Source organism: Neolamprologus brichardi, chromosome 1 (assembly GCF_056152115.1).
Source record: "Neolamprologus brichardi isolate AB-2024 chromosome 1, ASM5615211v1, whole genome shotgun sequence".
NCBI classification, from domain to species: Eukaryota; Metazoa; Chordata; class Actinopteri; order Cichliformes; family Cichlidae; genus Neolamprologus; species Neolamprologus brichardi.
Window position 1 is genome coordinate 39,083,947 of NC_142104.1, and position 121,896 is coordinate 39,205,842.

General features: G+C 40.6%; 5 protein-coding genes across 8 annotated transcripts in view; 1 reads left to right on the top strand and 4 right to left on the bottom strand.

The window, feature by feature from the left end:
- The window catches only part of ero1a (endoplasmic reticulum oxidoreductase 1 alpha), a 9,388-nt gene extending 6,437 nt beyond the window's left edge, over positions 1–2,951 (bottom strand). The window contains exons 1-4 of the mRNA XM_006804425.2: positions 2,565–2,951; positions 1,670–1,789; positions 1,493–1,576; positions 1,150–1,191 (exon numbers count right to left, since the gene is read on the bottom strand). Of these exons, the coding sequence (XP_006804488.2) occupies positions 1,150–1,191; positions 1,493–1,576; positions 1,670–1,789; positions 2,565–2,642 (324 nt within the window). The 5' untranslated portion in view covers positions 2,643–2,951. The remainder of the gene's footprint in view (positions 1–1,149; positions 1,192–1,492; positions 1,577–1,669; positions 1,790–2,564) is intronic.
- A 3,672-nt stretch (positions 2,952–6,623) lies between these two features.
- Positions 6,624–68,342, top strand: samd4a (sterile alpha motif domain containing 4A). 3 transcript variants are annotated; one of them, XM_006804426.3, is made up of 13 exons: positions 6,624–6,778; positions 7,810–8,410; positions 42,777–43,352; positions 47,605–47,892; positions 49,206–49,315; positions 50,023–50,109; positions 51,261–51,507; positions 51,606–51,691; positions 52,203–52,321; positions 52,858–53,059; positions 55,274–55,400; positions 60,128–60,211; positions 66,057–68,342. In XM_006804426.3, the coding sequence occupies exons 2-13, from the start codon at positions 8,215–8,217 to the stop codon at positions 66,083–66,085; spliced, it is 2,151 nt and encodes a 716-aa protein (XP_006804489.2). In that variant the 5' UTR covers positions 6,624–6,778; positions 7,810–8,214; the 3' UTR covers positions 66,086–68,342. The 3 variants fall into 3 exon arrangements, with proteins under 3 accessions (XP_006804489.2, XP_035769629.2, XP_035769628.2); XM_035913736.2 differs by lacking the exon at positions 47,605–47,892; XM_035913735.2 differs by lacking the exons at positions 6,624–6,778; positions 7,810–8,410 and adding an exon at positions 21,887–22,672.
- Positions 68,343–77,365: 9,023 nt separating this feature from the next.
- gch1 (GTP cyclohydrolase 1) lies at positions 77,366–95,974 on the bottom strand. The gene is made up of 6 exons (XM_006804428.3): positions 95,519–95,974; positions 88,919–89,028; positions 84,686–84,741; positions 82,701–82,732; positions 81,918–82,002; positions 77,366–80,966 (listed from the first exon to the last, which is right to left on the bottom strand). The coding sequence occupies exons 1-6, from the start codon at positions 95,877–95,879 to the stop codon at positions 80,840–80,842; spliced, it is 771 nt and encodes a 256-aa protein (XP_006804491.1). The 5' UTR covers positions 95,880–95,974; the 3' UTR covers positions 77,366–80,839.
- A 1,416-nt stretch (positions 95,975–97,390) lies between these two features.
- wdhd1 (WD repeat and HMG-box DNA binding protein 1) lies at positions 97,391–114,855 on the bottom strand. 2 transcript variants are annotated; one of them, XM_006804429.3, is made up of 26 exons: positions 114,768–114,855; positions 114,420–114,513; positions 113,876–113,987; positions 113,625–113,776; positions 111,317–111,428; positions 110,970–111,020; positions 110,792–110,887; positions 110,616–110,708; positions 109,043–109,149; positions 108,539–108,680; positions 107,213–107,414; positions 106,296–106,465; positions 106,038–106,222; positions 105,712–105,953; positions 105,238–105,375; positions 104,968–105,124; positions 104,695–104,809; positions 104,436–104,567; positions 104,131–104,354; positions 103,279–103,433; positions 103,144–103,200; positions 102,769–102,800; positions 101,241–101,405; positions 100,970–101,112; positions 100,713–100,848; positions 97,391–97,916 (listed from the first exon to the last, which is right to left on the bottom strand). In XM_006804429.3, exons 2-26 carry the CDS (start codon positions 114,494–114,496, stop codon positions 97,728–97,730), a joined length of 3,384 nt encoding a protein of 1,127 aa, XP_006804492.2. In that variant the 5' UTR covers positions 114,497–114,513; positions 114,768–114,855; the 3' UTR covers positions 97,391–97,727. The 2 variants fall into 2 exon arrangements, with proteins under 2 accessions (XP_006804492.2, XP_035769598.2); XM_035913705.2 differs by having other exon boundaries at positions 107,213–107,417.
- A 3,480-nt stretch (positions 114,856–118,335) lies between these two features.
- socs4 (suppressor of cytokine signaling 4) lies at positions 118,336–120,943 on the bottom strand. Its single transcript, XM_006804430.3, has 2 exons — positions 120,848–120,943; positions 118,336–120,246 (listed from the first exon to the last, which is right to left on the bottom strand). Exon 2 carries the CDS (start codon positions 120,224–120,226, stop codon positions 119,042–119,044), a length of 1,185 nt encoding a protein of 394 aa, XP_006804493.1. The 5' UTR covers positions 120,227–120,246; positions 120,848–120,943; the 3' UTR covers positions 118,336–119,041.
- Positions 120,944–121,896: the final 953 nt, after the last annotated feature.

Sequence of the window (121,896 nt, forward strand, 5' to 3'; positions counted from 1 at the left end):
CACAAATTCAGAAATATGGCCACACTGTGAGGATTTGTAGATTTAATGGATGGTATAAAATGTTTTTGACAGCTGAGCAGCAGTGTGGGTCTGTCTCTAAGCTAAAGGTAATAATAATAATAATAATAATATGGTTCAACTACATTCTGCATCAGTGAATTTTTTTTAAATCTCAAAACTCTGAAGAAAAAAAATTAAACCTTGACAATAGTTTCAATGAAGACCAGTTTTTTGTTGACTGTGTAAAGGTTTGATTAAATTGTGCTGTAGAAGCAGTAGTGACTCTTGTAAAAATTGTTAATGGGTGAACGGAAAGATGGACAGATGCTCGACGCAGCTAAAGGTCATCAGGTCTTCAACAGGATGAGTAAAAAAATAAAAAGAAGAGATAATTATGGGAAAGTGTGTCTTTATGCTGAGTTTGGGGGAGAGCTGTGAGGGGATTGCCATTTTGGATTTTCTTTTGTTTTTGTTTGTTTTCTTTTTGCACAAGTGACTCAAGCGACCCCTTTCACAATCTGAGAGAAATCTCTCAGGCCCTCTCTAAAGAATGAAGAAGCAATGCTTTTTTCCATAGACTTCATGGGATATAAAAGATAGATGTTCTGAAATGTAAAGGAAAACATGGCAATGAAATGAAGTTATTTGCTCAGATTGTGCTTTTTCTCACACGTGATTTTTGACATATAAATAATTCCATACAGATTCCTGCGTTCGTCCTCATGTCTTTTTACAAAACACAAAACAAGATGCTGACAGCAAAAAGGTTCAAGGCTTTACAGCAGCTCCTCTCTAACCCATTACAGTAGATGCACTCATCAATTAGAAGCTGTCTACACTATTTTTCCCCTGTAAATGGAAGAGACTGCACTGACTCGACACACAGTGTTAATACTGAAGAATCTGCATCACCTCTTAATAACTGTATTTGAGTCGTCTGGCATTTAAGTGATAAATTGCACGAGGGTGTGTTTACTTACTGTATGACTCCGGTTTTGATTCATTTCCAAAGTGACATTAATCCTCAATAAACTTTACATATGGAGAAGGTAAACTGTTGTCAGATTTGATGTAATAAATGGGACACAAATAAAGAGACCATCTGAGTCGCAGCCAGTTTGTGCCACTTACTGATCCTGAGATACTCACCTTGTTGTGGGGAGTGGATCGGAGCCCCTCGGGCACCTCGTTCTGTGAACAGACAGTTTCAGTCAGTCTGATGTGACCATTTCTCCTCTTTCACCTGGAATTAATAGGTAATCTTTGTAGTTTTTTTTTTTTTTAATGATATTTAAATCTAGTCCACAGGTCTTTGCATTTACACTTGGTATTTAAATACACAACGGCTGCACCCCCAATTTAATCTTGATATGCAAAAGCGCGGCTCTATCGTTATGAGATATACAGACAGTGATCAGACATTAACAGCAGGTTGAATGGGGGGGGGGGCGTAAAAGTCTGTTTACAGCTGCTATATGAGGGTTAAACTCACAGGAGAGCAGGGCTGCACAGCACAGTCCCTCAGACCACACTCATTGCTGGCAGTCCAGAAAGGACACGGTTTATTCAGGTTCACCTGCAGAGGATGGAAGCCAAACACACATTCAGAGTAACAGACCTCACCCACAGATGTGCGTATACGTATGTGTGGTGCACGAGTCCCCCGTACCTTGTAGAACCTAAAGTAATCAGACTCAAGAAGACTCTGGAGTTTTGGGAACAGCTGGTCGTTGTTGAAGCGGTCGATGGTCTCCACATCACACGTGCAGTCATCCAGGTCGCCTGTCACCTGATGTCGAGGGAACAGGCAAACAGCTGGTTATCCAGTGTACAGTGTAGTATGCTCCTGAGAGCAAGCCGAAGTAAGATTGGAAAACACTGTAAAGAGTGCTTCAATAGTAGACTGTACTATTTTTATTTATTTTTATTCAACAGTCATTTTCCTTGTGGGGTCAATAAAGTATAGATCTGAATATCAATGTAATGTGTACACAAGAAAAATTCTTAAGTAATCAAAATATGAGGGGAATTAAACCATAGCACCTTCACTGTTACAAAACATGGGCAGTTTCCTCGCCTCCAGGGTGCTCAACTACAAAACTTGGTATCCATAAGCAACAACATCAGTGTGACATTACACAGAAATAAAGAAATTACTTACTGCCGATTCACATTTAATGCAGGGGCCTAGGCCAAACCACAATTGTTTTAACAGAACTGTATTGTTACTGATATATGACTCACTGACAACAACAACAACAAAAAAACACACTAAGCAAATGTAAACAACTCATTAAAATGAAATCAATACACAAGAAGTGAACTCCAGTTACTTGGTACTATCAAACCAACTTTACTTGGTTGTTGTTGTTGTTGTTGTTGTTGTTTCCTCCTACCATTCAAAATGACTTTGAGGCCATTGACTCACAGTCAAATCCTCTGGAATTTAAGGGTAGCCATAAAAACCGACACTCATGTAAAATGAATCAGTACAAGTTACCTGTAACCCGGTCAAATAATCCCACCAATGTAGGAAGTAAGTCAGAAACGCGTCCAGCACTCACCTGACAGAAACACCTGCACTCTGCGTATCCGGACACCTCGAGGAGAAGGAGGAGGGGGGCGATGACCACCAGTTTCATGACGACCCTTCTTGTTTCCACGGACCTCTGCTTGACAAACTGCAGCTTCTCTCTGTAGCTACGTGTGAATGAAAGCAGCAGCAGCAGCTGTGAGGAGGAGGTGATCTGCTGTCAGCTTCCTGGTTATTTCCTCATTTCCAATCCGCTACGTGCAATACGTGACGACCCGACCATCAGCAGCAGCAGCAGCTTTAATCACGTATCATCACACCGACATCACTCCAGTGCTGCCAGTGTCTCCTCGTTTTAAACACTTGGGTATTTGTAGGTATTTAAACGCTGGGCACTTTTTGCTTCCTGTTCGCTCACAAAACCATCCGACTGGAACTCACAGCGAGGCTCACACGGAGGCGATTCGCTGTTTTTTTTAGATAGCCTCAGGAGAAAAAAAAATGATATTAAAAAAGCTGAATTCAATGTGACATACATGACGTATTATACTACACAGGAATAAAAAAAACAACAACAACGTAATAAGCTGGATAAATGTATAGTTTTTTTAAAAAATAGAGAGATAATGTGATATGTGTTTTAATAAAGATGTGAAGAAACAACAGTGCATATGTATTAATAACTACACTCAGTACGGCCCACATTGTACAGACAAAACGATAATTATGATTTTATAGTTTAAAAAAATGTCAGCTGTAATACTACAGGTCAACCACGCGGTGGCGCTAAATGACGATAATTTATTGGCCTTTCCACCTAGAGTGATCGCTCAAAGTTTACCGTAGAAAAGACAAATGACATCACTCCTGTGATACAGCAGCCAGTACAGTAGTGAAATAGCTTTGAAATATAACATCCATTTAACCTCTTCCCTTTAGACTGTGTGAGGAAACTGGTATTGCCCCTGAGAGAACTTATGTTTAAATTTAACTTATGTCATAACCGAAAACTCTTTTTAGCATAGTCTTCCACATAACCTGACTAAAGCTTGATTTAGACTTCTGTGGGAAATCTACAAATGTCACCCTTTTTCACTCACCATGTGTTTATACATTGCCCTATATTTAATTATTAATCTCTGGCTCTCTTCCACAGTGTCTTTTGTCCTGTCTCCCCCCGCCCCCCTGCCCCCACAACTGGTCTAACAGATGGGTGCCCCTCCCTGAGCATACTTCTGCGGAAGTTTCTTCCTGTTAAAAAGGAGTTTTTTCTTCCCACTGTCGCCAAGTGCTCGGGGGTCATCTGATTGTTGGGGGGTTTTCTGTATTATTGTATCATCATTATCTTACTCACACACTGTTCCCCCCTCCCTTTCCAAACGACTTCGATGCTTGTGCCCTACCGGGGAAGATGGCAGTCGACTCGACCAGCGCAGACATGCTGCAGGACCAGATGCGCTGTCTACACCGGCTCTCTCTTACCCTTTACCCGCCCCTGTTGCTTGTCTTGTGTTTCTATGGTGTATTGATAGTCATGTGCTTTTTGTGCTGAGGTGTTTTTTCTGTTATCAAACTGTTCTCCCACTAGGAGCTCAGTCTGAGTGGAGTTTTTTTTCTCCTCCTCTTACCTCATGTTATGTATTTTCGTTGTTTTTTTCCTATCAGCCTACCTTTCTGACATGTCTCCCCAATGTGATGTTTGTGTAAAGTTGGTTGTAGTGCGCATGGGCCATTAGCGTGCTGCCTGCTGTAACCCTAATTTCCTTCGGGATTAATAAAGTATTCGGATTCTGATTCTGATTACAACATAAAGCAGCTGGCTGTATAAATAAAATTAAATTGAATTGAAACAACTGACATTGTTACTGGAAACTCCCTTTATCCCTACACTACCTAACCTTGCACACCATTCAAGTCATTGTGGGATGAATTGACCCAACGTGTAGGTACATTTTATGGGAGGTGCACATCGGGTTATGTAGGAGGTTACAGCGTAGTGTTAAAATGAGTTTCCGATTACATCATAAGTTATGATGTAGCTTTCCCACAGAAGCATACTTCACGCATCATGAGGGGTTTCTGGTTTCTGTCACAAATCATTGCATGCACTCAGGAACACTTCCAGTTCAAAGGCAGGTTAAAACTCTGTCATGCAAAGAAGACACCATATGTGAACATGATCCAGTCTTCTCTGGGTCAAAGCTTATTTAAAATGTATTGAGGCAAAGTGGAATTCAAAATTTTTTAATTCTTTTAGTAAAACATGGATGCCACGTTGTGCAGACTAAGGAGGAGAGGGACCAAATATATGTGTATATATATATATATATATATATATATATATATATATATATATATATATATATATATATATATATATATATATATATATATACACATATATTTGGATAACATCTGTTCTTTCCTTAAAATGTAAACAATGTTTTTAATGCCTCTGGAGGAGACAGAGCTGATGCATAACACAGGTATCTACTATCTACTTTTGTTTACAGTAAGCAGTAAGTTGAATTTACTTCCAGGAATAGTTTATTGTACTTACGTTGGCTCCATGGTGTAGTGGTTAACACCTTACATGTGACAGATGCTTAGTTAAGGACCAGCAGGAGACACAAACCAAGCCTCAGGGGCTCACAAGCTTGTGTACTCCTAATGCTGGATATTGTGGTCTAAGTCTTGTACGTTTAACTTTAATTTTCTGAAGTCAAGTTTATGTTCACACAAGAAACAGACAGAACAGTGTTTCCCAGTCAAGTGAGGCTGTGGGCCTCTTTAGAAATAAATAAATATTTGTGTAATGTCAATTTTTAATGTGTTATCAATCACAGGGTTGAATTTCTACAGAAATTCACACCAACATTTACTTTTAATACATCAGACAAAATGATACATAATTACTTTTCAGTTTTATTTGTAATTAAGTATTTTCACTGTGTTCAAAAAAGATTTTCACCTTGTGTGCTGTATTTTATAAATTGGTCGTTTTTCTTCTTTTGAATTATAATAAAAACTAAACAAACAGCTCTCCAATACTGAAGCGAATTTCCCTTTGAAGTACAGTTGAATACACGTACAGTGCAGTATGAAATTAAATAGCCAGTCATAGATAGTTGAGTAAATGAACCGTGTTACATTCCGACACTTAATAGAGTCGAGTCTGTCACCTAAAAATAGTTTCCACGTCTCCCTGACCTACGAGCTAAAACATTCAGCATCGTTCCTGTGTGGATGTGGACCTCATTAACTGTGGCTTTGGAAACATTTCCTTTTCTTACATTTTCTTGTAGTTTCGTCGCTGGTCGCCCCCCTAGACTATATCTCTCTCTCTATTTTGGTGCTTCCTCGCGCTGCCAAACCCCTGACGTAATGCTCTGCTGTTAATGATTAGCATGTGGAAACGGGCAGAGCGAGCCCCCCTTAAGTCAAGGCGGCCGAAACAAGGCCGGATATCGACTGCACCGATCTTCAAAATAAAAGCAGAATGCCTATCACAAGCGTCCACGAATGTGCTAAGTAACTAAGTACAAAAACTGATCAAATACTATTCAGGAGCATCTTTCAGAGAGTACTTTAGCTGAGTATTGCGTCTTCATACTTGTCCTTAATTACATTTCAGAAGCACTAGTTTTTAACTTTTAATCCCAGTACATTCATACAAAACAGGTTGACTGTCATGGAAAAAACATCTGATAATTATGAAAATTAAAGTCAGGATTTTGGCAAACAAATCGGTTTTTGAGAGGATAAACGTCAGATTTCTAAAATAAGCAATAATAAAAGATATAAGCTAAGAGATAATAAAAGAATCAGAATTCTGGGGAAAAATCTTGAGAAAAAACAGAATCCAAAAATTCTTACTTTTTCTCTTTGAATTCTGACTTTCCTCGTGAAACCTATATTCATAGTTAATCATAGTATGCACTAAAAAATGCACGATCTTAAGTTGAAACTACTGTAGTAGTTCAGTGACGTTTTCTAAAAAATGCTCACCGCCACTGCTTAGCTTTACTTTGAAAAGTATTGAGGGAAGTCGGTGTCACAACCTTACTGCTCACTTAACCGTGGAGTTTTAGGGCAGTGGAGCCCGTCTGCTGGGGGAGAGACAGAGGAAAAGTTAGTCAAGATGGCAAATCCCACAGACCGGGAATAAAGGGGCACCGCTCCCCGAAAAAGCCGAGCCTGCCGCCCGTTCTGAGACAAACCCAACGATGCGAACAGCGCCAGCAGGTAGGAACCTTAAAGTTCGGTGTGTGTAATAACCGCTTTCCCCACAATGATTAACACTCAAATTGAAGTTTTTAGCTAAGCTGTTTCCCTCCGTTGTTTTATCAACTCTACCCCAGTCTTTAAATGAAAATTACACAGTTTTAGCGGTTGACTAAAGACTTTTCAAGTAATGTCGCGGGGAATGTGGAATCCCAGCCATTAAATTTTATTCGCGGGGCTAACACTGTTGGGAAATTTGCTAACGGTAACTTGAGTTAAATTTACAGCTGCTACGCGGTTATTCTATGGAAACGTTCTAGATAGGAACGTGGATAAATGTACGGATCTGTTCCCTAGTTTTCCGTTTCACAACATTTTACAAACTCCTCGTACACTCTAACACACGCCGACAGTCATTCCCTGTGTGCTGATGAGGCAAAGTGACAGTTTTAGACAGCGGTAAAAGCTCGGGAACCTGGAGTCGGCTCGTAGCCTGCTCTGCAGGGTTTTTACAGCTGAAAGCTAGCCTTCACTGCCGGATCTCGGTCTCCGATACGAAGTAACCTGTCATTAGAATAACGGAGGGAAGTCGGTGCTATCGTCTGTGCTGCACACAGGCGTGCCAGTGGCCGCCGTCGGTAACCCGGCGTCCTTTTTGGAAAATTCCGGGATGTAGCGCCACTAGTACCGACAGCTGTATTTTTAAGGAATGGGTGGATACCAAAAAAAACGCAAATTATTTATTTTTGTCCCGGTGGTGAATGCCACAAGCCTGTTCGCATAGCGACGGCGAGGAGGAGACCTATAAAGTATGAGGGTTTTTTTTCTTTTTTCCTCCCTCTCTTTCAAACTACCCCACTGCAGCAGCAAGTCTGCAAGGCTGAAGCAACAGGGACACCGTCGCGTTTCTAACGATGCTCAGTGTGCTGTAAAAGTCACCGTAGAGGTCTGATAAGAAGGGAGAGACCTACTTAAGTAGAAGCTGAGAGCAGCGTGGGTTAAATGTTCCCTTTATTCCCCTCCCTCACTTAACATCTAACACCCTCTTGCAGGGCTGAGAGGGATTCCCTGAAGAAAAATGCCTGTGAGGCTGAAGCTGATGTGACACAGCCTGTGCTGGAAGAAAGCTGACTCATCAAATATCAATCGCTCTGAGAGTGACTAAGCAGCAGCAGGAGTTCGTTTCACCTAATGCCCAGCAAGAAGAGCAACTAACAACCCCCTCCCATCTTCTCTCACCCTTACAACCCAGAGATTATCATACCGGAGAAGGCTCCACCAGGAATACTGGCAGAGACCGCTGACCTGACTAATAATAATAATAAAAAAAACCTTAGAATGGTAACACAGCGCCACAGCTGAACAGAGACGCCAATAACCGCTGTAAAGCTACCGTTCAGTCTTAAGAGCAGATACACTTCAATCCGCCAGCCTTCAACCCCCACGTCTCGCAGACCATGATGTTTCGTGATCAAGTGGGTGTGTTGGCCAGCTGGTTCAAGGGGTGGAACGAGTGCGAGCAGACGGTGGCCCTGCTGTCCCTTCTGAAGAGGGTGAGCCCAACCCAGGCCCGCTTCTTGCAGCTCTGCCTGGAGCACTCGCTTGCCGAGTGCACCGAGCTGCAGGTCCTGGAGGGGGAGGCCAATAATCCAGGTAGGACTACCACATGCTTGGTTAGATGCATTTACAGGCACTCACAAACACTATGATTACTTGTTTGTTCACACTGCACTCTTCTCCTTCAGCAACTTCACTCTTCTTATCATAAAGGAGTGAACTGCGAAATTGGAAAAAAAACAACAACCCAAAGTAGATTTTGTGCTTTTAGATTTATTCAGGCATATTTCTGAAATCTGGGAGTTGCCAGCAGTTATTACAGACGAGGAAAGAGTGATGCATCTTCTCCACTTACAAAGCTGGAATCCATTGATGCAGCAGTTATCACAGTCACTGTGACAGTTTAGCTATTTCTGGTCAGGTTTTTCACTTATTTAAAAAGAAATGTGTTTTTTCCATTGTTCCATTGTAGTTTTCAATCTCGTAACAGACACTAGACAATCATGGTGCAGGCATCCCAAGGGCATTAGAATAAACTTCCTGTGTGAGGTGTTCCTGTAGATACATCAGGAGTGGTAAATTGCTGAATCATTGATGGTGACATCAGGAGTGGTAAATTGCTGAATCATTGATGGTGTTGTGCTGCACCCTGGCTGGTCAGTAGATGAGAGTGAGAGGAGGTTGAGAACTCGCACACGTTACCTCAGCTGGCACCACAGGTGGTTGGAGATGGCAGTCGGTTAGTGTGCCAACCTTTATTGCCATGGTGGTCCCTGGGCGGGTACTGGGCCAAGACAACTGAGGTGTTGGGGAGCGGGCGTGCGTTCTGGTTTGGTTTTTGTTCCATCAGACTGCAGTGTGGCCATGGAAACTAAAACCCTGGCAACCACTGAGCTCATGAAAAATAGAATGAAGCGGTGCTGCTGCTGCAGCAGCAGAGTGAAAGCGTCTCCGTGCACCTATGGCAACAGCTGTATGTGGTAACACTGGGCCATCACAGCAAACCTGCCTGAAGTGATACTCACAGATATTACAGAGTTTCTATCAGGGTGTACCACAGTGAGGGGCTTTGGTTAATACAAGCTGGTCTTTGTTATTGTTGAGTAAAACTGGAGACATCAAAGTGCAGTTTATGAAATTCTCTTGGTCGACCCCTCCCAAAGTCAGGCTTGTTTATAGTGTCAGAGATCAGAGCAAAATGAGGGCAGAGGCGATGGAGGAGGGCTGATGTCTTCTAATTCATCAGCTGTTCCTCTTTTATTTATTTTTTTTATTTTTTTTACTTTTCCGAATGTGCTCCATCATGTGAGATAGACTTATGGTCTTTGTGGTGATATTTAAGTCAGTTATGTTCAGTGTGGCTCCTAATTTTACAGCTAGCAAGACGTTGATTTTATTTATTTATTCTCACAGGACAGTTGAATTCCTAACAAAGGAGGCTGGAGAATTTTTCATTTGATTAATTTTCTTAAAATTAGTCTAGTTTAGCATTATGATCTGTTATATTTACCAGCCAGTGTAGTTTTCAAGTAATCTTCATCCATGTCTGTGAGTGTTGGACAGGAAACCCCTACAGGAGCTACCCCAAATACGGGTATTTGTTAGAGGTGTGACAAAAGTGCACAGCATTGTGTTGTGACTCTGTCTTTATGTATTGTGAGACTCTGACTTATCCTAATTGATCATGTGGAGCTGTTAATTCCTGGTTAAAACATCTAGATCTAATAGAAGCTGACCCAGCTAAGAACAAGTGATGATACTTGTTTTATTTCTCATTTGTTTGTTTTTCTCAACAAAACAAAACATAAAAGCCATACAAAAACAGAGGTAAATGGATGTATAAGTAAAAAAAACATTGATCTGGAGAATTGTCATGTCCCAAATTTTTAATAAGTCTGTGTATAAACAGTTGCAGGTTCAAATCCCCGAACCGCTGATTGGAAAAAACTAAAACACATATTGGTGACAGAGTGTGGATCTATGAACCAGTCTTTTTTATGAATCAGTTTTTTGTTTACTTCAGCACTTGACAGTGATAGGAGCAGGTTGCAGGAGAACCAGTGTAACATTGAGGAAGCTAGCAGCAAAGTGTCATTAGTTTGGGAATCAAGCGTTAACATCTCCAATCTCTTCCTCACAGTATGCACTGATATCAGATTAGTGAACAGTATCGACAGATACTCGGTGTGAGAGAGGGATGCTGAGAGGAAGCATGTTGTGTAATAAATACTCACAAAGAAAATGGTGGCCGTTACAACCTATGTCCAAAAATGCAGTTTCATGCATCGGTCAAAACATTCTACTCCAGGTTCATGACGCCCAGCTCAAAACACTAAATCCAAGTCGAGTTGCCCGAGATTCACAGAATTTACAGAAAATGTAAAATTTTTGTGATATATATCGTTGTCGGGATGATAAATTGTCTTATATCGGGATATGAGATTTTGGTCCTGTCGCACAGCCCTAATTTGTGTAACTAGACAGGGCAGTGAGGATTCAAGGAGCTTTATTGTCATTCGCATCACATGTTAACATGAGGTGGAACGAAATTGTGTACACACGGTCCTGGAGCGAAAAGAAACAAAATAATGAAGAAACAGAGTTTTTTTTCTTAAAAAGTAATACATAAATATTTGGGGGGTTTTGGGTTGTTTTTTTTTTTTCTTAACAAACAGAATAACAAGTAATAAAACAATACGATAAATAATATGATAACTAGAGTGCAACAACCTGAGTACCAGTATGGATGTAGAATGTAGGTATAAATAAATACTTTAGCAGCAAAGTGCTTGATGACCAGCATTGATAAAGTGACAGTGTCAATAGTGATTAAGGTGCTACAATAGCAGTTCTTATCCATTTATGCATTGAGAAGTCTCACAGCTTCTGGAATGAAGCTGTTTCTCAGTCTGGTGGTTTTGCATTTAATGCTCCTCAGCCTCCTGCCTGAGGGGAGCGGGACAAAGAGTGTATGTGCTGGGTGAGTGGGGTCCTTCATGATACAGGTTGCCCTCTTCCTGCATCTGGAGCTGTATATGTCTGTGACGGTTGGGCGGCTTCACCACCCTCTGTAGAGCTTTCCTCTCTGCCACAGTGCAGTTTCCGTGCCACACGTTGATGCCGGAGCACAGAACACCAGTTACAAAGAGAGGAGCTCAGTCCAGAGTCAGTAATTTATCAACAAGTGTCTGTGGGATCATTGTGTTGAAAGCAGATGAGAAGTCCACGAAGAGCAAACGGACGTAGGAATTCTTCTGCTCCAGGTGGGTCAGGGTGGTGTGAAACACAGAAGAGATGGCATCTTCTGTGGAGTAATTGTCTACCAGTCACACAAACCTCTCGCTCAGCTTCTGCCTAATTATAATCTATAGTAGTTTAAGAGAGTTGGTACCTACCTCCGTACCCAAATATTTGATTTACTACTACTACTACTAATAATAATACTACTACTACTACTACTACTACTACTACTATTAATAATAATAATAATAATAATTTTTTTAAAGAAATATATAGAATACTCGTTTGATTGTTACTAAAGTCTCCTTTAGAGTGAGGCACACACCTCACCCTCCGTTCTGTTCACAGGTGTTCTAGCTTATGTGCTCTGTTGATTTTACTTCATTTAGTCAATAATGCTATAAATGTAAGAAGGATTTCCTCAATTTTACTGACATCTTAGACAGATGAGGGACAATTGCACTGTTCAGGTTTGGTGACTCAAAACTGAGTCTGTTTATCTCAGGGTCATCAGGTCAGGAATTTACAAAGTGAAGTAACTCTGTGGTTATGCTACATTTACAGAAGCACACACATTTGAATAGTAACTCAAGAAAAGTTGCCTAGAATTTTCTTAATGCTTTTAAACTAATCAGTTGGAATAAGTTTGTAGTTATTAGTATAGAACATGTCAGAACAGCTGCATTTTATTTAGATTTCTATTAAAACAGATCATTTTTCACCCCTTTTCCGGTCAACATTAAAGGTAATGATGCTTTTATTAAGAAAACATATCATACTATTGTGGAATGACTTGGGAAAATTGGGTAATTTGGAGTTTCTTTCTTGACAAAGTCCTTGGTCTGAATCAGAGTATTCTGAATAGTTAGAAGTTATCAATTTGATATATGTCAGCTCTGCGTGTTCAGTTTGCACCTCTAGTTCACTGGAATAATTTTAAAGTTATTAAATGAGTTCCTAACTTCTGTAAATCCTAGAATTTGACGTCGTGCCCCTCAGTTTTGTCACACCTCAATCATCTTGTGGCCATTTCTAATCTGCTGATTCAGCTTGGTAACATGAAATCCGTGGCCCATTTCAGCTCTGTGGACCTAGCGTCAGAGCACATGCAGCTGAAAAGAGGGAGACTGGGAAGATTGTCTGGTTACATGATCCCTCTGGTATGTTGTGGTAGCTTGTTTGAGTGCTTATGTACTAGGGTAAGGCTGATAGATTAGTTAGCTGTTTTCTTTTTGTTTTTTTCTGAGTTGGTATGGGCAGTTTATTGGTTTTTGAGTTTCTCAGTTGTAAAGTTGTTGTCAGTGACTTAAAAGCTGCTTCCCCAAAAGAGTTTTAGCACATAGTTCTGTGAGATCTTTTTTTCACCTTCATGGATTTGACTAAAACACAGAGTACACTTTTGAAATTAAAACAAGCTATTATATACATACAGTGTGGGCAGGATAAAAAGCAAATTCACTAATCCTAAACTGAGTCAAAACTTCTGAGTCAAAACACTAATTACCGACTGCTTGTGAATCAGGACAGTGGGATTTTATGCTGATACAGAAATGAGACCTGCAGGCACTTAAATGGTTAACATACAGCTGGAGGTCTTGGGCTGAGTGGAAAAGCGCAACTATTTGGAAAGCGCTGTACAAATGAATGGAATCCTCAATGACCTACTTCTCCAAGCGGCTCAGAGGCAGGCTTTTTTCGGGACCCTGGAAGTGACTTGAGATGTGGCCCCAGTCAGTGGGATCGCTGAGACCTGCAGAATTGCATCACATGTGATTTATGATTTATTCAGCCAGTGTGTGAATGTGTGTGTGAATGGGTGAATGACTGAATGTAGTGTAAAGCGCTTTGGGGTCCTTAAGGACTAGAAAAGCGCTATACAAATGCAGGCCATTTACCATTTACCATTTATTCCTCTTTGTTATGATTTTATCACGCTCTGGTTTTGGTTACTTTATAGGGTTTTTGTGTTTCTCAGCCTCTTTACTTTAACAGTCCAGCACAGATGTGTAAAAGGAGTCCTGCATCCACTGAGTTTTCAAGTCAAGCTTAACAAAAGTCAACAAGTGAAGTGCCAATTCAAATCATTCTTATCACTTCACCTTGCAACTTTGGTGGCTTTTGGTGCAGAAATCATAGGGGAATTTGGAATACTGGTTTTACTGTTTTTATTAGCTGTCTGCTAATAAGCAGCCAGCTGCATTTTTGTTGTGATTAGGAAAGAATGTAGCTTCCTGTTTTTTCTCCCCTCCTAAAGAGAACAAAACTTCTTTTGAGGCAACCTCAAGAGGGACAATATTGGATTAAGTTGAGAGGACTTGAATAGTGTGCAGAGCGCTATCTGAAGGATGACATATGCACACATGTGTAGGGGTCGTGTAAGAGGTGGGGTTAGGGCAGGACAGTGGGCCTGGTGTTCTGAATGACTAGCTTCATTTTTGTGTGGTGTGGTGTATTGCTGACCTGGCCTGCACGGCTGTTTGAGCTGGAAGGAGGCCGCCGGGGATTGAGAACATACAAGCAGCAGCTGTGTTGGAGAGGTGGACAGAAGTAGAACTCTGTACTTGAGATGAGTTGCAGCAGCCAGCACTTAGTGACACTGTATTTATATGCAGTTGCTTTGTTTTGGAGTCTGTCTTTGTTTTGGTTTTTTTAATGCTTTTGCACTGGTTGTTTTCTTAGTGCTCAAAATGAATGTGATTTGAAGGTTGAGCAGAACACTACAGCACAGACTATAGTAACCACAGTGATGGCACATGTAAAGTAGCTGTTAAGTGTAATGGAAAGTTAACCACTTTATTTACAGTTTGCAAGATAAAATACCTTGTAGGGTTTTGTTTGTTTGTTTTTTAAAAACACATGTGAGCTTCTCACTCTTTGTGATCTGTGATTATTAAGCTGAATTGTTTTTAAGGAACTGGAGAAAAACTGTTGCACATGTTAAAATTAATGTAAAGGGAGTTAGCAATGGACACCGCTCTATTTAAAAAAACAAACAAAAAAAACCCAGTTTTCATATATTATCTTTGAAGGAGAGACGAAAATTCATTCATATGTGTGGAAGGCAATGTCAATCAAAAAATCTCAGCCAAACACAGTCACTGCAAAAAGTCCTATCAAAATAAATTATTTCACCGTGAGCTTCTATGCACTATTTGGAGATCCAAATGTACAGTTTGTCCTGTTTTTGTAACCAGCTGCGAGAAGAATGAAAGGTGTTTAATAATTTCTGTGTTCTGTTATTTTCTGAATTTTAATGTAGCATTATCTAAGATGGGTATAGAGAGCTGATCAGTCCAGTCAAGCTTGAAATCAGGTATGTGAAAGCTCAGAGATTTTCAAACCTGTTCCTGCTACAGCCAGCCAACCACAGCGGCATATACAGTACTCTAAGAAGTCACATGGCTGATCATGTCCCAGCACTACTCTCTCTGACTGAGTAGAGCATTGGTTAGATGGTCATGCCATTGTGTCACAGCCTAAAGTTTACCTGTGTTTGATTTGGAGGGATGTAAATGCTCAGAGTTGTAGTATGGATATGAATTTAAATTTCCATTAAAGAAAAGATGTAAAAGTATCACAGGAACTTTCCCAGCCAAATGGAAAAAATACCTACATTGGATTTAACGTCAGTGAAGAATTTGAATTCAAAAAGCTGTTTGAATCTAGGTCAAAATATGGCTTCTGGCATTAGCCTTGTATCTGTTATTGTAGAGAGAGGAAAAGCAGAGTCTCTGTCAGTCTGTCTGCAAGGTGAGGGGGGGGGGGTCTGCGTTTTTTATTTTTTATTTTTTATTTTTTAATGGCTAGTATTACTCAGTGAATTCCTGTTGCACTCTCTGCCTAAACTAGGTCTGATGAAAACCTGTACTGGAAATCAGCATTCCTGACTGAGGCGGTAAACGGTTCTGGTGTTGGGGATACTGTCTAGGAATGTGGGCACGTAGGAGCACACTTGAGTCAGTAGCTCAGTGTGAGTTGAACATGGGCTTTTCCAGTGTGAGTGTGTGTGTGTGTGTGTGTGTGTGGCGGGTAGACAGTGGAAGGAGAAAAGTGATTCCACTCTCAGTAGAGCTAAGGTCTCCTAAGTACACCATGGTGTGGAAGAGAGGAGGAGGGGAGGGGATGGGATGGGTGGGGCAGAGAAGGGAGAAGATGAAGACTCAGGAATACTGCTGCCATTTACAGCTGCCATTCACTGCTTTCTCTGTCTGATATGGCTTCCCAAAGGCTTTTAAAGTTATGTTATTAACTTTGAATATTAACTTTATATTAACAGACCTTATGGCTTCCAGCTTCAGTTGAAGTTTTGTGGTTTTTTTGAAGGAGACTTTCAGGGTTTGTTGACGAGATCTAAAAAAACATGCCTGAGTAAGATGAAGATGATGAGTAATGTTTGTAAGAGCTATAGTATACATTTTAAAAACAAAAAAACATGGATGTCAATCTAATTTGAGCCTAATGTAGCTGGCCTGTTCTGCCACATGAGTATCTATAAATACAGTCTCCCACAGAGATAAAACTTAAAAGTGGAATTTTCTTTTTTAATACACACGCATAGAAGCTCTGTTTGTCATCAGCCTTTTGTGCCTTTTTGAACGTCTGTAGAGGGAGAGGGGAGAGAGAAAAATCTTGTCTCTGGTTTGAGAGCCAAACTATTTCATCGCACCCACGCATGAGCAAACAGTTTATTTCTGGAGGTTGACGGCGTGTTCTGTGAACTTGTACTGAAACTCAGGAATGGGGACAGACAACCTGCCAAAATGACCAGAGGGGGAAATAAAACTAGTCTTTTCCGCCAGACCTCTACAGCAAATGCTTTTCCTTGTTGCTTGAGTACAGTTGGGTGTGTGTGCGCGAGTGTGTGTTTATTTGTATAATTAGTATTTTTATAGTTTACGTTTTACTGTATGTATGTGTGTGAAAATAAGGGGATTTGCAACTGCCAAACAGACTCCAGTGGCTAGTTTGCTACTAGCCTCAGACATGTCAGCCTGTTGATGTTATCTATGAGAGAGGCAGATGTGGTGTCAGTGATAGCAGGGATTATGCAATTAAGGACTTCATAAAGGCTCAAGGTTTAGTTTCTCAGTCACCCTTCTATGCTTGCTTCTAACTTTGATATCTTAGCTTCACCTTCTGTAACATGTTGGATTATTGTGCCATATGTGTATCTACGTTTATCTAGCCCAAACCTAAAGCACATGCTCTGATTGATTGTGGTTGAATGTGATTGAATAGCCAGTCTGTTAGTGCTGAGTGTTTTGTGCTGAATTCATTTCTTAGATGATTAGAAAATAAATACTTTTACATAGACTTTGGTCTAAAGACAGGTATTCAAACTTCTGTAAATGATAAAGTTTAAATAACCTGCAAGATCTACTATATTTCCTAGTACAATTACACTATGAAATAAAGTTAACAACAACTGTTTGTGTTTTTGAATTCTTACTCACCAAACCTGTTGAAGATGTCTCACTCTCCAAGCAGAGAATATGCTCTGAACCAAGGTCTCTGATCCTTTTTTGGATTGGGAAAAAAAAACTGCAACAAAAAATAACAAGTAAACAAACAAAACACTTGAAGAGGAATCAAGCAGCAGCGATATGATGTGGTGACCAGAGACCACAGAAAGTCAATAACAGTCAGCGACTTCAAACAATGAAGGCGAAATAAGCAGCGTTGACACAAAGTAGGAGGGATTCTCGGCTTCCAGTCAAGTTAAGGAAATGACTATCAATGAGGGTGATCAATATTTGACAGGATGGTAAACACGACAGGCAGCTAGAGCCAGGTATGTCCATGAGAGACCAGGCATCAGTAACAAAGTGATTGCAACAAGCAGATCGCTTCATAAAGGCTCTAAGTTGCAACAATGAGGTTGACTGAAACATAATTGGTGTGTGTGAGAGGGATGTCATGCAGTCATTTAAAAATATGAATAACCTGAATTGTTATGTAGCATAAAAGTACAAGTTATGCATTGTCAGCTGAACCTTTTGGAATGGTAGGTGGCCTGTGTGTGGTATATACAGTCTGAAGGTTTTCTATATCAGGACAAATGTTATCCAGTTCTTGCCAGGTTTTAAATTGGGTCAGGAAAACCTGAGAAGTACACCCCATGTAGACATGGCATGTAGAGCTACCTTTTAATAGCAATAATTTCAAATAAACATTGTTTTAGTTCATTGAGGTTTGCAGGCATTCATTTATACACAGCTCTGTAAAGAACCCATCACAGCATTTCACTCAGATTGAGGTCTGGACTTTAATCAAGGTGTTGCCATGACCCAGTTTTGTTTTGTTTTGTTTTTTTAGAGAAAATGGGCTTTTGCCCGGCAACCTTTTCCAACACGCTGTACTTATTGAGTATGTTTCTAGTTGTTCTGGTGTGCTGCTTTTCCTCTTAGTTTGTATGGAATCATTAAGGGTGTACTCAGTTTTTCACAGGACTGCACAGAGTCTATGAAATCTTTCTTTTTCACATAACTGTATATACAGTGTAACTGTGGTGTAATTAAATCGTGATCCATTTAGCTTATTTAAAATGCCCTGCTGGAGATCACATGCAGATCTACCACAAACAGTCTGTCCTCCTAAATTCTAGGTTTAAATTCAAACTGATCATGATATCAGTGCTTACATTTTCCCCTTTGCCTGCACATGTTCACATAAGAAATTAGAGCAGTTAAGTTCCACCTTAGCTAAGAATGATGGTTAAATAAGAATAACTTTATTTATCCCGAGGGAAATTCTTTTGTCATGTACATGCTCAAAGCAGCAGGAGAGACAGAGGAACAGATGAATAAGATATACAATAAGAATAGTAGTATACAGTAGGATAGTGCAAGACATAGTATCAAATAACTAACAAAGTAATATATATATATAACTATATCCTGGAGAATAAATAACTTGACTATCACTGCAGGCGATTCTAGAAAGTGACATAGTATTGTGCAATAGAATAAAGGGAGTAGCAGCATATGATGGGGGGATGAAACAAATATTCAATAAGGTACTGTTGGGTAATATTGCACAGTCTGAAAGGGAACACAATAACATTGGTAATAGTCTCAGGAAAATCACCTACAGAGTGAGGAAGAGTTATACAGTCTTATTGCCACCGGCACAAAGGATTTACTGAGGCGGTCAGTTCTGCATTTCGGGGCAATGAGTCTTTTGCTGCGTTTGTTCCGATGGTCCACCATGGGGGCATGCATGGGGTGACAGGGGGTTGTCCATGATAGAAAGAAGCTTTTTTAGCATTCTCCTTTCAGACACCTCTTCCAGGTTCTCATGTCCGAACTCGGACAGAACTTCAGTCAGGAGAACAACTGAGATAATCCATCCACAATAGGTTAGTCATTAATATACTGCAACAACATGGGAATAGAGCAGCTGTGATAGAATACAGCATTAATGAATCAATGGTACAGAAGTGGAGGAAGCAAGAGTTGAATAAAGTTTGATTTATCTGACTCCCGTGCACCTTATGGTCCGAAAAATACGTATTTGACACACTGCAGTTTAATGTTGCAAAGCACCTCTTTTTAACTTCAGTGGATATTATACATGGTTATGCTCAGGGTATGTCAGCCCATTTCTACTGGAAATGTTTTTTGGTTAAACTTTCAGCAAGGAATTTGCATTTGCACTGTTAAATTTTTATATAGCTTTAATGCATATAAAAAAAAAAAAAGCTGCTTGTTTAAGTGAAAATAAATGTTTTTTTGTTTTATTTTTGTTTGTTTTTTTTCACTAGTAAAGTTATGGAGTTGTATTTTGTCTCGTCAGTTATATCGTTATCACAAATTTTCAAATCTATGTCGTGATAATTATTTTTGGCCATATCACCCTGCTCTATTATATAGTAAACTTCTTGGGTATGGAGGCTAGGGCTGGGCCATATCATACCGTGATAATACCGGTATAATGTTGGGCAACGATAAGAAAATGAAATATCGCCATACAATATGGGTAAAACGCGGATGCGCAGTGCCTTTGTTTTCATACGCACATGGCGGAAAAAGCATGGCGGCGACGGAGAATGAGAAGGGCGAAAGCCAATGTTGAATGAAACAGATGAATCAGAATTGGTTTGTAAAAATGCTGCAACTTCAGTGGTGTGGCACTGGTTTGGCTTGCGTCCGTCAGATACACAACAAAGCACTATTTTTGGTAGAGCATGCTAGCGGGCCGTCGTTATTACCGTGTTGTTTGGAAAATACGGCACACTTAAAATCAATCCTTCGATTTTTCTGAAAGTCGACAGTGCCCCTTATAATCCTGTGCCTTATGTATGAATTCTGGTTGTGTTTACTGACCTCAAAACGATTTTATGTCATACACGGTGCTTGAAAATCTTTCAAATGTTTTAATACGACTTTGCTAAGCTGCGAAGCTGCACCGCCTGATGGATTGTCGGAGCATTACGGCTATCGTAGGCAGGCGCCTTGCGGAGTGATACGTACTGTGCTTCAACATAATATTACCGTATTGTGTGTATAACCTCTTTTTAAGCTTTGTGGATATTATATCAGAATCAGAATACTTTATTGATCCCTGGGGGAAATTATTTTTTTGTTACAGTGCTCCATTATAAACCAACATAAACCAACATTAACAAGACAGACAATACGCTAACTAAGAATAGTACAATATATACATATATCTATATATACATAAGTCACTCATTAATAAATAGCTGGAAAAGAAACATGTGTAGTTGTAGCAGTAACCAGTGTGTTAGGTGGATGCGTTGTACAGGGAGATGACCACAGGCAGGAAAGATTTCCTGTGTCGTTCAGTGGTGCTTTTTGGTACTCTCAGTCTCTCACTGAACGTGCTCCTGTGACTGACCAGCATGTCATGGAGTGGGTGGGAGGTGTTATCCAACATTGTCTTTATCTTGGACAGCATCCGCCTCTCCGACACCACCTTGAGGGAGTCCAGCTCCATCCCCACAACATTACTGGCCTTACGGATTAGGTTATTGAGTCTGTTGGCATCTGCTACCCTCAGCCTGCTCCCCCAGCATGCAACAGCATAGAGGATCGCACTGGCCACAACAGACTCATAGAAAATCCTGAGCATTTTCTGGCAGATGTTGAAGGACCTCAGTTGCCTCAAAAAATAGAGACGACTCTGGCCCTTCCTGTAAAGTGCTGTGGTGTTTTTAGCCCAGTCCAGTTTATTGTCAATGTGTACTCCAAGGTATTCCAAGGTGGTTATGCTGAGGATATGTCGGCCAATTTCTGGAAATGCCTTTTGGTTAAACTGTCAGCAAGGAATTTGCATTTGCACTGTTAAATTTTTATATAACTTTAATGCAAATAAACAGCTGCTTGTTTAAGTGAAAATACATTGATGTTTTGGGGTTTTTTTTTTTTTTTTTTTTTTTTTTTTTTTTTTTTTTGCAGTAATAAAGTTATGGAGTTGTAAAATATTTTGTCTAGTGTCAGTTATATCGTCAGTTATATTGTTATCCCAAATTTTCAAATGTATATCGTGATAAATATTTTTGGTCATATCGCCCTGCTCTAATGGAGGCTGTTTAAGGTTGGGAGCCACCCAGTCTCAAGTGTACTGACAAGCCAGCGCAGCCATTACTATAGAAACCAATAAAGATGCTTTTAGACTGTACACTGTCCCACTGTATTAACTAGTTTATCTAATAATTACAAGGTGTTTGTATAAGGTATATGTGCAGTTAATTCACTGTACATTTTAACAGCAGTTGTAGCTCTAGTTGTTCAGTTTCTTACTCTCCTTAGAAACATCTGAACTTTCTTTCCTGTTAAAAACAAAAGGTATAGATTCAGATAAATTCATTCATGCCCTAAAATGTAGCAACTCTTGTTGATGCTTAAAACACCTAAAGAAAAATACTGCATCAGTACTTCTTTAGACATGTAATATTCTCTGAGATTAAAGGGTTATATTTCAGAGGAAAAAATATTCTTAGATATGTCAAGGAATCATATCTCTTGACTTTGGAAGGTTTAATTAACCTTATCAAAGCAGTACATACTAGACAGATAATATTTATTTATTTGAAATAAAGCAGGTGTTTCTTTTTCTAAATAAAAGGACAGCTCATCACCCCTCTACTCCAAAACTTAGATTTACCAGTTCTTGCACTAATAAATTGTGCGGAAATAATCATTGTATGCAGGTTTAAGTATACACATTTATAAGATAGTTTTACGTGTAGTCAGATTGCTTTGTACTTGTGTGTATATTGACTCACGTCCTTGTGACTCCTCAAACTGAATTCATTAAAGTACAATGGCAAAATTTGATTACTATGTCTGTTCATTGCAGACATAGTAGACACAGTCTCATGTATGACAAAGGTAATCCAACCTTGCAAACTTAAGAGATGTACTACTATGAGGAAAAAGGTTATTGTTTAGAGTTCATCTCTGTTAGATTGGCAAACCTTAAGTGGTTTCAGTCTATTTACAGTTCGAACACCTTCAGTAGCTTAATATGTCTTTCTCTGTCAGGTCTTATTATAAATCAGATCCCCCTTGTAGCTAAATTTTCTATTTGTACCAGATAAGTAATTTAAACCTATACACAGTGTGTGAATCAATGTGGTGTCAAGTGGTGTTTGACAAATTATTACCACAGGGGGAAAAAAAAGATGTGATGAGGCAATATAAGCATTAGATTGAGAGTTTTTTAACATAATAATTCCTCTTACTCATAAAACAGCATTAATGAAAGGCATAGACAACTTAATATGTGATTGCTGCCAGAGACATTTTTAGTTTTCTAGCCAGGGGCAGTTGAGTGTGTGACTCCACTCCGGTCTCAGCTGTGTCTCTGATTGTCCTTTCTGTCCTCACATGAATGGACGATGACAGTGGAGACACAGCAAGGCGCCGCCGGCTGAACCATTTATTTTGAATTAGTTGACACACCGTTGGCTGCGAAAGACCGAGTGACATCAGCAGAACCCATCGCCATGAGAGCCCACCATGGCAACAGTTGCTGTGACGGCCATACAACAGGACTTTTTAAGTCTCTGGTGGGTGGAAATAACCTCACCCAAACCAGATTCCTCCAGGAAGCTGTATCTCCCAGATTTGCAACCTCAGTCCAGGTGTCACGGTAAACTCACTTTGACTCATCCTAATAAGAAAAACCTTTTGAAACGGCTTCATTAATAATAGTCCTGTCCCACTGCGTAGCCCAGGAAGGCACTCCAGCAATCCAGTGCATCAAGTACAAAACCTTGGATCTGGCTCATTTAAATGGAATTGAGCCTTCAATAACGTTAATTATACCTTTGATATTTCAACCAAGTGAATACAACACAACTTTTCCATATAAAATGCAAAGATGATTGTACTATATGTTGTCAGCAATAAACCTGAGGGCAGAATGCTAAATAGTATCCAAAGAAAGTGCAAACTTTAAGTTTTCACACGGGTTTTCCAATAAATGTTTAGCATTTTCATGCACAGTGCCCCATTTTCAAAGGTTTAGAAGTAATTGAACAAACTGCCAATTTTAAACATCAGGATTGTTTAAAATACTTAAAATCAAAATCAAAATCAATCACCAACTGAAGTCTACAACCTATGGTCCTCACTAAATGTTGGGCTTCTTCCCTTGAGATACTTTGCTTTACTGCAGCCACTATCACCTGCTGCTTGTTTGAGGTTCTCTGTGCATTCAGTTTTGCCTTCAGTGACTGCAGCTTAAAACCTTTAAGCTTTAATACCTTTCTTTAACTGGTGGCTTTTCCCCCCCTCTGCAAGTAGACTGTTGTTTAACAGACCACAGCATTAAAGCACTTTACAAAGCTGCATCCCTATTAAGGTCACAAATGTACCGGAAACAATTACCCAAACCACACCACCAGTGAGTGGTTGGTACATACACTTGTCTGCGTGTGTGTAAATGTGTGCTACTTCTTCCAAGCAGGTATGCATATAAACCTTTCTTGCACAAAGGAAAATAATTGTATATGGAAAGAAATGTGGCATTGACCAGCGGAAAAGACAGAAATGAAGAGGCAAAGAGAGCGGCTGATGGGCCCCTCACTGCCATTTCCTTAAATAGAGTTGTGGGCTTCTCCAGTCCAGTCCTGGCAGAGCAGAGGCTCACATTCCCAGCATAGCTGCGGCTGCCACATTCAGAGCCTCCCCAACACTGTAGTGCTACGTACACATCTACAGGTAGACTAAAAAATCACTTGCCCTGCTTTCAGCCGCCAGCCTGCTTCCTCCAGACCTATATCCACTTAATACATGTTGGGAAAGACTTGAGAGGAAGTGTGAATGGAGGGGGGGTTGGAGTAAAGGATGGCAAGGAATTGTCTCCCATTCATACAGCAGCCGTTCTATTTCCAAATTTCCCCCACTGCTGGGGACAGAAATCGTCACAAACTAGTCTTTACCAAAATAATTGTCCGAATAAAGAATAAATTGAACTTGTAATGAGGTCGAGGAGCACCTTACAGTCCTGCCACCACTTGGTTTTCTTTACTTGGCACTCTTTTTAATTGAGGGTCAGCGTGACTGTGAAATAATGTCAGACAATGTGAGCTTTGCTCTTCTCTGATTAAGCCGATGAAGCAGGATGTCTGCATCTGAAGTAATCACAATGATGTTTTTCCTTTTTCCGAAGAAAGGAGTCACAGCGCACACATGCCCACACAGACACATGCACAAACGCAAACACACACCAACAGTCAGGCAGGTGCTTCCCGCTTTAAGCACATACATGCATACTCACATCAGCTACTGTTTAAAACATTAAGCAGTATAAATAAATAAGCACCAGAGAGGAAAAGACATACTTTACACTTACTGCACTCCAGTGCTAGTGAATACACACACAGAGACTCGCACACAATGTGCTATGTGATAACCAGATGAGAGCAGTGCTTTGTATTATGTTCTATAATTTGACCAGGTGTCCTGGCTGTGTCAATTTAAGACTGCTACAAAGATGATGCTCTTCCTGCTCTATTGTGAGTTACAGGAACCTGTCACAGCTTCTTTCTCTGATTGTTGAAGCACATTGGAGGGAGAGAATAATCTTTCATTCAGGAATAGTGACTTGTGTGATCTGAAGACAGGAGCTCTAAGTATTTCTTGTGGTCTGTTTTCTAGAGTTAGCCTGTGTAATTATTGTTATTGTTTTTATTAGTCTTATGTTTTTTTAGGGAAAATTTAATTTAGAATTTTTTATTTTTGTTAGTTTTTTTTTAATCCTTTAGTATGCATTTGTCATCATTTCATCACCAGTCTTTATTTGTAAATGGAAAAAAATCTGCTTTTTTTTTCTTACATCAATTTAAATATAGTGTGTAATCACTGCTTTTTACAGTGTTAGACCATCTATTCACTTGTGGATTGCAGACGTAATGCAGAATGCCCAAGCTGACAGTAACCAACACTCCTGTGGTGTCTGATTGATGGAAACCAGGCTGCATGTTAACATGGAGCGGATGCATGTCAGTCATGTGTTTTTGTTTTTGTTTTTTTGGGGGGTTTTTTGTTTGTTTGTTTGTTTGTTTGTTTGTTTTTTTTGTAAAGCAGTTTATTGTTCAAATACCCAGATCAGGAGTAGTGAGAGCGGTGTGAATCACCTGCCGACTGGTTTCCTGACAGTTTGACTGCCTGTTTCCTCTCATTGAGCCTTACGTGTCAGGTGCAGCAATTATTTAGTCCCCAAATCACAGCTGAAACTGAGAGGAGACTGAGTGTTCTCTATCATGGCTCCTAAGCTTTGGAATAATCTTCCTCTTCACATTAGGCAATCAACATCAGTGCTGGTTTTTAAATCCAGATTGAAAACGCATTTTTATTCACTGGCTTTTGACTCAGTGGTTAACTGACTTGTATTTACTTTTATTTTATTGTTTTTGCTATGTTTAATATTTTATCGTATTTATTAATCTTATGGTATCTATTATGTTTCTATTGTTCAGCACTTTTGTCAGCCTTGTGTGTTTTTAAAGTGCTATATAAATAAATGATGATGATGATATTTAGACGGACAGGGATAGATCTTCTCTCTCTGCTCTCTTCTTCCTCAGTTTCAGCAGTGGACTTGTTAGGTTTCAGTTCTGAAGTTGAACCATAAGTGATTATCCTGAACCATGGCATCAGTCTGTGTGCTGTCATGTGCAGCTTTATCCATATACACCAGCCTTTCAGTGGTAGTTTGGCCGCAAAAAGTTCACCATATCATTAGTTTTAAAAGCTGGAAGATGTTTATTCCTACTGTTGATTAAAATCTGTAATACATCATGAATGTGGGCTGTGAGGCTTTCCTTTTGGGTTATGAAAGCCATTGTGGGTACTGCAGTAAGAGGGTGCCTCATCTGATGCCCTTATTAATATATATATGTCAGTAGGTCAGGCTAACCCCTGGCTTATCCCTAGTTCTAGCTTTTTTTTAAAATTTGCACTCAGTTCTTTTGTTTCTCTCGCTCCTTTGATCATATATCAGGGATAGACCTGTTTTGTTTTTGTTTTTTTGTTTGTTTGTTTTAAAAGCCAAAATGTATTTTTAGTTACCATGATTTCATATGTATGCAACAGGCAAATGTCATCCTCCAATTTGTAAAAGTGGAAGTGAGCGTCTGCTGTAGTTCGTCTGTCATTTTTAGATGTGTTCTATAATTTGCTGATTTTTGTGAGACTCGTGGCCTAAAACAAACATAAAATTTTTAATTGCATCACCCATCATTTCTGCCATGTTTCAAACATTCTCACATGATGCTCGCTGGTGAATTACTCTGTGTGAACAAAGTGTATCTTGCGCAGACTTTCCAAAAATTCTTCTTGAAAGATTTCTTGCTTTTAGCTTGAACGTCACTGACGTGTCAGGATGTTCTTTGTGTAGTCTCCTTGTCTGTTGTGGTACAGCACTTGGCATGATGTTTATCACAGTTACCAGGTTGGGTAGCTTGGTGCTCTATTTGTCACCCTCTTCCTTTTCTTTCCCCGTGTCCTGTCTGGATTTGGGATTTGGGAGCTTGCCTGCTCTTTTTGTCACAACATGCGCTCTCTCTCATGCAGTTCACTTTGCTTTATTTGCATTAATTTTAGGTGAGCAATATTGCCGGGGCATCAATGATACAATTTAGAAATATAATAGCGGGAGTCAGTTCTATAATTTAAAAGAAAATAAATGCATACAGTACTGTGTTCATGTCTTGAGCCAATTCTTTGTATTTTGCTTCCAAGGAGCATTTTTTGTGTGTGTGTGTGTGTGTGTGTGTGTGTGTGTGTGTGTGTGTGTGTGTGTGTGTGTGTGTGTGTGTGTGTGTGTGTGTGTGTGTGTGTGTGTGTGTGTTCATATCATTGTGGGGACCAAAAATTGGAAGTTTATTATACTTGTGGGAACCAACAGCCCTTATTGGGACCAAAATCCCAGTCCCCACGAGTCTGAAGGCATTTTTGAGACTCAAAATCTGGTTTTACTGTCAGGGTTACAATTGGGCTATGGTTAGGTTGTACTTGTTAATAGACATACTCTGTCATTATTTTAAGATTGAGAATAATTTCTTTTTAATTGAATTTCATACATATTTTTGTGCTTCACTGAAAGTATACAGTGACACAGTACTTTAATGTGTTTGTATATTTTTGTAGACAGTTGGTATTTCAAAAATCCCATTGTTTATGCTTGTATGTGCTTTGGTGCTGAAGCACGGTGAAGTGTCATAGTTATGATTTTGTCATGTCATGTACAGTAGTGGTAGTGCTGACCATATCTTATGTAGGTCTTTTGTGTAAATGACTGGACATGGTGATATTGCGAGTGACTAGAAAGTGGAAGCTTTGGTGTGAGTAGGGCTCGGTCTGCATGTCTGTTTGTAAGAGAGGGAACTCAGATCCATTAGAAATTGCTGCATTCTTTAGCAGCAAGCCCTGTGGTATGCCAGCACATTCCCCACTGCTGAGCTGGAGAATCCACCCGGAAAGCAGGAGCAGGAACTTTTCCTCAATACCCCCCACCCCTTACTTCCAATATCTACTACTCAGCCTTTCTTAACATCATTCTCCGTAAGTAACTCCCACTAGATCCTTTCTCAAGACTGCGTTTTATACAGATTATTTCCCTGGACACGGAAATTTTTGTGAATCCATATGTGTTGTTTTCTGTCCAGGATTTAATTTTTTCATGTGTCTGTGGTTTAAAAGGTTACTCTAGGACTTTTCACTCAAACATTTCTGTCTCCTCCCATCTTTTGTCTCTTCCATTGTTTCGTTTTTAGCCCTCTTGGTAGGTCCTTTCCTAGCTAAGTCCTGTTCTTTTTATTGTTGGTAAGCTCTCTCTTGTTTGCTGTCCTCTTGGTTGGTTAAGGAAACATGACGAACAAGACTACGTGTTGGATCAACAGCAGCTATAGCAAGCTGCCAGAAATGGGACAAAGTGAACCAGTCTTGTGTTTGTTTTGCTAACAGGAGAAGCACAGGATGGAGGTTTAGAGGCCAAACTCGCACATAAAGTCTTTAACAATGTGAGGCTTGTAGGATTTTTCTTAAACTAGATGCATTCCCTAGCCTAGTTGTTTACACATCAGCTGTATCTGTGTTATCATTCCATCCTAAATGTAATCCTAATTTTAATTTAAAACCTCAGACTCTTTTTATTACAGAAATCATCAGACACCCACCAACTCATACACAATGTTCTTTTCCTCCCTTTCCTCACCGTTAATGCACAAATACAAAGCTGGTGTCATTGTAAGGATGATTGGGATTTTGTGTCCCTTTACTAACCACTAATATAGGCTTATCTGTTGTGCTAGCTGCCTCGTTGTGGCTTTGTATGTTGTTGACCCATCTATATTTAGAATGAGTGGAATCATGTGCCTTCACGTGTGTGTGTGTGTGTGTGTGTGTGTGTGTGTGTGTGTGTGTGTGTGTGTGTGTGTGTGTGTGTGTGTGTGTGTGTGTGTGTGTGTGTGTGTGTGTGTGTGTGTGTGTGTGTGTGTGTGTGTGTGTGTGTGTGTGTGTGTGTGCTCATTGGGGGGTGTTTGCACATAACCAATGTGTAACAAATGAGCTAAATCAATCACATTGTTTCCATCACTGTTGCCTGTGTCTTGTGATTAAAGCTTGTTGTGAAGAGGACACACTGTGTCCAGCCCAGGGTCAGAGTTAAACTCCCCTTTCCAGGAGAGCCAGTTTTATTGGTATTAATTGAGCTGACTTCCTGTAGTTGTTGTTGCTATCCTGGCTGTTTGAAGTGTTATTTTCTTCTCTTTTAGAGCAGAAAAACTGTGCATCTCAAAGTAATGAGCCAATACTACCTTCCTATTTGTCAGTGATTAGAATCCTGTAGTGAACTACTCAGTCACTGGGCTGAAACTTGTAGTGCAGATGTTCAGTTTTATACCTTTAATTTGGACAAACTGAAACGAAGCTATGTTAGCAGCATAATGCGGTTGTTTCTGTCCTGGATGCAGTTTTCCGCTTTACCATTTATCTCGTCCATTTGTGCGATAAAAATAAATGCCCATATCCATTCTCTAGACTGTCGCTATTTTCCTTCTCTGACACGCAAACTAAAATCAGCTGATTGTAGTGCAAGTGCAAGAACTGATAAGCGGGATTGATAGGCAGGCAGACTAACAATTCCAAGGAATTGGACTACTGGGAATCAGTTTTCTACAAGAACTGGTTCTTAATTCCCATCCCTATTGAATAGGCTGACATGCATTTATCTAAAGAAGAAACTAATACATTTTGAGTGGAATAAGTGGTTAATTAATTAATTTGATTAATTATTAACAAATAAATGTCATGTTTCATTGGTTAAACTGTGCAACTTAAATAGACTGAAATCTCTCTAAAAGGCCAGTCTGTATTTAAAATGTCTACAAGAGACTGCTCTGCTTTTCCACAAAGATTTTTTTTTCTTGTGTTACTGTGGGGTTTTCCAGGGCTGTGGCTGTGTTGAGAAACATGTTCATGTCTTATTTTGTGAAAAGGGGCTTTACGTTTCTGAAGTGGATACATTTACTCACAGAATTGGAGTTGAACAGTCTTCTCAGAACAAGAGAGAACTTGTTGCATTCAGATTTGTGCTGTAGCTGGACAGTGTCGTATTGATAGACTTTGCTGAGGGAGATGTTTGGGGAAAAAATGAGTCACACCCCTTACTCCAAACTGCTTTATTTTTTATGCTGGTTCCAGCCTTTCGATTTGCTGGTTATTGTTCGTTTACCATTCTTTAAATATGGTGGAACAGCCACATTAAGACAGCCAAATGTCTTCATGTTCCGCCATATTTAAAAAACACTAGCAGGATCACCAAGAACTTCACGTACTATATTGTGAATGGGAACAACTTCTTTGTGGCATAATTACTAACGATTTTTATGCAATAACAATAATGTGATTGCAGGCTAACAAATAAAAACTGGTGTTGCGTATGTAGACAGTGATCTTGTTACAGTGATCTCCTGTTTTTCCTTTCTGTGTATCTGTTGTACCTCCTGTGCCAGCACAGTGGCTGTGTTGTGGGAGAAAGGTGGGCAGTTTGATATGAGGTTGACAGTGGAGAAATTATACTATGAAGCAGGGCTGTGTTGAAAGCAGCACCTTTGTCTTGTTGCCAGAGAGGGTGTCAGAGGGCAGTGCCAGGGCAGGGATGGCACACAGAGTTCACATTGTTCACATCTGGGAAATGCTGTGTCAGCCTCTCTCCCTCTGAGCTTTCCCTGTGTGTTTGTGTCTGACTTTCTTTTTCAGCATTTCTTCGCAATGATTCATCATGCCCACGACTGTGCCTACTAGTATAGGAGCAAAGCTAACATACCTATGTCTCATTTAAAATGACACAATGCGCTTCTATCACTTTGTTTTGTGTTGTTTTTATTGGTTGTCTCATTCTGATTGTCTTACGCCTCTCACATTTTTATTTTGGCTCCACACACACACACACACACACACACACACACACACACACACACACACACACACACACACACACACACACACACACACACACACACACACACACAGTAGGTTGTTATTCATGTAGCTCCCTTGCATCTATTTACAGAAACAGGTGTTTGAGGTGTGTTTGTAGAGGTGAAGAAGTTCGTCATAGTTCCAGTGAAGCTCTCAGTGACTCTATAATGACTCATGTGGTGAGAGAGCGTGGATTCACTGTGGGAGGAACTGACCTCTTGACCTTTTAACCTTGGAGTAATTGCCCAGTAAGCTTGAAGTGGGATCCTGATTTCATGGTGTTAAGTTTTCCAAGCTTTGCTCAGTGTTTGTCTCCTTTAGCCATGGAACGAACACACACACACACACACACACACACACACACACACACACACACACACACACACACACACACACACACACACACACACCAAGCTTCTGGCTAGTGAATCGATCCGACAGTATGTATGTGTTAGTGGCATCCATTCATTGCTGACGTAAAACTTATTCTAGGTGTAGTCATCTGCATTGGAAGCGGGTTCATATAGTTATATCAACATTCTTCCAAACATTTGAATGATGTAAAAGCTTCTTTATATACAGATGTTTTTCAGTGTTTTCTTTTGTTTTGTCTTTATATTGTAGTTTGTGGGAGAACAGGAAGCTTTTTGTGTTGTGAAGGGATGCGTGGTAAAAGAAGCATGTACATCATTTTTAATCTCAAACAAAATTACTCTAACAATGTAGTATTTTTGATTTGTCTTTGACATTTTTGTTTGACACATTTTACTTGCTGGTGGTTAGTATTGCTTAGTCAGGCCTTGTTATGGACTCGTTATGTAAATTTGGATGGTTCTCTTAGTCTGCCCGAGTCAGTTCAAATATTTGACAAAAGATTACATTTATGTAATAATTACTTTTTTAAGCTAGCTATGCACCACTACTTCTGTAAGTTTAACCAAAGTATTCAGAATTTCTGCTTTACATCTTAATGTTTTCCAGTCATTTGGATATAACTGAGTTTTAATCATGGAACAATTCCTGTTCCCAGATGGAGTAAGGCTTGTCTCATTCATAGGAATGAAAAATTACATCATCCTTGGAGCAGAGTGGAGTAACTCCAAGGCTCCCTTCACACACCTCACTCTCATTCCTTCCATCTATCCCCCCACCCCATCCCAAGTTTCTCCCTCCCTCTTACCCTACCTCCTCCCCCTTAGCTGTCTTACTCTAAGTGTAGGCTGTCTGTTTCTAGACAGTTTGGTCTGGTGCAGTATTTATTTCCATTCATGGCATTCATTCACATTAGCTGATCTCCTTACTAAAGGCATCTGAAACCCAAATCACTAAATCAAGCACTTGTGAGTGAGTGGGGCCAGCTTTGCTCACAGATGCAAAGAGAGAGTGTGGGTGGGGTTGGTCTGATGAGTGGAACAGAAAAATCTGAAGCGTCATTCATTTTTGATAGATTAGAATACTGATGGTGATCTACCAAAACATTAGGTAATTCACACACAGCAGTTCTCCTGCTGTTGAAAACATTGTATAAATTTTTAGAATAAAGAGTGATAGTGCACTCGGCTTCAAAACTTGAAAGGACGTATAGTAGTGGTGCAATGGATCACGGTTGATCCGTAATCCGAACCGATCCCACTCCACGGTTCGGCATGCACGTGATCTGAAGATTCGAAAAAGAAGGGAGAAAAAAGTATGTGTATGGTGGGTCTGTCAAGCAATAGTTATGGCCAGCGCTAGCGGTCCAAGTGGAGGAGCAGAGGAGTTTGTGGTATTTAAGCAGGCCTTTGCTGCCCAATCCGACCGGGCTAAAGCTATTACAAAAGCTATTGGGGTGTTTAGCTGCAGACAGGAGGCCGTATTCCGTTGTGCAAAACAAGGGGTTTAAACTATGATGAACGTGCTTGAGCCATGCTATGATATCCCGTTCGCGTCCACTTTAGTGGCAAGATTGTTCCAAGCATGTATGAGCAGGAAAAGATTTAAGTTGTGGCTGAACTGTCCCAGGCATCTTCTGTTGCCCTAACTACTACAAATGGGTGGACCTCCAGGGCAACGGAAAGCTACGTGACCGTGACAGCTCATTATATCACAGCAGAGTGCGATATAATGAGCGGTATGTATTATTGTAGGGTCTACCTTACAATATAAAGCGCCTTGATGCGACTGTTGTTGTGATTTGGCGCTTTATAAATAAAATTGAATTGAATTGAGTGGTAGATACAAAGACTGTACTGCCCTATATTGTACCATAATTTGTTTTTAATAATTGCGTGGAATGAGTCTTGAGTTGAATGTTTTTAACAGGCAAAAAATACTTCAATAAGTAAATGTTACATTTTTTTCTTTTTTTTTCTTTTTTTTGCTGATCCAAAAATTGATCCGATCCGTGACTTAAAACCGTGATCCAATCCGAACCGTGAGATTTTTGATCCGTTGCACCACTAACGTATAGGGTGGCCGGTATAGGAGAATATGGAAAAGAAAGAGCACTGGCTTACCTACATTTATTACATGACAAAAAGACCAACACACTAGGGCTGGGCGATATGGCCTAAAATATATATCACGATATAATTTGAAGCATGTGCGGTAACGATATATATCACGATATATTCTTTTCTTCTGTATAACGTATTTTCCACACTATATGGCACACTTAAAATCCTTTAATTTTCTCAAAAATTGAGAGTGTGCCTTATGTATGAATTCTGGTTGTGCTTACTGACCTCGAACCGATTTCTGCGTGCAGAAATCTGTTAAAAAATGTTTTAGTACAACTTTGGTAAGCTGCTCTGCTTGCTTGATGGATTGTCAGAGCATTACGGCTGCCGTAGTGAAAAGCGTCTGAGTAATCTGGGTCCAAAACTCCGTCCAATTCAGGTCCCAAAGTCAAACGAAGAGTTAAAAACGGTCTAAATTCTTTCATCTTTAATTAAGTCATCAGCGTTGCTGCTTTATCGGGTGTAACAATTAAGTTTTACATCCATGCATCCATGAAAACAGAATTTATTAAATTTAACGGAGTTAGAAGTAAACAGGAAGTTAGCTCGCTAGTTTACACCTAATCATTTCATACCATGTTCTGACTGAGAGATTTTTGAAACTAATTAAAACGTACAGCTCTGCTACCACTTCCAACATAAATGAAGACAGAAAACTAAACAGCAGTGGCGTTTGTAGGGTTACTGAAGTTGGACTACCTGGTATATAATGTTGTGCTACGTGATTGCTAGCGACACAGCTATGTTAGCATAACATTAGCACAGTGAAGCTGGAGGATGAACGGCAACTTTTTTTCCACTCGATAAAAGTTAACGTGAGGGATTCTGGTGGTTAGGGACAAATGCAATCGCATAGCAGGATGCTATACACGGGCCAAGCTTCAGTCAGGAGAACAACTGAGATTATTCATCCACAATACAAGGTTAGTTATTAATATACTGCAACAACATGGGAATAGAGCAGCTGCGAGAGAATTCAACATTAATGAATCAATGTTACGGAAGTTGTTCTGTGTATATTTTTCTATGTTCCTGTTTCTAGTAGTTTTGATATGCTGCTGGTTGTTACTATTTTGTTAAATTATGACAGTATATTATGATGGTGATTATGCCCTCTGGCACTGGAGTCTCACCTGGGTTTTATGTTTTGATTGTCGTTTGTCTTAAACTACACTGATGTTGTCTTATTACGGAAACATGTCTGTCTTTTAGCCTTTTTTTGTAATTGAAGTCTTTATTTGTTTTTAACATTTAACCAAACAAAATAACAACAAAAAACAAACAAAACAAAAAAAAAGACTGCTTCCAATCCCATGGTTAATTCACCTTTGCATTTTGGATATATTTTTAATAGTTACTAACATTCAGTACTCAATAAAAAGGGACAATAAAATCAAATTCTTAAATTATTCCATTACTGAGTGCCTAAACAAACATACAACACAGCAAGCATAAAATTTAACAAAAGATAATTGCCCTGACAAAATAAAATCCATCAATCTCAGCCAAAAACACATGCCCATGATTTGTCAGAACCCTCCATATTATCATTAATCCTAGCCAAGAATTTTTCATATGAAACCATTTTCAGCATATTTTCTTCTCACCTATTATATTCTGGAGGAACCCCTACCTTTATAACCACAAAATCATATTTTGAAACCCCAGGTAGCACAGGCCGATCCCCTAATAAGCACAGTCTTGGTGACAAGGGTATTGTCAAACCAATCCACCTTTCTATTTTGTCCAATACTTTTTGCCAAAAGGGATAAACTTTCCCACATTCCCAAATAGCATGCATAAATGTCCCTGGATCTGAGCTACATTTCCAGCATATATTATTGGGACTGATTCCCCATTCTATAAAGTTTAAAGGAGTTAAGTACCATCTGTGTATTAATTTGTACTGAGTAAATTTACCCCTGGCCTCTCTCATATATTTATTGGAGAATGACAAAATTCTACACCAATCTTCTTTAGAAATTACACAACTCAAATCTCTCTGCCATATAATCCTCAAGTTTTCACATATCCCTTTTTTTTTTTAGATTGTTAAACAGTTTGTAGAAAACAGCTGCTCTATGTGCTGTTCTGGACAATTATAAAAATTCCACCACCGTATTTGTGCTTTGAGTAAATTTTTCTTTGGTAATACAATCCCTTATTTGTAAATATTTACAAAAATTATTTTCCCTTATCAAACCATATTTTTGTGTTAATTCAGCGAATGACATAAACGCTCCCCCTGAGTAAAGATCACTTATCCTGTGTATGCCTTTGACAAGCCATTCCTTCCAGTACACTGTTTTTTTTCCTAATTTGTACAGCAGTGTTGTGAGGTATAAGGTTGTCTTAAATGAGATGCTCCACACATCTTGTGCACCTCTACCCAGACAGCCTTAGAATGCCTGAGCACTGGGCTATCATGAAAGTCTTGTCCATTAATAGCTGAGCCCTGTGAGAGAACATCCAAGGGTGTAAAAGGGCTCACTAGTTCCTGTTCGATTTTAATCCAGCTCAGCTCAGAGTCTGATCCTGTCCAGTGTTTGCCCAGTCTTGACATTTCAAATGCTAAATTATACAACTTCACATTTGGAAGGGCCATTCCCCCAGTGTCTTTAGAAGCCCACATTTACTTTATATTCACTCTTGGCTTCTTGTTATTCCACAAAAAATCTTTAATTAGCTTCTCAAATTGACTAAATATGTGTAAAGGAATTCCTACAGGTAACATCATGGAAACATAATTGAACTGCGGGGCCACCATCATTTTAATCACATTAATTTTACCCCATAATGTAAGATTCAATTTACCCCATTTATCCAGATTTGTCAGATCAGATGATCTGTTTACGTTCAGTGATTTGATCAGATCTTTAGGAGGAGAGGTTCCATATTTGAAAGCATAATATCCTCTAATTTTGGGTTTAATATTCCTAAATACTTCATACCTGGAGGTAAATACATTACTCAACATTCAATTTTAAGTATCTAGAATGACACGATGCTGATAGTGGCATGCCTTCTGATTTGTACCAGTTTATCTTATAACCTGACAACCTTGAAAATGACTCAACTCATGTGAGTAGCACTGGTAGAGATTCCATGGGATCCGTTAATACTGCTAAGATGTCATTAGCATATAGAAATAACTTGTGCTCCATACCCCCTGCGTGAACACCTCTGATATCCCTGTTAGCTTGAATAGCTAAGGACAGTGGTTCCAGAAATATTGTGAAGAGCAGCGGGGACAAAGAACACCCCTGCTGGGTCCCGTGAGTGAGATGGAAAAACTCTGACACCAATCCATTTGTCAAAACTGCTGCCCTTGGACTTGGAGAGAAGGCCGCAACCGGGGCTAGACTAGATTTGCTTTTGTGCATGAGATGAAGAAGTGATGATATCTGGTAATATTTGATCTAAGCGGAAGGCCAAAACCTTTGTCAAAATTTTGCAATCGACTCCTAAAAGGCTTACTGGACGGTAATTTGCTGGGTCTGATATATCCCTATCCTTGTTAGGAATAAGGGAGATTAGTGCATCATTAAATGTACTCAGTAAGGAGCCTATTTCTAGTGCCTCAAGATAAACTTTATGCAAGATTGGAGCTAAAATATCAATATATTTCTTATAATAATCAATCGGGAAGCCATCCAAGCTTGGCGATTTCCCATTTTTCATTGATGAGATTGCAGCTCTGACCTCTTCTTCATTTATAGGCGCATCCAGTCTTGTTTTTTGTTCATCAGAAAGAGTAGATAATTGTGGACCTGAAAAAAATGTCTTCACCTCCTCCTCATTAAGTGCACCAGCAGAAGTATACAAATCTTGATAAAATAATTTGAAAATTTAATTTATTTATTTTGATGAGGAGATTTATTTCACTTGGCTGTCTTTCTTAACTTAAATAATATATCTATGATTATCTTGCTGCTTCAGTTGCCTCGCTAATAGTCTACCATTCTTTTTGCCACCTTCATAAAATTTTGGTTTAAGCCTAAATACGGCATATTTCACCTTTTTGTTACAAGTGTCATTCAGCTGGTATTTTAATTTACAGATAGTCTGGTATTTATCATTTGAGTATTGTCTTGCTAAATCCTTCTCCATTTCATGTATTTCTTTATCTAAAGTTTTTTCCCGTTCTAAATCACTTTTCTTAACTTTTGTCGCATATGCAGTTATCTTTCCTCTTATGTATGCTTTAGACGCTTCCCAAACTGTGGCTACTTTATGTGTGGAACCCATATTGATTTTGAAGAAAATTTTAAGATCTTTTGTTAATTCCTCACTAAAACTTTTGTTTTGCAACAACATCGTGTTATGCCTCCAGCGACCCCTTTTTGTTCTATTCGTGTTTAAATCAATTTGCAACTCTACCGTGGCGTGATCACTAATGGCAATGGCACCAATCTCACAATCTACAACTGAATCTACCAAAGATTTTGATATTAAGGCGAAATCTATCCTTGAATACATTTTATGACAATTGGAGTAAAATGTATATTTCCTTGAACTAGGATTAACTAACCTCCAAATGTCTACTAGGCAAAGATCCTTCGTCAGCAATTGAATAGCCTGTCTGTCCCTGGGTGTAGACCTACCCCTGGGTTTGCTCTTATCAATTATCCCATCCATCACCTGGTTGATATCTCCGGCCAATATTACCTGCCCCTCACGATCACCTATTATCTTGTTAATTCTGTGGGGAAAAAAAAAATCTGGTTCATTCTTTATTAGGTGCATAGATATTACACAAAACCATTCAAACCCCATTGATTAAAGCTTCCAAGCATATAATGCGCCCTTCTTTATCACTATATTTTTTTCAGCAACACAAAGCTTAATTTTAAATTAATAAGGTTCAAAACACCATTTTGTTTACTTGAGTATGAATTATGAAAAACGGAGCCCACCCAGTCTCTTTTAAACTTTTTTGCCTCTTCTTCTCCAGCAATGTGGGATTCCTGAATAAACGCTATATCTGTATGTTTATATTTTAAGTATGTCAGAACCTTCCTCCTTTAATTGGGCCCCCACATCCTTTTATGTTCCACGATATTATTTTAGTATACCTGTTCATCTCTTTCTAATGAAAAATGGGGGAAGGACACTCCCTGTGCACTTTACAACACAACACAAATATATACAGTGGGGCAAAAAAGTATTTAGTCAGCCACCGATTGTGCAAGTTCCCCCACTTAAAATGATGACAGAGGTCAGTAATTTGCACCAGAGGTACACTTCAACTGTGAGAGACAGAATGTGAAAAAAAAATCCATGAATTCACATGGTAGGATTTGTAAAGAATTTATTCGTAAATCAGGGTGGAAAATAAGTATTTGGTCAATAACAAAAATACAACTCAGTACTTTGTAACATAACCTTTGTTGGCAATAACAGAGGTCAAACGTTTACTATAGGTCTTTACCAGGTTTGCACACACAGTAGCTGGTATTTTGGCCCATTCCTCCATGCAGATCTTCTCAAGAGCAGTGATGTTTTGGGGCTGTCGCCGAGCAACACGGACTTTCAACTCCCGCCACAGATTTTCTATGGGGTTGAGGTCTGGAGACTGGCTAGGCCACTCCAGGACTTTCAAATGCTTCTTACGGAGCCACTCCTTTGTTGCCCGGGCGGTGTGTTTTGGATCATTGTCATGTTGGAAGACCCAGCCTCGTTTCATCTTCAAAGTTCTCACTGATGGAAGGAGGTTTTGGCTCAAAATCTCACGATACTTGGCCCCATTCATTCTGTCCTTAACACGGATCAGTCGTCCTGTCCCCTTGGCAGAAAAACAGCCCCATAGCATGATGTTTCCACCCCCATGCTTCACAGTAGGTATGGTGTTCTTGGGATGCAACTCAGTATTCTTCTTCCTCCAAACACGACGAGTTGAGTTTATACCAAAAAGTTCTACTTTGGTTTCATCTGACCACATGACATTCTCCCAATCCTCTGCTGTATCATCCATGTGCTCTCTGGCAAACTTCAGACGGGCCTGGACATGCACTGGCTTCAGCAGCGGAACACGTCTGGCACTGCGGGATTTGATTCCCTGCCGTTGTAGTGTGTTACTGATGGTGACCTTTGTTACTTTGGTCCCAGCTCTCTGCAGGTCATTCACCAGGTCCCCCCGTGTGGTTCTGGGATCTTTGCTCACCGTTCTCATGATCATTTTGACCCCACGGGATGAGATCTTGCGTGGAGCCCCAGATCGAGGGAGATTATCAGTGGTCTTGTATGTCTTCCATTTTCTGATGATTGCTCCCACAGTTGATTTTTTCACACCAAGCTGCTTGCCTATTGTAGATTCACTCTTCCCAGTCTGGTGCAGGTCTACAATTCTTTTCCTGGTGTCCTTCAAAAGCTCTTTGGTCTTGGCCATGGCGGAGTTTGGAGTCTGACTGGTTGAGGCTGTGGACAGGTGTCTTTTATACAGATGATGAGGTCAAACAGGTGCCATTCATACAGGTAACGAGTGGGGGACAGAAAAGCTTCTTACAGAAGACGTTACAGGTCTGTGAGAGCCAGGGATTTTCCTTGTTTGAGGTGACCAAATACTTATTTTCCACCCTGATTTACGAATAAATTCTTTACAAATCCTACCATGTGAATTCATGGATTTTTTTTTTTCACATTCTGTCTCTCACAGTTGAAGTGTACCTCTGGTGCAAATTACTGACCTCTGTCATCATTTTAAGTGGGGGAACTTGCACAATCGGTGGCTGACTAAATACTTTTTTGCCCCACTGTACATAGGCACTCAATATTACAAAACCCATCTGGTCCCATCAAACTAGCTGTCTTAAAAAAGACAAACCTGAACAAAACAAACACCCTTTGCATAACAACCCAGAACAACATTGGGAGTGAGGGGTTGCTTAGAATTCTACCCAACCCTAACTAACTTTAACTTGAGTCACTAAACTTTCCTTGGTCCGTGAGACACGTTAACTGTCCGACAGCAGCACAGCCGCCGCAGCCCCGTTCTACCCATTGTTTATTTGTTACCTTAGTTTTTTTTAAATTCACATACATTTCTCCAATTTGTTACATTATGCCCTGCACTCCTAAGTCGACTGCTGCAGAAATTTCTCAGCCTCCTGTTTTCTTTTGTCACGTAAAAATAAGTGTTGCAGGATACACCAGCCTATGCTTCACTTGTAGCTCTCAGAGACGCTTCTTCACCGGGTTGAATGCTTTCCTCTTCTCCGCCAGCTCTCTTATAACATCTTCAAAGAAGGAAAGCTTGGCGCCTTGCCAGTCGATTCCACGCTTCTCTCTGGCCACCCGTAGTACTTTCTCCGTGGCAGATGAACGTAGAAAGCGGACATGTATGGCCCTGGGAGGCTCGTTAGATTCCGGCATTGGTACAGGGGAACAATGCGCACATTCAATTTCAAATTCACTTCCAGAAAGCTCAAGTGCTTTGGCCAGAATCTGTTACATTTTTATTCCCTTTCCCGGGTTCCTCCACGCCTCCTTTAAGTCCAATAATCTGTACATTGTTTCTCCTACTACGGTTTTCAAGGTCCTCCACTCGTGAACACAACACCTCCAACCTTTTCTCAGATTTGTCCACTGTTGCCTCAGTAAGCACGCTGGCATCTTCCATGTCTAATATACGTTGTTCCGCCTCTCCTAACCTCAATTTTATCTCTTCCACTGAATCTTTTAGTTCTTTAGTCGCTTCTTTAATAGTTGTGACATCTTTTGCTATGACCTGAAGAGTAGCATTCATTTTCTTAATTTTGTCCTTTTAGCTCTCGCTCCCCGTACCTTCCTCCGCTGCTGCTGGAGAGGCGGCATCAGATGCAGGTGTGTTTTTGGGCGGCTCCGGAATGAGGCTAATGCTAGCTTGCTTCTTCCTCGTGGTAGCTCCTTTGGAAAAAGTTTGCTTTGTTATTACCTGCCTTTTTTTCAAAGGCTGTAATCCTTGAAAAACTTCAAAGTCGACAAGGGGTGTCCACTTTATGACTACAACTGAAGTGTATGTTTCCAAATTCAGAACATTAATCAACAGGCTTTAGGAGCAGCCATCTTCCTCGGCGGTCCCACTTGACTATGCCTTTTAATAGATACAGGGACAGGGGTTTTTTTTGTTGTTGTTGTTGTTTTTTTTTCTTTCAGAGAGTGCCAGTGGCCTATTTGTTTTCTATTGTAGAAACATCCCTTAAGGTATTATTGTGTTTCTGTGGCAACTACAGGTCACTGAGGGGTTGCAGAGGTGGGATTTCCTCTCAGTCAAGCAATTGATTGCAGGATTGGAAAGTCTAAAGAACTTTTGACCATTGTGTTGGGAGAAATTTTTGCCACCTACAGAACTATGTTAATTTGAGTTTGGCAACAGAGCACAGATTTAGTTTTCAGAACAAATCTTAGATGAAAAGATGTCTGTCCAAATTAAAGGTATAAACTGAACAGTTGTCTCTCATGCATATTTACCTGTTCAGGCACAAAGGACGTGGTGTTTAAGAGTTCGTTGCTGTTACTGTTAACTTGAAATGTGAAGGTGCCGACGTTAACAGTAACCTTATATTTGGTGTCTCTTTTTTGGATGCTCTGCCTTAAATCCTACTAAATGTCTCAATATCAGGTAAAAATGAAAGGTTATAGATTATGAGAGAATTTTTATAAACCTGCTCTCTAAATAACAACAAGGAAGTCTAAAAGCAAACTAAATTGTCAAAATACATACCAGCCTGGAGTAAATGTGTGTATTCACCTGGTCATCTTTCATTAGGAGATTGTGGCGTGGGTGTGGTCTCTGGCCGGCTGCAGAGGGGGGTGGCGAAGTGAGCTCCTGGGGCGGCGCAGAGGCGGGGTGAACAGGTGTGCTGGGGTGTGAATGTGATTGTGACTCTTATATGTTCACAGTGACAGTTGGAGAAAGGAGAGCGGACGTGATAGCGGAGCGGGAGTGTCTGTGTCCCATTGAAAACCACAGTATTTTTACTGTTCAAATAAAGAACTGCTGTCACCACGTCTGTGTCTTGTACGTGTGTAAAGGGTCCAACTTCACAGAGATGTAAACATGAGCCTTGTTTAGGGGGCTTCAGGGTTTACGGGTCTTCCATCTGCCCAGTCAGAGCTGCATCTGTCCACTTGACAGGGTAGAGAGAGCAGTACATCACCACAGTAAGACCTTGGGATGTCTTTGAACAGGAGGATAAGCTGATGGATTTTTTTTTTCTTCTTCTGTTTTTTTTCCCCCCTAGCTCATGTGTAGGATTTCAAAGTAAGACATGTTTTGTTAAGAATTACTACTGTGGACAGATCATACAGACGTGTCTCACAAGCCGCAAGTGAAGCCGGCCTTCTTAGTGCCTCGTGTCTCTATTTGTGTGGCTGTCAGAGTTGTTGCCCTGACCTGTTTGTATCTATAGCCCTGGTCCAAGATGATAGGAATGGACCTCTTATGGCCTACTGACTGGGACAACAATAGAGCTCCATGACCTCCACGTTATGTCCAAAGCTGTATGGCCTCCGTTAGCAATCTACAGACCTGGGTGTTTTTAGAAGGAACAAAATAGAACGATGATGGTGCAGGGGTGCAGGGTCTGACATCATCTTGGTGTCTTCTATTTTCAGTCATACATGTGTTCACTAATTCATCTGTCTATCTATAAATTACATTCCCCTCTGCTGCTCCTTTAGATATCATAAAAGAAATCTTACTTTAAGCACTGTTCAAACTGGTGAATTTTTCATTTCTATTCCATATATATATATATTTTTAATTTTCTCCTTCATTTTGTCCTGCAGGTATAATTAGCCAATGGCAGAGTGAGTCCAAGGAACGTGTCATCTCCCTCGTCCTTACCCATCTTCCGCTGCTCAAACCGGGAAACGTTGAAGCTAAGGGAGAATACATGCGCTTGCTGCCTCGCATCCTGGCCCACACGATTGAGCACGGCCATCACCTGGAGGAGTCTCGGCAGCTCCTTTCCTACGCCCTCATCCACCCCGCCACCTCCCCTGAAGACCGCGCTGCTCTGGCACTCTGGCTCAACCACCTGGAGGAGAGAGAGAGAGACTCATTGGAAAGGCCTCCTCCTGCCGGGCCTCACCATCACCACCAGTCTACACCTCCTTCGACCCTGACCTCATCTGGATCTTGCTCTTCTACCAACACCTCTTCATCAGGCATTCCCTACTTGCATCACCACCAACGTTATGGCTCAGATGACCGCCTCAATGGGTGGCAGAGCTCCAGGGATTCAGGAATAGGTGGAGGCTGGCATCAGCATGGCTGCGAAAACGGACACCTCCCTCTCTACCCATCATCCTCTGTGCCTGCAACCATCAATACTGTTGGAATTGGCGGAGGCAGTAATGCGAGTAAGTGAAAACCTGTCCTGTCTTTCCTCCGTTTCTTTCATAGGAGCCACAGACTGGGCCATTTAATGATGTAATAAATATTGTAATACAGTGGGTTACATTTCTGCAACATCCTGTAAAATCTTTGCTAATTTCATATTTCAACTGATAACTTATTATTCATTTCCTTGTAATCTGTCAGGTAATTATTAAAATTATAGATGTTCATATTAAATACAGCAATAGTTTAAAATTATGAGTTCAGCTTATATTCCTATGAGCCAAACGCTCAGGTTTGAAGCTTGTCTAAACCCTCTATTTAAATCAGAGCCTGACAGTTTTATTGAGAAAAGGGCCCATATATGGTCAATGTGAGCATCCACTTTTTCTCTGAAGACAGAAGCCCCACCCACCTGTTGTCCAAACCACTTGTTTGCTAGGAGTACCCAGTCACAAGAGAGTTGGTTTAAAAAGATGGGGAAGGGATCTAAAATTACTTTCTTTTTCAGAGTTGATGAACAGAGTAGTTTCATAAGGGCCCACTAAAGAAATCGCACAAAAAGCACAAAAGCATCTATAACAAGGCACAAAAAAGGCAGTCCACATTTAAAAACAGTGTTTTTAAATACTTGTTTCATTATAAATAATTTAAACAAATGTATAAGAAACACTCTACACTGAACGTAAACAAGTACTGAGCAAATAGTCACAGCAGTTAATACACCCTGACCAGACTGAGTACACTCTGAAGAACCCACACAGCAACTACAGAGGCTGAGTGTTGGCTGGAAGACAACACACAGGGAGGGCTGGGCTGTTGGAATTGAACATAACTATGGTCAGAGCAGGATATTTCCAGACAAGAATGCAAGAGCTCTGTTTTTTTTTCTTTTTTCTTTTCTTTTTTTTCCTGGGAGATGAAAGAAACAGCTGAAGGTTTATAAATAAAGGCACATTTAAAGCTCTGCTTGCTGCTCCAAGAAAGATCCTCTTGTATGTTAGACTGCTAACAGCTTGGGTCCCAAACAAGATCATAGGATTTCACAACTGATAAAACTAGAGTTACCGCAGCTACCAGTACAGGATTGGTGGCGACAGAGAGCATAGGTATATTTTCTTGTGTGTGTTTGTTTTTGTTTTTTGAAATATAAATGTAAAACAAATAGAAGCATTGGACAAACTCAAAGCAAATTGGTATTTATGTGTTGGCATTTAGAGTTATAGAATGATCACGGGGAGGTGGTTCTGGCATCAGAAAAAGTCAGTGTTTGGCTTAGGTATTTAATTTGAGTTATTAAAAATTATTTTTACATTGTTGGTCAACATCTGATTATGTCTTCATCTGGTCACATTAAGGGCTATAGGAGTATAATGGTCCAATCACATCAACCTGTGTTCTACTGAGAGAACACCCTGATGACACCCCACCCATACTCTAAGCTTTAGTCCAAACCACAGCAGCACATACCACCCATCCTTTCCCTTGTAAGGCAGCCTTTGTGGCAGACTGTATTTAGGGAAAATGGTTAATATTTAGGGACTGGAACTTGAAATGTTAGCTGGGCACCTATTTTAAACGGAGCCCATGAAGTCCTATACATAGCGCCAACAGTAAGAGCACCACATATAGGAGAGAGAGCCTGGACTATCGGTGGCAGTTTACCCTGCCAGACAGGCGACACAAAAAAGCTGTTTGCTCTTCTCCACCTTTTCATTCTCTTCATCCACTTCAGCAGTCTCAGGAAAATGTGTGATCCTAGAACTGTTTTGAGATGAAAGTATTGCTATTTTAGTAGTAATGGTAACCTTGGTTTGACCCCGTAAGAGTAGACTTCACTTACTAAGATGAAGAAATGAAGAGGAAAGGCTTTTCAAGCAAATGGATATCTTGGTCGATGGATTTACTTAAGTTATTTACACAGTGGAAAAATATTTCCTCAGGTCATTGAACAGGCATTGTTTAGTATGTTGCTTGGAGGTTGAAACTTCAGATATTAAATCTAAATAACTATCTGTGTCACAGATGAGCTGTAGTTTATAGTGAGTAGGAAATTCTGATTTTGAGCACTCTAATAATACAAGATGATTATGATTAATGTAAGCCCTAAAGAGGCATGTTGTGTGCTACTATTTTTTATTTTTATTTTTTTTAGCCAACTATGGAATTTTTGAGGGCTCTATATGGAGGATAAATTTACACACTCAGAATGTACACTTGCATAAAATCCCAGGCAGAAAATGCAGTGCATATATTAAACAGGCACAACATCATTTGAGACGCAGCACAAAGGGGAGATAAACCTGGGAGTCGTATGTATTTTCTGTTTTGCAAATGCAGCCGCATTCTTCCAATAGCACAAAAAACACTTCATTTTACTTTAATGTCTGAACTACTTTGTGTTTGGTCGCTTATTTCTTTGTTGTAACAATGCTTCTTGGCAATAACTGGTGTCATATTTGTAAGGGAAATGCATTTGGCGATTGAGTGGAGTACATGGGTTGTGCTAGTGGAAAAACTTGCCAAATCTTCTCTGCCACTGCCAAACAGCTTATTCAGCTATTGACTGTTGGTTTGAGATTCTGGAATCCCAGGTGCTGATAAACAGGTGTCCAATTAGTCCCTGATAAGCAGCACCTGTGAGCTTCGACCTTGCTACAGTGGAAAATTGGTGTCTGCTCCAGGCATGCCAAATTTGACTGATCTGGATAGGGTGTGTGCCATAGGGGAACTTCAAGCTGATGTTCTGTAAAACAAAGATGCAGCACGATTTGAAGTGAGAGCTAGTACAGTCTCCCAATTGAAATTCAATATAACAGGAAATGTTGGTGACAGGCTGCAAATTGGGCGTCCCAAGAAGATGACAGTCATCTACAGATTTGCAGTTAGGATGATATGGCCGATGGGTCTCTACCCAGACAATCCAGAACAGACTGCACACAACCCATCTCATAGGGTGGTCAGGAGGCCTGCTATGACAGCCAGCCTGCGGAAGGATCATTATTGGGGTGGCTGTAGCTCCGGAGGTAAAGCTTGTCACCTACTGATTGGAAGGTTGGTGGTTTGATCCCTGGATCCTCTAGTCTGCATGCCAAGTATCCTTGGGCAAGAGACTAACCCCAAGTTGCTCTCTGATTCATCCATCGGAGTGTGAATATGTGTGAATGTCGTTAGAAAAGCACTCAGTTTAGGTGTGTGTGGCATGTTGTATAGAGCGCTTTGAGTACTCCAAGAGAGTAGAAAAGCGGTCAATCAGTCCATGTGTCCCTGTCGGACCCATTAGCGCTGATGTCGGCAACATGTGCACCTTAACATGTCAAGGAATATTATGTTCATCTATATGTACAAATTCTGCCTAAGACAATTGGAACTAAGAAGCAAAGCTTAGAAAAGAAGCTGTTGCTCAGCATGAGGAGGAGGTGCCATGGGGTTGTGGCTGTTCATGGTTCTTCCACATTATACTGAAGCACCTGGTTGCTACATGAATAAATTCTTAAATTGCCTCATTTCTTCAGACTTCAATCATCCATTCGAATAAACGACACCAAAGAAGGGTCAATAGCACAATAAACTGTTTGACAGTGGCAGAGTTAACAATTATCTGCATTAACTGTTCAGGATCTGCAGCTATTTTTATACACAGTCCCCCATTTTTTAGAAGCTAAGACATAATTGGGCAATTGACTGACCTAAGAGTTTCATGTTGTTGGTCTTTTATTTGGTAGCTATTTACTGGAACTCTCAATATGAGGTCCAAAGAGATCTTGATGCAAGTGAAGGAGGCCATTAATAGGCTGAAAAACCAAAATAAACCAATCAGAGACAGCAAAAAGTTTGAGTTGCCCAATCAGTAATCTGATACATTGATTAAAAAAAAGAATGCACACACGAGCTCAGCAGCATCAAAACATAAACATTTAAAATGTTAGTTTGCCTAATTAATTTGAGGCACTGTGTACAAAAATAGCTGTAATTCCTAAACAGTTCATTAATTGTTTTTTTTTTTTTTCATTTATTTAAAAAAGAAACAAAGAACAAAACAAACAAACCCTTGGATCCAACCTTAAGGTCTGGGCTCAAGTCACATATTGATTCAAGTCAACTGTGGTGGTGTACGCAGTCATTGTAATTGTCCAAATACATATGGATTAGAAGCCTATAGATCGCCAAAATGTAAAGAAAATGACTTCATGTTCAGTGTTCTTGAACACAGGAGTGCGTGAACTATAATGTTCCCAGTCAGTCTGAGTGACTAGTGGTGTTGTTGGTTTACAGTCCTTACAAGTGGAGGTGGCAGCCAACAGCACAGTCCCTTAAAGCGCTCAGTGTCCCTCACACCCCCCATGAGTGGCCCCAACAACCAGCCTCTGGGTCACGCATGGCTTTCCCAGGAAGATCTTCGGACTGCTAGAGGCCCAGCCCCAGACCACGCACCTCTCTCTCCACAAAGCAGCATCGCCTCCTCTGGCAGTGGAGGCAGTGAGCATCTGGAGGATGCTGGTTTAGGAGGAGGTTCAGGTCTGCATCGCAGTTCCTTTCATGAAGAGGGCAGTGGCATGAGGGGTGAGTAAGAAAGAGACCTGTTCAATATTCGTGACCTACTGGATTATGGCAAATATTGGAGTGAGGTGGCTGACTCGCAGTCGAAATGCGCATAGATGGATAACAGTTTCAAGGGAATAAGGAGAACTCCCAAAATAGCAATGCCAACTCTCACTAGATATTGGATTTTAAGATAACTTTATAGATTTAATTTCCAAGACTCAAGAGACAAATTAAGATGTCGGAACTAACCACTGATTTTGAAGTCCACACTTGCTTTCACAAAAATGAAACATGAAAACATCAGTGAGGTTAAATGGGTAATGACAGGCTCCCCTATTTAGATCAAAAGTACTCTCCTAGGTTGACTGATTTGGTGGGAATGAGTATTGAGACAGACTAGGTTCAATACTATAGTCAGCCGAGCTTTCAGACATTCACTACTACCGGTAATTGGATGTGATTCAGGTGGAAGAGCAGGTTGTCCACTAATCAGTCCCACTATATTACAATATTAAAGTGTCTTTGGCAAAGAAACTTTCTTTATTTACATCACTTATTTTTTTTTGGTTCCTCCATCACTGATATGGACCACTTCTATGAGAAAACTTATGACTGTCTGCTGTTTGTGCTTTACAAGCATTCAGTAAAAGGGCGTGGCAAGTTGTTAATCCAGTCGTGCAGTTTGTGAGAGGAAGCAGAGGTCAGAACTAATGACCTTATTGACCTTACTCTGAGGCAATCACTGTCTGCACAGCATGAAACCCTTTCTGGTCGTCTGGGTCTTTTTTTCTTTTTCTTTTGAAATGCAGTCATTCAGATAAATAGGAATGCAGTTCTGACAGTTTTCATTGATAGTTCTAAGAGAACAAACTGTCATTTGTAAAATCTGTTTTAGAGGGTTTTATTTTTCAGTTGTCTGATGTTGTTGCTGTCATAGTCTAACAATGAAATACTGCATTACAGACTTGGTTTTGGACTCTTTTATCACATTATTCATGATTCAGCTAAATCGAAAAGTGCCAGTGATCAAATGCTCTCAAAGACCATCAAACTTTGTGTAATCACAAGCCACATCACACCAGGCAGAGTAGGTGGAGATTGAGGGTGGGTTTTCGGTGTGCCTTTTTGGTCTCTGAACTTCTGCAAATCAGTCCTCAAAACAGGCAAAAAGTATTGCATATTTTAGAAAAGAAAAATAGCTAAGCCAGCAGCCCTTATTATTCTACGTTAGTACAAAGATGTGTCAGCAATAAGCTTAACATCCTCTGTAGTTTGACCCATTTGTTTGGTTGTCTGCAGCCGTGATTATGTGATATGTCTTTGTCCCTCAGATGTTCCTGCTTGGCTGAAGAGTCTCCGTCTCCATAAGTACGCCGCTCTCTTCTCCACAATGACCTATGATGAGATGATGGCACTGACTGAAGAGCAGCTAGAAGCACAGGTAAACACATGTGCACCCACGTACTTGTAGACAAAGTGAGCTGATGTAGTAATCATTTCTACAATTAGTATAGCTTTTATTCTGGACACATTTTATACAGATACCAACTTTATATTTGCACAGTAATTCAGAAATTGCTATTTGTATGCAAGGCAATAAGTCTGTGTTTAAAAACAAACAAACAAAAAAAATAGTAGATGAGCATGTAAGGGCCCAGAATTGCAAAAAGAAAAACACGTTAATATCCTGGACTACAAAATCAGTGTAGTCTACGTCAGATCTACTCAAGTTGAAACCTGATAATGTTGTATTAAATGGTACAAGACATTTAGTTCTTGATGCTTGTGTGTAAGGACATGGATAGGCTATTCTGAAACAGCGGATGTAGCTAAAATTAACACAACTCCGTCCACTGGGAAGTTGCGTACTTCCTCCAGGTGCTGCTAATTCGTTTTTAGGCTGAACCTAATGAAGTGCACATTTTCACTGAGATGTTGTGAACAAAATGTCCAAGAGGAGTCATCATCAACAAAAATTTCCAATCTCCAAATGAAAGACTAAAGTAGTCTAAACCAACAGAGCATTTTACGTAATGAGAATCTGTCCTAAAAAGACAGGCCTGTAAGAGTAAGAGAGCTATCATTGCATTAGGCCTGTATTGTGTCAATGATAAGAGATGTTTGATGCCAAACTGTTTCCTCCAACAGAAAGTCACTAAAGGAGCACGGCACAAGATCGTTATCAGCATTCAGAAGCTCAAAGAGAGGCAGAACCTACTCCGGAGCCTGGAAAAGGTCAGAAGGACTACATGTTGCATCCAGTCCACCTCAAAGCTTGTTGGTGGTGTTGGTGTTATGTATCTGAGATGACAGCTAAGGGAACACCTAATCCAGGAAAGAGACTTTTGGGCTCCTAATTTAAACCCGTCTGCCTCCCCCACCCCTGCACTCTTTCATTTAGCCTTCAGAGCAAGACAATGACGCTCAAGGGCACGCCACAACTTCTTGAGGCAGCTAAATTCAGGCTTAACCTTTCCATTAATGATTTCATCAATGACGAATCATTTTAAAAGCATGTTACTGTGCATTTGAAGAGCTTGGGAAACAAGACACCTGCTGCTCGGTATTTTGAGTTCACACAGACTTGTCTACTGCTTTGAAGTGTGTAGTGTGGGAGGTAGGCTGATATGACGTGTGTGGACATAAGTGAAGGAAATTAAGCTGTATTTTTCCCTTTTTTGTACAATTTTGAACAATTTGCTGTGTGATGATATGGTGGAGTAAAACATCAGAGAATGAAGTCACACTCCCTCTATCTGTGTTGTAATCTGAGCTTCTGTGTTTTGAAGCCAGACACGCCTTGCGTGCGTGTTGTTGCATGTGAGTCCTTCTGTTTGAAACGGTTGGCTAATTATCATAAAAAGAAGAGAGTGAAAGTGAAAGTAAAACTGAGATGGCAGGGTGCAATCTGGAGCATTTGGTCAGTGCTCCTGAAGAAGAAGAGCACTTATTAGTCAATTGATTTATCCAAATCTAGGTCATTGGGGTAGGATTTTAAGCAGCACCTCCCTGTTTGCTCCATCTCCACCAGCTTGTCTTCTCTCAGCTGGCTTCAGCTAAGAGATGTGATCTCTTCAGCGTGCTTGGGTCTGACCAGCGTGTCAGAAGCTTTCTGATAATAGCTTAAATGAAACGTGGAGGGAGGTGTGTCTCTTTGTTTTTGCTTGAGATGCTCATCTGCTTGTGCAACATCATGTGATTCTGAATTTCACACATTACACCTTAAATATTCATTATCTAGGTTAGAATTGGCACACTTTTACATAAATGTTTTTACATAGATGTGGTCCCCGCAATGATACAATTCTTCTGTCACTTCATTAGATTTTAGGATCTCATCTGTAAAGTAAAAACCATCTTTACCTGATGTCATTTGCTGCCACCAGGATGTGTTGGAGGGCGGTAACCTTCGTGCCCCACTCCAGGAGCTCCACCAAATGATCATGACTCCTATTAAGGCTTTCAGTGGTGGCGAAGAGGCCTCTTTGCATCGCCCTCTGCTGACCCCGGAAGGCAAAAGCGCCGCACCTGGCTCCCACCTGAGTGGGGGAAGTGGAGGAGAGGCTGAGTCTGGCACCAGTGTGATCGCTGAGGGGGATATACCTGGTCAGTTCACTCGTGTTATGGGCAAAGGTGAGCTCCTCACAACAACACACAATTGAGATTGATTTCTGGGGCCAAGGGATGAGTTGGATTTAATGTCTGTGATTTCATATCTGTGCCGTCCACAGTTTGCACACAGCTGCTGGTGTCAAGGTCAGACGAGGACAACATCAGCTCCTACCTACAACTCATTGACAAGTGCCTTATCCATGAGGTAGCCACCCCCTCCTTTTGATGTTTATATCTGATAGTAGTATCAATTCAATGCAATTCATTTTTCCCCCAAATACCAAAATAAATTGTCAGTCAATGAAATATATCAGCAAATAGATTTTATAGTTGTTCACAGATAGTTAAAATAATGGAAGTTAATTATGTGTATTACCAATATTAATGTTGTTTAAAGGGATTAGCAGCACAGGATATTATATATTTGATATTAATATATTTGAAATTTAGGACAGTTTAACTAGTAATAATATGTCTAATTAAATGAAATGCAGTTGTCCAATTAGTCCCTGATCTGTTATTTACTTACCATAAATAACAGATCATTTCTAGCCACTCTTTTTCTTTGTCTGTTAAATGTCTTGCGTTTTTGCCTAGCATCATTGTGCTTTGGTGTAAATGTGCAGTGTGACATGAGCCACACTGAGCCATGTTCTTCAGCAGTAATGCTTCACTTCACCCCAGATTTTATAATCCCCATTCTCCCTTGTTCTCAGTCCTTCACTGAGACGCAGAAGAAGAGACTGTTGTCATGGAAACAACAAGTCCAGAGACTGTTCCGGTCCATTCCGAGGAAAAACCTGCTTGACATAGCAGGGTACCGGCCGCAGAGGAGGTACGCACACAGATGAGCAATAGTCTTAATTTTCCAGTGGTATTTGCTGTAATAAAGACAGTTGAAAAAGTTTGACGAATTTTGTTAAAACAATTTTTTAAAAAGACAGACTTCTATGTGAAAATGATTAAATAAGTGGGAAGCAAAAGTTAAATGTGTTAAAATTTAGTGGATAATTCTTACACAAACTACTTTATTTACGTCTAACTGTTAAAGAATTAATGTAGACAACAAAGAAGCCAGTTCGAGTTAGGTTTGAGGAAAAACTGTTCTGTATTCATGTGCAGTGTTGTAACTTTGGGATGATTATACTCTACTGGACTGAATTACTTCAAACTAGCATATGCATTAAATGTCAATTTAAAACTACTTTAGTCAAGTGAAATTTGCATATAATGTTTTTTTCTATCTATCCAGCAGCACAGCTTCCTGAAAATGGAAGAAAATTAAAGTTGGCATAATTATTTTACAAAAAAATTCTTCTGTGCTTCATATTATTTAAATGCACAGCTGCTGTTCTTTTTGTCCTGTCGCAGCCGCTTTGGCCAGTCCAACTCTCTCCCTACCACTGGCTGTGTTGGGGGCAGTGTGTCAGCCAGGAGGAGCCTTCACCAGTTCCAGATGCCCTCCCGGAGTTTGCCGGGTGCCAGGCTGGGCCTGTTGGGCAGCGGGGGGCTGCTGGGACCCACACCTCGTAGCTCCAGCAGCACACCCACCGGTCCCAAGCAAGGAAGACATGTGAGTTCAAATAAGCAGATTGTTTGAACCAGTTAGCAGATATGAGTCATCAAATGGGAAGAGCAGGACGCTTGAATGTCCAGTGGACAACAAGGTTATTATATGCTGGTCTTCCTATATGTGTCCAACTTGTATTACCAGTATTGTATAATCTGCAAGGTTATCAGCTAATTTGTGGGTATTGATCATCTTCAGTTAATCTGTCCTTATATTGTGGATTAGCTATTACAGTTTCAAAATATTTGAAAGCTTTTTTTTTCTTTATAAATGTAGAAAATGCAGGTTTAATGTTTTTTGTTTCAAAAACTAAACAAAATATTAATCAGTTGTCTCATCCCTAAACTCTTCAAAGCAATTTTTTTTTATTACTTCCACACACTGGGCATGTTGAGGATGTTTTGGTGAACTGAGAGGTTCTTATATAGTGCTATTCTACTTATTCTGAGCAATCACAGCGCTTTCTACTACACTTCTTATTCACCCAATATAACACCTACAATGCTTTTATGTATTCCTAAGCCCTTTTTGTCTAACATTCACACAAACTCCCACTCCAATAGATGGGCGACAATCTTGCCTAAGCATACTTTGACATGGACTGAACAACAGGGGATTGAGTCGCTAACCTCAGCATGCGCTACCACCTGACCCACAGCCCCTCGCAGTGTTCCCTCTCTTTTCAGCAGACTTGGTTTATATAGATTCAGTCATATTTATGTTTACAATATACTACAGCATGTACTGATTCCTTAAGTCTGACTTCAATAAATACTAAATGGGAGTTAAATTGTGTGTTTAAAGGGACTGTGGTGAATGGCAGTGGTGTATGTGACTGTACAAAGGAACATTTTGTAGTGCATAATAATACATTCCAGGATGTTTACAGTACCTCGGGCAGCAGAATTCCTTCTTCAGCATGTATTCTGCCTGAAATAGTCTTTTTATTCCATGACAAAGAAATGCAGGGTGAGGAAGAGTAACAGTGGTGGTGGTGTCTGGCAAATGAAGTGAGGTGGATGGAACTCATAGGCAGGTCACCCCACATACCAGAGGCTCTGCGTCAGTGCAGAACATTGAAACAGGAGGAGCTGTGGAGCTGTTTCAGGCCCATCCTGTCACGCTTGTGTCTGGGCTGACCCAGTTCATTGGAAAACTTTCTGTCCCTCCTTCTCTTTCCCTCCTTCTCTCTAGCTCTCTCATCCTTTACAATGGGAGGAAATACCTCAGTTCCTCTTCGTCACGCTGGACCTTCTTGTGTGTGAATGTGCAGTGAGAGGAGAAGGAGGGCGGGTGGGGAAATGTGTGAGTCATATTTTGGGAGAGGTAGCAGTGCCGTTGAAGGAGGAGGGACAACAAGCGAGAGAGGGAGTGTTTAAGTGTGTGTCTATATATATGTAAGAGAGAGGGGGCCAGTCAGAGGCAGTGAGAACAGTGCACAGGCATTTCCTGTTTTTCCCTGGCCTGCGGCGCTGGAGGGCCGGGGGTGGGGGTGGGTGGGGTGGATTGGTGAGGGGAGGGGCATGTGGCAGTGCTGTTGGGGGTATAATGGGCAGGTTACAGTGAGGAATTCACGTGGTGAGCGTCTGAGACTGTCATTAGGTGTGGGCTAAACATTCAGACAGGAGTGTGGGGAATGAAACTATTTAAGAAGTTGTGGTCTTACATGAGTTTTTTCAAGCTTGCACATTTCATGCATTCATGTTTTTGGTCAGTGAAGGTTTTAGCCAAAGCGCTGATGTGGGGAACGGTAGGGAAGTTGGAGCAGAATCTTTGGTCTTGTAATTTGTGCATTGAATCATAATGAAGAAATGGGATTTTGCCTATTTGATCTTAACTACGTAATCCACAGGCCAGTGTAAGTTCTGAAGTCCATGCTTATGGTCTGGTACTGTTCACTTCAAATAAAGCAGGAAATTCTCAAAACTAACTTTCCTTGTATCACAAAAAGAAAAAAAAGAACAACAAACATTTGTCATGCACCCCAGCTCCACATTCATTTGTAATAATGTGAAGTTATAAATAATTTTTTCCCCTTTTTTTCTGGCAATGTCCTGAAAGTGATCAAGCAGAGTTTTGGTGAACATTTCAGTTTACTACATTTTGAGAGCAGAAGCAAAAACTTCTGTACAAATTTTAAACCCATTTCCACCAAGACTGAGACTTTGGATATCATTGCACATTCTCTGCTATGTAACCTAGAAATGTTCTCCTCAGGGTCCATGGTTTGCCAATCCTGGAGGAAGTAACAGCATGCCCAGTCGGACCCACAGCTCCGTGCAGAGGACACGTTCCCTACCAGTTCACACCACACCACAAACCGTGGTCACGTTCCAACAAGCTGGTAAGTAATGCCAGGACACACTTATATTTACTTTAACTAATTACAACACTAACATTTGCTTTAACACCTTGGAACTGGCAGGAATGCTGGCTCATTAATTCATCTGCATTGATGGCGCTGACATCAGCATGGTATCTGCTGACAGTGGGGCAGCTAGAAGGAGTCACACTTCAGGGACGGGCTGAATACCCCAACTAAATTATATGTGTGTTAGAACAAGACAAAGCTACATAACTATCTTCAGGCTTTGAACATGCCAGCTAAGTGGTGAATGTTGGCCTTTATGCAGTTGTAGATCTAAACGGCTGTACATGCAGCCTGTTAGATTTTTTTTTCTAGCCATTTCCTACTTTTTATTTATTTTTTTCCCCACACTGTTGCTGCTGCTCAGGACTTTCTGGAACTTTGCCATCTATGCCTATGCTGTTTGTTTTTTGTTTTTTTTTGTTTTTTTTAAATGATGCTATTACCGTCTTCATTTAAACATCATACTGTTGCCAATCAAATCAACATTCAGTTATTTATGCCACAAACCAGCAGATTATATGTATGAGCAGGAGAGCAGAACGAGAGCTAACATCTCAGCAGAAGTTCGGGCAGGTTCCTCTGTATAGGCATTTGTCTGACTCCAGACCTGAGAGGCTGTTGAAGAGGGGACACACATCTCTTGTTTTTCCCTCATGGGGTATCAGAGGTTACTAGAATATAAAACGGAGTGCGAAACTAAGTAATTTTTTCCTTGAGCATCAAATATTATGGGTTTCACAAAAACACTGCTGCATGAAAGACCCTGGATCTCATCATTACCACTCACTGTTTTCAGATGCTTCCTGGCAAACAGAGCCAAATTTAAGAGGGGCAAGGAAGGAGGGGCAGCACTTGCTGCTTTTATTAACAGCAAATGGTGCCACCCTGGTCACATTACCATGAAGGATCATTTCTGCAGCCCACATATTGAAGTGTTAGTAGCGGAGTTGCATTATATTACATACCCAAGCAGTTTTTATGCTATTTTGCTGGTTGATTACATTTCTCCTTTCACATGCTTGTCAAACATGGCTTATATCATCAAGTCTGTTACTGTAAGACTACTCTCTGCACCTGTGTACTTTCCCCATGACTTCTGGGGACTGAAATGAAGTGACTTTGTTCCAATTTGGGTGCTATGATGTTACTGATAGTGAACTTTATTTTATTCATAAGGTTAGTTAGTAGAGTTGCCAACTGTCCCGTTAAAAAACTGAATCGTCCCATATTCAGTGAAAATATTGAGCTGAAAAGAAACAGTTTGTCCCGGACTTCAGCTAGAACAGGGGTGGGCAACTCCAGTCCTCGAGGGCCGGTGTCCCTGCAGGTTTTAGATGTGTCCTTGAACCAACACAGCTGATTTAAATGGCTAAATTAGCTCCTCAACATGTCCTGAAGTTCTCCAGAGGCCTGGTAACGACTAATCATGTGATTCAGGTGTGTTGACCCAAGGTGAGATCTAAAACCTGCAGGACACCGGCCCTCGAGGCCTGGAATTGCCCACCCCTGAGCTAGAATGAAAAAAGACACAAAGCTGAAGTTATTCTGTGTCTTTACGCTGCAGCTGCCTCTTCTTCTCTCATTCTCTCCCCCTCCTTCTCCTGTTGCTACTTCAATCATGAAACTGATCAATGATCCGCTGATTGGCTTTTCTCTCTTGTTTGTTTATCGCCCACTTTACGCCAGAAAGCAGAAACCGGCGGATGTCGCGTTAAACAACAGCAGCACGTTTAAGTTTGATCAGCTGTTGTTAGAATTTTTTTAATATTAATTTCTAGTATCAGCTGATGTTTGCTGGAGCCACAGCTGTAAAAGCTGCTGGTCATGATACCGGTTTGGATATGTGGTGAGAGGGAAACATGAAGACGAAACCAGGAGATGTCCTTACTGAATCATCAGAGCTGAACAGGTGATGGAGAAACAGGTTTACCTTTTAGGTGACATGAATGAGTTGAAGGGAAGTTATGAACTGTTTCTGAGAGACAAATAACACCAGGATCCTTTTCTAAGCAGCTGACAGCTGGTAGCTGTGCAGGGGCGGCTCTAGCAAAGTTTTGCCAGGGGGCCAGGTAGAGCATTAACATGAGAATAACTTTCTTATTCTCATTTAAAATGTCTTGCTTTTAATAAATAATTATCTGATGTAAAATGTTGGTATATGTATGATTTCATACATATACCAACAAGACAGTGTACATCATTGTCACAACAGTGTTTGTTTTCATTCAAAGGCTTTATGGCTTTTCCTATAATACCTGGTGGGCCGATTTTTTTTGTCCCAGTCCAGCCCTGGGTACGACATGCAGTGAATTAATCTGAGAGGGTGCATTAAAAAATAAATGGCCGGGCCAGCGGTGCACATCGCAAATTAACTCGCATAGACACATTAGTTGTGCCGCTTCTTAATGACGGTATCTTAGCTAACAACCCCAATTACCAGATTCAACTTGTAATTGGCTAAAAATCACTTAGCCTACCGGTGAGAGGGACGTTGCTAGCTGGCAGCTTTTTTAAGCAATGTTGAAATTTCCACATTCCGACACTTCAAACGCTTCAGGAGCTGTCCGCTCAGCGCAGCATCAGCACCGCGGAAATACACGGATATCTGGGAGACCAGAGATCACATTAATATGTGTATCGCTGTATTAACAAACATGCCATATTGGTCCAGTTCTTTTTTTCTTATCATTGTTGTGAGGAGACCATAAATAGCATTTGCTTTTTTTTGTTGTACAGTTAATTTGCTGTTATGGAGTTCTTGTTATGGATGAAAAGTGTCTTTTTTGTTTCAAAATAGCTGATAACTATTCGCTGATAGCTGCCAACATCTGCGAACAAATATAATTCTACAAAGTTGTTCTATGTAGTGTGTAACTGTTAATTTAGAGTGTTATTAAATTTATTGCTAATACAGTCATATGGCACATTGACTTCTGAGGAAATTTTAGATGGCACTCATCATCAAAAAGGTTGCCGACCCCTAGTGTATGCCATCTTCTTGTGGACACCTCTGTCATTGTACAAACTATCCGCTGTTTTCTGAACTATCCCTGGGTTACCAAACACATCAAGAAACTCCTGAGTGAGACAAAGAGGGTATTTTGTTCAACTCCAAATCCATCCAATAAAATGATACTCCTAACACCACAAACCCTCAGTGCCCCTCAGCTGTGTGTCATACCCCAGCACTGCTTTAACCTAAGTTAACAATCTGAGCTTGGACCTGAAGGCCCGCCTGTAATGTCCATGTGTGCACCAGTCACTGTAACCACGGGAGCCAAGCAAAGTGACCTGTAGTAGCCTCTGCTGATTGCTACTTGTCACTAACAGTGGACAGTAAAAGGAGGGGCCATGGCTAAGCTTTAAAAGCACTATCCAAGTACAGAGTATTTACCATTTCTATGGACAAGCTGTGACAGAAATATCCCTATTTTAGAATGAAGAGGAAAAACAGATTTTAAAAAGACCAAAGGAGAGGAGCAAAATTAGGTGGAGGGAGAAGTTGAGGCTATGTGAGAGAGGAAGAGATGGAGCCTGGGAGGGAGGAAAGAGTCAGAGGAATCTCACAATGAGGCTCTTTGTGCAGTGAGTGCGGGGCTCCCTAGCCTGCTTTCCATCCCTCTCTCACTCATTCACTTTCTTTCTTAGATTCCCCTCTCTCTGTTTTCCCCTCCTCCCCCCTTCTCTCCATCTTTGACAACTCTGCAGAGTCATGCACACATAAGTTGCTCTCAAGGGTGATTAAAGCTGTGTCTGGCCAGGGTAACTGATGTGAAAGGCTATACGTCCCTCACCCCTCCAACCACACTCTGTCTGATGTGCCTTTCTCTTTACCGACATTTGAATAAGGTTCCTCATTAAATGACAAAAGTGGTGGAGGATAAAGAAACAAGTGTATGTTAGATGATTGGATGTTTTTATTTTTTCTTGTTTCCAGCATGTGTTTGTGTAGCTGTAAGTTTGTACACAGGGGGGTTGGTGGGGTGTGGGGGAAGAAGGGGTGATGGTAGGGATTTGGACCCTATAAATAGCCCAGTGCAGACTACTGGGCCTAACTCTGTCTCTCTTTCCACAAGAGATTTTCACTGCCTAGTCTGTGTTGGAGACTGAGCTAGCCTCTTAAGCCCCAAGGGGTTTCTGAGCTTCGTGCTCAAAAATGCAATGCCCAAATTTAATTGATTATTTCTCTGCAATTACAAACTCTGTGCTTACAATCTTGGTATCAAAATAAAGCTAACACTTGTGAAATTTCATCAGAGGTTTAAATATTGAAGCAGATATTACTGTGTCAAAGTTACTGAGACTGGAACACAGAAAAAGTAAGTAGATTTTATCCTCGCCTAATTTATTTATTTATTTATTTATTTAATTTTTTTTTTTTTTTTTGCATATAACCCTTTTAAAAATATGCCTCAGATAGATAGAGCGATATAGTCAAAATCTCTATCGTTGGCCAAATTTATATCGTTTCTATCGTATATCGTTTATATCGCTCACCCCTACTGCTAGACACAAAATTTGCTAATACACAGGCCCTTGGGTTAGCATGCTAAATCTGCAACATATCTGTCTTTTTTTTTTTTTTTTTTTTTTTTTTTTTTTAAATAAATTGCTTCCTTCAGGAAGTCAAGTTGTCATCTGTTTGTGCTCGATGTTTTCACAGTTGTTCTTGATTTCAGTATGTTTTTGTATCTGCACAGATCTTCAGTTACCAGTGACAGAGCCAGACATCAATAATCGCCTTGAGTCTTTGTGTTTGAGTATGACCGAACACGCCTTGGGAGGTATGTTTTTCACCGATCCTCATATTTAACTGTAAAATACAATGCTGTGATATGAAAAGCTTAGTTTGGCTGAGGACAAGAAGAAGACCCTTTTATAAAGAAGTGCTCTAATAAGCTGCATAATCAATAATATAACGTTGCCCAATGAAAGCTGTGAAATTTCCAGCGCAGCATTATGAGCTTTAAGGGAAGGTTTAAAGTGGATTGTAGTTGGTGGATGCAGTGGCTGTCAAAGTTCCCTGTTTCTCCTGTGATCTAAAGAAGCGCTTAATGAATCCAATCACAAATTTTCATGAAAGACATTTTAAGCGGCTCAGTTAGTCGGAGTTGCTATTTTCTTACTATGTTCAGGTCATGTTCTGTTTTTGACACAGGAAGCAGTAATCAGTAACCTGTTTGTGTGCAATATTATCTATTCTGTTTCTATCATATGAGAATTGGAACAAATAGTAAGCAGCACACTTTTGCTCTTTCTCAGATTCTATCAAAGTCAGATAGCTGGTGTCTTACTATGGCTTGATCTCCTCAATTGATTTTAACATTGATGTAGGACCTGATTGACCCCTCCCAACACTGTTAGCTTTTAGAGCTTTAGATTTTGACTCCAGACTTGTTGGAACACAACGAGGATTTTTCAGATGCTTTTGATTTTGAAGTTTAAATCTGGCAAGATAGGTCCAAAAAATGCTAAGTTGGGAAACTGACAGTGACTCTGCAGTAGAGTCAAGTTCATTTAAGACGAGGGAGATAAATGGAATAACCACAGTATTTACCAAAAAAACAAGTTTTAGCAGCAGCTTTCACCAGTATATTATCAGATATGAGCTGCTGAGCAACTTGGAGCGATGTGACTTTTTGATCCAACTCATTGATTCCGGAACTGTAGGCCACAGCCTCCTAGTGGCCTGCTGAAGTAACACAGCTATGCTAGAAAATGTTGTTTACCATAAATTCTTATTTTTTATAAGGTTTCAACATTTTAAAATAAAAATAATAGGACTACATAATTAATAAATAAACAACATTTAGTTTTAGTGAGTTGGCAGTCTGAAATTCAGGGATGGCTGATCTAATCAATCAATACTGTAGTTTAGCATGCCAGAGTGTTGCTGTAAACATTATTTTTAATTGATGCCTAATAATACATGTAAACGCATATTCTAACGATATGAACAGCTTTTAAAAAAAAAAAAAAAAAGTTTATAATGATGTGGCGCTTAAAATGCTGATCTTAAAAAAAAAAAAAAAAAAAGCCATGTCTTGTACATTAAATGAGCTTGTAAATGTGTCAGTACTGTACAGGACTGTAGTGGATGAGACCTTAATCGAGTCAGACTGTTGTTGACCTGGTTGTGGAAACTATACTCGTATGTACAGTGAGTTTTAGTCTCGTGGCCAAAACTCAGCTGAAGTAAAGACAGTGCTTCTCAGTCCTCAGCACAGAACGATGAACAAGTGTTGCTTTATGCTGCTGTGTGTGTATGTGTGTGTATGTTTATGTTTAGGTATAGCAGAACTGGGTATAGCAAAACAAACGAGTGCATCGACCTTTAAAAGATAAATAAAAATGCCCTGTATATCAGAATTTTTACCTCTTTTTTTTTTTTCTGTTTTCTGAAACATAACTTGGTAACTTAACTCAAACCACAGGAAGTGACCTAAAATGTTTGATGGCATATGGAAAAATATGCTGACTTCTGGCACACAGATGGCCTTTTTTAGACAGCCTGGACTAAAATGAACTTTGATTATGCTGCCTCTCGACAAGTGTTCCTTCTCCATTTGTCATGATGTATATTCCCAAACTGCACAAAGTAAAATTGGACGGAAAAAATGCAAAAGTGTACACACTTCCATCAAGCTGCTTAAGCCAGTGTTACTTTAACAAGCCCAGGCTTAAAGGGCTTTGGGTCAATTATAAAACAAAATTCAAGGATACCTTCACCGTCATAGTTTTGTTTAATGCAGTATATTCTCCCCTTTGCGACACTATTAAACAGCAGCATGTGAGGACATTAGTCCTAACCCTTTTTCTCCTTTTCTTTTTTTCCTTCTCGTGGAATTAGAAATCTCCACTTGTGTGCAGCTTGATAACGTTTTCTTCCTCAGCCAAACCAGCAGCAGCAGGTGTCAGACTGTTGTTTTCCTCTGAAAGGCTCTATCAGTATTTTGACAGATGTGTTGTTTTCTCACCATGACAGTGTGGGCCCTAGCCCCCTTGCTGTTCACCGAGTTAGCAAAGCTTCATGCTTTCAGTTCAAATGAGATGACATCATTATTCATATTATTCATAGCCCAGAGTCACAAGCTCCACTACACAAGTAGCCGGATCAGAATTAGATTTGGTACACATTTTGTTTTGTTTTTTTCATTTAGTGGAGGGATTAACAGGATGGAGGGGCATAGCTATGTGTTCATAGCTAGCGTGGTTTGATTGTACTGATTTCTATGGTGTCACGTTCAGAAATGATAGAGAAATAAATTCTCTAGAATTCTGTAGACTTGTGTGAACTGGTCTAGAGAATGAAATATATAAATATATAAAATATATATATAAGATATAAATTTCCTCTTCAGTCCTTTCCAGGGTTCGTATGGGTGCTTGAAATCCTTGAATATCCTTGAATTTTAATGTTGTCTTTTCAAGGTTTGAAAAGTGCTTGAATTTCAGATGTGGTGCTTGAAAATGTAATTGTACTTCATTCACAATAAATAACTATCTGATTGAATAGTTTTCTTATCAGATAGAGAAATAAAATGTAAAAGTAAAGTTAGTGTGTAGTTGTTGTTTTGTTTTGTGTGTCAGTTCTACTTGTGATCGTCACAGTTGCTGCAAAAAAGCCACCAAAGGCAGATTGCACTGTAAACGCTGAGAGACACACCTGCTGTCAGACGTGCAGGTTTATCCCTGTGCTGTTCTCATCTGTGTTACAGTGGACACAAACTATTTTTTTGGAGTTGCATAAATAATTTGTGTGCCTTCTTATTTGACGCAGAGCACCTGATTGTTCTGTAAATAGTTTTAAATGGTTATAGCCTTGGCTGCATTTTTAGGTAAATAGTGCCATATAACTTTGTTGTTTGCAAAACTTATGCATATTTTTAAAAAATGTACAATTTCTATTTGTATTTTAAGTTATGAAAATGATTCATTAAACATGCTTGTGGTTTTTACAGTCAAAAATATCACTTTCTACTCGTATTTTAAATTTTGTCTGAATTTAGATAAATTGTGCTAATACAGTTTATCAAAATGAGTAAATAACAGATTGGCAAGATAAACAGTTTTTAAAGGTGAAATATAGAGGCCAAATCAAAAGTAGTCAACAACGGCCAATTACACCCTGGACCCCAGAGGGTTAAAGGCTAAAAGCAAAGCTGTCACCAAGTACTGTTTATATTTGTGTGTATTGCTGTAGCTTTTTTAAGTATTAACTTGGTGCGTTTGGGTGAAATAATGGTAATATGAGGGACCGAGCCATATGGTCACAAAGAATAGCCACTTGTTTCTGTGCTACCAACGTTCCCCGGCTTTCATTCAAAATGTGTTTATGGTCAGCACCTGCACATTAAACTACTTAAACAGGCAGTGCTGTTCTCCATGCCTGTCTGACATGATGTTATTAGCACAAACACTTTAAAGGTGATCATTTAGGACTTCAGCAATAATACAAACAGCAATGTAGTTAGCAATAAAACAGTTTTATTGGGAATTAACTTAAAAAACAAACAAACATCTGTCTCCTATTTTAAGAAGCATCAATATCTGATGAGAAGACTTATTTATTTCTTTTTTGTTTTTGTTTTTTCAGCAGGAGAAGAATATCTCTAACAAGTTGATTTGTTCACATTTTCACATCTTAATTTTTAAGTGAAATGTGCGTTTTGAGTTTATACACTATGTATATAAGGCAACCGTTTCCTTTTGCAGTATTTTTGTGTGGTGCGTTTTTCTATGTCTTAACAGAAGGGGAGCAAAGGTGTCTTTTCACATGGTCTTACTGACGTGATGCGAATTGAAACATGCATTGTGTGTGGGGGGTGTGCTGGAAAAGCTTGAAAAGGGACCTTGAAAGTGCTTAAAAAGTGCTTGAATTTGACCCTGAAAAAGGCATAATAACCCTGCCTTTCACACTCACTTTAAATTTTATGCAGGAAGACAACTGAGACAAGTACAATGACATTACATCAGCCCGTCACAAGATACTTCTGTCCAGTCACAAAGAAGAAAGTTTCCCTAATGGTTCCTTATTAATGTAATGTCATGTTTTCTCAAATATTGTGTTTCCTCTTTTATTATTTAGTTTTGTGTTTTGTACTTCAGGGTTAGAAACAAATTCGAACGTAACAGCTCCTAAACCCCATCAGACTCTCTGTTATTCAAATCAGTTTCATCTCCAGTTACTTTATATTGCAAAGACCCTACACTGAGGCTGGGCCATATCATACCGTGATAATACCGGTATAATATTGGGCAACGCTAAGAAAATGAAATAACGCGATAGAATATGGGTAAAACACGCATGCGCAGTGCCTTTGTTTTCATACGCACATGGCGGAAAAAGCATTTCGGCAACGGAGAATGAGAAGGGCGAAAGCGGATTGTTAAATGAAACGGATGAACCAGAATTGGTTTGTAAAAATGCTGCAACTTCGGTGGTGTGGAACTGGATTGGCTTTCTGTGTTGTTTGGAAAATACGGCACACTTAAAATCAATCCTTCGATTTTTCTGAAAGTCGACAGTGCCCCTTATAATCCCGTGTGCCTTATGTATGAATTCTGGTTGTGTTTACTGACCTCGAAACGATTTTATGTACACGGCGCTCGAAAATCTGTCAAATGTTTTAGTACGACTTTGCTAAACTACGAAGCTGCGCCGCTTGATGGATTGTCGGAGCATTACGGCTATCGTAGGCAGGAGCCTCGCGGAGTGATACGTACTCTGCTTCAACATAATATTACCGTGTTGTGTGTGTGTAACCTCTTTTTAAGTTTTGTGGATATTATACATGGTTATGCTGAGGATATGTCGGCCAATTTCCACTGGAAATGCCTTTTGGTTAAACTGTCAGCAAGGAATTTGCATTTGCACGGTTACATTTTTATATAACTTTAATGCACATAAAAAACAGCTGCTTGTTTAAGTGAAAATACATCGATTTTTCTTTTTTGATTTGTTTTTTTTTCTCACTAATAAAGTTGTGGAGTCGTAAAGTATTTTGTCTAGTGTCAATTATATCGTCAGTTATATCGTTATCGAAAATTTTCAAATGTATATGGCTGTTTTAGTTTTATGTATTATGTGTTTTATTTATTTATTTTTGCTGTTTTCTGTTATTCTATTGTCTTAACTTATTTTCTGTACAGCACTTTGTTCCTGTGCTGGGTATTTTAAAGTGCTTTATAAATAAAATTGGATTGGTATATCGTGATAAATATTTTTGGTCATATCGCCCTGCTCTACCCTACACTAATACAGAACAAAACCAACCATCAACCGACCTCTCATGAGCAAACACCTGGTAACAATGGGAAGCAAATCTTCATTTCAACAGGAAGAAACCTCCAGCAGAACCATGCTGAAGGAGGGGCAGCTAGCTGCAAGCAGAAAGTTAATATTTAATTTTCTCATGTTTCGTTTTGTGTCCAATTCATAAGCTGAAGTTTATCTTGGCAAACTTTGGTGATAAATTGGGAACAGGAAATGGTAGTGGCGGGGGCCTGAGGAGTCATGACTGCCTTCATTTGCACATTTGATTCCACAATCACTCTCTGTCAGTGTTAATAACGTAATTGCTGACTTAAACTGTGGTGCCTCTTCTTCTCTCTACTGTTCCTGTTTAGATGGTGCAGATCGCACATCAACAATATGAGCTGAGGACCTGAGTGAGAGCAGCAGGACGGCGCAGGTTTGGGGAGCTCTCTCACAATCACCTTGAGGTCACCAGCCCTTTCGTTCCCTCTCCCTGTAGCCAATGGTAGAGCTCAACCAAAGGACCGGGCGGGATCCAAGATACACTAGAGAGCCGACCATCAAACAGCTCATACAAGCTATCACACTGGCACCGTCCAACGGGCTGGAAAATCACGCTTCCTGCTCGGGCAGCACACTCACGGTCACCTGTATGTGAGTGAGGAGAATGGAAAGCACCAAACGCGGCCTGGAAAGTGTGTGCAAACTTTCCCCCTTGTTCCCACCCCCCACCCTGCCCTTCCCATGGAGAGGCCAGAAGCAGTCCAGTTAGCCTCAGCAGAAGAGAGATGCTGGGCTTTGGATCCGGGCTCAGTGAGACTTTCTCTTGCCCACATTGTCTGGTCCCTGCACATTGACCACAGTTTGTGGCATCTTTCAGATCATAACAGTACCTCAGACCCAAAACATGATGAGATGAGCAGAGCCACAGGGATGCAAAAAGGAAGCTTGAGATTTCCCAGACTGGTTTCAGCAGGATCACAGTGTCCAGGACGGTTTCTTGGAGAGCTCAAAAAGGCTGCTTGCTCAGTACTGGGTGGCAACAAACCTTTTTCTTTCTATTGTATGTATTTATTGTTTACATTATGATGCTACTTTCAGAGGGTACAGAGACATTTATGAATTTCAGGTATGATTTACATAATATATTCTGTAGAGCCTTGGCTTTCTACAAGCTTTACTTCCCACGAGTAGCCATCACATTAGTTTACAACCAACATACTTATTCTTTATTTTGGCAGCCAACAACAAAGATATGTTGGCCTGAATATTAATGGAGAGAGAACGAGATGGGAACTTGAAAGAGATGGAGGTAGCATGGAGAGGGATACGAGGAAGAAGGGGGATGTGGAGAGAGACACAGAAAGTAGTAGAAGAAAGAACCAAGCTGAAGTGATATTAGAAAGGGAAGAGGATGTTTAAAGGAGAGAGACATCAGAGGCAGGACCTTTGATTAGCTGGAGACGACGGAAGAAGATGATGTCACGTCTGATCGTGCCCTTAGTCTGTTCGTGCAAGTGAGTGTAGCAGGAAGTGGATTTGGCACCGTCAGTTCATCCACAGCATGTACTGTATAAATGTATGTTTTTATACATATAAATATATATATTGGGAGATTAATAAGTCAGTGGGATCTGTCTGCATGTTCAGATACTGGGAGTTAGTTATTTTTCTAAAGCAGGGGAATATGCTTAAGCTGCATGTTAAAACTAAAGGAAGATTGTGAAATTTAGAGTGGAGAAGGTGTCGGAAGCAATGGGAGGCGGATTTAGTTTCCACTCAGATCTTTTTTTTCTTTTCTTTTTTCCTTTTCATGAGAGGATTGCAACATTGGAGAAATGAAACACTGTCAATCCATGAAGGGAAGTTTTCCCTGAGATCTCATTAGTGCTTACCTCCACCTGCTGGCCAGTTGCAGTCATGGCGGGACAGATGCTGAAGTCCAGGGAGACGCAGGCACTAAAGATGCCAGCAGAACAATAAAAACTCATCGGTGAACATTTGGGCAAATATCAAAGCTGGTTGGTTGCTTGTGTATCTTGGCCTTCTATCAGTTCTGTCAGTGCAGGCCTCCATCATATGAAAATATTTTTGTTTTTATTCTAATCTCATGGTTATTCTGTGTCTTAATATTTATCCTTAGTTGTTTTGTGCCTGGACTCTAGACTTTATAGGATTAGGTTTATATTGAAATAAGCTGGTTAGGTTAACTCCTTTCCATGCTGCTTTCAACCCAGCATGCGAGTCCTCAACCTGAAAGGTCAGCTTTGAGGTTTATCATTATTATTATTATTATTGTTTAGTTTATTAGTTTCTTGCAATTCTGTCATATTTCTTTTGTATCCTGCACTTGATATGATAATGTGAGACACTACAATCCAAATGTTCAAGGCTCGAGCAACAATGCTTTGCTTTGGAGTCGGATCAAACAGAGCAGACGGACACTCGTTCTCGACTGTAGCGTTACAGCCTTGCTGGACAGACAGACTGATGTTGAGAAGCAAAGCACAAAAGGTGGCAACGATGAACCCAGAGACAAAAAAAAAAAAAGCTTCTGATGCCTCTCATTGACCTGTCTAAAGGTTGGAAATGCCGCCTGATCTGAAGTATCCCACACACACAGTTCAGTGGCCATATAAGACTTTGTGCATGTTTTAGTTCTTTAGTTCTTCTTTCTTTTTTTCTTCTTTTTTTTTAAAATCACTTTTCAAATGTTTCTCAAACTTTCTTGGAAACATAATCTGTTGATTACGATGGCATTAGAATCAGAATGACCCGTTTCTGGCCAATAACAACTAGCAATTTGAAATCTTCAGACTGGTTTCTGATTTGATTAGTTTAACTAATTACGAAGGTTACTTTCCAGGCTTTTTAAAATTGCTGTCCATTGCCATTAGTTATATCGGTCACTACATAAGTAGAAATTACTGGTATGTTTGGGAGAATGGAATTTAAAAACACTCTCTGAGTGTGGGACTTTATAAAGACAAAAACATGCATAAATTCTGATGTGGTACCTCTCTGCAGCCCATCCTCATCCTGGCCAGCTGAACATGGCTTCAGATCTCGTGATGGCAGCTCAACACTGCAGTCTGGATCTGTGCACACACACATGATCAAGTGTGTGTGATGGTATGCATGTAGTCTGGTCGCTATGACCCCGATGGACACTTCAGGTTTTACTCGGTGTGGATTAAGAGTGTGTGTTTTGCTCTTGCACCCTGAGTCATGTTTGTGAACAAAGGTTCCACCAAAGCGTGAGTGGGACACAAACCTGTTTCAGCCCCGCGTGGATGCCGCACCTTTGACATGGTCATTGTTTGTTGGTGCCCCTCGCTGACGGGCAGCATCAGGATGTCATCATATTCAGACTCTTTCAGTGTCACTGCCATATGAATCAGTACTTAAAGTAGAAACTACTATTTATTCTTTTTTCCTTTCTTTTTTTTGTTGTTGCAGAGGTGATGCTCATGTGGGTGTAATATTATTTAAAATACCATATGTATTAACATGTTATGGCTGGTGACCATAAGTACATCTCAAATATTAACATAGTTATTGTGGACTGTTTTTGTTTTTTTGTTTGTTTGTTTTTGTTTTTCTTGCTGTTGATGAACTACGATATTATTTGTATCTGTCATGTCATGTTAAGATGTTTTGGGGGTTTTTTTTGTTTTGTTTTCTTTTTTTAATTTGAAGCCGAGATCAAGAACTGGTCCTTCAGATACACCAATCCATGGTCAATTAGAAAGTGTTGTTGTAGTGTGTGTGAGATCAGGAGGTAGATGGGTCCATTGCGGGCGTTGCAGGCCATGTCTTTCTTTGAGTTCTGTTTGGGAGAGCGAGGCTTCAAAGTTTCTGCGTATGCCGCTTATAAAGGTGGCATTGCTCTACAGTTTTCTCACTGTGGACAAATCTAATGAAAAGACCCGAGACCACAGTCGACCATGTATCAGTCCAATCATCAGTGCTTTCTGGCCATTTCCTGTCTGTGGCACACAACAACAACAACAACAACGACAACGTACACACACAGTAAGATGGTATACTTGGAGTGGGGTGCTACTTTTGTGTTACATGCATTGAGTGAAAATGAGTGGCGTGTTTGTATTTGTGTTGGTGGCTGTGCAGTAGTGCGGCTTGCTTTATGGCACAGAGGAGGAGGCTGTGTGAGGATTTGATAGTCATTGCTGGGGGTTTTGTTTTCTTTACGTGAGATGCGTTCATAATGAGAAAAGTTCTGCAGTCAGTCATGTAATCAAAGGGATTATTAGAAGGGCTTTTTTGTCAGTATTTTTATGTACTTTTATATCGCTGTGCATTATTTTTTTTCCAGAGTTATGGTTTTGAATTTAAAAAGTGCCATATTTATATGAATACTGACTGACAGCAAGTTCGTGTAATTTTTGACAAAGTTGCACGGATTGTATTTTGAGCACAGAGCAGCATGGCAGGCCTCCACTTTCTGCTCAGCGGTGGTTTCTTGCAGCGTCTGTGGGTCAGAAATACAAGTGTGAGGACAGAGGGGCATACCTGTGAGGGATGATGGCTCTTCACGTCAAACCAAATGCTTTTCCTACATGCATATCAGCTCTGTGGGTGTCCAGGAAGGCTTCTAGCGCTGTGCCCACTGCAGTATTAACAGCTAGATGACGCCTTGATATTCCAAAAACATTTAATGTACTTTTAGGTCAAGACACGTATGCTGTTTTTGTATCTTTTATTTCTGTCATAGATTCTGCAGTTTAGTACGGTTTTTTTTTTTTCCTTTTTTTTGTAAATTCAGCAGCATCCATTCTGTAACAAATTGTTACTGCTTGATTGTGCGCCTTTTACTTCATTTAGTTTTATTTTATCAAAGAGCCGATGTCCTGTATTGACTGCAGGCTTACGTATATATTTGACAAAAGAATATTGTATGTTTAATAATGAAAACAAAAACCACACGAAAAGACAAAAAAAAGAAGGAAATACAGGAAGAAAAAAAAGGAAATGGAGAAAATTGAGCGGGGTGTAATTTATATTTTAAAACTGCATGCACAAGGCTGGGAAAGTCATATTTAGAATAACAAAATAACAAATGGCAGTGCCTTTTTCTTTTTTTGTACTCGAGACATTTAGCCCAAATGTAAATGGTTTTATATGGACTTTAAAAACTGTAATGATACAGGATGAAACACGCAGCAGGTGTGTGAGGTCACGTTCGCACTGCAGCCCTGAAATGTCAAAAGTTCACATTAAGCTCCACTTATATTCATGTACAGGTGGGTAAAAAAAAAAAAAAAAACTATATGATTTCGCAAGTTAATCAAGCTAATGTTTGTTTATGTTGTCCCCTCTTATATTTGACACTCACTGAGGACTTTTTGGTTGTTAAAAATCAGATTTTTACCTGGCTACAGCACTGATCACTGTCCATATCTGTGATATTCAGTAACGCGTGTATGTAGAACTGCAGCTGACTGCTAGTTTTAACGCCACTTAATTATATCATTACTTGTTTAAAGGGACAGAGAATAATATCCAGAATAACGCAGTGATTTGTCTCACTGTGACTAACTATGTAAAACCAAAGACACTCTGTTCACTGTAATGGAAGAGCTTGGTGCTTCCTGCTACCTGAGGCATGAGTTCTGATGTGTTGGATCCTCACCTGATGGTAACACGGCGTATGCTCACTCATGCAGTGATCCATCCCATAGACTACCAATATATATAAGATGTTATTTGCTAGATTCCACCTCGCAAACCCTTTGTCCTGGTCGAATTCCTCCTTTATGCATTTGGTCACATTGGGCCAGCTTACTCTCTTCTCTCCTGACATGCTCTGTTCATTTGAAACACAGCTGCAGTCTAAAGTGCTGATGCATAGACTTTGATTGGAGGAGGGATACTGCTCCATCTGATTATTAAGTTAATGCAGCTTCCTAGATTTAAGCTGCTTTCTTAAAATAAATGTGAGGCACGCAGGGTGAACGTGAACTCGGCCGCTCGTCTTGTTTCTGTACTCTGTAGGTACTTCTTAATGCTGAATGAAGTTAAGAATTATTCTGGTCTCAACAACAACAACAAAACGTGTGAATGGCTGTGTGACAGTGAGAGAGAGGGTGTGTGTGTGTGTGAGAGAGAGAGAGTTTTAGGATACATTCAAGTATTTTTAATGTGTCTTGCTGTACTTCTGTTGCGATGTACCAGAATGCTGTGACTTGGCATGCCCTGTTATACATTAAAAAAAGAAAAGAAAAAAAGAACAAGCTGCAAGTTGTCCAGTGTTTTTGTACAAGTGCTGGTTAATTTTAGAGAGGGGGGAGAGGGGGGGGGGGGGGGGAGAGAGAATCTATGTCTCTTGTCACAGTGTCTTCTACAGCAACACACCATCTCAGGAGTCCCAAGCTTCATCATTTTCTCTTAGTAAATCTGATCCATTTGCTAATGTTCCAAAAAGAATGTCAGTTTTTCTGTATAAGTGCAAAGGCAGTGCAACAGTGCGCACATATATGATTACTGTGACCATTACATGTTGCCAAAATGACAACCGTGACATTAAGAACAGAGTACAGCAATTCAGTATTTGCAGTATGTAATACAAATGTTCATTTGTATATGGCAGTCTGTGGTGGAGGTGTGGTCTGCAGCTCGGCTGCAGAGGAGGGGTGGCGCCGGGGAAACTGGCAAGGCAGCTGGAAGCAATTCAGTAATTATGCTCTGTGTCAGTGATGCCGGGACCTGGAGGAAGAGGGGACAGGTGGAGACAGCTGGAAAGCTGTCAGAATGAGGGAGTGAGACACTGAGAAACACACATTTTGTAAATAAAAACATGGTCATAACCATGCCAAGTGTCTGGGGTCGCACAGCTCAATGCTGTCCCATCCAACTATGAGCACTAGGAGCTGGTTTGAAGCTCTACTGAATTTAGACCTGCGGTCAACTCCATCAGATAACTCCTCTTTACAAATGGGTAAAACCTCAGTGAAAACCTATATGATCTTGACAGTACTTAAAAAGTATTGAGATAAAAATAAAGTAAAATAACACTTTGGATAATAACAATGCAGAGATACGTGTATCAAACATAAAAAGATATTTTTGTTTGATGATCTCATCCAAGAAGAAGAAGCTTCTTGGATGAGAGGTGAAATGTCTTCAAGCAACTTAAAGAAGTCCAGACGCTTTTCTTTCCAAGCTCCTTAGACTATGATGACCTGGATGACTGAGAACCTTCACGGACGTTAAGTTAAAAGTTTGCGTTTATGCTGTATGTGTATATGTTTGAATCTGTACTCAGATGACCATAAAAACATTGTGTGTTCCATTAGTTTATTCAGCATTAAGATCTCCTCAGTTAAAAATCCGACGTACTGTTTACCAACTTGAGTTTGTCTGCATATTTCTGCACATTATCTCTCAGGCTCAGACATTTACAAACCTCTCTGGAGAACATAAAATGCTGCCTAGATTCAAGTAAATGTCACCTGAACTTTTCTCATTTGTGAACACAACTTTCACACAGTAGGTCACGAGAACTTGGTTATCATCTCGAAACAACCACCAGGGGGAGCCCAAGTTGGGATATTTTGCATCCAGCACACAGTAATGGAAAAGAGTTGTGGTGGTGCAGTGTTAGATTTACTTTAAATTTTACTTTAAGGTACTTGCTTTAAAAGTATTGAATGAAATATGATGATGACCCAGGTTGTGTCGATAAACAGCTGACTATTTTTTCATGATAACAATAACAGCAGTGTGACCCGGCAGCAGTTTAACAGCATTAATTCTAAAATGTTATTTGAAAAACAAATAAAGAAATGAAATGGGCACTTATACTTTATATTCTCAGTTTCAACATTCAAAATGTCATCTCGGTACTATACTCAGTTAAATGTAGGCTTGTATCAACATTACAACCAACACTTGCTCCTCTTACTTTTCCTGCAGCACAGATTACTGCCACAGCAGTCCTGCTGTTGATCTGTAGGTGTGCAGCCTGCAGGAGCCATCACCATCAAGGAGATGTTTAGGACTAAGCCTTTGAATACTGTCAGAAACATTTTAAAGGGAATTCAATCTAAAGCCTTTAGTTCCACATCACGAAGCAGAGTCAGTGTCCAAACTGAGAGCAGAGCTGCTGAGTCATGCTCTGTCAGACACCCAGACCCCAACCAGCTCCACCTTCCCGCTGCTCTCTCTGGGCCCAGGGCCAGATTAACCCAGTAAGTGACCTCAGGGCTCAAATGAGCTCTGGGCCCCATTTTGTCTGTTTCCACTTTAGTTCAGCATTTTCTTCTTTCCCTTTCAGACCAGAGTTATATGAACTTCTCACTGCTCTTTTTTACCATTTCCAACATAACTCTGTAATGGATCAGATGGCAAGATGTAATTTTTTTTAATGGAATAAATAAACTAGCTTCCAATTGTCCAAAGGCAAATCTATAATATACTTATAATCATTTAGTTAGTGGGTCTAACACAAGCTTGCTGTCATGTAGCAGTGCTTCACTTTTTTTATAGTAACAAATGATCAAATTACAGAACAAGAGTTGCTCAACCTGAACGTACAACAAACTGTAAGCTGGATCTACAGCTCCCCTAAGGTTAATCGACCTTTAGACTGTATATAAAAGATAGTCATAACCACCATGACATCACTGAGCTCGTGAGGTTCCCGTATCAACACTGAGGTGAGCGGTTTTATATTTTTGAAAATAGATATGAAGTGCAGGGGATGGATCTGACCTGGAATCTGAAGAACAATTTATGCTAGTTGGTTATCCGTACCCCAATTAGATTTTCACTCAGGATTATGTGGGGATCTACTCACTTTTGAAGCTTTAGAGGAAGTGCAGCTCCGTAGGTCATCTCCTGGTCAGCACTAAACAGTCACATCTGCAGCTGAGGAACATGTACCTCTGAGGTCAGAAGAAGCAAAGAGCCACAACAAAAGCAGTTTGTTTATTTAATAATAATAATGGATTGGATTTATATAGCGCTTTTCAAGGCACCCAAAGCGCTTTACAATGCCACTATCCATTCACTCTTGCATTCACACACACTGGTGGAGGCAAGCTACACTTGTAGCCACAGCTGCCCTGGGGCAGACTGACAGAAGCGAGGCTGCCATATCGCGCCATCGGCCCCTCTGGCCAACACCAGTAGGCAGTAGGGTAAAGTGTCTTGCCCAAGGACACAACGAGCAGGACAGAAAGCCCAGGGATCGAACTGGCAAACAGTCGGGTCTTTACACATGGTGCAGTTATTAGGAAGCATCGCTGTACATTCAGAGTCATATTTGTGTCCACTCGATGAACTGAGTTCATTCTCTTTTCTGTCTGTTTTTGGTCTCCACCAAGAAAAACAAAGACATTGAAGTTGGTATCGATATTGTTACAAATGACTATTTAATCCAGTAATCATTTTTAGCATTAATTAGTATCCAAGTATCACTTTTTGTTTTGGCCAAGCCTACTAAAAGCCACACCTACACAGTATGTCATGAGCAAGACTGAGTATGCCCACAACCACCACAGTTGTTGTCTTCAGTTAAACAATAGTTCTAATCAACAGTTTCTTTTCTCTTTTTTTTCAGTCAGTGATGCTTCACCCTGTAATACCAAACCTCGTGTAGTGTTAAAGGACAGAGAAATGTGACAGCAGCTAATGAAATGTGGATGCTAGTCTGAATCTTTGGTCTTACTGCACAGGAATATGCAGCTGCAATATCCAGGACTAGACACATTTGAAGAAACGTTGCTCCAGCGGTTCCTTGGACAAATATGGTTTCTGAAATTTGACTAGTTGAAAGTATCTGTTTCTGTGTGTGGCAAAGTTAATGTAGACAAAAGACCATAGGTATCAAATGTGAATTTATAAAATATGGAAACAATATCACCCAATACTATCTCCCTTAGAGATAGGGTGAGAAGTTCAGCCATCTGGGAGGGGCTCAGAGTAGAGCTGCTGCTCCTCCACATTGAAAGGAGGCAGTTGAGGTGGTTTGGGCATCTGACAAGGATTCTTCCTGGGCGAGGTGTTCCAGGCATGTCCTTCCCACCGGGAGGAGGCCCCGGGCAGACCCAGGAAATGCTGGGGCTGGCCTGGGAACACCGTGGTGTTGCCCCAGACAAGCTGGAGGAGTTGGCTGAGGAGAGGGAGGTCTGGGCTTCTCTGCTTAGGCTGCTGCTCCCGCAACCCGGTTCCAGATAAGCGGAAGATGATGGATGGATGGAAACAATATCAAACTTCCTCACACATGCCTACATTGTTTTAATAAGTGTTTTCTTGTAATTGTACATTTATTTACTTGTGTATTTTAACATTTTGTTACTAATCAAAATTCTAGGGAAGTCTGACATATTTGTTTCACATGCACTTAAAGCAACATATCCATAGTCTGAGGTAATAACTGGTTACACACCATGTTTCTGAGGTTTTGATAACAATTAGTGAAGGGCAGTTTTGTCTGAATTTCAGGGCAGAAAATTACAGTTCATCAAATAATTTATTATGTACAACATGCCTGTAGTTTGGCTATTTGATTTGTGCCATCTGGCGTCATAGATAAACATAAATGGGTATCATCTACAAAGTAATGAAAACGTATGCAGTGTTTTCTAACAATATTGGCGAAGTAAGCTCGTATAGAATAAGAAGGTCTTATGTCACCAGTACAGTCATGAAGTTCTGTCTGTGTGTCCTAGCACAGAACTTTATGACTGACTTTTGAATCTATCAGATGGATACGATCTTTTTCTTGATTTACAATGCCTTTTTAAACAATTCTTGAACTAAAGGTAAGATTGGTAATCAGTCTCTATTTAGCTGAGACAGCTGAATAGACTGAGGGCTTTTTAAGGACTGGTTTAATTACAGCAATCTCAAAAGCCTGTGATACATACCCTGTTAATCCTACTAATACACAAAATCTCTATCTGCCCTCCTACACAAACAAGACAGGTGCAGCCAAACTTGGCACACAGGTACATGTTAAGCTTTTATTTAGATTACATATTATAGTGATTGGTGGTTACTAGCAACCACCTACCAAAGGACGAAAAATCTATAGCATTTATGCACCTGTAACTCCTTATAAAAGCACAGTATAAAAAACATCCATTTTATATCCACAGAACATCAATATTAAAGTATACTTATATACCACCATTAAAATTACATTTTTACAGTATGCAAGCACTCAGGGAGACACACAGAAAGGGAGCTAATTAATATACGTAATCACAACACACCAAACAAATCTGTACTTAGGATAAATTGATTTTATTAGCTGCTTTAGTCCTTCGCCCTCTTCTCACCACCAATCAGTCACGGCAGATGGCTGCCCCTCCCTGAGCTTGTTTCTACTGGAAATTTCTTCCTGTTAAAATGGAGTTTTTCCTTCCCACTGTCACCAAGTACTCACTCATAGGGGGTTGTTTCCCTGTACTATTGTAGCGTCATGAAGCGAATGTTTTTGTGAAATTGAATATTAAACTTTTTGTAGCTTTTGTACTTTACATAGTAAAATATTGTTCATAGCTACTTAAAAAGCAAGTGGTGCATGAACACGAAGCTTCCAAAGTCAAACATTTTCCTTGTCTGCTAATGTTGCATGAATTTATGGAAAGTTTTAAAGCAAATAAACTTACATGTAAACTTATGTGTGTGCTGTGAATAAAGACATGGGCACTGCTGTCACACAGAGGTTTATTTTCTTTGATTAAAAAGTCTTCAACGTGAACACAGTACATGATGCGACAATGATGGCGAAGGGGCCAATGAACAGGCTTTCCTTCTCGACAAGGCCAGAAAAACAACATCAGAGCTGTTTGTTACCGCCCATCTTCACTCCAACACACGCACACACACACATATCCAGTCATCATGTTGCACGTCACAAGTTAAAACCTCCCAAAATCTGTCTGGGGACAATTGTGATGCATTGAAATGTAAAAGTATGAACAGCACACACACCTGTCACCATACTGTTCATCTGCTGGGATGCAAACTGTATGCACAAACAAACGCACTAACTCACACACACACACACACACTTCATTTGCCTCTCATGGAAATGACAAATTCCAGTTTGGTTGATAAAGATTGGTTTTGTTGTGAGAAGCAAGTTGGCACATGAAGGCAGGCCCTTGCAAAGGACCTTAAAACAAATGACAACGAAAAAAATCAAATAAAACTCAGAACACTGGTGTAATGTAAAGATGCAGTCTGAATGTTTACATTGATGATTCCACGCAATTTGATATTAAAATTATGTTAATACAACAACAACAATAATGTCAATAATAATAATAATACATACGTCATGGTAAAGACTCTAATTTAAATTTGAGTTGTAAATTAATTAAAAAAAATAATAATAAAATAACAGACTGAAGGGCTAAAAAGTTGTGACAGCAAATTTTAGAAATGAGGTGTTTAAAGAGTGACACAGTGTTAAAGTGCCAAACAGCATGTTTAAAGCTCAAACACATGAACCAATGACACAAAAAATCTTATCCAGGGCTACAGCTGTTTGTAATTATTGTAGGCCCCAGAGTTCAGAGTGATACTGTCAAAATGGTTGGTCAGTCTAAAACTTGGAGATACAATATATGTAAAGACATTGTATTAAAAAATTAGTCAGCAGGTTTGCTTTCAAGTAACTTAAAGAAGTCCAGATGCTTTTCTTTGCAAGCTCCTTTGACTACGATGACCTGGATGACTGAGAACCTTCACAGACGTCAGCAGGTTTAGTTTATAAAGACTTTATGAAGCCTGAAAAGAGAGCCCAGAGAAGGTTCAGACCACTTGAATTATAATATGCTGAGAGGTTGTTGGTTTTTTGGATGTCAATAGCGAAAACTAGTATATTTGAGGTCACTGCTGGCACGGTCTCTGCGCACAGAAAATCTGCGTTGTACACAAAAAAAAAAAAAAATCTAACCTGAATTGAAATTAAAATAAATACGTTAACAATTCTGTTTTGCAGTGTTAGTCAATAAGTGACTGGCTGCTCCCGTATAGGATTATAACGATGCCACCTTATCCCATAGTCCAGCCAATAATGTGATTCACATTCGTATATACGCAGCTAATCAACGTCATTGACAGGCTATGACAGCGTCCTTATGTGCCGACACCAGTGTTTTAGCTAGCAAAGCAGCGTGGCTGATGTGGAGTGAAGCCACGTTAATGACAACCTGTACAACCATTGGAGATGTGAGCAGGACAGACGGAACAACTGACGGATAAAGTGTGGACTTTATACCAGTTTTTAAATTGTGTTGATAGGCCACGTAAAACCAGAGTTATGATTAAAAATATCTGCAATGTTTGCTTTTTTTCCTGAATACTATCGTTGTTTATATTTACTGCGGGAAGAAATGGTAAAAACAGCGTTTTATAAGGAAAACGCTCAAAAGCACTCTCCGCCTGTGAGCAAAAACAACTCCCCCCCTCCCCACCCCCTTCAGCCTTTCCTATTGGTGGAAAAATGTACTATGTGGCCCAATCAAAAAATGATATGGCAACATGGCATCTAGTTGTTTAGGAAGGGGGAAGTTTGAGTGACAGCGGTGTTTTGAGATGTGAGAGATTTGCGACGTTTAGCGCAAATCTTGTGTACTTAGTGTGTAGTGTAGTCAATAGGTTGTGTGTGTCAGAACAATGAGGCGACTACTGAATGTTACAGGTGTTACAGGAGTGACACATCTCCTGTTGTCAGGCCTGCAGGTATCAGGCTTGTGATGTTCTCCTTTATCTCATAGTGGACAGAAATTATTTTTTGGAGTGGCACACATAATTTGTGTGGCATCAAATTTGATGCAGAACAGCTGATTGTTCTGTAAATATTTTAAAATGTTTATTTAAAAAACCGCCTTGGCTGCATTTTTAGGTAAACGGCTGCAAAAAACTTTGTTTACAAAAGTTACTTTTTTTAAGAAGTAACTATATAATTAATTGCCCAACATTTGTCATTATATACTGCATTTTGCAGACAGAGTTACAGGACTCTCTCCCAGACCACAGACTCATACTCGTAATACAAGTCAGAAAACAAAAGAAAGTTTTCAAAATTGGAGTTCAAGTTATTTTTACTTCCAATAGTGTTGACATACTACACAGGTCATGAACAAGAATTTTTTTTTAAATTTTCATTGTAAGTGGGCTAAAGCACTTAATTAAAAGTCGTCTAACATAAATGTAAATGCTGTAATTTGATTATTTTGGATGGATTCGATGCTGGCGTGACCACAGTGCACACGTCTAATGTTGCTCGCAGTGGTTCAAGGGACCGCTCAGGGAGATTGTGTGTTCGCTCAGACACATGAAAAATTAGAGGGAACATTGGCTACAAGTATCTGAGTTTGCACGTTTGACCAAGTGCTACCACATTAATAGACAGATGAAGCCGTTAATTTAAAAAGGGCTTGTAGTGACACGGACTCCTCTGGGCTGTTAGACTGTAATGGAAATATTTGATGTTTTTCTAATGCACTTTGGTCAGGGTTAGCTGCCAAGTGTTGCTTGATGTTCTCTCTGAATCTACTGACTTAAAATAGGCACCGCTTTTAGTGAAGACATTCTTTGGATTCTGATTCCTTAGTTTTTCAAACCTAAAAGTATTTTTGTTTTGTTTTTTATGGCTTTCAGTCAACAAAATCTGAACCGCTTAGTGTCAAAATTACAAATAATTAAGGAAATACTGGTGGAAATATTTATGCTGTTAGTTTGTTTTTATCTTTGTGTTATTTAATTGTGTCAGTGAGTATCCGGAGGAGTTAAAAGGACCGGTTACTTTTACAGGGATGGAATTCTCTCCATAAACTGTCCTTCCATTTTTCCTCGAGGCCTGTGACTGATATTTGAACGAGGAGCACACACACACAACACAAAAGGGCTCAAAGTCTGTCCCGTCGTCTAAAAGCAAACAACGTGTAAACCAGTGGCCTCGCACTAAAATCACAGAGGTAACAATTCACTTTATCCGATGAGCACAATAACACAGAAAACACTCGCCTCTGCCTTTGGTGAGATGGAAACAAACACACGCACACACTCATACAAACACACTCACACACACACGCAGGTAGCACAGCAGCTGGTTCATGTAGGTTGGAGGTAACCCCAGGCAACAGGAGGAAGACGAGTAGCTTCATCCCCCTCAACTTTTGATGAGCCTCAGAAACTCGTCGCGGGTCTTTGGATCCTCTCTAAAGTTCCCCAGCATGGTGCTGGTGACGGTTTTACTGTTCATCTTCTGAACGCCTCGCATCACCATACACATGTGACTGCAAAGAGGAAGACAGGAAAGATAAAAAGATTTGATCCAAAAGAAGAGACAATTGCAAAGACCAAGTCATTTAGTCGCAGAGCAACTGAAATGTTTTTAAACGGTTAGAACCTGGAAATTTGTCCAAGAATTTGCGACAATATCATTGAAGGTGAAGAATTTCACATTCAGCAAGCAATTTTTGATTTCTCAGGTCACCTGGTGGGAGGAAACTGAAACCGAAATAATCTCTAAACAGTTATGGTCTGACTTAAGGTCCCTCTCAGACAGACTGAGAAAGTTTTGCAAATAATTGCCATGATGTTGGAATCAATCTGAGCCAGTCTGTACCGAAGAGTGCAACTCGTCTGCAACACATTTTGATTATCAGCCGGTCGTATTCTGGTTATCTAATATATAACTGTTAACTTTGCACTGTAGGGGGATCTTTGTGAGATTTGCCACATTGTAATAATCGTAGTGTGGAACTAGCTAACAACACTGACTCCTTAGTGGCTTTCAAAGTCTCTTGTACTGTTTTTCCTTGACAGTGTTTCCTGATGTTTGTTGAAGGTCATCCTGCTACACTGTAACAGACAGATGGTTCATGCAATTACCACCCAAGTGTTTGTTTAAAGTTCCTGACCTTTTCCAACCCTAACTCTAACTTCCTGTCCATGTGACAATTCATAAAGGGTTTCAAAATACTTTAATGCCTATACCATGACAACATTATAATTTAAGAACTCTTAAGTGGTAATAAGCCATGTTTTAATACAGATCCTGGTTCCTTCTGGAAATGCAGATTTCTCACATTACATTTATTTCCCCTGAAAAGTTCGTGCAGTGACAACAAACCTTTACAGCTGGGCAGAGAAAAGAAGACGAATGGAGAAAGCAAGGGAAAGGAACACAAGATAATACATTTTAAAAGTAAAAGGTCATTTCACTTGTTGGTTCATGTACGTACGTTGCCTCGATGACAACTCCGACCCCAGTGGGCTGCAGTGCCTCTGTAATAGCTACAGCGATTTGTTTGGTCAACCTCTCCTGAACTGTGGACAGAGAGTACAAACAGACGTACGGCCAGAGCAAACAGTCAGGGATCAAGGGCAGTGCTGGTAGAAGTATTCAGTCCTCACAGGACCTCTGCTAACAAATGATCATTTACTGTGTTCGTGAGCTTTAATGTGGCTACATCGTTGTGTAAACATCGCCACAGATGGAGCTAATAAAGCTTTAATTACATTACACACCGTCAGGTAGTTTTTTTTTTATTTAATCAAAGTGTCAGGGCTCTCAAAAGGGACAACACATAAACTTGAGTATTTATGAGTTGGTCTTTGTTTTCATGCAAAATGTTTGATATTTTTACCATTTTGGGTCAAATCAATATCTCGCACAGCGGTGCTGAAGTGGTTACTCGAAGAAAAAAAAACAACTCAATTTTTGTTGTTTTTAATGGAAAATCATTTTTTAAAAAAACTCAAACTCAAACATTGAAGGCTCACCCAAAACCATAACCTGCTTTACTGTGCTTTCTGTACTTGACCCTGTAGGGCTTGACTTTATATTTGGGAAAAGATGGATGGTCACACACATTTTTACATCCAGCCCTTCCTGTCAGATCAAATGCAGTAAACCAACAGAATATTTCCCTGTGAGATGTAAAATAAAAGTGAAATAAAGCTAGTAAAAATCAAAGTACAAGCACACAAAAACTGCACGTTGACAGGAGGAGTTTATTTATTACCTTGTAGTCGACGGCTGTAGATCTCAACAATCCTGAGGAGGAGAGGGAAAGCATTAACACAGCCTCAGGGGAAATATGAGAGCAGTGAGTTTTAGCAGCAAAGATTAAAATGTTAAAAATAAATAAACATTTAGGGCTGACTCATGAATATAGGAAGGAAGACACAAAAAATGTGTTTTTTATGAAAATCTAAATGAAAGAAGCACTCTGTCAACCGATTTTGGTTACTTTTCACTCAGAAGAACTTCACTAAATAGACAAGCAAAATGCTATTCTAGAAAGGAATCGCCACATCCTGGCAACCGAGCATTTTTTCAACTAATGTGTTGTCTACAGTATTAAAAAATCCTCAATAATACCATTATTTAAAGCATGTAATCCTTGGTCCTTTTAATAAACTAGTGCCAACTACTATCTACAATGAGCACATAATAATATACATTTGTATTTTTTTAAACCTGAACTGACTGGGGCTAGAAAAATGATCAGTTACCAAGACTTATTAATCTTAGCATACGCCCCCTCCTGTCATTTGAATGGACATACACAATAAACCAGCTCCATTCAGTAATTTTAGAAGCAGACGCAGCTCTTGTAGATGTTCAGAATCCACCCGGTCTTCCCCTTCAACCTGTTGCTCTTTTCGGTGAGCAAAACCACTTTGGACAAACTCGACCCAAATCACCTTCAGGGAAATGTCACAAGAACAAACAGGCAGGCAGCATGCAGGAGATAACCCACTTTTTTAAAAGGGAGATGGTGGTGTAGCTAAAATCTTATTGGAGGCTTCAATGCAACTGGAAATTTTAAGCAAATTTCACTTATGCATCACTTACATTTAGTGATGCAGAGAAGACTTTGATGGTTGACAGCACCAAGAGATCATTATTTTATTCCTTAAATGATGTGAACTTGTTTGGTGGTTGTTGTAGGTCCAGGAGTCATTTAGAAAGTGCAAGCGTCATGGCTTTCTTATCCTGACATCAAATGTGATGCGAACAAGTCTTCCCGAGTGTTCTCGAGGCTTTAGCTGGTTTGGGCTCACTATCCACTGAGAGAAGTGAGTAATGATGACAAAACGATTGCCTGGCTGTTTTTCTTTTCACCTAAAGATAATGTGATAATGGACACAATGTGCTTTGTTTTAAAGGTGCAAAAGGGTCTGTATCTGTATAAATACACTTTATAATCATTTTTAATCATTTGATCATGACTGTGAAGCAAATTTGATGACTCTCTGACATGTGTAATAAAGGAATAACAAAATGATAATAAAATAACATTGGATGGAACAAAGCGCAAGGCAGTATTTTAAAGGTTATTCTTTGCAGGTCTGAATGTTTGTTAACCAAATTTGAACTATATCAGCAGGCTGATTATATATTAGCCATTTGCTGATATACTGGTATTGACATTTGTAAAAGCAGATAAATGAAAATTTAAAAAGTACAGAGGAGACAGCAGAAACAGAAAAAACAAGTCATAATTACTAAATATCGGTACTGGCATCTGTCTTAAAAACTCATGTATAATGATGTGAAGCTTCACTGGCGATCTACAAAGCCAAACTTTATAAAGAAACCTTAAGACCGCAATCATAAATATCAAGAGCTGTCACTTTTATGTCAGTATATTCTTTATTATTTTAATTATTTTGTTAGGAAAAAACAACAACATTGTGATGTTCTCCATAACAGAAAAATAACTATATTCTCTTGAGATAATCTTAAAACTTAATCTGAAAGTGTAGTTTACTGATTCCACTTGTAGGGATTTCACTTAGAGATGCTCTAAGTGAATGGTGTAGCTGCTGCCATCGCAGTGACTCTCCAGTACTGCGTTAGTAAGGGGTGTTAGCCTGTAAGCCTGAGGGTATTGGGGTCAGTGGGTAGTACACACACAAGTTTTAATAATCAGCTTAAACACACACACACACACGCGCACAGATAATGTGACAGTTATGACAATAGAGTAAATGTACTTACCTGGCTAGCTTGCTGAGGCCCAGAACTCTCTTGTTTGGGAGGTATCCAATGTGAACCTGCAGAAAGTGACAAGCTCAAGGTTAACCCTGCTCTCATTCTGGCTTATGATGCAACTCACTAATGGTGTAATTATGAACTGAGGTGTTACTGATCCCAGCTCAGCTCAACGCTGCACGGCGGGACAGCTGTTGCTGAACGTGTCAGCCAGTATAGCTAAAGCTCTCGACCTCATTAGCCTCAGTTCTGATCGTTTCACATACTAATTTGACTACGTTCAAATCTAATCTTCAGCTTCTCGTAACATAATCAGAGTTTCTCAAAACTCATCACCAAGTAGCTGCTGGGCTCACAGCAGATGTCTGCCCCTCCCTGGTTTCTTCCTGTTAAAAGGGAGTTTTTACTCCCCGCTGTTGCCAAATGCTTGCTCATACAAAGTTGTGTGTTTGTTGGAGTTTTTTTCTGTATAATTGTAGTGACCTTACAATATAAAACATCTTGAGGTGACTATTGTTGTGATTTGATGTTGAATAAGTAAAATTGAACTGACTGTACAGGATACTAACCCTCCCCGTTTTCTTATTAGCCGTGCTTTCATGACACAATTCTTTCTGATACTCCAATAAATAAAGAGTCAGTTGCACAACTAAAACAAGTGTGGCCACGTTATTCTTAGCAGAAACCTTTATCTTGACCCTGATGGGCCTCACAGGCTGCTGGTTGCGCTGATCATGTAATAAAGCTGTTCTTTTTGCTACAAGTGTTCCTGAAGCGTCAACCTTTCTCAGATTCATCTTCTTCTCCATGCAGCTTGGAAGTAGGTGAAGTTGTATTTTAATTTGTTCTTAGCCTCAACCTCAACACGGGCTTCTCTTTTTCATCTTTCTTTGTTTTCTCATCACACTGGTGTTTGAAGCTCCAACTCTGATCGATGGATAAGCACATCTTTGGCAGAAACCAGTGTTTTAATCCAAGAACATGGCCCTGCTGTACACACACCTTCCAACCCTACTGGATCTCTGGTCAGACATATTACATCTTTCTTCACTGACAGCTCAAGAAATGCATCCACCCCGCCCAGCAAACTGGAGTTAGTTAAAAGCTTTGCCATCAGGAGTAATAGTTTAAAGAGAAAACAGAATAAAGCCACAGGTGTACACTAATTGCCAAGTTTTGCACATTAGGTAGGAAGTGAACGTCAGGTTGATACGAACAACAGGAAGGAAAAGGACGGCAACGAAAACCGAAGAGGCAGGCGGACAAGACGAGAGAAGCGAGAGACAGAGTCATCAGCTGGAAAATCACTGCTCGATGGCTGCAGGCTCCAATTCTCATACACACACATATACACACCAACACACACACTGGTACGCTCCACTCAAATGTCAGACGCAATTTTTTGACAAGACGAGAGAAAGGGCAGTGGCAACATGCGTGTGGAGATCTCTTTTCCCTTCAGATGTTACTTTTTCTAGTTCTCTGCTGCAGCGGCCTGATAGACCGACATCAAACGGGCCGAGCATGGCGGCTGCTTTTTTCACTTATCTGTCCCCCGTTAGTCAGATTTACTGCCTCACGCTGTGAGTGAGGAGGGGGCAAGGCAAACAAAAAAAACCTCCTGAGGTTTACAACAGCTTAAGTGTAACACAATAACACTCCAACTCTTTTTCTTTTAATAGCCCTATTTTGTTCATAGTTCTAAATATTTTGGCATATTTACTATTTGGAGGTTTCTCACTTATAAATGATTAACCTGCCGGCAGCTGTTCTCAGCATCAGGCTCCGATGAAATCATTTTATGATACGAGGAAAATTTAGCGGGTAGGTGTTGAAGTGTTTTCTTATTTTGTCCATCTTATTTATAGCACTGAGGTAATCACCTGAATGCACAAGTGTAAAACAAAAAGAAAGTGGTAAACTGGGCGCATGCGTCTGTCTGTGTACAATTTCATTCTCACGATGAATAATTTTTCTCTAAAGATACGTGAATTTAAATGTTGGTGACATTTTGCTCTGTTCCCAGTCAGGATGATCCCACACTGGTTAAATAATGTTGAGGTCCAAACTCTGCAGAGCCAGATATTGTTCCATTGTGTATTTTTCCATCCAGGTGTGCTTTTACTGCATCGGCAGTGTGTTTAGGATTATTGACGATGATAAGCTGTTGCTTAAAAATGAAACTGTTGCAATAAGATCCTTTCAAGTACTGAAAAGATGGCTGTAGATGTTCACTGTTGTGCTGCTGCACAACCAATACCTCAGTCTTTTCTCCCTCTTTCCCTCCCTCGAGAGTGGCTACTTGACACATGCCCTTTTAATAAGACCTTTTTTGATAAGGCTTAAGTAAACAATAAATGGATGAACTGAAGGGTCAGGTCACTGCAGGGTTTGTTCCTGTTTCTTAAGGCATGACTTTTATATACTGTTTGCCTGCTGCAGCTAGACTAGCAGCACTTTGAGAATCCCTTTGTTAGTGCAAAAACAGGCTTGTTATTTTTGGCATTTTTTGTGGATTTAAACAAAAAAATCAAAGAAATTCTGGGTGGCTCAAGCGTTTTGCACAGTACTGTATGCTGATGGCATTTTAATATAGAAGTATCAAAATAAAATCAGGTATTTAGTCCTTGAATTGACTGATAAAAGTAATTTTTGTAATCATTCGTATTTTTAGGACACTACTGAATATGTTACCTTTGTAAAAGAGGGCTGCAGATCATAACACAAGTTATTAAATACAATATTTGGAGTGCCAAACGTCCTGATCAAACCAAACTGCTTTGTTTGTCCACAATTCATAGTTCTTTGGTTTTCCCAAAGCTCAGTACCCGATTGCTTGTTTTCCACAGGAAACACATCGCAGGGAAGAAGCAATTATGCCTGAATACAAGAACAAAGGACACATGTTTGTTCCAGTGTGTTTTCTCTTCAAACATTTTCTGAAGAGTTGACATGATAGCATCTCTGCTGACTGAAAATCAGTCAAATGGTTTTAAACAGCTTATTCACTGAACAGCTGGCGACTACCTGCCCAACAGAAGTGGAGGACCGAGACACCGCAAACAGACAGCCGGAGAGAGGGGCTGGATAAGAGGAAGTGCTGCTGATGATGACAAGAGGGGTGTGGGGGATTGATGCACATGAGTGAACACACTGCGAGAGGAGGCGTTTGTGTGATTCACTGCTGTCATCAGAACCCATTTACACCCGGTGGAAAAAGATCAGCTGCCAGCCTCCATTGTTTTAAATGACATGCACCTGCAGGTGAAGACGGAGGGAGAAGGGAAGCAGAGGAAGAAAAGCAGAAAGAGGGACGAGGCCAGTCTGCCGGTTGGTGGAGAGTAATGATATCAAAGGGGCAGAGAGGAGGCTGAAAACAGATCTCAGCTAATCTGATTGCTTCTAGTGTTCTCTGATGTCCAGACAAACGTCAGAGAGAAATGGTTTTTGAAGATACACATCTGGTTGCACGGCTTGATGTTTGTGGCAATTTTTTGTGCACTAAATTATGGTAAAATATATATATATAGCGAAGTGGCTTGTGAGTAAAGCAGAGTGTTTGTTTATGTGTCTCTTTTTGCAGTCCAAAGATGCAATGAGATGTCAGCCACATCACATGGACTGCAGCTCCCTTTCTGCCCCAGCGGTCACCTGCATCTTTAGTCATTGTCCTGTTCCCATGGATGTAATTACATTTGTATCTAGTTGGAGGAGAGCATAACACGTGTCATTCTGTTTAGAGAAAATAAGTATTTATGTTGAATTTCATAATTTAAAATCAGGTCATTAAACAAATTATGACATTTAATGATGTCATTTTTAAAGAAAAGGTGCTAATGATAATACTAATTCCTCCCGCCCTTAGAAAATGAAGAGGTCACTGAACCGTTTGATGGGTATAAAAATGATGATTCCAGTAATGAAGCTTATAATGAACAGCAGCGATAAACAGGAATTTAGCATATTCTGCTATAGGAAAGTTACCAGGTTAAGCATTCAGCTAAGGAGGCCCACAGCAACCCTGCCATGTCTCGTGGCCTGTTTATGTAATCATTCACTCAGGGAGCATGAAGTCACGTGCTTTACTAATAAGAGATGGTGCACACTGGTAACAGGTTCATTAGAAGGACTACTGAGCTTGTTCTGCGGGCCCCAAATTCCTGAAATGCATGGAATATCCTCATACACCATCAAGTTTGTGCTTTCAGAATCGCTCTGTGTGTGTGTGGTTTCTTTTACCCTGCCAAAGATGGGCACCAGGTGATGTTCACACATGGAGAACATGTCGATGTCTTTGACTATCACCATCTCATCGTGGTCTTCATCGAAGATGGCGTCATTCAGTACGTCTGAGGAGAAAATGGGAGAGATTAAACATAAAGGAAAAGTCTTTTTGCCTGAATTTGACTGTTACCTGAATTTTTTTGCAGCATTCCTTGTTTGGTTGATTGATTATTTACTTTTTGCGATCATGCTGATCTATTCTGCCGTTCCTTATTTAGAGGTTTTTTGTTGTTGTTTGGCTTAAATTTTAAAAAAAATAAAATAAAAAAAACAAAAACAATGCAGGATTATTTCTTCTTGAGGGCAGACAGACTGAAGTGAACCAGCCATGCTGGAGGATGCCGGGTTCACCTTGACCATTCAGCTGCCACGCCCTTTACGATGGACTTCAGTGTTTCTCTCTGGCAAACACCACTGTCTAATTACAGCTCTGCATCCTCCTTCGTGTGGTTGCCTTATTGCATTTTTTGGTTGCCGGGGTTCAATAAACTGTTTTATCTTTTGAACGTGACGGCGCAGACGCTTCTCGCTCTCATCGCAGCAGTTTTTAATTTCCTGACTTGCTATCTGCAAGAGGGAGAGGACGAAACAAGGAGGGGTGAGGTCACCAAAACAACAGAACACACTGACTTGTTGCTTCGGCTTCTGCTGCTTATTTTATCACTGTGCACATAAAGGGAGAGGCCTGTGGGGTTGACAAGACCGATACATATTTTTCCCTTACCATGTTTACCAATTTTGTAGCCCCTAATTAAAATTGACCCTAAAAAAATACATACACACTGTACATTTAGTCTCGTGGCTGTATTTTGACTTTGGGCAATGTCGTGACTGCAGATAAGGACGTCTGCTGTGGGAACAAATCACAACTCTGACCTCAGACAATGCTTAGGGCTGAGCTTTATTCAGTATTCATTTTAAGTCCATTTACTGAGACAAATCTTGCTTCCGATTGATTTGATAGCCGTTGCTGTGACTGTCATACAGCAGGGCATTAACAGTCAGGTTATCTCACCAACCCCTGCAAAGCAGAGACACTTCAAATATCGACGTAAACACATAAATGAATGGTTGTTTAGCCCGTTTCTCATTAATTCAGTCATGTTACTGTATGTCATGCATTCATACTAAAAGTTATGGCAGCATTAATTGCTAATACCAGGATACTGTTATGCACAGAGGGGCATCCATAACAATAAATGGTATCATTTTTACTGTCACCACCTTTTTTTGTATTTTAGCAAGCTAACAACAAATTAGAGCAAACCACAGTGTTCAAATGTTGACCTGATCACCAACATTATTATAGCTCACACTTTAATGTCTGAACCATTCATTCTTGTAATCCTTTTTCCAATAGACTAGAGTTGCAATGGTTAGTTCAATAACTGCCAGTATTTTTGTTGTTATTTTTCCAGTTCAGGGTTGAAGGGCCGAAGCCTTTCTCAACTGCCACTGAGCGAATGGCAGGATACGGCCTATACAGGCTGCTGTTCCATGAAACTGCCAATATTTTTAAAAAAAATCACTAAAATCCTTCTTCAAGTAAAAATAAAAACAGACCTTTTTAGCCCCTTATATATGAAGAGTCTCTGTTTTATTTATTTTATTCTGTTTTATAACACAAAACTCAGGAGTGGAGCTTTGGACTGTTGCTCATACAAAACAAGACTTTTAGAAACATCATCTGGGGGGATAGGAAACCTAAGAAGTGTATTTTGGTCTTAAACAATTTTCAAACCTTCTACAGCCATCTACATCCACATGCCCCCCAATTTATAGTGACCATCTGGAACTATATGATTCTAGCTTTAGAACAGACAGAAGACATCCACAGGAGCAGGGCTTTCCAGGCTTTGCAGTCTTTTAAACACTGGTTTCTGGTTTAATCTGGGGATGAGCAGTACTGCTGGCTTTTTAGGTACTTCTACTGAGATCAGCAAAGCTGGATATATATTTTAACCCTGTGGATGGAGGCTTTAAGAATTCCATCTATCTAAAGTCTATGTGGTGTCTCTAAGGCAAGACGTATTGACCTACAAACGAGATCCTGAATGAGTGCTGCCTTCAGGTCGACACGGTAACAAAGCGGTAATCGTGTTTGAAAGTTTTGCAATTAAGAGCAAAGTTAAAATAGTGTGGGAACACAGCAAAGTCAATAAAGTGCTACACAAAGCAACCAACAGTTTCTTCAACCTTTTATTACCGTCAGACAAAAACTGCACTTTTGAATAAATCTAATATGGAAAAGACTAATTTTTCCCTAAATTTGGCACCATTCAAAGTATTCAGAGTTGCTGTTTTCAGAGACCCTGTCAGATCATGCATGACTAGATTATTGTAAGATCCAAGAAAACTTAAAACTGCGACTATTTCCAGGAAATTTCTACAAGCTAAAGTCAGTCATTTTTAAGGTTTACTGGATCTACAAATAAGTAAGTAAGTAAGTAAGTAAAATTTATTTATATAGCGCTTTTCACAGATAAAAATCACAAAGTGCTTTACAACACAAGAAATGGGAATATAAAAACAATATAACAGTAAATAAAACAATGTAAAACAATAAAACTATAAAAACAGCATAAGAAGAAATTAATCAAATGCTTTTCTAAATAAAAATGTCTTCAGCTGTTTCTTAAAAGAATCAATGGAGTCCGTGCAGCGAAGAGACAGTGGGAGTGAATTCCACAACCGTGGTGCCACAGTCTGAAAGGCCCGATCACCACGAGTTTTAAAACGAGTGTGCGGTACCACCAGCAGTCTCTGATCTAATGACCTTAAAGCCCGAGAAGATGTATGTGGTTTCAGCAGGTCAGATAAATATTGAGGAGCTTAGACTGTGTGAATGAATTAGGACTGTAAGAAAAAGTGTGAATGCTACACAGTGCTAAGGGGTTAAAACCTGCCTGATCCACTTTGTTGCAGCAATGTCCTCAGATCGAGCTGTTGTAGTGAAGCACAATCATCCTTTAAGGTCATTTCAGTCATTACAGCTTCTGAACCTCTAGTTCCAAGGAAAGTTTCATTTCTTTCAGACATAATCAAGTGTGCACCCTGAAGGAAAATAATGATAATCAGCATTAACTAAGCAAAGCCAACAAAGGTTGGCTTGGACACCCTGTGGCTGCCAGAGAGAGACCAGGCATTTATCAGGTAATGACAGTGTTACTCATCATCTGTGCTTACAATAGGGCTGCCTCCTGTGTGTGAATGAATACCACAAAGACGCACGCAGAATGAAGAGGCCACATGTTATCACGTTTTGAGCGAAGCAGGAAATGGTGCCGTGAATGACAAAAAAAATAAGCAAATAATGGGGACACAAACTCACTGCTCCAGGTTATAGATAAATAGGAGTTTGTGCTGAACAGTCAGAAGGTTTAGATGATGACTCAGATTCTCAATCACCATGCAGCACATGCAGGAAGCTTTCTGGTTATTTCCAAATTTTTTTAAGCTTGCTAAGTGGCCCTATCATACGGCCAGGCTCATACGTAACTGTCTTCAGTGACGAGAAGAACAAGGAGTTTTACACAAGATGTTGTGGCCCACAGCTCACACGCTATTGATGTCACATTAAGTGGTCATTCTAATATTGGCTGTAGGTAGATAAAGGACATCCACCCAGCATTCATATAGGATGATGCTGCCACCACCATGCCTCACTGTAAGGATGGTAATAGCAGGTGATCAGTGACATTCATTCATAACAATTCATTATTCACATTAATTAATATTTTCTCATCCAGGGAGGATTGTCCTGTCTCAAGATAAAATGATAAAATTAAGATGGTTTAAACACAGATACATAAATTCAGATTGGAGCAGAAACAATTTGTACATTAACTGTTTAATAAATTGCCAAATAAAAAAAACTGTTGTTTTCTTTATTTATTAATTAGCTGGGTGTTCTTCTGAGTTATGATCTGGTAAACCACTCTACAGATGGAGGCATAACCAAGATAAAGGGAATTACTCAAACTTTGTTTGACTGATTTGCAGTGACCCTTTTTTTTTTTTTTTTTTTTTTTTGTTACAATGAGTCCAATCCATGTCATCAAAAAGCACCTTCAACACAACAGAGCTGCCAGACTCAGACACTGTGTGGTTTAAGCCCATATCCTTCTATCACTGCATGCCTGAAAATGTGGTGGAAGATCTAACAGACCGGTGATGACAATGCTTAAAATTAAGGTTTAGATTTTAAAAGGCCTCCTTTCACTTGTTCATGTTTTGTAAGACATTTTTCATGAAGAACATGCAACCATTTGGTGAGTCTAACTTATTTCTCTGACAATAAATTAAAAAACAAACAAAAAACAAAACAAAAAAGAAAATATGCTTTGGGTTTTTGTTTTTGTTTTAACAATTCTGTAGAAACCAATTTGAGCGTTAATAGGCTCATGGTTAATGAAAACATTAGGTGCAAACTCCATCTACTTATGAATTAAAAGCATGACATTTGCAGTAAACAGAAAAAGATCTTCCTTTAAATAACAGCCAGGGAAACATTACAGATCAGAAGTCCTGTTTAATCCCTGCATAACTTTTCTTTACGAAGGTTGTGTTCGTCATGTGCTCGACAGCAAGAGGATTTTAGGCTCAGGTTGTGATGAAAGCTGAACCCATGAGCCGCACACACAAATACATAAACGCACTGAGCAAACAGTGTGATACTTCTCTCAAAATGCTATACCTCTCCACAAACATCCAGCTGCGACCTCCAATACATGTGTTTTTTGTCTTCTCTGATTTTCAGTAAGTCAACGGGGAGGCTCCTGCAACAACCAATCAGCAGGCAGATGGTGCAACGCCACCACCTGAACAACAACGCATGCAAAGCCATCATTGTCCATACCATCAACTGAGAAGAGCTGAGAAGAGCTTCAGGTAGATGTAACCATGCTATGAGTTCAGTCAGGCTAACATTAAATTAAAAAAAAACAAACATGAATTAACTGTCTCAACTGGTGCCCACACATGTTTCTCCATTACATTCCTTCTTTTTACAGCTTCATAACACACACACACACACACACACACACACACACACACACACACACACACACACACACACACACACACACACACACACACACAACCCCAACACTCAAACTACCTCCAGATGGAGTTCTGGAGGGGGCAGATCCCCAAATCTAGCCACTCCAACACGCTGAAGGATGGAGAAAAAAGCCCATATGGAACTGACACTGCACAGCCCTTCTCGCGTTCACCCAACGTGCTGCAGTAAACCTCCTCACAGCAGCAGGCAAGCCAGCCGGCTCAGCTGGACCAAACATGACATAAATCTAGCAAAGCCTCGAAGTGTGGGTCGTTTCTACGACGACTTTCACCTAAAAAGTTTTAAAAAGAACTGTCTCATCACATTACCTGATATAAAGGGCTGCAAGTGATGATTATTTACTTTTAGGGATGTATCTAGAAATTAACCTGGCAATTTAGTAGTCATTGGTATTAAACCTAAAGTTTGACAAGAGTCCTTGCACACTAATGGATAAATCCTCAGGAAGCAGGACATGGTGCTTTTATCAAATGTTTTATTAGCTTCAAACAAGCAGAAACAGCACAGGTGAAGTAATGAAAACATTATAAGATTCTTATATTTGTATTTTAGACATCATTATTGTTTGTTTTTGTTCTTTTTCATTTGACAGGAAACACAAAATTAAATCCATCTTTCCACTGAATTTGTGTTTCAGTTGTGGGGGGGCTTTTATTTATTTTTATTGGGGTTTTTTTTTTTTTTTTTTTTTGAGGGGGGAGGTGGTCTCCAAGCGTTAATCAGTTAAACATTACATGGCTGTGAGCCAGCTTCTATTATATAACCAGCTTGTGAGGCAGATGCATTGCGCTTAAATTACTTGAATATATTTTTACCACACTTCTATCTGAAAAGCAATAAACGATGATTTGCTGTGTAAAGCTTAAAATTAAAACATAAAAGATAAAATGCTGCTTTCGCATGAGTGATAATTCATGATAACACTGTTATCCGCCTTTCAAACTTAAATCTGCTTTTCCTTTAAAAAAAAAAAAAAAAAATCACGTATCCTGTCCCACTCCTACTGTCCAAAGCTTTACATTTTTAGCGTTATGTATTCACAAAAATATGACGAAACACGGCAGAGAGGGGAAACTCTTGAAGTTTATAAAAGCCGTTTATAAATGATGGTAATTACTTAATTATGTATTTGTCAGAGGTCTCGTCTCATTTTTAAATTCCCCCCACTCAGATTGGCACCTGTTAAAATACTTTATAAAGAAGCCGATGACCTCAATCACCTGACTTTTTTTTCAAAACCAATAGGAACAAAGTAAACCCCACTAAAACAGTCAAGTATCACCAACTGTGCTATATTTCCCTGTGATGCCCTGGTGAGTCCTGACGGAGCACATGTGCACTCTCGGCTCTTTGCGCACTGAGTTTTGGGACGTGTTCTTTCTCCTGTCACACCTGTTGACCGCGGCGCAAATCCCTGGCACCTCTGAGCGGCTTTGTGGATTTAAAAAACAAAAAACAAAAACACAACTCACCGATAATTTTCTCCTGGTAGCCTTTAGTGAAGAACTGCATGGCCGTGGCAGCCCTCCAGGGGGTTTTGAGGAGTCCCTGCCGCTGCGGGTTCTCCCCGAGACCCCGCAGGATGGTGGTGTAGGCAGAGGCCAGGGACGGCAAGCTCATCTCGTTGTCCTCCAGGCTCCTGGTGCGCTCCTCCTTCCAGCTCTCCATCACAGCGGAGGTCGACCGGTGCGGAGCGGATTCTGCTCCCGGTGCCTGAGGACCGCCGGCTGCCCGCTTCACCATCCCGTCAAAGTGGCCGTTGAGCACGGAGCCGCCGTCCACGTTGTCCTTCTTCTCGTTTGAGCTGTACTTGTTCTGCTTGGAGCGGTCCATCGCTGCGGTTCTCTCGCCTTCTTAGTTGAGCACTTGTTGCATCAGTTTCTGACGGGTACTTTAGTTTGAGTTCAAGTGGGCGACACGATTGCAGCCTCAGCATCCTTTATAACAGCAGGATAATCCAGAGCGAGCTCCTATTGGCTAGCCAGATCTAAAGGGGCGGGGCCAGACCCCCCTTTGACCGCTATCTGCTCTGACTGTGACCTGCTGCTTGGAATCATTCTGCAGTTTGTGGAAGGTAACAAAGTGCATTCAGTGTGTTTATTACTATGGCCGGATTACATAACAGCGACCACTGACCTCTCTTAGACAGGAGCACGGTTCTAACTGTGCTGCTTACAGTCCTTCATCTCTTCAAACATACATGTATCACTGTCTGAGTATATTAAAAATAATAATAATAATAATGGATTGGATTTATATAGCGCTTTTCAAGACACCCAAAGCGCTTTACAATACCACTATTCATTCACTCTCACATTCACACACTGGTGGAGGCAGCTACAGTTGTAGCCACAGCTGCCCTGGGGCAGACTGACAGAAGCGAGGCTGCCATATGGCGCCATCAGCCCCTCTGGCCAACACCAGTAGGAGGTAGGGTAAAGTGTCTTGCCCAAGGACACAACGAGCAGGACAGAAAGCCCAGGGATCGAACCGGCGACCTTCCGGTTACAGATGCGCTTCCCAACCCCCTGAGCCACGGTCGCCCCAAAAGCCTTTCGCCAATCTTCGTTTTCTTTTTCAAGTATCTGTTGATTTTGTTTTTTCTTTAGACACAGGCTCAGGAGGGCTGTGAGGCACTCTCTGCACCACTGTTGGGGATATGTTATTGCCAAGTAATAAGTACGTAATAGTGCACTAGTTTTCCTTTTCAAACAGACTGTATATAAAAGATACCTGTAGCCACTGTGCCATGCTGTCCTGAGTGTTTTTATAGTCGCCATGTCAGTGTTGACTCTTCACACATCGAATGAGCGGTGGTTCTGTAAAACCAAGAACTCAAGCTCATTGATTAATAGCTTCTCTAGTCACTGCCGCTGCCCCCAGGTATACCCTGGTTTGTCCTCCATTCTGATTCTAATATTGATAAAAGTTTTCAAAATGAACTAAAACACTGAACCCAAATGTTTCCTGAGCTCACAGAGCAAGGGAGCCAAAGACCATTTCTCTGACTTCGACAAAGAGAAGCCTTCGTGCACATCCACAGCACTTCTGAGACTCTAAAGCCACATCCATCTTTTAAGTACAGTCTTTTCATTTAGTCATTTCAAATTAGGAGTCATTTTGTTTTATTAGAATCCCCACATGTTAGTAAGCTGGCATAGAGTACAGCCTCTGTATCTTGAAAGTATTTTCATTATGTCTTCATGGAAAAAGCAAAAAGAAACAAAAAACAAAACCCAGAAGAACGCCACTTTATATTTCATCATAAACCCCCAATGCTTAGGGAAGCTTTAAATGTAGCAATAGTTAGCTTTCAGTTTGCCTAAGCTGTCACTCAGCAGGGTTGTTGCTGGTTATGTCACAAAAGGGATACCGCTGAGCACCTTCACAGAGAGCTAAAGTCGGTATATTCAAACGCAGAGGTAAGGTAGGCCCTCAAACTTAGAAATCCTCTTTTGATTTGAATTGATTAATAAGCTGTACAAAATGAAATTGCAGACTAACATGTGAACTAACAAACATTTACATTTATTAAATTGTTAAAATACAGTAAGTGTAAAATACAAACAAACAAAGAAAAAAAAAAAAGAACCAAGCATACTTTTTTAGTGAACATCACTCATCCGTCTCCAACACTGAGGGCAGTTGTTGATATACATGTGATCTCCGTCCACTGGAGGTTTAGTTTCGGTTAAACGCAAACAGTGAAAGCTTGGAAGAGGGATCCAAAGACTTCTTCTTCTTGGCACTACTTTCATCAGCTTCGGCCTTTTCATTTTCATTTTCCAAGCCTTCTCCTCCTTCTGCTCTTTTCCTCTTCTTCAGATCTGCTGCGTCTCCGCTCTGGCCTTTAGCTCTTTCTGTCCATGACTAAAAGAGAGGGGGGGGAGGAATAAAATAGACAAGGACCGCACATGTTAATTACTGCACAATACAAAAACAAAAAATTGTATTGTTGTTCCGTCTCTATACAGGCTCCAAACCACCTACGTGATGATGACGAAACGCACACATGGGCACTCGGGCGTGCACTTTGAAATTGCATCCTGTCACGTATAATCACTATTGACAGCATGCATCTCTTTGGCCTGCTGGCTCTTTCCCTCCTCGAGCCCCCTCCTTTTCTCTAAGCCGACACAAGAGGAAGTGCTTTTCTGGACGTAATGGAGCCAGGATGAATCATCAGGCCTGGTGTGTGCAGTGCCAGCAACACACACACACGTGCACACGCGCACACACGCACACACACACACACACACACACACACTACACCTCCAGTGCTTAATGAAAGACTGTCATTAACCCATGCATATTCACACAAGCAAACACACACACAAATGTCACCATTACAGAGCTGGTAGATGGTACAAGCTTTGACATATCACTAATCAGCTGCTGCTTTATTGAATATGGACTGAATAATTTTATCAACACACACTCGCACACACACAGACACACACAATGGTCGAGCCGTTTTAGGCTAAAGTTAAGCCTGCAGGGCCATCACCTAGGTTCTTTTTCTGTAAACATACAGTTGAAATGTACTTATACAAGCTAATAAAAATCATATCAACTCCTTTGATTCAAACTTGAAAGAAAATTTCATTTTTTTTTTTAAAAAATGTGAATGTTTAAATAAAATAAAATAACTGGCAGCCCCCCCCCCAAAGTATCAATGAGGTAGAAACAAGAAACAAAGATATTGCGTTTTTTTTTTTTTTTTTTTTTTAAGTTTTCTACAGTTAGTCTCATCTTTTCAAACTGTTGCAGCTGTGTTTGTTGGTGTCAAACGGGCTGGCCCAAGTACTTCAGAAACTGCTGATCTGCAGTTTTCCTGAACAACCATCTCTAGCGTTCAAAGAGAATGGTGTGAAAAACAGAAAATATCCAACAATATTCAGCTAAGAACAAGAAAGTGTGCAATTTCACACATGCTTGCCAAAAGAGAACTGGTGGATTGGAAAAACACTGCCTGGTCTGAATGAGTCTCAATTTCTGCAGCATGCTAGGGTCAAAATTTGACAGGAAGAACAAGAGAGTGTGGATATAACCCACCCAGTATTTAAACAGTTTAGACTGGTTACAATCGTGGTGTTCCGCTGTAGGAATATTTTCTTGGCACACTCTGGGGATCGCTTTGTATTAACTGAGAATCATTTAAACTCCACAGCCTACACGAGCATTGTGGCTGGCCATGTCCATCCCTTTATAACCACAGTGTTTTTCTAATATGACTACATCATTTTCTGATAACTACATCTGGCAACGTAACGTATCATGTCGCAAAGCTCAGATCTTATTAAACTGGTTTCTTGAACATGGCAATGACTCTAATGATCTCGCATGGCCTCAATCCAACCTTTTGGATGTGGTGGAAACTGAAATGTGCATCATGGGTGTGCAGCCGACATTCTGGATTCATCTTTCAGAACAGCTGAAAATTCGGATCAGAATTATGCTCCTGCTGATTGACCAGCCGATCGTCTCTCATGCATCAATGCTTTGCGCCCTCAGTGCCCAAACACACTTGACTGGGCTCCCAGGCAACAGGCATCCCCTCACCCCCACTTCCTCCTCATCCAGCTTTCTGCTGAGAGTCTTGATGTATGCAGGGTCAGGGCCAGTGTACCACAGAAGCACTCGGCTGGATGAAAGGACGAGGCGTGTCATTAGTGGCACAACCACCCTCATTCACTCACCTATTGACTGACCACAGCTGAGACACAGCATTTCAGAGAAAAGTGGTTAAAACCAAACCCTGGATTTCTTTTTTTTTTTTTGTTAATGTGACCCTGCAGGACTCTAATGACAGTACAACAACTTAATCGAGTGATTTTAAACTTTTGAATACATTTCTTTATATTTAGGAATCTACTTATCTATTTTATTCAAATCTGTAGACCTGCAGTCATTTTTAAAAATAAAAAGCTTCAGCTGGTTGGACAGCTCAAGCGGTACTGATGAGACTATTCGAAGCAGTTACGCTGGTTAGACTAGTGATGGGTGAGTTTTCAGATGATCTGTTGCTGGGAAGCGGTACAACTAGCTCCCATGTTCTCAGCTTCTCATTAAAATGCGAAAAACATTTCAGTGCTTGGGAGGAAGAGAAGAGTACACGTATGGATACATTTCTCATTTGATGTGAAAGAAAATAAGACACTTTGTAAACAGTGTGGAGCAGCTATCAGCACAACACACTCTTACATTTTATATGTTATTCACCTGAACCAATTTCAGATCGAGTTTACTATAATTTTATGATATTTTCTCAACTGAAACTAGACTAAAACTAAAAGAATTTAGATGGTTAAATTATGAGTAACACTAAATTCTAATTTGCTGAACACGTGCCCATCTTTGATTTCTGAATGGGAATCAGCTTGGAGTAGAAATATGGCCAAAAGCTGAAGTCAGCTTATAAAAACTGCAAATTGTGCACACCCACATAAAACTTAAGAATCCTTACAAGTGGAGGGCTGAAAAATGGGATTCTCTGCATTTACAATTTCAGTTGGGTTAATGAAATTATAGACAAGGGTGTCAACGGGGGCTCCGGGGGTTGAGGATCAACCTGCCAAAGACTCCAATCACTGGACAGCTTTGGAAATTTTTGACATCACTGTTTTAGCAACCCCCCTCCTCTCTAAAACCCTCGATGTGTTATACCAGTCTCTCCTCTGCCGACAGCGTCCTGAAGCGTCCCATAGCCTCCTTGATGACGTCGGTCTCTTCCAGGTCAGGGTTGTCGGCTAGGATACTCTTCCTGTTCTCCTCCAACCAAAGCTGGAAGCCTGTCTTTGGCCTAAATGCACAGAGAAAACGAGAAATGCTGCCCTGTTTAAAAACGCTCTACATGTAGAATCTGTTTTTGAACATCCCAGTGTTCAAAGGGTCTAACCGTTTCTTTCTTTGAAATCTTTTACCTCTTGTTCTCAGAGTTTTCTGCAGGTGGTCCTGGAGGCGGGGTGTCTGGTCGTTTCTGCAGATTTGCAGCTGGCTCTGTGTTCTCCTGAACCTTCTTATTAGCTGTCTTTGTGGCAGCCATCTGCAGCAGAGTAGACTGAGTCTTCACAGGAAAAAAAAAGGACATTTTATTGTTTTGAAAGATGCAGTATCTTTTCCAGGTACTATCATTTTGAGACCTCGGCACAGCTATGTGGAGACATGCTACAGCTTTAATTTCTGAGACGGTACCTTGGTTTTTGGCTTGGGGGCCAGAGGTTTGAGGATGGGACTTTTGCTGGGTTTCCCCCCAGAGCTGCTGAGCTGAGCTGACTTCTTGCTGGACGTCATGTTGTCCAGGATGTTTGTTACTCGCGGCTGACTGGATGAAGCTGACATTTTCCCCGAACCAGGAACCTGAACACACCAAAGCAATAACAAAGTTTAAAGAAAAATCTTAAAGATATTGTATATGTTCCTTATAGTCAACAAATCACATGAAAAACAGCAACAACAAAAACAGTGCGTTTCTTCTTCTTCTTTGCCGCTGACTCCAAGGTGACTGAGCCACACCCGGTGGCTTACCAGGTACTTTATTAAGAAGAAAGCCTGTATATAAAAGATGGAGGCAGGAAAGTGATTTCACCCATCGTTTTAGTTTTTATACTGTACTTAACTGAGCCTTGAAGGCTAGCCAATACTTATCCCTCAAAACTGTAAATACAAAAAAGTTGCACAAAATAGTTTCCCACCACAGAAAATTTATTTTGAGTGTCTTCATAGTTTTATTTTTGAAATACACCAATTTCTATACACTGCAGGAAAAACGAAAATAAATATTATAGTGCAAATTTGCAAAAAAGCAGCATATGCATCAAAATAAACTATTTCCAGCAGTGCAATATGAGTCCTAAGCATCCCAGAAACGACACAGAAAGTCATTAAGTCAAACATAACTTTTAAAAACACCAGTATAAGCTCATAAGGCCTTGATGGGAAAAAAGTACATTTCCACGTCACTTCCGGTTTCGGGCAGGTCATGGCGGACATGCGATAGTTCGTGCTGATGGACGTAGGAAGTGTTATGAACAGCTGATCGGATCGGCAAATCGTGTTTCTGGAATATTATGTTTTTGTTGCTGCAAGTGCTTTTTATGCAGTTTTTGCAAAGCTATATGTGGAAGGAAACAGTGACCGAGGACAAGCTGATGGCATAAGATGTAAGTACAACTCCTCCGGTTTCATATGGAAAAAAATTATTGCGCTAGCTTACGTGGTTGCAGTGTTACCGGGATTTAAAAATAGTTACGCAAAACGGAGCGTGCCCGCTCTGACCGGTTTTAAAGGGTTAAGAACCACTTCTCTCTCTTTAAACCTCTTACAGTCTTTATTCATATTCAAAACCAAAAGAGTCTTTTGTCTTTTATTAATGGTTAAACATCAAAAAATGACTAAAAGTCTTTTTCCATTAGTACCTACTCGGATTGGCTTGAGCGAGTGGACTTGTTTTCTATTACAATTGAGTGCTACCTAATGTGTGTGGGGTCGTTATAGCAACACGGCCGAACGTCCTGTGACATCATCTGTGTGCACCACAAATGCCACAACAAAAGAGTTGGCAGTCTCATAAGACCTCATCAGATCGCCTGGAACCCCGGCCAAGCATGTTGTAAAAAAAGCACCTGGTACCGAGTCGCGTAGGTAATATTGGAAAAGGGCTATAATGAGACCACATCCTTGATTTTGACGAAATGAAAATCTAAAAAGTCACAGTTCTTACCTTAAAAGGATTTGCACGTCCCATTTTACCAACTGAAAAACAAGGAAGTGATTCAGATAAAATTGGCTGACCAAATTCTTCAGTCAACACCTAATAACAGGTCTTGTTTCATATTTGAATATTAAAATGGGCTTGGGTGATGGGAGCGGCTGTCCCACTTTAATCTTACTCTGAAAACCTTCCAACAACTGACAAAGACTTGAAATGAAATCAAACCCAGCTAAAACTCCACTGACAGAGACACCACAAGTGTACAACATGAGGAGGACAGTACATGGCTATTGGGTTATTTGGGTTATTTGTCCTGCATCACGCTAAAGTGACTCACCATAATACTGAACATCTAAGCTGGCTGACAGATATGCGTTTACTCACTTGGTGTCGGAGACGGCTTGATGGGTGAGCCGGCTTCTTTAGCAAACGGGTTCACACCTGACAGACATGGAGGAGGCGTGTTAGCATGTTAGCAGTAGCACTGGCAACTTGTGCAAAGTAAGAGGTGGAACTGACGTTTTTTTGTTTCTGTCGCCTCTTCCGGCTCCATCTCCTGTCTGTCCTCTTCCTCCATGAGCTCTTCTCCTCTTTCCTCCTCATCCTCTTGCTCCTCCTGCTGATTCTGTCTTCTGCTGTAACGTCCTCCCGCTGTGACATCGGTGTGGCCATACCTGTGCAAAAAGAGAGCGAATACTGCTGTTTTCAATCTGTTTGTAAACTATAAAATAAATTGGAGGAGACTGGTGAAGGTTTTACACTTAAAATGCTGCAATAAATGTTACATGGTTGATATTTGTTCTTCCTTCATCCATATAAAAATAACATATAAATAACCTATATTTAAAAAAAAATTGTTCAAGGTTTCACATCATAAAAGAGCTCTGCTTTTTTTTCCTTCTCTCACCCCAACCGGTCGCAGCAGATGGCCCCGCCCCTCCCTGAGCCTGGTTCTGCCGGAAGTTTCTTCCTGCTAGAAGGGAGTTTTTCCTTCCCACTGTCGTACAAAGTGCTTGTTCATAAGGGGTCATATGATTGTTGGGTTTTTCCTCTGTATCTATTATTGTACGATCTACTGTACAATATAAAGCGCCTTGAGGCGACTGTTGTAGTGGTGAATTGCTTTTTTAACCAAGTAACCATCTCGTTGAAGAACATGTATCAGCTGACCTGCTTTGATAAAGATAATTTTATTGAAATGACACACTCGTTGTGTGGTATCTATGCTGCGCTCAGCAGTGACGTGAAGTCGTCTGACACTGCTATAGGGTCGTCACCCATAAAGGGTGAGGTTTGTTATTTTGGCCAAAGCCAGACAGTCCAGATTAATTTACACAAACAGTGAAAGTGATGCATGCTTTTTGACATTACCCAGAGCCCCGTCTCGTGCTGGAGTATTCAGGCTCCTCTTCCTGCTCCTCTTGCTCTTCTTCCTGCATCTGGTTGGATTTCTCCAGAGCAATCTCACTGAGCCGCTGTGCGAGGGCCATGCGTCTGGATCGGGATGCGTATCGTATGGCCAGAGTCACCACATTCTGGGTCATCATCTCTGCCAGCTCCACACAGCGAAACTCTCGCTCCAGTTTGCAGGACAACTGTAAGAAAACAACAACTCTAAAAAAATCTGTACTTTGGGAGTGTCTCGATCACCAAGTGTTTGCAGCGTTCACACTTACTGCAAACATCTTCATGAGCAGCTCCTGCTGCTCCTTCTGGGACTGATTCTGAGCGTCTTCATCTATTTCGTAGCCGCTGGAGGACAGGAAGCTGTAGTGGTCGTGGAAAAGGACCGAACGCCAGAACTGCTCCTGAATAACAGAGGAGGATGTTCAGCTGTTACTGGATCCATGACACCACTGAGCCACCTGAAAAGATCTGAGGACTGGATTACTTCGATAACCCATTGTCCAGGTGCTCATTCTTGTGTTTATTTACCTCCATCTGCCCCTTCTCTGTTGTGGTCTGACACAGGGGCAGCTTGAAGGGTAGGATGGCCACGGCCGGTCTGGGCAGGGTGGGAGGATACCTGGAGCCTTTACATGGAATACACCTAACAGGACGAGGACAGAAGGAATGTCAGCCTCTAAGAAGCAATAATTAACCAGCATCGAGTATCGGCTCATATGCACTGAATGCATTAGTTTAGTCACTTTTTATTTCCTGTTCAAACTGCTAAATCAATGAGCTGTGATGCAGATGAAAGCTCACCTGAGCTGCTGAGGGTTCTCGTGCACTCCAACCACCCAGTAGTGATCTGATTTGCTCTTGCAGGTCTCTCTGGTGTTGCACACTGGAGTCCATGTGTTGCCCAGGGAGCGGTTCAGCATTCGCACCACGCCGTCTGAATCCACATAGCACGGGGTACCTGAAAGACCACGAGATGTATTCCAGGACAGGTTGTTCCAAATCATCACCAGCAGCAAAGTAATGATGCTTCCCATGAGATTCTTTCACATTATAATATCTTGACATACTGACCCTCGGCTGTGAAGCCGAGCCAAGACAAGTACGATTTTTGAGAGAGGGGGAGGGGTTCGCCACTGATGAGTTGCCTCCTCTTTCGACTGAACTGCAACAGCTGGACACCCAGAGCCTGTTCTCCATCGAAACCTGTAGCTGGTGGTGGAAAACGAGACACATGTAAAGAGCTGGAAGATAACACTGCAAACTGCAGTACTTATATTTGGAGAGAGTGGAAATTTCCAGACACAGCTTAACAGTGGGGGGTGGCCTTTACTCTCATCTCTTGTGCTGCACATTTTACATTTACACTCTGTGGTGACTCCATGTGGTGGAAAGTAAACTGAATGAACGGAACTGACATGCAACAATGACACACCGACAGTTACATCACAAAGCTAAGAATAAATAAATAATTCCTAATTTTATTTTTGAACCATACAAGCACATGCAATGTGCTGATTATCACAGAAGAGTGTGTGTGTCTCTAACCCCGATGGTAGACGACGAGCAGCTGCTCTCCATGTCCTGCCATGCAGACCACAGGCCCTGGCAGGCTGAACAATTCTCTCTGTACTCCTCCGATGGAGAAGAGCCTGATCATCAGCGTGCTGGTGGCGACTGCTGCCCAGCCTTGACCCAGACAAAGCGCCCTCACGTCCTCCCCTTTAGGAAGGTCGACCATCCACTCCTTATTGGTGTCCCACGAGGAGAAGTGAAGGCACTGCAGCTTACTGGAGAGAGAGAGAGGGGGAAAATACTGAAAGGGGAGAAATAAATAAATAAATCCCCAGAAGCAGGTCAGGTGGAAGTTTTACCTAGCGAGCTCTTCTGTGCTGGGGCAGGCCAGCAGCACGGCCTCCTGGGACAGATCAGCCACGGTGTGACCCAGTGAGTTGGTGAGGTGCATGGCGTGGTGCACAGCCGTGTCGTGAAACTCCACATCGATGGCGTTGTCCTGCTCGTCGTTGTAGCCTCGCACTATACCCACGGAGTTCCACATCTGAGGCACAGTTTGCTGTTATGACATGCGAGCAACTCAGATTTACAGTGTAATGACTCTCAGTGTGTCCTACCATGAAGCGGTGTGTGAGATGTGCAGGGGTGGAGCCCGGCTGGAAGGCTTTCTGGGGAGGAGTTGGCACGGGCCCCTCGTAGACAGGACGTAGGGGCACCGCTGGGGCTGCTGCAGGCGCCACAGAACTGCCTGCGTCATTGTCCTGACCAAGCTTCAGTGATCCTGTGTCTGAATGAAAAAGACAAAAACAAAAAAATGGAATAATTTCAGGTGATGTCTCCATTCATGTGAGATGTATGCTGAGACATGCTGTGATGATCACAGTTTCACTTCTTCTAAAATCTGAACACCTTGTAACTTTAATCACCTAATTACTTTTTTTCCCCATAGATTAACATTACCAGTTAAAGACAGCAATAGGCTAACCTGAAATCCAAGTTCATGCTACAGACTTTCTGATCAAAATTCAAATAAAAACTCTAAACACTTGTTTTGATGTTGAACTTTTGCAATTGAGCTCTTTAGTTAAGATTTTTTTGTGCTCTTTGTGCTTCTTACAGTTTGTGTAAGAACTATCTATATATCTACCTATCTATATCTATCTATCTATATATATATCTTTATCTATATATATCTATATATCTCTATATCTATCTATATCTATATATCTATCTATATATATATCTATATATATAGTTATTTAGTCCCACTTAGACAGCTAGTGCCATCCCTTCTTCGCAAGAATTTCTAATTTCCTAATCTCAATCTTTGAACGTTGTGTTTCCTGTGTTTTGTAATACACTTTCAATTATTTCTGACATTTTAAGGACCAAACTATTGCTCGAGAACATAACTGCAAGATCAATCAATGATGAAAATAATAGTTAGGTACAGCAGGAGTTTGTGATGGCCAGAGCACCTCGCTTTTATCTTCCATCTGTATTCGCCCCCCTTAATGACCCCATCTTCACCCACCTAGTGAGTTCTCGTCGTCCAGGAACGCTCCTCTGTTCTTCACCCGCCCAGTCGCAGGCACCAGGAAATCGTCATCGTCATCGTCCCAGCCAACGGCTTTCTTAGCTGGAGACTTTGTGTCACTCAGTCCTTCATCCATCAGTCTGTCATCGTCATCATCAAACAGGTCATCATAGTCTTTTGCAGGATTTTTTGTAGCGACCTGCTGAAAGTCCATGACAGATTTAAGCAGCTTGAATTTAACTGAACAAAAGAAAAAAAGGGAGACTTTGAAGCTGGGCGTGTTTACAGTTGTGTTATGAACTAACCGCAAACAACGCTCAACTGGTTATAAATGCAATCCGGTAACTGAACAATCTATGGACGCTGTTGTTCCTGAACAAAGAATATGCAATAACACTAAAAGGCATTAAAAAACTCTGGGGCCTCTGGATATCTGGGGCCTGGATCTCCTCCATACCTGCTTCATGCCCTGGGGGACGGGGCTATGGCTCCCCACACTCCCTAGCAGATCGTTACATGGAGAAACCTTTGGAATGCAAGCATGCTGATCCACACAGGTGTACACACGGGTGTTCACAGACGCGGACTACACCTTTCTTGGCTGCTGCCTCAAAGCACATTGTGCGTTGTCTATCTTGCGTGCTGCACAATAGCGTTTAATATTTAGTATCTACTGTTATCTACTGCTAGCTAGTTTATTGTGATGGTGCTGTTTTTATTATGTTGCTCTTTTTTTGTCTACTTTCTCTTCTGTTTTTTTTTTTCTCCATACAGGTGATCCAGGTGTTTTGTTTGTTTTTCTTTCTTTCTTCCCCCCTTTCTCACCGTCTCTTCTCCCCTCTGTTTTTCTTTCTCTCCCTCTCTTTCTTTCATTCTTTCTCCCTGTCCTATCCCCCAGTCTGTCTGTCCCGTTTGTAGCAACCGAAAATAAAATAAAATAAATACATAATTATAATAAAGGTCAATCAAATGGACCAATATGGCAAGGCCATGATGATCCACTTGGTAAAATAAATCCGCTTGGCATCTTTCTTGGCCTTAAGACAACAATTCTGATGGCTAAAGATCCAAACGGGACAACAAAGGAAAAAAAAGGCATTAAAAAAAAGTAGTGATAACTTCCTGATTTTAAAGGTTTGACCTGTAAATTTATGTTTTACAAGTGACTTGTCTGTAGTTAGATTTCCTTTTCTTACGGCAGAGATCTATCCCAGCTAATCTAATGAAGAAAGATAACCTGCAGAGCTGGATGAGTCTCAAAATCTTACTTCATGGTACAGGGATGTACAGAGGGGGTACAAAAAAAGGTTACTTGAGCAGTACCTTGGTTGTATTGTTATCAGCTGTGGAGGTGCCGAGTCCGTCCAGCAGGCCCAGGCAGCCCTCTGTGTCCGTGTAGGCAATATTGCTGCCTGATGGATGCCAGGCCAAACTGCACACTGTGAAGCCTTTCTCGTGTTTCTGCCTACAGCAGAGAGCAGAAAGCTTAAACTTTAGTGATGAGCAACATCGACTGTTCAATGTTGCTTTTGGCAGAGACGACAAGAAGATTGACATCATCTGTGCACAAACTATATAAAGAGACACAAGCCCAAGAAAGAACACACGATTTGTTTAATACAAATACTGGGGGAGGGGGAAAACACATAATAAACTATTTCTTTAATGATGACACCAGCCTTTAAGTCTCGGTTATCTTTAGCCCTCAAGCACTGGGAACCAAGGTAAACAATTTCATCAGCATCAGTCCCCTAAACTGGTTTACCCGTTACCCGTCATATATATGCTTTTAAATTCACTCAGCGTCTGCACAGCTTTGTTTCCTACCTTTCCACACACAGCTTGCTGTTCACGTCCCACACTGTAAGTAAACCCCCCACGCAGCCAGCTGCCAGGAAACGCTCGCAAGGAGACCAAGACACCACGTTAATGGGCTGCAAAAATGAAGGAGGGGAAATCAAATTTAAGAAAAAAGAAAAATAATGATTGAGTTGTTTCGGCTATTTAATATCTAAATAACTCACTCACTGGTTTTAATAATAAAACAAACAAACAGTAAAAACTCCCACAAAGGGGTTTAAAATAAATTAAATAAACCTTTAATGAAATAAAACTACCATTCAATTCTTCTTTAAGGTCAGACTAAGAAGTGAATAATATATATACTAGGAACAAAAGTACCTGGCCACACCTGCTAAAAGGTATAGTCAGTATTTTTTTTAAGGTTATTTAAAACATAAAAGAACATTGTACTCAAAAATATATCTCTTCATTTGTAATTACATCTTCCAACAAACTGATGTGTTCTCATAAACCTAGAATTAATCAATTAAAAGTTTATACAAGGGGAAGAAGTGACTCATCAACTTGTATCAGACTCCTTTCACAAAGTTTTGAAGAGTAAATAGAATGAGTCCTGCTAAAGGGTGAGGTGCTGCAACAGGAAGCCATCATGGCAACAATGCAGTTAATTAAACTTCTTCCCTCCCAGATATTTCAGGATCTATTGTAAATGATATTGTTGCAAAGTGGAAGGGTTTAGGAACATGTCAAGTTACAGAGCGGGGTCACCAAGTGCTGAGGTGCACAGGGTGTAAAAGCCTCCAACACTCTGCTGATTCAGTAACTGCAGAGTTCAAACCTCCTCCTGTGGTGAGAGCTTCATGGTGTGGACTTCAATGGCTGAGCTGCACCTATAGACAGTTAGTACTTTGTCCATATAGTACTTAAGCAGTCTCAAGCTAAACCTTCTTCAAAAAAAATAATCGTATCTAGCCTTTTATCTAAGTGCTGTAATCACAGAGTGGTTTCACACAGTGATTCTCCCATTGTATCAAACAGACCATTAAAATTTTTACTTTGTATTTCTGTAGTGAACACTTTCTTTCTAAACCCAGAACTTTATTTTAAAACCTGTGTTTGCACTATCTGTGCCTTTTGCAATTATCTTGCTGTGTAGTAAAGGCCATCCAGGTGGCAAGTCCAGTTCTACTATTTTATTAGCCTGGTCCTCAACATTAAATAAGTAATGCATGTCTGCATGTTTCACCCCTGCAGTGTACGAATTTAACTTGCATCCCAAGCTTAGTAGTGCTAGCTGATAACTTAACAGTCCACCCTTCAAACTAAATGTATTCATTTTTAATATAGAAGAAACATCCCAGTCCAACCAAAAATGTGATGTCCCAGATGCTGCATCCTTCTTTAACATACAGTCTTTGGTCATGATGCCAAAAGTAGTGCTAAATATTGCTGTACTACTTAGCATTAGCAGACAAATAGATCAGCATATTGATGTCCTAGACAGGATTGTGAGGCCATGTACACAGTTACAACAAATACTGCTTATACTGATAGTCAGGTGTACAATGTGCACCACGTCGACAATACTGGACCTCACCTGTGCGAGCAGATCATCGGACAGAGTGCTCACGTGGTCCCAGGAGCCTCGCTCGTACAGGTGTACCTTGGTTTCAACAGGAACAGCTAAAAACTGACAAATGCAAATGTTTTGTTATTTTAGGACTGATGTCTTTCTCGCTCTCATTCAAGGCAGCAAAGAGACGTGTCCCCAACCTTTCCCATCCCGGGCTGCCAGGCCAAACGACACAGAGACTTGGCGTTAGTGACGTCATTTGACTTCTGCAGCAGAGGCCAACTGATCACCTGAGTCTGAGAAAGAAGATAAAAATCATGTAGAAAATCAGAATTATGTGCATTTTTCTAATGGAAAAGTGCTGAAATGCTGATATACCTGCTCCTCAATATTCCACACCACCACAGAGCCATCACAGCTAGCAGAGGCCTGAAAGACAAAGGCGACAGTGATGTGATGTACGACAGGTGTGCTCAGGTTATAAATTCTCTTCTCTCCTTTTTTTTAAAAAAAAAAAAAAACACTGTGTGGTTCTCTTTTGTATTTATACATTTAAATTAAAACTCTAAATGGAAGTAACCACAGTAATATGATGAGGAACAATGGGGCGTGGGTTCATATTAAGTTGCAATGAAATGAAGATATTGTCCCATTTGTAACTCAACACAGATACTCACTTCAGCCTCTGTGTTGAATTTCTGCTTTCAGACACAAGGTTCACTCACCAAGAAGTCATCTTTGGGGTCAAAGGTGACGCTGAGGACAGGTGCCTCGTGACCCCTGAGGGTTTTCTGTTGACTGCTGTCTGACACCTCCACCACCTTAACCATGAAGTCACTGTGGAAAAAGGAGAAAGGTAAGCTGTGTTCACACGTCACCGACTGCCTGCCAGTGAGCAGCGGCATAGTTGAGAGGAAGGGTCCATCAGCTGTGACCTAACACAAGTGCAAATTGTCAAATCAATGAACAAGAGGAGCAAAACATCACAGATTTCCTTCACCGTCTACCAGAAGGTAGATGCCGAATCTGCCCTAACAGCCACAGATGCCTGAATCTGAGCAATCAATCCCACTACTGAAATTACCAGGGTGAAAATAGCAGCATCAATACGGCACCTTGCTCTGTGCTTTTATTACTGTCATAAACCTGTTTAGGGCAAATCATTTCTGGCAGCAAACATACGTTTATCTCCAATCTGGACTAATCAGAAACCAATCCGCCTGCGAGCTGGAAACATCACAGCTGTGTGGAGCTGATTCTGCACTGAAGGAACAATAATGAACCTAATGGGATCACCTTGTGCTGTAGCCATAAACACGCACACATACACACACCTGGGGGGGGGGGGGGGCAATACCGTTACGCACGACTGCCTCACCAGGTGCCACGGGAGAAATTGAGGCAGAGAGGACGCGCATGGTTTAGCAAAGCAGAAGTGACATTTGTTCATCTTTCAGCATCATTGGTGGAAAATATCACGGAAGCAACACATGAGTGTGTCTGGTCAGCTGTAACTCAATTAATTCTGAAGGTTTGCACCTGACATCAGGTCATGTCACAGGTACTCCAACTCTTCCAGCACATCAATACATGCCATTGCCAGAATGTTTGCTGTGTCTCCCAGCACAGTCTCAAGGAGACTCCAGTGCTGGGACAGTTAATCTAGGAGAGCTGGACAGGACAGTAGAAAGTCTTTAACCCATCAGTATCTGCTCCTTTGTGTAAGGAGGAACAGGATGATTATTGCTAGAGATACAAAGTGACCTCCAGCAGGCCACAAGTGTCTGACCAAACAATCAGAAGCAGACCTCATGAGGGTGGCTTGAGGATCCTAGGTCCCCGACTGGGCCCTGTGCTCACTCTGTACTCACCATGGAGCCTGACTTACATTACATTACATTACCAGAATTAACAGACAAGAGCAGGTACGTGTGAAAAGGTCTGGAGAACCCGTAGAGAAAAGTTATACATTATTCAGCATGACCGATTTGGTGGTGGATCAGTGGCATATCCATGGAGGGATGCACAATTCTCTACAGGCTAGGCAACAAAACCATGACTGCTAATAGGTATCGGGATGATATCCTTGGACCCACTCTCAGACGCTGGTGCAGCGCATCCTGGATTCCTCCTGGTGCTCAACAATGTGCGGCCTCATCTCATTTGAAATGTCCAAACTGTGTAAACACTGGGCAGCAACAAATTCAGACCTGGACTGGGTTCTAATGGAACGTGAACTGGCCTTTCCATTTACCCCCATTGAGGTGTTGGCTCAAAAACCGTACAATAAGATCAGGGAGAAGATCCCCTCCCCCATCATTGTCTCATAAGGAGCAGGACCCTACATTGTCAGGCACACATTAAAGTACACATTATTATGAGAGAGAATGCTCAATATGAGAGGGATAGCTCAATAGGTAAAGTGTTGGCCCCGTGATTGGAAGGTCAGGGGTTCGATTCCCCTGAACGGCTACCCTGAGGTACCCCTGAGCAAGGTACCGTCCCTACACACTGCTCCCCAGGTGCCCAATGGCAGCCCACTGCTTCACTAAGTGAATGGGTTAAATGTAGAGAGGAATTTCCCCACGGGGTCAATAAAGTATACATTATTATTACATGTAATATGCAGGGGCCATGTAAACTACAAAGTACCATCTGAGCTGGAATGAATGAATGGACTAATGATGTGGCATCCTTTCATTCCTTATGAAACTCCCCAAAAGGGAGTTTTTCCTTCCCACTGTCGCCAAAGTGCTTGCTCATAGGGGGTCATATGATTGTTGGGCTTTTCTCTGTATCTATGAAGCGCCTTGAGGCGACATTTGTTGTGATTTGGTGCTATATAAATAAAATTGAATTGAATTGAATTGAATTACACACCACCCAGCCCATATCTGTATCTGGCAATGAGCCAGCAAAGTTAGTTATATTTTAACCTTAATTAATGCTCCTTCAAATATCTAAGGTATTACTTTTATCCTGTTTTCATTTATATCATTTCAGTTCAGCACAAGCTAGCCAACTATCAAGTACCTGGACCCAGCTGCAACTCTCGAGCCAATGCTGTTGAAGGCGACGTGTGTGGCATTGGTGGTGAAGCGGGTCAAGATGCCATCTGGATCGCCGTCAGGAAATGTGTGGATCTGCACGGTGTTGTTGGAGCTCGCCGTTACCAGCTTGCCATTCTGTGGAGCAGAGAACACATTGGTCCAAACATCATTTGTATGATGCAGAGTGTCACCGAATAATGATGACATCTGTAGAAAAGTCAGAGAAAATCCAACCTTCAGTGCCAGAGAGTAAGCCTTCTCCCCGACAGTGATAAACTTTGGATCATCATCATCCAGACTCTCCCAGATCCGAACATCTCCGTCATTTCCGCAGGTTACAATGAACCTGTGGACAATTTGATCAGGCTAGTTTACAGAAACTTAGTGCAGCATAAGATTGATGAAATGATCTGTTTAAATTATTAAGTCTACCAGAAACCAAAATCAGGACTGTGAACGATTTCAGTTTAACGTGGCATAGAATTTAAATGAATCACATTTTACTCAGTTTCAGCTCATTGAAAGACTTGTGTTGTCATTGATGTCACTGTGAGACTGATGCGCTCAAGTTCATATGTCCTTGCCTGGTCTGGTCTGACTAACCTGCGGGCTACACTAATAATTTAAAGGACATGCTTGTAAAGCAATACTTTCACAGGCTGTGGGCCGATCATAGGTAAAATCTGAGTCTTAAACGCAATCAGATCACAGCTTTACTTGTACATTAGCTGTCACAGTCAGTGCTCAAAGGGAGACACTTTTTTGTTTTCGGACTCACCTCCCAGTGTCATCAAAGCACACCTCGGTGTGTCCTTCAGAGTGGCCGTAGCGCATCGGCTTCCTTTCACATGGCATTTTGACAAAGCACCAGACTGAAGAGAGGAGAAAACACGTGAAAACCTCTTCTTCTATCAAGTAACACAGTCTACACCTGCTCCTCCGCCACTGCTGCCTTATTAACCCATGGAGAGCTAAGAGCAGAGTTGAGCTAACGCTAACAATAGAGCTAAATATAGCCGACCACACTCGTACAAACTCCACGGTGTTCACGGCATCAGACACTAAACCACCGGAGGCAGTTTTACACTGAGCTGTGAACAGAGTATTTCGTTAGAAATCAACTTACACGTTTCTTGGGTGGACACACTCGGTCCTCTTCTCCTGAATCTCCCGCGCTGCGTTAAAAACAAGGAAACGTCACGTCACGACTCCCGCCAGCAACGTCATGACGCAAATTTTGTAATCCCTCCCACGTTTGAACGAGATTTGGGGTTTATTTATTTATTAATCCATTCATTTATCGAAAGGCTATTTACGACAGATTTTGGACAGTGGTTGAGACACACGCTGTTATTATACTATTCCAGTGTTATCTGAGGAAATGTGCCTTAAAGCATTGAAACATTTTTTTTTCTGTCGTTTTCCGACAAATTTATTTTACACTACAGTTGGATGGTGTATGCAAGTGATACATAGATTATATAATTATATAATTAGGCTCTTGTCTGTTAGAGGACTTTAAAATGTAATATTTTAATGTACACATTTTAATGTATTATCATTATTATTATTGTTGTTATTATTGTTAGTAGCAGTAGTATTATTATTCAAGTATTATTATAAGTCAGACAGGAGTCTTTCAGTTCATCTCACATTTATAATTCGAACAATACATGTATTGTAATTTTAATTTTAAAAAAATCATTTTTTTAAAGAAGGAATGAAAGAATATAATTTCACTTGATTCTCATTTGTTTGGATAATCCACATTTTATTTTTCAGACTGACGCTTTCCACTGTAACACACATGGAAACATAGTGAGGGTATAAGACTAAAGTCTATGTAAATATTCACTAAAAAAACCTTTTTGTTTAATTATTTATTTATATGAACCTTTTAATATATATATAGATTATGCACCCCTCAGTGTTTTCTCAGGGGATACTTTGATTAGTGGAACAGGAAGTTCTCTGCTGGCAGACATCAGTGTATCTGAATATTATATCACTGATGTGTAATATTGTACCAGGACATGTGAAGCAGGCCTAAAGCTTAGTTATGTGTTTTAGTCTACACAGGGCTGCCAAATGCAGTCCTGTACTAACATAAAACCTCAAAAGCAAAGTTCTTGAACTTGGAAATCCACTGTATGATGCATCCAATATAACAGCGCACGATGGCTTCGCGTTGCTGAAAACCCAAGCTCCTTAATCAGCTCCTACGAGACAACATTAATACTTTATGTACATGGGTCAGGAAGATCAATAGACATGGCTCCTGAGTCTCTCCATTGCCTGGCTACTGACTTGTGTGCAATCAGGGTGATGAAACAAAGTTTGCCACATGAAAGACAAACAAGTATGAGAAAGTGATCAGCAAGTGTCTGGTTTATTTCATGTTTAAAATGAAAACTGTAATTTTCTGGCTTTTATCCCATGAAGGATTAAAAAATAGTAGATGCTCAATTTCCTGTGCTACAAGAATCCCACAAATATTTCATCTGACAAACTGAGTTTAAGTCAACACAGAAAAAAAGGAGCATTTTCTCTGTGGTACATTGGTACTGAACCCAAGATTGCAAGGGGACGTCCTTAAAGCTGAACTAAGATGATTTTATAAATAAACTAAGAAGCTACAGTTCTGTGCAAAAGTCTTGAGTCACCCACCGTTTATTCATTTATACTGTTTTGTTTTGCGCAGACACACACACACACACACACACATATGTATGTACAAGTAAACCATTCCTTGTATGTGCACACATACTTGGTGTATATGTGCACAGCAGAGTTGAGCTAATGCTAGTATCAGAAAACTGATTCTGATTTGCAGGTAAAATGTATCCGTGTGCGGCCCTGTCACCTTAAAGTAAGCATGCAATATGTCGTTTTGGGGTATTTGCTGAAACTAGCTCTATATTATTATATCTAATTTTGAACAGTAACAATGTAACAGAAGCTCAAAAACAGCCTGACAAAAGACTAGCGAATAATCAGTCTCTGTTTCAAATACTGAAGTAAGAAACACCGTGGTCCCCAAAAACATGATGGCCACATGATGAATATTTCATACATACAAGTGTAGCTACTCACGCAAGTCACCTCAGCACATTTTCTTTTTGTTTGCACTGACGTTGCAAAGAGGCTGAACAACACACAAATCAAATGAAAAATCTGCATTCCACACCAGCTTTGCGTTTGTGTGTGTGTGTGTGGGGGGGGGGGGGGGGGGGGGGGGCGGTCTTTTTCATGTCCTTATCTCCCAAAGAAGCGCTGGCATTTAGAGGTGTCCTTTACCAAGACCAGGATGAATTGTTTTCAGAGTGATACTTCAAAAGCAGCATTTTCCGTACCATTAACTTGTCTAACTGTGACACAGCTGCAGCGTGAACACGCAGGCATACACATGATGTACTAAAAGCTATCCTAATATGACAACAAACAAACAAATAAATAAATAAACTCAGACACACAACAGAGGGCGTGTAAATCAAATTTATTGGTGTGTGTATGAATACAATATATGCTTATGAACAGTTTCTCAGTCACAACAGGTACAGGTTAGAGGCACGGCTGATGTTAGGACACATTTACAGAGGCGCTTTCAAAGACAGGCAAACGGAGCAGATCGATGTAGTGCTGTCGCCACCTCGTGGCTGGAGAGAAGAATGCAGCCCAAATGAACAAGCTGGACAAGAGGCTGACATTTCACTGGCCTGTATCTGCATTCAAAGAGACAAGAGCACATCAGTCCAGTTTAAGCCGCCCTTCATCATCAGCCACGAGTTAGTTTCAGGTAAGCTGCTTTCACTGCTGTCATTACCTTGATGAGTTTGGTGGTGGTGGTGGGTGGGGGTTAGTTGTTCTTAAGCCCCGAATGAGGACTAAAGAGGATCTTTTTTTTAATGTCAGGTCAGCAACCCTCAGTGACTGTCTTCAAATATTGCTTTCTTTTTTAAATTTAAAATTAAAATAAATACAAGCCTTCTTTATATAGCTTTTATTTTGGTCCTGTTTGGGCATCTCTCTGAAGCTTGTTTTCTGTTTTATCGTATTACATTTGATCAGAAATTTATAAACCACTTATATATAAATAACTGTGATTTTGCGTGTTTCTTTTATGAAAAGCTGCAAATTTTATTGCTGCCTTTCAACACAGCAGCTGAGAGCTGAAAGGCAAAAGGAACGACATTTGTGCTAGGGTTTTAATTAAGTCTCCTTTCCTGTCATAATGCATCTCTAATTTGCTTACATGTATTGATTGCCAGCAGGGTGTTTGAACCCATTTTGTGTAGCAGATAAAAGCCCAAATTAAAAACAGCATCCTTGTTGTCAGGTCCATCAGGTCCTGATTCAGTTTCCTGTGCAGGATCGAGTAATCCATCTGGCACAAAGCAGTTCTCTCCAAAGAGATTCAGCTGGAATTTTGTGTTATATTACATCAATGTTTAAAGATGACCTTATATACTCTATATATATACTCTTGGACTCTGCTAGTAGCTTTCCATTATTCATTTCATACTGTGCTTGGGTACAGACCTGTAGTTCTTCGCTCTCTGACGTGGGTTGCTTTGCGTCTTTTTGGCCTCTCGTTTAGTCAGATTTGTTCTTGCTGCTTGTTCATCGCAAATACAAGTTTTGAACAGCAGCTGGGTGGAGCTTTGCTGCTCACATACAGAGCTACATACCTCAGATGGACATATTAAAGATATCCCCTTTCAGTGACATCATAAAGATCCAAAGAATGGTCTGAGTGTTCAGAGCAGACAGAAGCCTGAGCCTTTGGCTCTCAATGATTACTTGCACATACGCCGACCTCGTTATTTGACCTTTCGGAATGAATGTTTAATGAGTAACAGTGCATAGATGTGCATGACAGAAAATAAGAAAAGCATACTAAGTACTTATGTAGATATATTGCAAGGCTGGGATGAAATATCATGAAATGTAGAAATTTGTTCAGTTATGCAGTTAGTGAAAAATCCATAATGCTTGCATATTACTAGATACCCCCAGAGTTGCTTTACCTCAAACATTTGACTGCACTAGCTGTGTTCAGGGTTCAAGACCATAACATTTCTATGATCTTAAAATCTTCTGTAATGAAGTGTTGGCTTGCTTAAGTCAAATCTCAGGCTGTCTCGCCACAGTCCCCTTTAGTGGTTGTTTTCTTGTCCTGTGAGGCTGTCACTCCTAAATATTGGAAGGCTAAAAAAACAGCAATTGCCATTGTTTGCTATCACAGCAGCAAATGGAACTGCAGAGCAGATGACAATCCTTGGCTCAAGATCGAATCTTTAAACCTCACGTAACAGCAAACACTGTTAGAATTTAATGGCAGTACTTTTGCCAAGGTGAGCTTCTTTTGCTTGTCCTTAGTATGAGGCCTGATTTGGTTAGTCACACAGCACAGGCCGCGTCACACTTAATATGGTATTGTCTGAGATAGTCCCTGAGCTGAGGTGGCAGCGGCAGGCTGTCTATGCCTCGGTAGGTGGTGCAGCTGCAGATCACTGCCCTGCACAAGTGCTGGAGGGAGAAAGGGAAGTTCCTTGGCAGAGGTCTGGAAAGGAGTGGCTCAAAGAAGAGGCAGGTGGCTGGGTCGCTGTAGTGCCTGAGCAGTCCCGTCACACTTGGATCACGGTACATACACGGGTCACGCACATCAAAGCTGAAACGCTTGCCGTTTTGTTCAATACGTGCATGTAGGGAACGGCTGTAGCGCCGAAAGCTCACTGAGAAGAGAAATTCGTCCTGGGCAGAGTCCCGGAGCAGAAACGTGCCCTCGGGCTGGCCCTCCAGCAGCTCCTCTGCCTCAAAGCGATTCAGCACGCCCCAGTAGCATGGGTTGTTGTTGATCTGTAGGAGATCTGGGACCAGGATGTAGTCCGTGTGTCCACACCTACCTTCTTCATGCCCATGAGCACAAGAAGGGTCCCAGTCCTCCAGACTGGTGCTTCCAGGCCCAGGGGAGCAGCATATGTCCTCCCATGAGATGGGGGTTTGTGGTGGAGAGGTAGTGGATGAGACACTAGGTTTGAGGGGAGCCTCCATGTCCTTGAGGGCACTTGGGTGGGTAGCATGATTTTTAATAAGGTGCCAACATCGAGCCAGTTCAGACTTGGGTGAGAATGGGCACTTATCCTGCATGAGCTCTGACACATGGATCTTGCGTTTGGACCAGAAGAGCACCGAAAAGGGTCGCGAGGAGCCCGATGAATGATGGTGGTGATGGTGGTGGTGATGGTGAGAGCGCAGAGGGAAGCACTGGCCAACAGCATCCTGAAACTTCTGCCGCAGAGAGCGCCGTGACAAGGCCTTCCGACACATCACATCGATATCTCCAGACGTCAGTGTGTCCCCTAGAGCGCTGCAGCTACATTTCCTCTCTCTGCGCCTCCTCGAGCAGGATGATGACCGCACACCCAACTCCTCCGTCCCGTCCATCTCCATGCCTCCAGGGCTCGACCCATTGCGAGAGCTCCGGGAGCGTTTCTTCCCCTTCCAAATGTAACTGTCTGCGCTCCAGCTGCGGAAGCCACTTTTGGGCCGAGTGTCTGAGCCCCGGGGCTTCTTCTCTGACATGCCTGCTTCCACCTCGCAATCTGTGACGAATGCAAAAACAGAATACTCTGTGACAACTGTACTATGTCTTAGATTTGAAATATGCCAGAATATGAGTATGAGCATTTAAAAGGTGTCTTTGTTTATCTAAAAAAAAGTTTCTTATGATATAGGGGTGAATAAGTTAATGGGCTATGAGAGAAATCAATGTAAAGCTCTATTATCTAACTGGCACCATTAGAAGTGCTTTGTGACTAACACAGAACCCTTCGAGAACTTTCTGTAATCTAGGCTGCTGTGGACTCCCACTGCTTGTTCCTATACTGATCATCATCTCCAGTGGCAATAAATCTAATTAAGGCTTCAGAAACATCCTGCAGACAACAGCGGACTTGTTCACACAAAGCTGAAGATTCTTCAAGCTTCATTTAGAAATAATTCAAGAGCAAAGTCACTTCGAGACGTGTTAGTTTAATACCTAACATTTCTATTTGCATCAGTTTGCAAACATCATCACTGACAATCCGACTATGATCTAATTAAAGGCAACAGATTGTATACAGCAGGAGATTTAACATCAGACTGGTAATCGCTCTTTGTTGCTATTACCTCTTTGAAGATTAATGCATGAGATTATCTTACCTTCCTAACAGTGTCAGAAATAGAGCTCCACATCCATGTTATGACCACTTGTCCACTGCACACTGTGCCTGCAGCCTTTCTTTACCTCTAACAACCGACAGACTGCTCTGCTTCCTATATAATTATGATGCCAAGTCCCTGAGGGGGCAGCAGTTTCCTCTCCGCCCTGGACGGGTCTGAATGAATAACAAGAGGTGGAGTGGGGTCGAGCCAGCAGAATGGTTGGGGGTAGCGTGGCAAGGAGAGGGCGGTCTCAGATTCAGACTGAAACACCCTCCTTTCTGTCTTACATCCCTTCTTACATGTCCATTGATAAATTCCATCTCCCAAAAAGATCAAAGATAACCACAGCAGTGAGAATTTTTTTGGTCCATACACAAAAGATATATATTATCCGTGCTCATAATTTTTTCTTTATGTTGCTTTGAGTTGCTTTAACCTGACCAGGACCACAGCTTAACCTAAAAGATCAAAGCGCATTTCATGAAAAGCTTTAAGTCTGTCTGTGGAGGAGGTTATGCCTCAGATTTACAGGCAGTCTGTATGCCTGATTAATGATTCAGCTCTGTGGAGGAAACAAGGAAGCATTTTAAAAAGCTTTACTTATTGATTGACTAACCTTTGAGTTTCCCAGTTAAAACTTCCAGAAAGTGCTGCTGAAAGGACTCATCTGTCAGCATGATGTCATGTGTACAGTGTGCGAGTAGGAACATGCCTCTGGCTCTGCATGACATTTTGGAAGATCTATAATTCATGAAACAAATAGACTACATCTATCAAACAAATAATATTACTCCCAGTAGTTTAATGTGTGTGTGTGTGTGTGTGTGTGTGTGTGTGAGTTTCTGTGTGCCCTTTCTGCTCAAAGAGATAAAGGATAGTCATCAATAAATCCCTGACATCTCAGATAATGTAGTGACACTCGACTTCCTCTTAACTGAATATTTAATGCTTTTCACATTACCACACAGCTGAACAGGGTAATAACACCATGTGTTGTGGTCAACAACTGGATCAATTTATTTTGCTCAAAACTTTGTAAAAGAATT

Excerpts from the sequence above, each read along its gene's own strand:
- socs4 (XM_006804430.3), bottom strand. The coding sequence starts at position 120,226 with ATGTCAGAGAAGAAGCCCCGGGGCTCAGACACTCGGCCCAAAAGTGGC.
- samd4a (XM_006804426.3), top strand. The coding sequence starts at position 8,215 with ATGATGTTTCGTGATCAAGTGGGTGTGTTGGCCAGCTGGTTCAAGGGG. Across the intron at positions 49,316-50,022 it reads AAGAGCAGCTAGAAGCACAG|AAAGTCACTAAAGGAGCACG; the intron begins GTAAACACATGT and ends TTCCTCCAACAG. Across the intron at positions 53,060-55,273 it reads GTCCCAAGCAAGGAAGACAT|GGTCCATGGTTTGCCAATCC; the intron begins GTGAGTTCAAAT and ends TGTTCTCCTCAG.
- wdhd1 (XM_035913705.2), bottom strand. The coding sequence starts at position 114,496 with ATGCCATGTGAAAGGAAGCCGATGCGCTACGGCCACTCTGAAGGACAC. Across the intron at positions 104,355-104,435 it reads TGCTCATGAAGATGTTTGCA|TTGTCCTGCAAACTGGAGCG; the intron begins GTAAGTGTGAAC and ends GTTTTCTTACAG. Across the intron at positions 101,406-102,768 it reads GACGTGCAAATCCTTTTAAG|GTTCCTGGTTCGGGGAAAAT; the intron begins GTAAGAACTGTG and ends TGGTGTGTTCAG.
- gch1 (XM_006804428.3), bottom strand. The coding sequence starts at position 95,879 with ATGGACCGCTCCAAGCAGAACAAGTACAGCTCAAACGAGAAGAAGGAC. Across the intron at positions 89,029-95,518 it reads CTACCAGGAGAAAATTATCG|ACGTACTGAATGACGCCATC; the intron begins GTGAGTTGTGTT and ends TTTTCTCCTCAG. Across the intron at positions 80,967-81,917 it reads GGAGTTGTCATCGAGGCAAC|TCACATGTGTATGGTGATGC; the intron begins GTACGTACATGA and ends TCCTCTTTGCAG.